This window comes from Eschrichtius robustus, chromosome 15 (genome assembly GCF_028021215.1).
Source record: "Eschrichtius robustus isolate mEscRob2 chromosome 15, mEscRob2.pri, whole genome shotgun sequence".
In the NCBI taxonomy this organism is placed as follows: Eukaryota; Metazoa; Chordata; class Mammalia; order Artiodactyla; family Eschrichtiidae; genus Eschrichtius; species Eschrichtius robustus.
In genome coordinates this window covers 15733952-15878130 of record NC_090838.1, presented here as the reverse complement: position 1 = coordinate 15878130, position 144179 = coordinate 15733952, and the positions used below count along the sequence as shown (strand labels likewise).

The window sequence follows — 144179 nt, the reverse complement described above, 5'->3', positions numbered from 1 at the left end:
AGAGGCTGATTGGGAAGGCTTCTCCACTAAGGGACCTCCACTGAGGGTCACCCTCGGCCATGTCTCCTCTCTGTCAAGGGCTAGGCCTTCAGGGATGTAGCATTTTGGCAGAAACCTGGCCTTTAACACTGCCCCATTTTACTTTTCATGTATCTGCCTAATTTTTTTTTTCCTTTTTACTTCAAAAATTGACCATCTAACCCCAGAATCACCAGAGCAGTGCAGTTTTCTAAGAAACCAATTTGACTAAAGCCAACTGTCCTAAAATCAATCCTTCTAAAAGCAATTTGCACATATTAACTTGTTCAGGTGTCTACGTACCATATGATACATTCACCTACTTTTTTTAATGTTGAACATTTAGAGCATTTTCTATGAAGTCAGTCTGTTTTAACCTCTTGTGAAGTTTTATATTTTTCTAATTGTGTTCTGTTTCAGTCACTTGCTGAAGGTATTTCTGTCTTATTTTCATGTTTCTAATAAACATGTATGCAGTCATTCACACATGATTTATCAAACTGATCCCTTTTGAAATTTCTTGCCTCTGTCTTACATCTTTGTCTTTTCATACCCACATGTCTCTCCAGGTTTCCTCACACAAATTAGCCCCACCTGTGTTTAATGCAATTAATGCAGGATTACTATTGAGACTGAGACAAACTATTCCACAGAAAGCTTCCTAGCGGAAACTTTTTACTGTGTGCTTCTAGCTTCGTAAAGTGGAAAAAGAAAATGACAATACCTGTGTAGGTGTGCTACACATGTTCACATTAAATCCATTTGGATTTAAGGCTTTAGAGGGTTGAGCTGCCAGAGCCCACACGTGTGGGCAGAGGCCAGACTACAGGTTTTCTGACTCCAAACTCAGCGCTTCAATTAAGCACTCTATACTGCTCCTTTTAATAATTTTGCAAATGTGCTAATTAGTTAAATAAGACATGGTTGATCTACCATTTGCTTAAACACTGTCTCATTTGAACTTCCAAAATGTCATTTCTTATTACCATTGCCACTTTACTGAGGAGGGAACTTGGTCGAATAAATGAACAAATTAATTAATTATGTAAAGCAGGATACATAAACTTAGTCCAGTGATGAAAAAAACAAACGTTGAGATCAGGAAATAGTTGAACAAAGTAACAAAGGAACGTCCTTTAGAACATTTAAGCCAGTGGTTCTCAGACAGGGGAGATTTTGTTACCCTCATGACATTTCTAGAAATGTCCAGAAACATTTTTTTATTGTCATGCTGGGGAAAGGGTGCTACTGGGTAGAAGCCAGGGACGCTGCTAAACAACCTACAATGCACAGGACAGCCCCTCACAAGCAAGAACTCTCTGGCCCCAAACGTCAATAGTTGCTGAGACCAAGAAACCCTGTTTGAAGGGTCACTTGTTTAGGGAGGTAAAAATGGGGTGTAGCCTGAAGACTAACGCGCATCTTGAAGGGAACAATCTTCCCTGTACAGTCCATTTCCTTTCACGTGTCTAGCCATTTATAGCCAAGCTCCTATTTCAGAAAGAAATCCACGTTCCTATGTTCATTTTGTCAGCCTGAAGTCTTGGGCGAGGTTCTGTTTTGCTTGTCTGCTTTCTCTGGCACAGTAAATCTCTCCACCAACTCTCTTTGAGAGCTTGACTCTTGCTCTCATTGGAGAGATGATAGGCCATTATTGCCTCAGGTTTTGTCCCTGCTCCCAGCGCATTGCCTGGGCAAGGCTCCCAGGTCAGGCGAGGTCTCTGGCTCAATCTACTCCCTTCCAGGCCAAGGTCAGCCCAGGGACCAACCCAGGCAGGGGAGGGTTTTCTGTTCCTTTCCGTCTCTCTCCTACACCATGCTCCCCAATGTCTCTTCTGTCTTTCCTCACTCCTCCTGCAGACAACTAGTGGAATCTTTATCCTGGCTGCCTGACAAGCCTGCCCCACCTGGCATCCCTACCACAGGACTCGTGTCTTTCAGTCTTCCCCTTGAACCCCATTCTCAGATAAGGTGACTCAGGAAAGAGTCAAGAAGTTAATGGCTGATAATTAATGTCTGACCCGTTCCACGCAGAGCTGCCTTTTCACAAAGGGCTTTGCTTTGGCTCATGGGGTGAGAGCTAATGGGGGGTATCAGACATGTTAGTACAAAGTGCTTTCTCATCCTTCACCTCATTGGCTCTCAGGTCTCCTCTCTAAAGACTGAGAGAGCGAGGGATTTCTAATGCCCAGTAGGAAGATGGGGAAACGTGCTCAGAGCTCCAGGTGACCCAGCTGGCTGCTGGCGGTGCTTGCATGAAACACGGGGCTGCAGACACTAAGCCCGGTCTCTTCTGCAGAGAGACACCTGCATGGAGGGGTCGGCGAGGGGTGGGGGCGTAGAGCCCTCGCAGTACACCCCGGCTCCTCCCTACAAGCGCAGCCGCTCTTCTGCTGACACCAAAAGGCAGCTAGCCCGGTGACCCAGAAGGGGAATCCTGGACTCTACCTAGGGATCGAACCCAGGCTGCCTGCCTTGGGAGCGCGGAGTCTTATCCACTGCACCACCAGGGAAGTCCCAAAGTAAGGGTAATTATAAAAAGGCAAAACAAAACTTAGAATTTTATTGTTGGGTAAAATGCAAAAACATTTAAGAAATTGCCTGAAAATCCCTAAGGAGCCCTCAGTCCAGAGGGGAACCAAAAAAACACAATTAAATAAGGTCTGAAAAATGTTGTACTTGATATATGCCCACAAGGTGGTGGGAGCCCAGAGGAGGGAGAGAGCACCTGGGCAGGGTGGCAGGGGAGGTAGAGACACCTTCACAGAGCAGGTATCATCTGCCATCACAATCAAATAATACAGCATCCTCAGGTGAGAAACATTTCCTGTTTCAATGGCACCCCTACTTTAGTTGGTAGCTTTATTTTCCATTATATAAACTTCAAATGTCAGTATTCTTGGCATGCAGCATTGCTTTACTAGAAAATCAAAGTTTTGAAGTGATTTTCCATGTAATTCAAAAGGTAAAATATTAATTGAGAAAATGTAAAGTTTTTATTGTTGTTGTTTTGGTCCAAATTATGCTTTCTATGCTTTAGCAGCCTGTTGAATTTTACCCTGGATCAACCTTCCTCTGATTTGTGATAAAGATCTAACACTACCTATGGCCACAACTGCCTCCATGCCATCGTGTTTCTCCACAGCAATCATGAGCAAGTTACTCTATTTCACACCAGCTGTGGCAAAATAGGACGATTACCTAATGTACCCTAACAAATAATGTGACAATTATTTAGCAACCTGCCTTGATGTTATCACTGCTGTAGTCATCTCATTTTATTACTCTCTCTGGCTAAACTGCCTTAACCTAGTTATGCACTCCCTGCCCTTTCTCTTTAAACTCCCACAGTGATCTGACCATACTTAGTCCAAATTTTTTGCTTTGTTTTGTTTTCACAGGACATTTACGTGTTACAAACAACTTTTTCCTTTTTAACTAAATCAAGCAGCAAAGCTCCTGAAGGTGCATTGGTTTGGGATGTTCTCCATCCATAGATTCAGGGCATAATCATCTGGGATCATGGGGTTATGATCAATGATGTACTGTCCTATTTTAAATTAGAAGAAGAACCAGACAGACTGACTCTAGATAGAGCCTGCCCCCTCTAGCACTTCACACTAAGCTCTCCTGGGGCGGCCGTGACCACCATAATACAAAGCAACTCTGGAAGTGCAGGAGAGGCAGAGATTACTACAATCTAAGAAAATACCAGAAAACTGGAAAGATAGGGGACCTTTAAGCCTGGGTAGGATTTCAAAAAGTATAGAATAGGAGAGAGGCCATCCAAGGAAATGGACCCATCTCCAGCAAGACACCATGGTAGAGAAGGACCTATTAAAAAAAGAGTCAATCGGTGTTGCTGGAGAGCAAGACTCTGGGGAAGGGAGAAGGAGGTGAGCTATATAATTGGGTCAGAGCCAGATCGTGTAGAACTTTAGATGACAAGCTGGGCATGGACTTTATTCTGGATGGACTCCAATGATAAAAGTAAGAGGTTTTGAAACTTTAATTAGGACCCCAGCTTCAGGGGGGAAAAGAAACTTTGTAGCCATCAAACTGATCAGATTGAAGTCAGGACAGATAAGGTGGAGTAGGGGTAAAAGGCTGGTATGAAGAAGAAGAAAGCCAAAGATTAGACAGTGTACATCAAAATATTCTCCCAGTGCAAGGTTCAAGGGAGGCACCCAGCAAATACTCCCTGAAGTTGATGATTCCAGGATTTGGAGTATGAGAGGCTGGTGATGACATTCAGTGGGATCAAAAAAAAAAAAACTAGGCATTGGGAAGGAGATGATGGGGTAAGCCATGGGCATGTTGCACTCGAGGTGCTGAAGAGACATCCAAGCGGGGATGGCTAATTGGCATTGGATATACAAATCTGGAGCTCAGGAGGGAGATTTGAGATAGGGATAGAGTCATCAGTGTTTAGAGCACAGGTGAAACTACCAAAATAAATTATATCTTCCAAGAAGAATGTATAGAAGGGAACAGAGGGCAGGAAGGATCTTTGGGGAACATCAGTGCTTGCTGGACAGCATGCTTTTGTGAAGGCATCATTGCACCTACCGTTATCCCCATTGTATCTCCAGAGCCTGGCAAAGTCCTGGCAAAAGAGCAGATACTCAATAAACATTTGTTGAGCAATGAAATGACTGAATTCAGGGAGCAGGTAGACTGCACTTCATCAGAGGAATGAACAGAGATGGGACAGAAACGGGACCTTACCTTTGTTGAGCATCAGCTATCTACCGAGATACTGGCTTTACCTGTGGTTTCTCCTTTAAGAGAATAAAATGATGTCATGCAAAACTTCAGAGTCTGGCTTTACAGTGACCTCAGTTTTTGCAGTGTCTGCAACTCCTGTGCCTTCCCGTTGACTTTCCCCTACCCTCAACAATTTTGTGTTTAATATTTACTTAAGGAGTCAGGGCAAAACAAAACTCCTTTGAACTTGGAACACTTTTTTTTAGGAGTAATTTTTTTTATTGAGGTATAATCAACATAACATTATATTAGTTTCAGGTGTACAACACAATGATTGATATTTGCATGTACTGCAAAATAATCTCCACGGTAAGTCTAGTTAACATCCAAGGGAACTTGGGACACTCTTAACATTCTCTTCTGTAAAGACAACTCTCAGATAACCAGAAACCTGGTGGTTCTTCTGGGACTGTTGCATGTGTTCATTTTATTGATTAATTCATCATTTTCTAAGAGCTGGCACTGTACAACATATAGGAAGCAGATATGGCTCAGCCCACTGTATGCTCAGCATTCATACAGTTCAAATGTGTGTGCACTCATTCATATGCACGCATGTGTGTGAATATTCAATCATAATATAATCTGTAAGTAAGCACAGAATCTGCATTCTGTGGGCACACACAGAACAGCGAGCCTAACTCTGTCTTAAAAGCAGAGATAAAGGTGAAAGATCATGGAAGTCTTCACAAAAGAAAAGATAGAAAAATAGAGCCATGAAAACTAAATAGGTTTTGGAGGGTTTTGGTTATTGTTTTTTCCAGGCAGAAGGGGCCACATAAGCAAAGATGATGAGACATGAAAGGGCCTGAGTGTGAACTGCTTGAAAAGGTGGGGGATGAAGCTGGTGCAGTTCCCCAGAAGGGATCTAAATGAGTGTGACATGACTGGATTTGTGTTTTGGGAGGACCCTTCCGGCAGCTAGTGTGGACATTGGATTAGAGCCTGGAAAGATGCCTGAACAGACAGCTTTATGCCAAGATGCCTTCCTTTCCATCCTCTTGTCTGCCACATAAGGGCCCCAGGAGGGCTGGATTTTGAAGACTGACATTTGCATACAGGTTGAACCATTAGAATAGGTTCCAGACCTACCTGTATACATGAATGCCTTTGCAGTCAGCAGAAGGCATGGAGGGTGCAGACTTGTCGTTGGGAGATATAAGAATGAGGCTGCTCAGGAAAGTAGCTCAATGGTTTGATCTAATTTGTACTTACAAGTTTTAATTTATCATGAATAAGATTTCTTCTAATCATTATTAGGTTTACACTTAACTCCCTAAAGCCCCTTCTGTATTCTAAGAAGCGTTTGCTTTATGTATTAACGCTGGCCTCAGCTCAGCCCCAGCCCGAGCCCCAGCCTCAGCTACAGGGAAATCTCAAAGCTCTCTTAACCTCAATTGGCATAGCTCCTTTCATCAGGATTTACCCTTAGTAATTTACATTTTAACAACTCTGTTAACACAGATAGACCATCATGCTATGAAATTCAAGTGGGATTTGCAAAGAGCTTTTATGGCCTAATACGGCTCCTTAGAGTCTATCTTGGAATATGGTTTAACCACCTCATCAGAATCAAGAGTTTTAACTATCCAAAACCATTTTTTTTAAGTGATGACTTAATTGCTGTTGTATTTAACTGCCTTTTCACACATGTGTTAGGCATTTTGCACATATGTAACCAAATGAACTAGAGACTGAATTTCTACAGTAATCTTAAGAGCCAAGAAATAAGAATGGAAGATTTTATTCTACAGTTTAAGATGCACATGCCCTAGCATGTCTGGCAACAGACAGAAGCCATGTAAAGGGCTGTCATTTGCAGCCCTGGGAATCTTCTTCTACCTGTTAATTTACTCTCAGAGAATAAAAATGCATTGCTCAATCTGGGCCTTGGAAAGTGACTTCTATGCCACAGCAGATGAAGGTGTTAGGTGAGGTTCTGCATCAGGAAATTTTCATACAACAATGACAGCCAGGCGTGTGCCTTCTGAATGCCATCTATGCCTTCCTTTGCTCTCAGCATCTTCTTTCCCCTGGCCCACAACTAAAGTCCCAGCAGGAGGTTTCTGGGATTTCCTGGCAAGCAGATGGCTATCCAGAGCACGGCTGTCAATCCACTTGGTACAGAGTGAGGATGAAAGGTGCCTCCTCTAGAAAAATGCCCACAAAGTCTGAAAGGATGGGCGCTTTTACGGCATATGGGCAGATATGCTAAGGATCTCTAGTAAGAGATAAAAACCGACCTACCTTATCTGCAGAGCCAATGTCACCGTTTACTCTTCCTAAGAGCTTTATTATTCCACAAATCTTATTTTCACCTTATATCTGAATTTTTTTTTAATCAAGACATTCTCCCCCGCCTCCCCAGGCCAGGGAGTCCATCCCAATATTCACAAAATTTATTACATTTATAAATATTTTTATTATAAACCTACTATTTGTAACAACCTATGGAATTGAACTTGTTTTCCTTTTCCTTTCTTCTTCTGCTTTAAGTTTTATTTTCTCTTGATGTTATAACAGAAGCAACACAATGAAGAGTCCAGAGGTCTCTATGTTAGCCTGGACCCTGCCAATACTGCTGGAAATCATAGAAGGTCAATTAACCCTTCTAATGTTCAGATTCCTCATCCCTCAAAAGGGTGACAGAAACTTTCTGGACCGCTTGCCCGACAAGACTGTTGTGAGCCTCAGACAAGAACCATGTCTGTGAATGCAGTCTAAAACCCACCACGAGCTAGAGCAAAGAAAAGGAGTTTCAAATTTTCCATAGATATTTCACATCAAGCATCACGTAACTTTGATGTACTTACTTTCCTTTGATAGCATCCATAACTTTGGCTCTCAAATAGTTCACATTCTTAGAATTAATTTAGTAATAATTTGCTGCATGTGCTTCCTGTAATATTTATAACCAACCCTGAAGACAATAACTTTCTCACCTAAGAACTAAAGATTTTAATGGTTATGATTCCATATTAAAATCATTTTAGGACTTCCCTGGTGGCACAGTGGTTAAGAATCCATCTGCCAATGCAGGGAACACGGGTTCAACCCCTGGTCCGGGAAGATCCCACATGCCGTGGAGCAACTAAGCCCGTGCGCCACAACTACTGAGCCTGCGCTCTAGAGCTTGTGCTCCACAACAAGAGAAGCCACTGCAATGAGAAGCCCGCGCACTGCAACGAAGAGTAACCCCCGCTCGCTGCAACTAGAAAAAGCCTATGCGCAGCAACGAAGACCCAACACAGCCAAAAATAAATAAATTTAAATAAATAAATAAATAAAATCATTTAAAATTATACAGTATCAGGCCATCATTTAAACCATTTCAGATCTAAGAGATTTGCCGACATGTCTTCATATACTGTCTACTACTGTTGGATTATTCTTTCAGTCCACAAATACTGATTAGGCAAACACTCTGAAGAGTGCTAGCTGCAGAGACCGTGCAGCTGCTGGGAACTAGGAAGTGAGTAAAAGAGGAAATTAAGGAGAAGCATACATTATAGATTGTGAATTTGGGGAAGATTTTATGGGAAAATTTTCCATTTTTTTAAACAAAGCTTCCTTTCAGATTTCCACACTTCATCATTAAAATTTACAATGATTTTTTGGGGCTTCCCTGGTGGCGCAGTGGTTGAGAATCCGCCTGCCAATGCCAGGGACACGGGTTCGAGCCCTGGTCCAGGAAGATCCTACATGCCGCCAAGCAACTAAGCCCGTGCGCCACAACTACTGAGCCTGCGCTCCAGAGCCCGTACTCCACAACAAGGGAAGTCACCGCAATGAGAAGCCTGCGCATCGCAACGAAGAGTAGCCCCCGCTCGCCGCAACTAGAAAAGGCCGCGCACAGCAACGAAGACCCAACACAGCCAAAATAAATAAATAAATACATAAACTTTAAAATTTACAATGATTTTCAAAATGTGTCTTTGAAAGTGGAGACTATGTTAGGTCTGGTAAAAATCCTAGCTGCTTTCTCTTTTACCCAACAGCTCATCTGAAACCTTTTACCAAATCAAGAACATAAGAGAACTTAGGATGAAGTTTGTAGGGTAGGAGACCCAAAAATCAGCTGATAGAAAATTAAGCTTTTCTTGGATGGAGCCTGTGTAAAATATTTTGCACTTACGTATAGAACTGCTCAGAGCAATGTCTGTGGAGGTGAATGCAAAAGTTCCAAGTGCCTGGAACAACAATTGCACTAGATCAGGTCCAGGAACATGTAATCAGACTAGAAAGAGGGATTTTTCCAAAAATCTGAGTTTTCTTTTCATCTATAATATTGCTAGCAAATAGAAATGCTACTAGGTTAAGTCCTAGCACTTTTTTGGCTATAAAAGAGCCACATATACAATAAACATAGGCTATTACGCATTGTCAACTCTAGATCACAGAGAAAACAGTATGGGTGCCTCCTAATGGCTAGTGATCTCCTAATGAAGTGCATTTGAGTATTGATAAGAAGTATTAAACTATTTCTAACTTATTAAGAATATTATTTGAATTTCATTTCTCTGGTAAACAAATATCTCTAATACTAAATAGTATGCTTCTGTTTGGGCTTATATATTGAGGAAAATTTGAATTGTACAAGTATTTACTGATCATGTATAGAATTCAAGCACCATATTTGCAAATTAAGCTTGCTTTTATTTAAGGTTTTTCCTTTAAAAATATATCCAACCAAGTAATCTATATTTTATTGTATTCAAGCAAATACACATAGAAACCTTTAGAAAAAGTTAACATGCACCATTTTCTTTTTCAACAAAAAACACCTTTAAAAGGAAATAGTACGATTAGCCAAAAGCAAATTACCAAAAGGGTTGACGTGTTGTAAGACTATGGGTTTAGGAACTGTGTAGCAAAACCATGTTGTCTTCTTTAAGGGCTGCAGGGCAGAGATTAGCTGACTTCTATGTCTGGCAGCATGGTAGGCACAATCCTCTGAATGACCCTCCTGATAAACACCACTAAAATTGCTGGATAAAATATTTTAAGTACTTCTTTAAAATGAATAATTGACCTGACAAAAAGGTCAGGAATCTTCAGAAGAAGAAAAAAATTGGGAATTAAATGAATACCAAAGTCAACTAAATGAAACCACACAATTACTAGAAGAAATGTGGGTGAGTTCTGCTTTAACTTCAATGTAGTAAAAGACTTTCTAACTGCAATTCAAAATCCAGAGGCAATAAAACTGGAAGAAAATATTTGACAGGTTATCACGGACAGAAGGTTAATGTATCTAATTTTAAAGAACTTTCAAAATTTGGGAGACAAAAGACCAAAAATCCTTAGAAAAATGGGCAAAACACAGACAATTCACAAAACGAGATCTCAAATGGCCCTAAAGCATATGGAAAGAGGTTTATCCTCACTCATAATAAGAAAAATGCAAATTAAACTACACTGAAATGCCATCTCTTACCCAATAGATTTGCAAAAAAATTTAAGTGTGTCTATACACTCTGTTGGTAAGGCTGTCAGAAATAGTTTTACTCATTGCTGATGGAAATGCAAAACAGGAAAAATCCTATATGGTGAGGAATTTGGCAATAACAAAACTATATATATACCTATCCTTCAGCCCAGAAATCCCCCTGCTAAAAATTTACACCTCCAACGATACAAAAATTTATATGCAAAAAGCTATTCATAGTAGCATCATTTATAATTACAAAATGTTGAAAACTACGTAAGTATCCAAGCTTAGGAGATCAGTTGAACAAACTGTGCACATACACCCAATGGAGTACTATACAGCTGTAAAAAAAGACTGAGGGTGATCTCTCTGAACTGTTCTGAATTTATATCTAGGAGATATTATTAAGGGGAAAAAGCAAAGTGCTAAAGAGTACATGTGTTATGACATCTTTTGTGAAAGGATGAAAGGAAAATAAGAAAATATCTACTTACCATTACAAAAAAGAAATACAGGATGGATTAACCAGAACACAATAAACTCTGTTACCCACTGGAGTGGGAGGAAAATATATGAGAGGGAGTGAAACTTCTTTCACTTTTGAAAGCATATCATTATCCTACATATTCAAAAATGAAATTAAATCAATGAGAAAAGGAATTGGAGGGGGGATGTCTAAAACAAAAAGAAGCCAAAAAAAAAAAAAAAAACCTGAGCCTCATATTTCAAATAAACATTTTAAGCACACTGAAGGGGGAAAAGAAAGAGCTAATCCATGTACCTTATGAATACAGTGTGAGACTATATGCCCTCAGAATTGGGAAGAGTTGGGTATAGGAGAAAGGGGAATGCAAATCAATACTAAACTCTTTGCAGTAGGTTTATTTGTTGTCACGGTATGGGTGAAGCAATTCTGAAGCTGTTCTAAATTTATTATAGGATTGAGCAAATGAGTAAATGTGCCAGTGTTGTTGGGAGTCAGGGTCCTCACCATGGAGGAAGAAAGTTACAAATAAGGAATGGAGGGCAGGCAAGAAAACACGCTGTGGGAATAGGTTGGAATTGGAGATATCAGTATGAACTTATGATTTCTAAAATACGTATATGTAAGTATATATGCATGTTTATATTTACATGTCTGTATATGTATGTGTGCATATACATGCATACGTTTCCTAGCTCTGTCCACTGAAAGGGTCAAGAAACAAAGTTACCCCAGTAGCAATGAGCATACCTAGCACCCATTCCTTGGTCTCTAATACCATTCCCCACTAAAAGGAACCAGGGCTCCTTGGGGAAATAGCTCATCCCAGGGAAGGTACAAGGTAAGCCTGAAACAACTTGTTAAACCAGAAAATCAGCAAGTGCTGAAAATTTTTATTGGAGCTTATTATAAGGACAATTTAGCCAGCTTGAAGGGGTCCCCACTAGCCAAATCTGGGACAATTTGAATAACCAAATAATTAACTGCAGTAATTCTAAACCATTAAAAAATAGAACTCTATGCATCAATTACAATAATATATAAATAAATAGACAAGGGAGAAGGGAGGTCTCTTGCTTACTACAGAATGCCAAGAACCTACTGGTAAATGTCAGCAGGGTCCTGGGTTAGAAAATCATGATTTTATAACCATCATGGTAAAGAATCATCAATGGTTGGTAAACTCAGGGAGGAATTTTGATGAGGAACGGGATATTTGCATGGTTTTACACACAGGATACTTAACAGTTGGAAGAGACAATAAAAATTATTATTATACCATTATAAAATTGGGCAACACCTTGACCAAGTGATCAAAATTAATACCATCAGTGAGGGACAGATGGACACTGTGTACCTCCAGATGTGATACCCTAAAAAAGGACACATCACTAGTGTTCTATTCTGGCTGAAATTCATAAGCTCAAATTAATCAGGAAGAAATAATAGAAAAAATACAAAATGAGGAAAGTTCTGTTTTAAAAAAAAAGTGAGTGGCAGTTGGCAGAGCGGGGGGCAGTCTGTAATCTTCAAAAATGTCAACGGCATAAAACATAAGAAAGGCTATAGAAATGTTCCAGATTAAGGGAGCTAAAGAGAAATGACAACAAAGCACAGTATCTGTCCCTAGACTGGATCTTGTTTTGGAGGGGTAAAATGCTATAAATAATGTTATAGAGCAACTAATAAAATTGGAATATGGATGGTAGAATAAAAGTATTGTATCAACATAAACATATGAACTTGACAATTGTACTGTGGTTATATAAGAGCACAATTTTTTTTTTAGGAATAACAAATGTTTATTCACAAATGGGTAAGTAACACATGTAAGAGAATATCCCTATTCTTAGGAAATACACTAAAGTACATAGCAGTAAAAGGGCCATGGTGCATGAAATGTAATGATTCAGGGAAAAAACTATTATATATAGAGAGAGAATGAAAAGAGAGAGAAAGAAGGAGAAGAGGAAAGAGAGTAAGAGTGCAAATGGTAAACCCAATGGGGTGAAACATTAACAACAGGTGTACTGGGTTGGTCGTGTCCCCCAAGAATTCACATCCTTCCCAGAACCTCAAAACCTTATTTGGAAATAGGGTTCTTACAGATGTAATTGAATTAAGATGAGGTCATACTAGAATAGGGTGGGCTCTTAATCCAATATGGCTAGTGTTCTTAAAAGACAAGAAGGAACAGAGACAGACATACACAGGGAGAAGGCTACATAATGAAGTAGGAATAGATTGGAGTGATGCTTCTATAAGCCAAGGAATGCCAGGGATTGCTGGCAACACCAGAAGCGAAGAGAGTATGAAACAGATTCTCCCCTAGAGCTTTCAGAAAGACTATGACCCTGTCAACACCTTGATTTTGGACATTGAGCCTCCAGAACTATAAGAGAATAAATTTCTGTTGTTTTAAGCCACCCAGTTTGTAGTAATTTGTTACAGAAATCGCAGGAAACGAATACAATAAGCAAATCTGGGTAAAGGGTGTACAGAGTATGCCTTGTACTATTTTGTTTTGTTTTGTTTTTTGTAACTTTTTGTAAGTTTGAAAGTATTTTCAAATAAAAACTTTTTTAAAGGATGTAAAGACAAACAAACAACAAAATGAAAAACAGAACAATAGGCCTTCTAAGAATCTTATGGGTCTTGTCCCGTTGCAGTCTCACAGGGAGATTTGTGAGTGTGACTTTTGTCTAATGGAGAGGATTATAAGTTGATGCACAAAAAGCTTACAACAGCATTTTCAAAAGTATTTTATCAACTTAGACTGAAAACAAAAGAGATAATGAAAATAAGTCTTTGTATTCCCAAACTGCTACGGACAGGAAAGAGCCTTAGAGAACTCCTCAGCTTCAACCACATGTCATTTCTTATGGAAAAGGAAAGGGGACTCATGGGGCAGAACCAAGAGCCCAGAGAGCAAAGATCCCTGGAGAACAATCCCAGGCATAGGACTGAGCCCTAAGCAAGGCACCTGCAACATCCCCTAGCTGAATTTCAGAATAGCCCCAGACAGGTAAGTGCTGTGTACTCTCATGTTTCCTGTTTCTGAATGGGAGGGTTTCACTCCTGTATGTTGAATGTGTAAGGAACAGAAAACTTGTCTCTTCTCTTCATAGTCTTCAGATTAAAAGGAATGAAACTCTGACATGGATGAACCCAGAGATTATCATACTAAGTGAAATAAGTCAGACAGAAAAAGACAAATATCATATATCGCTTATATGTGGAATCTTAAAAAATGATACAAATGAACTTATTTACAAAACAGAAATAGACTCACAGACATAGAAAACAAACTTATGGTTACCAAAGGGTGAAAGCAGGGAGAGGGATAAATCAGGAGTTTGGGATTAACAGATACACACTACTATACATAAAATAGATAAACAACAAGGACCTACTGTATAACACAGGGAACTATATTTAATATTTCATAATAACCTCTAATGGAAAAGAATCTGAAAAAGATTATATACACACACACACACACACACACACACACATATATCTGAATCACTCTGCAAAAAAAAAAAGAAAGAAAGGAAAAGGAAAAAGAAGGAATGAGATTCAAGGAGTTGTACCTGAGGAATGGTACCCCACCGAGAAGCCTCATCTGCACTTGGACCTGATCAAGATGATAAGATCCTGGGCTTCAGGTTAATTCTTAAATGGATGAGACTTGGTGGTCTTGGGGATAAGGAATGAGTTTATTTTGCACATGTGAGGGATGGAAACTGTTGTAGTCATAAGGCAGACTGGGGAAGAGGGTATTTTCCAAATATGGCACAATAATACTGTCATTCCACAGGATCTTTTTACAATGTGACTTTGAGTCTTCTCCCATTAACAGAGGAGGTCAATAACAGGGTTGCCAGATTTAAGAAGGAAAAATACAGGAAGCCCAAATAATTTTTAGTGTGTAACCCAAATATTGCATGTGACATACTTAATACTAAAAAAATGTGATTTATCTGAAATTCAAAGTTAACTGAGCATCTCATATTTTATCTGGCAACCCTAGAATTCCTCACCCTTAAATCTGGGTGACTTTATGATTATGGCAGGTATGATGCTATGTGACTTCCAAGGCTGGGTCATAAAATGAGGTACAGATGCCTGGTTCCTCTCTTGGGCGTTTGTACTCAGAATATAGTCCCATGGTACGAGCAAGCCCAAGCAGCCTGTGGAGGGGCCACATTGAGAGGAACAGGGGCTGCTGGCCAACAGCGCTGGCTAAGTTCCCAGACAACAGCTGGTACCAACTTGCTAGCTGTGTGGTTGTGTGAGAGCTATCTTAAAAGTGGATCTTTATTCCACCCCATAGTTGAGCCATCCCAGTTGTGCCACTAACTTTCAGGGTTGTTTGTTATGTAACAATAAGATAACTAGAAAACTAGGGGGGAAAAATAGAGAGAGAGAGAGAGAGAGAGAGAGAGACTGAGATTTTAAGGAACTGGCTCATATGACTTTTGAAGCTTCGCAAGTCCAGAATCTGCAGGGTAGGCCAGCAGGCTGGAGACCCAGAGAAAAGCTGTATTCCGAGTCCAAAGGCAAACTTCTATCAAAATTGCTTCTTGCTTTGGAGAGATCAGTCTTTGTTTTATTAAAGCTTTCAACTAACTGGATGAGGCCCACCTAAGTTATGGAATGTAATCTGCTTTACTTAAAATCCACCAATTTAAATGTGAATCTCATCCAAAAAACACCTTCACAGAAACATCCACAATATTGTTTCACCAAATATCTGGGCACCATGGTTCAGTCAAGTTGACATAAAATTAGCCATCACACACATCAAAGGCTCAGAGCTCAGGATTCCAGCACTTTTCTTCTGGGCCCTGGAGAGGCCTTGACACTTTATTATGTACAACTTCACTGGAAATGACAGAAGTACATGCTCTTTGCTGCCAAAATTTACCATTGATTGGCACTGATGCTAAGTACCTAAATTGCAACTCTGGGGGTGTAACATTCATTTGATGACAGAACAGATTTGAAAAATCCATTCAATGCCATATAGGAACTAACCCAAGCAGCAGGATTCTTTATCAGAACCTCATGAAGTATGGGAGGAAGACAAGGTATAGTCTTGATAACAGGCACACGTGCTTTAAGGCTTTGACACTAATGACCAGTATCCAGAGATGAAAACAGATGTGAGGGTTAATTAGTACTTCTACTACCCTCAGTACTTCCACTTATCCCTGACCTATGGAGAATGGGGAGATGAGAACATTCAGTGCTGTTCCAAAACTGTTTCTGGAACATACCCAACAAGGGGTGGACATGACAAGAGCTCCTCTTCCCACCTTGCAAAAATCCTATGGTGGGTGGAGGAGTGTCTTGCTTCAGGGAGGCCTTTCCACAGCTCTTTCTTATCTCTCCACCTTCAAGTCGTATGCTGACCCCATCCCTCCTCTGGTTTAATCAAATCAATTTCTCCTCCTTGAAGGAAAAGGAGGGGTACTCCTTATGTTATAGACCAGAATATTTCCAGAAATCTGGGTAGAGAGTGATCAATACGTGATATCTTGCAATATATCTGTTTTTACTGGGTAAGACTCTACCTCCAATTTGGATTAGCACTAGAGAGTCAAGTTCCAGATACCTGGGCGCTTACTTCCCAACTATTTCACATCCATGATACCCATATCTCACATCTAGAGGAGAATTTGACCATATCTACAAGACCAACCTCTTCTTTCTCTAACTGGACAGTCACCCATTATCCTGAATTCCTATGATGCTTGTACATCATTTTACTCACTTATTTGATCAAAAGCACAATCAAAGTTGGGCCACCTCCCTGCAGTTTGAAAAAATCATTTAATCCCTTAACATCTCTGAGCTTCAGCTTCTTCTTCTGTAAGAGTAACAGTTGGAACATGGCAATTACTATGCCTGCCTCACAGACTGTTGTGACTATCAGATGAGACAAATCGGGGGAAATGCTTCAAAATTTAAAAAGCAAAGAAAATCACAGAATATAAATTATTATATTGTCAGATCTGCCTTATACTGAAAAAATTCAGAAAACAGAAATTTTGTCTGTCTTCCCTTTCAATGTCATCATTCATCCCAAGTTCAAAATTTTGAAGTCATTTTCAATATCACTCTTTTTCATTCTCTAATCCAAAGGTCATTAAACCTTTGAAAAAATCCCCTACATTCTTCTTTCACTTTCCATCTAGGATGTTCTCAAGGCTGTCTTTAATTCTCCCCTACCCACCTCAGCCAGCAACTTCCAAATCCAATCCTTGTGACACATGACTGCCATGTTAGTCTTCTTAAGCCATTTATGTTTAGAATTCCATTCCCCTCCTCAAGAATTACCAGAATCTCCTCACTTTCCTGTAGGATAAATTTCAAAGACCTTCACTTATCTTATCTTCCACTGCTTCTCTTTATAATTTGCCCAATCAGTAAAATCTTTCCTCATGTCTTGGTCATTCCAATGCTCATAATCTCTAATACTTTGCTTATAAACTATTTTTCTATACTGGATGATCCTTGTTTTATCCCATTCTGATAAGAAGTCTAATGTGGTTTATGGTGCTCAGCTCAGCCATGAATCATTAGAAGAAGGAAATGTTGGTTTGTGTCTGCTCTCATAATAACGCTAGTTCCATCAACATCGCTGATGTCCAGCCTCTTTGTACATATGAATCCGGGTAAGATGCTTGATTAGGTTTATAAGTACATCTTGTCCTACAAGACTAAGCCAACAAGGGTAAAGACATTTTATTGAACAAAAAATGTCCAATGATTAAGAAAAATTAGTACTTGCAGCAATCAACCACATTCCTCTCTGTTTACATCTAAAGTTATGACCACTTAGAGCAATGGAAAAAATTTTGTGTTCTAGAACAGAAAGCAACATTTTAAAAGTATAAAGTAAACAAGGAGGAAAAATGTCAGAAAATCATCTCAAGAAGTCCGCCTCATCTTAAGAAGTTATCCACTTAAAGTATAATTTCAAAAAGTTAAAATGACTTTTAACTTGCAAATACAAAATGAACACAAGTCAAAGATTTTATTCAGTATTTTATTTTACTCAAGCTATTAATTAGTAAGAGAAACAGTAAGATATTAAGACTAGCTTAAAGGAGAATTTGAATATATATATGTTCATATATATGTATATATATACATACATATATATTGAATTTATATTTCTGAAATATCCTTGGAATCCTGAAATCGATTACCTAATAGATGTAAAACTGATTAATATTCTTAAGCCCAACAAGATATTAATGTTTAGGCTTCTCTTTTTTACCGAGAGAAATCAATTTTACCTCTACCAGACAAAATTCATTTGCATTACTAAGGACAATAATCATATGTACTACAATCAGTTTTTTATAAATTACCTTCTACCCCTATAGAAGGCCCATAGAAAACCAGTGAAAGAAGCACACCTGTTTTCAATTAGACAACCCCCAAGTATACACTAGACAATATCCAGCACTACACCGAAAGGACATACATCAATCTCTTTTGCCCATTTCCATGTCTGGGACAATGTTTCCTGATGATCCCCATGTAAGCAACACTCCACAGAGAAGTATAATAGGGAAAAAGAAAGCAGGGGTGGTCTGTAGTTAGATCAGCCAAGGCCACAAAATGGAAAAAGAGGAAGGGCAAATTAAAGCTGATGCCCCACTAAAGCACCATGGGTGGGCAGAGGTGACATCTTGACGTTCAATCCGCTGCTTCTAGGACCTTTGTTACTGTCACTAAGACCTTGCAAACAACCCAGACTCCGATTTGCAACTCCCTAAAAACTTCCCAACTCAGTCAGACAATAGAGGAGTGCTATACCACAGGCCAAGATGTGGTGGAGATCTTGAGCTGATTCTGATCAGTTCAAACTAAATGTAAGTCACAAGTCTTTGGTCTCACTCACCAGGATGCTGCCTTCCTTCAGGAGGATTATGGATGTCCTAGGACACCAAGTAAGAGGTAGTCCCATACAGAGTGGTTGGGTACCTTCCAATCAAAAGCTCTGAAAAGAAGGTCGTAACTCCTCCTGCTGAGGGGTCATGAGTGGCAAGTTGACCACTGCTAGGGAGTTTCTTATTAGGCAGCTAAACCCAAGGGCAAGTAGTAAAGCTCCTCAACCCAGGGGATGCTCAAAAGGAGAGACAGCCTGTGGACACTGGTCTAACTCCTTTATGGCTCATGGGTAGTGAATACTTTAGTTGCTTGCTCAAGCGGGATATGGAATGGTCTCCAGATGCCATCTGTCTTCCTTTCCCCATGGTCCATCCCAGTTCCACCAAGCTCTCCCCTAATTGGTTGTATCTTCCCCTTTCTCTCGCAACCCTCCCAGACTAAGGAATGTCCCCAAGCTTCCTCTTATCAAAAAGTCTTCCAATCTATAGTCCAGTCACTTGAGTTTCTCCCCTTTCACTGAGGCTTAGAGTTTTGAAACAAAAACAAGGATGGCTTTCTTTCTGTCTTCTGCTGTGTCTTTCCTACCCTGATGCAGGGAATGTGGAGTGCCCATTTGACTGGGTGAGAGAAGGGCCAGAAGGACACAATAGGAACAAAACTGAATCAGGTACTATTTCAACAGCATCATACCACAAATACTGTCTCAAAAGCATGGAGTGGATTTGAGACACCAGTGACCCAGCCAAGGTGACTGGCGACATAGCTTACACCATCCACAGCTGCACTCAGAGTCAATGCTTCTCTTTCACAATGTTGTTTATTCATTCATTCATTCAAAGATGTTAATGTTTTGATATTTTATTTTGTTAACTACTTTGTCCAAGTAAAGGAAGCATGATGCATAAAATATCAAATAAAAATAAAGGAAAAAATTACTTTGGAGGTGAATATAATATTCAGAGTCAATATAGGTCAGAAACCATACTGGATGAGAGAGTTTCTGAGTTCAAATCGTCATTTGAACTGAGAAAACACCTGTGAAGAACAAAGGAAAATGTAACTGACTGAAGTGCCCTGGACCTTGCAATACAATCAATGGTGATAGAAACAAACTTCCATCTCTATGCAGGTAGAATCGGATACAGAAAATCCATATACCTCTGAATTGAGCACCTACTGTAGGAAAGGTATTTTCCTGTTAAAGCCATAAGTAAAAGTAAGGTGAGACATCAAAGGAAGAAGATTTCTGTGAGAATAAAAGCTACTTTTTCAGGAGAAAATCAGTTGTTAAATGGAGTTGGGGGGTGGGAGGGACTTACCGTGTTGGAATCTCATTCACAAGAGCTTGGAAAGCTGGTGAAGAAGTTGTGATGAAAACTGTCATCCTCCCAGAACTTATTATTTATGCTATGGCTCATGGATGCTCTGGCAAATTTGATTTTAAAAAACTGTGAATTTCTTCTCCATAAAAATGTATAAACACACAACTTTTAAATGTTTTATTTCATTGAAAATTGACTTGTTCGATAACCTGGTATCAATATTGCACAGTGGAAAGAATATTGAATGGGCTCTGCCACTGACATAGGTGAGTTCATGTAACCTCTGTGGGTCATCTGTAAAATGAGAGGGTTGGACTAAATGACCTCTATATGCCCTTCTAGAACTAACATCATACATGTTTGTAATTGAAGAGAAATTCCATATTCCTTAGCGAAGGATCTTGCATTGAAAGCAGGTACTCTTGGGGAAAAGGGTGTCTTCCCCCACTCACTCTTTCCTCCTGAGTTCTCCCTTACTCTTAAGGTCCCTGGTTGACTTTTGTAGTTACCATCATGCTGACTTCAGAAGGACTCTGCATATCCTCATGCCCAAGATGGACACAGGCCCTTGCCTTGGTCTCCTGAATAATGCTTAGATGCACCTGAAACATTTAAAATGGAAATACACACAGAGAGTGCACACATCTAGAATAAATTGACTCATAAGCTATGACTTACTCATGCTCACTTTGTGATCTGCTACAGGGGTCCCACTCAGTCTACATCCTCATGGGCCTCCAGGGATAAAAAGGCAAACTTGAACACTCCTCACCTGAAGGTGTCCTTATAAAAACCTAGACTCCTCATTGTTCAGGTTCAGAGAGGGTGAGAAAGGCTCAGTTATTTCTTTTATCCACTGAGTTCCCCCTTACAGTGGTTCTGGCCTCTCATCTATATGACAGACACCAAGAATGATCTTTTGAGACCTGAAACCATAAAACGTCTAGAAGAAAGCATAGGCAGTATACTGTTTGACATCGGTCTTAGCTAAATTTTTTTGGATATGTCTCCTCAGGCAAAAGAAACAAAAGCAAAAATAAACAAATGGAACTATATCAAACTAAAAAGCTTTTGCACAGTGAAGGAAACTATCAACAAAATGAAAAGGGCTGCCTACTGAATGGAAGAAGATATTCTCAAATGATATATCTGATAAGGGGTTAATAGCAAAAATATACAAAGAACTCATACACTCAACATTAAAAAAAAAACAACCAACTTGATTTAAAAATGGGCAGAGGACTTGAATAGACATTTTTCCAAAGAAGACATACAGATGGCCAATAGGCACATGAAAAGATGCTCAACATTACTAATCATCAAGGAAATGCAAATCAAAACCACAACGAGATATCAGTTCACACCTGTCAGAATAGCTATTATCAAAAAGACAACAAATAACAAGTGTTGGCGAGTATGTGGAGAAAAGGGAACCCTCAGGCACTGTTTGTGGGAATGGAAATTGTTCAGCCACTATGGAAAACAGGATGGAGGTTCCTCAAAAAGTTAAAAATAGAACTACCATACGGGGACATCCCTGGTGGCACAATGGTTAAGAATCCATCTGCCAATGCAGGGGACATGGGTTCGATCCCTGATCCAGGAAGATCCCACATGCCACGGAGCAACTAAGCCTGTGTGCCACAACTACTGAGCCTGCGCTCTAGAGCCCGTGAGCTGAAACTACTGAGTCTGTGTGCCACATTGACTATAGCCTGCGTGCCTAGCGCCTGTGCTCTGCAACAAGAGAAGCCACTGCAATGAGAAGCCTGTGCACCACAACGAAGAGTAGTCCCCGCTCGCCACAACTAGAGAAAGCCCATGCGCAGCAACGAAGACCCAACACAGCCAAAAAAAATTAATTAATTGATTGCTTTTTTTAAAAAGGGAAAAAAATCTTAAAAAAAAAAAAAAAAAGAACTACCATATGATCCAGCAATTCTACTCCTTGTTATTAATCCAAAGAAAACAAAACCATTAATTTGGAAAGCTATATGTACCTCTATGTCCATTGCAGCATTATTTACAATAACCAAGATATGGAAGCAATCTAAATGCCCATAAATAAATGAATGGATAAAGAAGATGGAGTACATACTTACAATGGAATACTACTCAGCTATCAAAAAAAGAATTACATCTTGCCATTTGAAACAACGTGGATGGACCTAGAGGGTATTGCACTAAGTGAAATAAGTCAGACGGAGAAAGACAAATACTTTGTGATTTCACTTATATGTGGAATCTAGAAAACAAAACAAAGGAACAAACATAACTAAATAGAAACATAGTCATAGATACAAAGTACAGACTGGTGGTTGCCAGAGGGAGGGGGTGTGGGAGAAGAGAAAGAGGTATAAACTTCCAGTCACAAATGAGTCACAGTATGAAATGTACAGTGCAGGGGAATATAGTCAATAATTATGTAATATCTTTGTATAGTGACAGATGGTAAAAAAAAAAAAAAAAAAAAAGGCAGGAAAGAAATGAATGACCTTTTGGAAGACCTCACCCTCACCACCACCACCAATTCAAGAGTCATGCCCTGGCGGGATTCCATTTGATCCTTCTATTAGAACACAACACAGTAACCCCAGCTCTCCTACTGGGAAATAACACAGGAAAGATATATATGAAAGTAGACCAGTATTATACACTTTGCTAAGTGCTGTAAGGCAGATGTATTGGTCAAGATTAGAGTTGGTGCACGTAACAGAAAGCCTAAATAGGGCCAGGTTAAAACACAATAAATAAACATCTATCTCTCATGTGACGAGTTCAGAGGTACATAGTCCAAGGCTGTTAAGGCAACCTCACAGTGTCAATCTTAGATTTCTCCTTCTTTCTGCCCCACCATCTCTAACACACGGTATTTCTTCAAGGGAGCCTTGTGGTCCAAGATGAATGCTGGAGCCCCAGACAATACATCCACATTTCAGGCAGTATGTAAAGATAAAAAAGGCCAGTTCCAGTTTTCGCCTTCTGAGAGGATTTCTTAGAAGTCCCACTCAGCATCTACTTGTATTTCATTGGCCAGAGGTTGATCACTTGGCCAAAAGAAGTTTAGGAATTGGGCACACTGCCACTCCAAATAAAATCAGGAATCTCTTACGAACGGAAGAGGGGAGAAGGGATATTGGATTGGCTGTAAATTAGCCGTCTTTACTTCAGCAGGTGTGTACAAAATACAGTGGGAACTCTGTAGGATGCCTGAGGCAGGGTAGGAAAGGCTTCACTGAAAAGGTTTAGAATTTGAGTTAAAACAAAAGGAACGAAAGGAATTAATTAGCTTCCCCAGTTGGTGAAGAACATCCCAGGCCACACAAATAGGATGTGCAAAGACAAAGGGATCAGAATATAGCTTGTAGGGAAACTCTAGAAAGTTTAGACTCCTGGAGGGTGGAGATGAGGCCAGAATGGAAGATTAGGACCAGATCGTGAAGACCTTATTATGCTGGATAGAGTGTGGGTTTCAGCTTTTAGGTAAGAGGGAGCCAAGAAGCAATATTAAGCATGGGAGTGACACAGTCTAATGTTCACAACTCAAAGATCATTCAGCACTCACGTTAGGATATGTCCATTAATGAGTGGTGCAAGGGGAATTCTGTCACATCCTAAATGGTTCACCCCAATAGAGTCACTAAGAGATGTTAAGAACATCTCTAGTGCTGGGAGAAAAAGGAAGGAGGAGCAAGGCAAACTACTGGGCTAAAAACACTTTCCAAGACTTCCAAAGACACACACACACGCAACACACTACAGACAAACCCAATATAAACACATTCCAAATCTGCAGAAGTTTACAGGGAATCCTGGGGCTCAGATGAACATAAAGGAGAGAAAAAATTAAGAGACGGATAAAAAAGTAACACTTAATTCTGATCTATTCTTTTGTTCTGTCTTTTATAGATCAGTCTCCCCCACCACCACTTAAATCCTATCTCACTCTTAACATAATGGAGAGCCAATTTTTTAATCAAAAGCCATTTTTAGGATCAAAGAGAAACATATTTCTAGGCGGATAGTATGTTAGTTATATCTTGTAACATCATATGGTAAGGGGTATTCAACTAAAATTAGAGATGATATTCACTGAAATTCTCAAAAAAATCAAATGCCTCCAAATCCAGGGGGGGAAATTGAATCTTTTTTCTTCCAGGATATTTTTCTCAAGTACCAGCGGAAGTGCTAATGAGAGACAGGCCTCCTTGCCATTCAGTGACAAATGTAATAGGTTACATGAAACCACAGAAAATGAGTCTATTTAAAAATGTCAGATACAACACTAAAGGAAAACTAGGTCTTGTATTTTTTCCTCTTGATCATGGTCTAATAGAGACAATTCAGAAATGATTTCTTCTGAACTTGGTGATATTCATGATTGAAATAGTGTTGCTAATGATAACAATGTGTAGAATTATTACAGGGAAAGTACTAATAATGCAAATCATATGGCCTGTAGTTGCAGTTCCCCTGCAGATTATTTTTTCCTAGGCATATTTGATTACTCAGAGATTAGCATACTAAAACTCAGATTTGTACTAACATATAGAGAATTGGGGTTTATAAGAACAAAATTAGACAATTAATCAAATTCTCACTTATGCCAGTTTTGCCATGTAAAATAATGACAATGTAAGGCAGGGGGCGCTGAACCAAAAACATTATATTCAAATATTTTTGACATCTTACATTTTTGCTTAGATCTATCAATAAATATTTAATATTCTATAAGACATTACAATATTTGAAAAATTATATAAGCACTTGCTAAATCAAAGGCACAACTCTTAATTTATTGTGTTAAAAATAAGATGCATATTTTGGAATCTTTAAATATTGCCCGACTTCTTAACTATGTTTTCAAGAAAAAAACAGAGTATTTTCTTTTCCCTGTTTAGAATTTTTTAAACTATCTTCATATCCCACACTGTTTATATATCTGATGGTTATAGAAGACCATTTTTTTCCTTCTATAAGAGAGATCATTTATAAAGATATATTATATCACTATGATTACAGGTCATTTCCACTGGTTTTAAGGAGTAATAAAATGAGAATTTAAAAATTGCAAAAAGTAGAGGCAGTGCTATTTTTCACATTAGTGAATTTCTATAACCATGTCCCAAAGCTGACGGGTATAGAGCAATGGGATTTTCTCAAAGAAACAAACCTGTAATGGAGGAACTTTTTTGACCAAAGGCTTGGAATCAAACAAATCATGACTATGACCACATATGTGTCATAAAAGCAAAGACACAACTATAAATTTTGATAAAATTTAATTAGCAAAAATTACATCTTAAGTTCCATAAAATATACTTATACATTTTTGTTCAAAAGATGCCATATTTGAGTATGCATATTATATGTATATGTAATATAGTATATAAAGGTACATATAAAAGAATATATATACATAAATATATTCAATATATGCTGTGTCAGACAGTTTTTCCAGCTGATGATGCAATAACAAAAAACCTCAGAAATCTCAGCAGTTTACAACAACAAAGATTTAGTTCTTGCTCCCATTACACATCCTTCACTGGTTGCTTCCACCTCTATTCCATGTCTTCCTCATTCTGGGACCCTGGATAAATGAACAACCCCAATCTGGGACATACTGATCTTGGGGCAGAGAGATAAGAGGAATGACAGAATCCCACAAGGGTAGAAACGCTCAATGGACCATCTGTTAACATTTCATTGTCCAAAACAAGCCACAAGTTTGATACCAATGGGACACAAAATACAATCTCTCAATGGGAAGGGCAGAAAATTATTGGGAATAACTTTATTGCTTAAGAGACTTCCTGGAAACATGTTTATCCAAACAATGGACTGTTCAGCTCTCTTCTTCACAGGACAGTAGGTCTCTCAACAGGGCAAATCTGCCTGCTTATCAAATGACTTTACCCATCAGTACATCAGAAATACGGGATAGAAGCAAAGCAAAGCTTAGAAGAAAATTCATAGCTGGAAAGTTTATATTTACAAACAAGTCTCAAGGTAGGAAAAAAAGAATGTCAAGGAAAGCAGAAGGGAAGAATCATAAAAAGTATTCAATAATGAATTTGAAAAGAAAAAACATAAAACTATTACATAAATCCAAGAGCTGCTTCTTCCAAAAAAAACGTAGAAATATATAAACACAAACCGTTAGGTCATCTGATCAAGTGGGGAAATGAGAGATAGCACAAAAGTACAAAAGTTGAAAATGATGATGGAATAACCGCAAACACAGAGAAAACTGAAAGATTCATAAGTGACTACTTTGCTCAACTCTAAGCAAATAAATATGAGAGCCTGAATTAAAAGGGTGATTTTTAGAGAAAATATAAATTATTGATAGTTCCAATACTATTTAAATTGTTCCAGAGCATAGAAAATAAAAAGAATGAAAGCTTCTAAATTCTTTTTATAAAACTAGTGTAATACTGGTAACAAAACCCCTAAAAGCCACAAATTAATCCCACTTAAGAATATCAATGTATAATTCTAATAGAATATAGAATTCTATAGAATTCTATAGCCAATAGAATTCTATAGCCAATAGAATATAGCAGCGTATTAACATACCATTTTATTATTATTTATATTTTTTACAAGACCCCCAAAATAGTACCCTTCATCTGGATTCTGAAAAAACTGAGAAATAAGACCCTAGTCTTATTTATGCTTACAGAACACCTGGAGGCCTAAATATCATCTTGATTTCTGATAAAGGCTATATTAGGGCCCATAGCTAGCATGCATATCAAAAGGGCTTGCAAAGTGAACCCCAGAATTAAACAGACTTACCCACTCAGTCAGAGGCAATCTTCTACAGGGGTGGAGAGTTGCTTAGGTTATATCATGGAAGAGCAAAGACCTCCTACTCCCTATGGGATGCTAGCTCCCAGAAGAGGAAAACAGAAATGAGTTAACCATGAATAGTTTATTCTTCCAAAAGTTATGTTATCAGGCAAGTCACTCCACTTTCCCTTGGCAGAGTGCAGAGGGGCTTGAGAGAGGCCAGGACTGTTAAACTAATTGAGGTCCTTCATTTTGAAAAGAAACATTGTGAGCGAAAATTATATTCCGGCTTGTTGGTTTTGTTGGTTTTTTAAAAATTCATTTGGTTTGACCATTAGCCTATGGTCTATATCCATCAAGAGAGAGACCCAATAGGAGAGTATTGCTCCCACCCTCAGGAGGCTATTCTACCAATAACTGCTCTTTGGATGTCCTTCTAGGACCACTGATGGACGAGATAGATTTTGCCTCCAGAAGGCTATCAACTTGCTTAAGAGTACATTATTTAATAAATCCAAGGCCATGCTATGATTCATGCTCAAAGCTAAAACTTTATTTTATCTACATTTTATTTTCCATTTAAAATTTTGTCCTTGCTACACTGTCTAAAATAGACCATCAGAGGCTCTACAATGAGAGTAAATGACAATATTAATATACTCCAGTGGTAAAATGTAAACACTTACTGTTGTCCTAGGAGCCCCAGATTGGAACCATGAGGACACAGTCAGCTAGATCCATTTTAGAGAAATTGAATACGAGATGGATATTTAAAAACATTACAGAGCTATTGCTAATTTTGTGCAGTGTAATAGTGGTATTGTTGCTCTTTCTTTGAAACTCCTTATCTGTTAGAGATTCATACTGAAGTATTTAAGGTTAAAATAATAGTGTCTGGAATTTGCTTTTAAATGTTCCATCAAAACAAATAAACAACAACAACAAAAAAAAACAGTCATGTGAACATACTGTAGATGTAATAAATGTAAGACTACAGATATGTTTAAGGTATCTTGAAAGCCAAGTAGTCTAATTCTGCCTAGGAAAGTAAGGACAGTGATATTTGAGTGTTGAAAGTTGTGTAGGAATTTTCTGGGCGAATGGGGTAGGGTTACCAGGGAAGAGAATAGCATTCCAGGCAGAGGACATGAGATATGTAAGGTCACGAAGGCTTGGAAAGTATGTTGAAATGGACGTGAAGGAGCACAGGGCAATTCTTCAGTAGAAGCTGTGAACAACCTTAGGGAAAATATTTGAGGTAAAAGCATTATTTGTCTTATTCTCCAGGATAGAGCATATCTTGGGTCACAAATCAAGCCTTGGTAAATTTAAGAAAGTTGAAATCGTATCAAGTATCTTTTCCGACCACAACGCTATGAGACTAGATATCAATTACAGGAAAAAAACTATAAAAAATACAAACACATGGAGGTTAAACAATACACTACTGAATAACCAAGAGATCATTGAAGAAATCAAAGAGGAAATAAAAAAAATACCTAGAAACAAATGACAATGAAAACATGACGACCCAAACCTATGGGATGCAGCAAAAGCAGTTCTAAGAGGGAAGTTTATAGCAATACAATCCTACCTCAAGAAACAAGAAACATCTCAAATAAACGACCTAACCTTACACCTAAAGCAATCAGAGAAAGAAGATTAAAAAAACCCAAAGTTAGCAGAAGGAAAGAAATCATAAAGATCAGATCAGAAATAAATGAAAAAGAAATGAAGGAAACAATAGCAAAGATCAATAAAACTAAAAGCTGGTTCTTTGAGAAGATAAACAAAATTGATAAACCATTAGCCAGACACATCAAGAAAAAAAGGAAGAGGACTCAAATCAACAGAATTAGAAATTAAAAAGGAGAAGTAACAACTGACATTGCAGAAATACAAAGGATCATGAGAGATTAATACAAGCAACTCTATGCCAATAAAATGGACAACCTGGAAGAAATAGACAAATTCTTAGAAAAGCACAACCTTCCGAGACTGAACCAGGAAGAAATAGAAAATATAAACAGACCAATCACAAGCACTGAAATTGAAACTGTGATTAAAAATCTTCCAAAAAACAAAAGCCCAGGACCAGATGGCTTCACAGGCAAATTCTATCAAACATTTAGAGAAGAGCTAACACCTATCCTTCTCAAACTCTTCCAAAATATAGCAGAGGGAGGAACACTCCCAAACTCATTCTACGAGGCCACCATCACCCTGATACCAAAGCCAGACAAAGATGTCACAAAAAAAGGAAGCTACAGGCCAATATCACTGATGAACATAAATGCAAAAATCCTCAACAAAATACTAGCAAACAGAATCCCACAGCACATTAAAAGGATCATACACCATGATCAAGTGGGGTTTATCCCAGGAATGCAAGGATTCTTCAGTATACGCAAATCAATCAATGTGATAAACCATATTAACAAACTGAAGGAGAAAAATCATATAATCATCTCAATAGATGCAGAAAAAGCTTTCGACAAAATTCAACACCCATTTATGATAAAAACCCTCCAGAAAGTAGGGATAGAGGGAACTTACCTCGACATAATAAAGGCTATATATGACTAACCCACAGCCAACACTGTTCTCAATGGTGAAAAACTGGAACCATTTCCTCTAAGATCAGGAACAAGACAAGGTTGTCCACTCTCACCACTATTATTCAACATAGTTTTGGAAGCTTTAGCCACAGCAATCAGAGAAGAAAAAGAAATAAAAGGAATCCAAATCGGAAATGAAGAAGTAAATCTGTCACTGTTTGTAGATGACATGATACTATACATAGAGAATCCAAAAGATGCTACCATAAAACTACTAGAGCTAATCAATGAATTTGGTAAAGTAGCAGGATACAAAATTAATGCACAGAAATCTCTTGCATTCCTATACACTAAGAACGAAAAATCTGAAAGAGAAATTAAGGAAACACTCCCATTTACCATTACAGCAAAAAGAATAAAATACCTAGGAATAATCCTACCTAAGGAGACAAAAGACCTGTATGTAGAAAACTATAAGATGCTGATGAAAGAAATTAAAGATGATACAAACAGATGGAGAGATATACCATGTTCTTGGATTGGAAGAATCAACATTGTGAAAATGACTCTACTACCCAAAGCAATCTACAGATTCAGTGCAATCCCTATCAAACTACCACTGGCATTTTTCACAGAACTAGAACAAAAAATTTCACAGTTTGTATGGAAACACAGAAGACCCCAAATAGCCAAAGCACTCTTGAGAAAGAAAAACGGAGCTGGAGGAATCAGGCTCCCTGACTTCAGACTATACTACAAAGCTACAGTAATCAAGACAGTATGGTACTGGCACAAAAAAACAGAAATATAGATCAATGGAAAAGTATAGAAAGCCCAGAGATAAACCCACGCACATATGGTCACCTTATTTTTGATAAAGGAGGCAAGAATATGCAATGCAGAAAAGACAGCCTCTTCAATAAGTGGTGTTGGGAAAACTGGACAGCTACATGTAAAAGAATGAAATTAGAACACTCCCTAACACCATACACAAAAATAAACTCAAAATGGATTAAAGACCTAAATGTAAGGCCAGACCCTATAAAACTCTTAGAGGAAAACATAGGCAGAACACCCTATGGCATAAATCACAGCAAGATCCTTTTGGAGCCACCTCCTAGAGAAATGGAAACAAAAACAAAAATAAACAAATGGGACCTAATGAAAATTAAAAGGTTTTGCACAGCAAAGGAAAACATAAATAAGATGAAAAGACAACCCTCAGAATGGGTGAAAATATTTGCAAATGAAGCAACTGACAAAGGATTAATCTCCAAATTTACAAGCAGCTCATGCAGCTCAAAATCACAAAAACAAGCAACCCAATCCAAAAGTGGGCAGAAGACCTAAGTAGACATTTCTCCAAAGAAGATATACAGATAGCAAAAAAACACATGAAAGGATGCTCAACGTCACTAATCATTAGAGAAATGCAAATCAAAACTACAATGAGGTATCACCTCACACCAGTCAGAATAGCCATCATCAAAAAATCTACAAACAATAAATGCTGGAGAGGGTGTGGAGAAAAAGGAACCCTCTTGTACTGTTGGTGGGAATGTAAATTGATACAGCCACTATGGAGAACAGTTTGGAGGTTCCTTAAGAAACTAAAAATAGAACGACCATATGACCCAGCAATCCCACTACTGGGCATATACCCTGAGAAAACCATAATTCAAAAAGGGTCATGTACCACAATGTTCATTGCAGCTCTATTTACAATAGCCAGGACATGGAAGCAACCTAAGTGTCCATCGACAGATGAATGGATAAAGAAGATGTGGCACATATATATACGATGGAATATTACTCAGCCATAAAAAGAAACAAAATTGAGTTATTTGTAGTGAGGTGGATGGACCTAGAGTCTGTCATACAGAGTGAAGTAAGTCAGAAAGAGAAAAACAAATACCGTATGCTAACACAAATATATGGAATCTAAAGAAAAAAGAAAAAAATGCTTCTGAAGAACCTAGGGGCAGGACAGGAATAAAGATGCAGACGTAGAGAGTGGACTTGAGGACACGGGGAGGGGGAAGGGTAAGCTGGGACGAAGTGACAGAGTGGCATGGACCTATATACACTACCAAATGTAAAATAGATAGCTAGTGGGAAGCAGCCACATAGCACAGGGAGATCAGCTCGTTGCTCTGTGACCACCTAGAGGAGTGGGATAGGGAGGGTGGGAGGGAGAGGCAAGAGGGAGGAGATATGGGGATATATGTATACGTATAGCTGATTCACTTTGTTATAAAGCAGAAACTAACACACCATTGTAAAGCAATTATACTCCAATAATGATGTACAAAAAAGCATTATTAGTCTTGATTGTGCAAAGTTGAGACTAGAGTCAACTTTTCTCCACAGGATCATGCTACTTAGACCATTTAATTTAGACTATTATATTTTGTTAAATCAATCTCCTCATCTAGAATGCCATTTTCTTTCTCCTTTATGCAAATAGTAGCTACCTTTCAAGGCAGGACTCAAGAACTCCTTTCAGTCAAAAGCTCTTCTTACCCAATTTGTAGTTCAGTGAATTCCCCCTCTTCTAACTCTTAAAAGCATGCTATTCAATATGGCACTTGATGATGAGCTTGTCTACAATATCAGGACAGTTTTATGTGGGATACTCTCATTTCCTCAGCTAGAAGGAGTTACCTTGAACCAAGCCCAGCACAATGCTTAGGATGTTATAAAATTTATCATGTGGAATATTTCCCCAAGCATTGGGAGAAGGCCAGATGTGGGCAGCCAAAAGTTCGGGCATCCACTCAGTCCCCAGAGATACTCTTTGTGGTCCACATCTCAATTTTACCATCTGGGAAAAAAAGATCAAAAAAAGCGAGAGAAAAGGAAAATGAATGTGGTTCTCTGACCTCTCTGAAATGTTACAAAAATGAATGATGCTTAAACTAAAAGTTAAGATGCTTTAATAATGTCAGAAATTCAACATTTAAAAAAAATTTTTTTGTTTAATGCTATCAATTTCAGTAAGGAATTCTAAAGAAGACCATAAATGAAAATGTACTCTGTGCTAATGACATGACTACTTTTTAGTTTTCAGGAACTAGACTATGAAAAGATAGGAAAGCATGAGACTCTTTTAAAAGGATCTAAATCGAAGAAAGCAGAAGTTGAACAGAGAAACCATAATAACAGAACAAGAGAATAGTAGACATTTTAGTTCCCCTGTTGTGTGGTAGCCAGCATTGTGGGGAACAATATCTCCATTGGATAATTCACAGAGAGCTAAATCATAGGCCTGGGCCTCATTAAGGTTGCTACTGAGAGTGTGAAACAAATACGTTAGTCTGCTTGGTTTGGACTGAGAATAGAATTCCTTTGCAGTTTTTAAGGACACAACATAATGAATTTTTAAGCTATAAACTTAAAAACTAATACACATGGCTAAGCCAAAAGAAACTCAAACATTAGAGGAAAACATAAATTAGTCAATTAGCTTTCTCTCTATCAAGATTAAACACTTATCAAAAGTCACATGAAACAGGAATACAGTCGTCCCTTGGTATCCACAGGGGATAGGTTCCAGGATTCTGGCACCCCCAATTCCAAAATACGCAGATGCTCAAGTCTCATATAAAATGATGTAGCACTTATTCAGCAAATGGCATAATGGAGGAACAATGAAAGAGAAATGGGCTTCTGTCACGTTTGGAAGAAGTAAGAGAAGTCATAGGATTTGGGTAACAGCCTGTACTCTGAAGACTGGATTCTACCTGGCTAATATTATTCACTTGTTTACAAAACAGAAATGTCTAAGCCTTTATTTAGTTGGTATATTAGTTTCCTATTGTTGCTGAAACAAATTACCACAAATTTATTGGCTTAAAATTTATTATATTACAGTTCTGGAGGTAAGAACTTCAAAATCAACTTCATTGGGCTAACATCAAGGTGGTGGCGGGCCTGTGTTCCTTTTGGAAGGCCTAAGGGAGAATCCATTTCCTTGCTTTTTCCAGCTATTGGCTGCCTGCATTCCTTGGTTTGTGGCCCCTTCCTCCATCTTCAAGCCAGCAGCATAGCATCTTCCGATCTCTCTCTGACTATGTCTAGTGCTTTCACCATCACATTTTCTTCTCTCCTTCAGCTTCCAGTGTCACATAGCTTCTCTGACTCTGGTCTTCCTGTTTCCCTCTTATATGAACCCTTGTGATTACATTGGACCCACCTGGATAATCCAGGCTACTCTCCTCATCTCAAGATCCATAACACATTTTAATCATATCTGCAAAGCCCTTTTTGTCATGTAATGCAGAATACTTACAGATTCCATGGATTAGGACAAGGACATCTTTGGAGGGCCATTACTCAGTCTATGACGGTTGAATAGATGGATAATACAGATAGACATTTTGATTTATGAAAAACTCCATTCTTATTTTACTGGGGAATATAAAGTCTCCATTAAAAAATAAGAAGGAACGATGTGTAAAATTTCTGTAGCAGTATAATTAGCCCACAAAAACCTTGTTGAAACGAGCAATTAGTTTCTGAGGAACCCAATAAAATGGGAACATACTATACTCTCAGGAGATATTCATCTGTAGCTAGTCCCAATCTCTACTTTGTTTTTAATTTATAGAGATAGTTGAACTACATTTCCCATATTTTTCTTATCCTTAACATACCGTGCTCTGCCACTAAAAGCTTCTTTATGGTATGGTTTCATTGAGGGGGACTAATGGATCATATCAATGGATAACAGTAAAACATTTGGAGCTGCAGTTATATAACATGTGGTGAATGACCTTGAAAGTCTTAAAATAAAAATATTATTCTAGTCTCTTTCATATATACGCATATATATGTATATATATATACATATATATGTATTATTTTTGATGGCCTTAACATCTAAATGTTGATGTTTGCCAGATTTTTTTTAGTTCATTCTTTTTATTAGCCAAGTGCCTCTACGAAGGCAATGTTATCAGTGAACAGTCCTATAGTGAGACACTCCAAGTCTCACAGTTCAGGTGTGCTGGCTTTTAGGACCAGCTATCTCTTGGTCAGGAGGAACAGTATAACTATAATATGGGGGTTAAATGTGGTTTTGTCGATTTTTAGCTACTGATTTTAAATTTATGTTTAAGAGAATCATTATGTGGACTTCTTGACCTAAAATGTTTGAAAAAAGACATTTATGTAGATCTCAGGGTACACCAGAGCCATCTTAAGGAGGCTGCATGGAGCAATGGTATTTTTACAAGCATTTAGAATTATTTACACTTAAAGATTTACAAATGAGAAAATTCACTATTAGAACCAGTGGAAAACCACAATTCAAAATTCACTGATACTCTCTCTAGAATATATATTGAAGATAAATCTTAGTTGTCTTCTACACTTAGAAATAAATCTTTATTTTTTTCTCTTATTTCCTTGCTCTTTTCTTCTTTTTCTTTCTCTTGTTCCTTTTTATATAATATTCAATCTACATATCTTAATTCAAAGGGTGTCTAAACTAAGAGTTTTAACTTTCTGTGTAATGGAATAATAAGGAAGATGGGAACATACTTTATTAATAAGTGCAGGTCCTTCTAACATTCTCATAACATCCACCAGAAATATTCTTTCCTGTTTTTTGAAACAAAACAAAACCACACTCGTAGATACAGAGAACAGATGGGTGGTTGCCAGAGGGGAGGGAGTTTGGGGGTAGGTGAAATGGGTGAAGGTACAAACTTCCAATTATCAAATAAATAAGTTGTGGGATGTAATGTACAGCATGGTGACTATAGTCGATAATATTGTATTGCATATTTGAAAGTTGTTGAGAATAAATCTTAAAAAGTTCTCATCACACACACACACACAAAAGAAATATTCTTTCCTATCAGAAAGATCTAAGTGTTACCTACCACTCTGTCTCACTCTCATTGCTATTGTGGGCCCTCAATCACTTCTGCAAAGTGTCCCCAACTACTCTCTTACCTCTGCTAAAGTGTCCCCAACAGCTGTGGCAGTTTCTAGGAGCTGTTTTTAAAGATCCCTGCATAGTTGATCTGGGCCATATCAGAAATGCAAACTTTTTATTTTTTTCCTCTTTCTCTTCAATGATGTTGCACAAAAAATGGCAGGAGGCTGAGACACTACCTCCCCTGCAACTTCTTCCCTGTAAGTGCTACATGTGGTTGACAGTCTCCTTAAATCATCCCCTGTCCACGGGACACTGCACAGCTTCTCTGCTCAACAGAAGGCAGGTTTCCTTGGTACTCTGTCACAGTGGTTCCTGAGCTGCATTGCCTTGGGATCCCAAAATCTCTCAGAGATTTTGTGGGAAATTTCTTCTTTCTGCTTCCTGCCAAAATCCTTCTCTTGCTAGGACTCAGACATGAATCCATATGGTTTGGGCAAAGAGGGGATCATTTATCTCAGACCATCATTCTGAACTCTGTCCTCAAACTTCTCTTTCCCTTCTAGACCTATGTAAAGCATTTAGCACAAAACTTGGCACAGTAAATGTTCAGGAAATATTAGCCATTACTCTCATTTGACAAAAGTCTCTCCTTCTAGTAATTTACATTCCTTAGAGTTCCATAATTAGAATAATTATTCTACATAAGCCTAAATTTACCTTTTGAAGCTTTCTTTCCATAAATTATTCCTTGCCATGCAGTCATGAAGTTAAACAGTCAGAAGATACTGCACTGCATCTCTTTGTGGACACTGCTAGATTAATGAAATGTGGAGTCAGCCTCTGAATGCTTTTATAATGAGTCCCCAGATGCCCCTGGAGTAGGTCAGCCTCTGGCCAACAGCCAGTGAGGAACAGTGGCTGGCTAACAATCACGTGACTGAGCTTAGTGCTGGATTTTCCAGCCTCAGTGGAGCTTCGAGATATCTGCAGCCCTGACCAACCAGCTTGGCTGAAACCTCAAAGACTTTGAGCTCCACGTAGGCTCTCTGGGATTCCTGACCCTCAGAAACTGTGCGAGATAATAAACGTTTTAAGCTGCTATGTTTTGGAGTAATTTGTTAAGCAGCAGTAGGTGATGAATGCACTCCTCACTCTCTTTTACCCTGCCTTTTAGTTCCTCTTCCACTGTCACTATATGTCAATGTATTTAATTTGTTTATTTTGGGTTTTGGTGAGAGCAAGTGTTTTTCTCTCTGGGTTGCCTTTGCGTCCTCTGTGCCTGGAAGAGTGTTTGGAATGTAATAGGTAGTCAATAAACATTGAATGAGTAATGAGAGTCTAAAATTCTTGTAAAAGGTGAAACTGTTTCAATTTCATTTATCATTTTTAAATCAGTATACAATGGTCTAATTTTATAGCCATGTCTGCTTGTAGTAGACACCTTTGTGGAATGTTTGCCTGCTCACTAAAATCCCCTTAACTGTAGCAGAGGGTCCCTGTCTACAAGGTACAATATGACCCCTAGTGCTTCTTACTGATGATTGGACAATTGCTGACAACCAGACCCAAGACAAGGCAATCAGAAAGTCTCCCCTGAGCATTTAGAATTAAAATCAAGAGCGTGAGAAGAAAGATCCTCTCTGTGTGGCTGTCCCTGTGTATCAATTAGGACAGGCTACATTGTAAGAACACCAAAAGTAACAACAGAGGTTTCTTTCTTTCTCCGAAGTATTCATCACAGGATGGTCAATAGGCTTTATGTAGCAGCAGCTACTGAAGGACACAGGCTTTTGGGACAGACATCATTCAAATGTTGCCATCACCTCACCAAAGGAAAAAGTGAAGTTTTGGAGCATTTCACACAAGAAATCAACTGCTCAGCTGGAAGTGACACAGCATTCTCCTCACAACTCATTGGCCAGAATTACTCACATCCCCTTGGTCCCTCCCTTCCTCCACTCTCCACCCCTGAACTATAAGGGAAGTGCAATCCTAATAAGTGCCTAGAAGGTAGAAAGTAGAAACTATTTGAACAGCAAATAATATGGGGATAATAACACAGACTGGCCAAAGGTCTGGAAAGATAGATTTAAAAAAAAAAAAAATGGAACCTCTTTGGTTAACTTTTCTGGTACAGCCTTATTTAAAGAAGTCAGAGACACAAATCACTTGAGCAATGCACCATAAATGCATATGCAAGAATTGAAAGAACTGCTGCATTTGAACCACACTTATTGGAATTTTGCACACATTGAGCTATGCATTAGTAATGAGGGACAATACCTTGAACATACCATGTAATGTCACTTCAATGTAATCATTCACTAACTTTGTGCATTTGTCTCTGTTTCCACACTCTATGGTCACACGTTAATACTGACCTCATTGGGGTTGCTGTGAGGATTAAAAATGAGTTGACTTATGAGAAGCTCTTAGCACAGTGAGTGGCATCTTCTAAACTCATTGGGTTAACTATTATATTTAGGAAGTAAAGTGAAAGCAGGGAAGGTAACGAAGAGGTACCAGTCAACTTCCAACAACTGGTTGGAAGGTGGTGCCTATCACTGAGATGTTGAATGAAAAAGGATCAAGTCTTCTTTTCTATGTGTGGGGGAGATTACTGATTTGCCAGTCTACTTGTCTGCTTCTACCCCTGGCTATAAAACTACTTTGTTTTCTCTATTGCATTTTTGAACAGATATATGCCACTCACCTATTACGTGCCAGGTGCTGAGGATGCCAACAGTTCGCAAGATGAATATGACCTTTGTCTTCATGGAGTTTGGATGTGGTAAGCTCAAAATACCTCTGGAATAGGCATTTTCAGCATTTTGCTAAAGGGCCGAGTAGCAGAGGCTGGGCATATTAATGCTAATAAACAGGGCAACTGAGAACCAGCTTCCCTGTGAATGTGGGGAAAGGAAGGGAAGAGATGCAACCAGTAACGTAGGAAGGGAAACATGGGCATGGGGGAGAATTGGAGAAAGGGAAGCTGAAGTGTATCAAGGATGACTAAAATAAGAGGCGGATGAAATTCAAATGAAAGGGAAGAGACAGTTCCAGCATAGCGACAGCTTCCCGGCGGTCTCGCTGGATCTGGGCCACAGGGCCCAACCCAGGGTCAAGAATCTCCCAAGCCCCGCCACACCACGTGTCCTAAAGGTACCAGTTCCCGGGAGCGGCGCGCGGCGCGGTGCTGTGACGTCAGAGAGAGCCGGGACTTCCGGTCCCGGTGACGCCTAACCAGGACGGCCACGGTAGAGGCAGCTGCCTTGTAGGCTGACAGGTGAGGACCTGCCTCCCACGCTCGGGGTGACTTTGTAGGAGAAAGGACGGCCGGGCAGGCACGCGGGAGCTGGAACTCTTCCTCTCTATGGCTCCTCGCAGAGCCCGTGCTGTCCTTAGCCAGACGGCTGCGACCGCTCGGGGGTTCGGGGCCACTTTGGCCGGGAGCCCCTTTGGCTGCTTGCCCAGCGGGAACGTACCATTTGTACTGCTAACTGTAGCCCGCCTGTGGAGAGTCTTATGGCGGCCCCTCTGGGGGGTAAGGTCCAGGACGTTGGGCGACTGGCAGGGAAGAAGTGACTAGAAGTGACTAGAGTCTGGGCCGGGGACTCCAAAGGTCTGAGTTCTTGTATCAACCAAGCCTCTAGCCCTGGGCAAGTCACTCTCTTCCCTCCCTGGGTCTCAGTTTCCAACCTTGTCCATTAACGGGCTCTTTTGGTTTGGAATCGAGTTTCTCATCAGGATCAACTTCCTTCCCCACGCCTCTCCCAAATTTGTTACACCAGGTATCCTTGAGAACTGACTCTTGCACCAATCTCTGAACTTGAGACTCCCCTAACCAGTTGTTTGAGGTTCACTATAGCTGCGGTAATATTTCTCCGTGGCGCCAAGGTCAAAACGGCGCTTGCTCCCTTGAATTTGGAGTGCAGCATTTTGGGGAAACAATTGCGGCTTTTGTTGCCTCTACCGAGTGCCATGCATCATGGTATTTTTCAGAAATAGTCTGTCTCATTTTTTCTCATGTATAAAATGGAGTACAGTAGTAGCCACTTGATAAGATTATTTTATTAACTGAGATAATTCATACAACACTTGGAACAGTGCTTTACATGTAATAAGCACTCAGTAAACATCAACTCTTAAAGAATGACCCATACACTGACTCTCACAGCTCTCTTGAAGTTCTTTGCAGCAGACCCTAGTGCTCACGCTGCTTTTCATCCACACATAGGCCTTACTGTAAACTGTCACCCTTGGGTTTTTTTATTTTTCTACACGAGACAGGTTGCATAATTCCTTTAAGATCCATCCAAGTTGTTGAGTGTGTCAATAGTTTGTTCCTTTTTATCACTGAGTAGTATTCTATGGTATGGTTGTACCACAGTTGGTTTTACCATTCACTTGTTGAAGGACATTTGCGTAGTATCCAGTTATGGGCTGTTACAAATAGAACTGCTGTGAATCTTTGCTTTAAGGTTTTTCTGTGAATATGTTTTCATTTCTCTAGGAAAAATGCCCAATAGTATAATTGTTGTGTCATAGGGTGTGCATTTAGTTAATTCATGTGATCATATGTTTTTTCTTTAGCATCTTGATGTGGTGGACTACACTGATTGATTTTTGAATGTTGAATATACATGGAATAGATCCCACGTAATTCTTCTTATACATTGCTAGATTCTATTTGTTAATATTTTGTTAAGGTATAGATATGAGAGGTATTGGTGTGTAGTTTTGTTTTGGGTTTTTTTTTTTGGTTTGTTTGTTTCTTTGTGTTTTTTTTTTGGCCACACCGCATGGCTTGTGGGATCTTAGTTCCCCGACCAGGGACCAGGGTTTGAACCAGGCACAGGCAGTGAAAGTGACGAGTCCTAACCACTGGACCGCCAGGAAATTCCCATGTAGTTTTCTTTTTTTGTACTGTCTTTGTCCAGTTTTGGGATCAGGGCAATAGTATTCTGTAGGGTCTTTAGTGATAACCCCTGTTTCATTCCTGATGTTAGTAATTTGCATCTTCTCTCTTTTTCAGTGGTGGTTTATTGATTTTATTGATCTTTTTCAAAGAACTAGCACTTTATTTAATTTTTCTTTTTCAATTTTATTGATTTTTACTCCATCATTTTCTTCTGCTTGCTTTAGGTTTATTCTACTATTCTTTTCTCTAGTTTCTTGATTATTAATTTGAGACCTTTTCTTGTTTCTAATGCTAGCATATAGTGCTATAAATTTCCCTCTCAGCATTGCTTTTGTTGTATCTCACAAATTTTGGTGTATTGTCTTTTCATTTTCATTGAGTTCTATGTATTCTTAAAATTTCCTTTGCAACTTCCTGTTTGACCCATGGATTATTTAGAAGTGTGCTCTTTGGTTTCCAAGTATTTGGAGATTTACCTGTTGTCTTTTCTGTTACTGATTTCTAGTTTTATTCCATAATGGTCAGAAACATAAGCTGTATGATTTTAGTTCTTTTAAATTTACGTTTGTTTTCTGGCTCATGATGAGGTGTATCTTGGTGAATGTTCAATGGGCACTTGAAAAGAATGTGTATTCTGCTGTTGTTGGATGTCAATTGCATGTCAATTATATCCTGTTGGTTGATGGTATTGTTAGGTTCTTCCATACATTATTGATTGTCTGTCTAGTAGTTGTTTTCATTGCTAAAAGTTTCCAACTATAATTGTGGAATTTTCTCTTTCTCCGTTTAGCTGTATTGGTATTTGCTTTATGTATTTTGAATGTCTGTTGTTCAGTGCATGTATATTTAGGATGTCTTCTTGGTGGATTAATCTGAAATGTCCCTCCTTGTTCAGTAATTTTCTTTGCTTTAAAGTCTACTTTATCTGATAGTTGCATAGCCATTGTTGCTTTTTTAAAAAAATAATATTAGCATGATATATCTTTTCCCATTCTTTTATTTGCAACCTACCAATGTCATTATGTTTGAAGTGAGTTTCTTGTAAGCAACATATAGTTAGGTCATGTTTCTTTTTAAATCCATTCTACCAATCTCTGCCTTTTAACCAGTATAATTAGACCATTTGTATTTAAAATAATCATTGATATGTTAGGGCTTAATTCAGCCATTTTATTGTTTATTGTTGTTGTTGGTTTCCTCTGTTATCATTTTTCTGTTTCTCTTTTCTTGCCTCCTTGTAGGTTACTTAAATGCTTTTTAGAATTTTATTTGACTTGTTTACATTCTTGAGTATATCTCTTAGTATACTTTTTTTTTCATGGTTGCCCTAGGTATGACAGTATATATACATAAAATCACACAGCCTACTTTTGTATTGACATTTTACTACCTTAAGTGAAGTGTAGAAACCTCACTTACATTTACATCCTTTTACCCTTTCCATTTTTTAAATATAATTATCAGATTTCCTCTACATACACTGAATACCACATTAAACTTTTGCTTCAACCATGAAATATTGTTGAAGAAGCTAATGACGAGAAACATAATCCATTATATTTACCACTGCTTTTACCTATTCCATTGTTCTTTTTTATCTGAAGTTAAACCTTATTCACTTATTCCTTTCTGTTTGGAGAACTTCCTTTAAGAGACCTTACTTAAGAGGTAGCTATGTTAGTGACAAATTCCTTTAGTTTTTCTTCATTTGAGAATATCTTTATTTCTCCTTCATTCTTGAAGGATAGTAAGGATAGTTTTTTCTGATAAGGAATTTGGGGTTGAGAGTTACTTTCCTTCAGCACTTGAAAAACGTTTGCCACTTCTTCCTAGCCTCCTTGGTTTCTGATGAGAAATCTGCTGACATTCAAATTATTGTTTGCCTGTAGGTAATATGTCATTTCTCTCTGGCTGCTTTTTAGATTTTTTTCTTTGTTTTTAGTTTTCTGAAGTTTGACTATGATGTGCTTTGTATTGTATTTCTTTGGTTTTATCCTATTTGGGGTTAACTCAGCTTCTTGAATCTGTAGGTTTTATGTGTTTTGCCAAATTAAAGAGGTTTTTATCCATTATTTTTTTATAACATTTTTCAGCCCCATACTCTTTCTTCTATATCCCTGGGACTCTGGTTATACAAACGTTGGGCCATTTGTTATTTTCCTGCCAGTCCCTGAGATCCTGCTCATTTTTTAAAAAGTCTGTTTTCGTCTTGTTTAGATTTAGTAAATTCTATTGATGTGTCTTCAAGTTCACTGATCCTGTTCTGTCAATTTAACTCTACTAGTGAACCCATCCACCAAGTTTTTAAAAATGTATTATACTTTTCAATTCTATAATTACATTTGGTTCTTACTTTTGTAAAGTATTTTATCGTTTAAGGAGAATTACTTTGAATATCCATGTAATTTCTGAGCAAAATTAATGATAACTGTGGATTATTTGTGCATATAAACTAATCATCTTACTCAAGATTTTAATCTCAGCAGAATTATTGCTGTAATTAGCAGAAGAAAAGTGAACAGATGTAATTTTTCTCTCCTTGTTTCAGGCAATTTCATATTAGAAACCTAATAAAAGGGAAATGGGGAAGGAAATGAAGAAGGAAATCTAGGCCTTGGTAAATGGCAAACTGTAGTATCCCACTAGCAGGTGGAGCGGGAATTTTGGAATTCTAGAAAAAAGAAACCAAGAAGCAAAAATGAAATGAAAAATTTACATTTGCTTACTAAAACTTTTAAAGGAGTTTTGTGATATAGTTCCAGATTCAGAAAGCCCCCTCCTTTCCCCCTTTTTCCCTTGAATAACACTGACGATTTTAAGTACAACAGATAACTTTCACTGGCCATACTTGAGATTTAGGTAATGTTGATTCTTGGTTTTATTGGTTCGATTTCTACCCTTACCAAATAATTAAAAATTAATCATGGACCCAGTTGCCAGATTCATTGACATTATAGCACTGTGATTAAAAACATATTTCCCTACCCAAGATATTTCATTAAGTGAAAAAAAGTGAAGATTATGTAAAGTGTGCTACCATTTGTGTGAGAAAAAAATAACGTGTAAATGAATATGGTTCTAAAAATGCTTGAAATATCTCTTGAAGGATACTCAAGAAATTGATAACAACAAGAACCTAAACAGCTAGGAAACTGAGAAGAGAAGGATGCTTACTTTTCACTGTCTACCCTCCTTTACTCTTTGAATTTTGTACCATGTGTATGTAATACCTGTTCAGAAAATAAAGTTTTAAAAAATTAAAAAAAAAAAAAACGTATTTCCCAGTAAGTATGAAAATTTAATATATGAAAAGTGGGGAAAAGATGATTTTTTTAATTAAATAGGATTAGCACAAGTAGCTCTCTACTGTAAGAAAAACAAAGTTGAATTCTTATATAGATGGCTTAAAAGTTAAAATGTAAAAACTAGAATAATAAAAATTAAAATAAACGTCTAGGAAGCTATATGTTAAATATAGGAGTCCAGAAAAGGCTTAATATCAGCAATATACAAAGTTGTCTCACAAACCAATAAGAAAATGATAAATAACCCACTTGGAAGTCAGGCAAAGGATATGAATAGACAGTTCACAGAAAAGAAAGTCCAGAAGGCCAGCAAACATGAAAAGATGTTCAAATATACTAGTAGTCAGAGAAATACAAATTAAAGAGTGAGATATTTTATACCCAAAGACTACAAGAATTAAAAGTAATGGTACTGCTTATTGATGATAGGATTGTAGTGTTTCCATTCCCCTCATCTTTAGCATCAGAATCCAAGTCATCTTTGTCACTTTCCCTTCCCTGGATTCCCTTACAGAATTATTACCAAGACTTTAGTCTCTCATTCACTCCTTTCCCACTCTTTCCCTTATTTCTTGCTTAGGTTATTTTGATAGCTTCCAAACTCTAGTGAAATCTTGTGTTTTTTCTGTCTTTCACAATCTTCTTAATAATATAATTTGAAAGGGTCTGCAGAACTAAAATCTTTGTTTAACCTATTTTGACAGATTGTGTTTTCCAAAGTTGGCTACAACAGTAACTCCCATACCACATACTATTCATATGATATGATACTTCCCTTATTTAGAGAGGTCCATTTTGCTCCCCTTGCATATGGGTGAGCTTGTGGCTAACATGGAAGTAATGCTGTGTGACTTCTGAGACTAGGTCTTAAAAGGTGATGCAGTTTCAGTCTGGTACTCTTGAGACAATTGCTCTTGGAACCCAGTTCTCATGCTCTGAACAAGCCCAAAATAGTCCATGTGGAGAGACCATACAGAGTAGACATGTATAGATATTCCTGGCCAGCAACCTATCTGAAAGCAGCATCAGTCATCAGACATGTGAATAAAGATACTTCCAGAGGACTCTCACTTCCAGAGGACTCTCACTTCCAGAAGACTCTTGCCCCCATGGAACATATCACACCCACCAGTGACCACAGGAGAAGCAAATAATAATATTAATAATAATTAAATAAAAGAAATAATAAAATAAAGAACCATAGCACAGCCCTTGTTGAGGGCAGTGGGAGAGGAGGGGCTGCTCCGAGTGTGGTCCTTGCCTGGATTTTGACACAGCAACTTTCTGTAGTGAGCACTTTGTATGAATTGTGGACTTCCTTTTCTCAAGGTGTGGGTATTTATTCTGTCATCTGTCTAGAGCACACATTGAAATCCAACTTCTAATAAACATAATGGTGCATTCCCCGCCCCCTGCCCCCCGCCCACAGTAAAAAGTCTCCTCAGCTAAGGCCCCAGATATTACAGATTAGAGATAGGCTATTCTTGCTATGCCCTTTCTTAATTCCTGACCCACAGAATCCATGAGTATAATAAAATGGTTGTTTTAAGCCACCAAGTTTTGGAATAATGCAACAGGCATAACTAGAACACCCATATAATGTATATAATATTGGTGTTTGTGACTAATGACAGCTATCTTTCTTCCTATCCAATCTCTATATATTTATTTCTCTTCTGTGTCTTATTACATTGGCAGAGACCTCAAGTACACTGTAGAATAGAAGTGTTGATAGCAGACTTTCTTGTCTTGATGTCAAACTCAGAGGTGCTTTTAGTATTTCACCCTTAGTAAAATATCTGCTGTAGGTTTTGTTGTTGTTGTTGTTTTTGCTGTAGGTTTTTTTTAGATTCTTAGATTCTGTAAAAGATAATCCCTCTATTCTTTTTTAAGAGTTTTTCATGACTGTATTGTATTTTATCGAGTGTATTTTCTATATTGGTTGAGATGATTATATATCTTTCTCCTTTATTCTACTAATGTGTTACATTGATTACATTTTGAATGTTTAAACAACCTTGCATTTCTGATTTATACACAATTTGGTTGTCGTGTATAACCCTTTATGTATCACTGAATTTGGTCTACTAATATTTTGAATAGAGTTTTTGCATCTGTGTTTCTGAGAGAGGTTGTCCCATATGTTTCCTTTCTTATAATGCCCTTGTTAGGTATTATACCAAAGTTTACTGGCCTCATAAAATGAGTTGATAAATGGGCCCTCTTTTTCTGTTCCCTGGCCAACTCTGTAAGATTGGTATTATTTCTTCCTTAAGTGTTGACTCTCATCTGGACTAGGAGTTATGAATTCAATGTCTGCTGGTTATAGGACTGTAAAGATGTTTCTAGCCTTTTTGTGTTTGTTTCAGAATTTGCCCACATCAAATTTATTGGCATAAAGCTCCTCATAATATTCTTTTATTATCTTTTTAATGTCCATGAAATTTGGAGTGATATCTTCTCTTCACTTCTGATATTGGTTATTTGTGCCCTTTTTCTTGATGTGTCTTCTCAGGGGTTTGTTTATTTATTTATAGGTCTTTTCAAAGAGCAAACTTTTGGCTTTGTTAATCTTTTAAAATGTAAACTTTCTTTTCCTATCACATTAATTTCTATTTTTTGTTATTTTACTTTTTCTATTTTATTTATTTGGATTCATTTAGTTTTTCTAACTCCTTAAGATAGATAGTTAGATCATTGATTTCCAGCCTTTTTTTCCTACTATTTTAGAAAATATTTTAGAAAGTATTTTAAGACTTTAAATTTTCTTACATTCATGCCTTTGTCTGTATCCTATACATTTTGATATATCATATTTTCATTATTTGTTTCATTATTATTTAGTTCTAAATTGCATTGTGATTTCTTCTTTCCCTCATCAGTTATTTAGAAGTATATTGCTTAATTTCCGAAAATTGGCGGATTTTCTTATTATTTTTGTTATTTAGTTTTGGCTTAATTCCACTGTGGTTAGAGAACATCCTCTATATTACTTCAGTTCTTTGAAATTTGTTGAGTCTTGCTGTATGGCCAAGTATATGGTCAGTTTTGGTAAATGTTCCATGTACACTTGAAAAGGATATGCATTTTGCACTTATTTGGTATAGAGTTCTATATATGTCAGTTATGTTGATTATGTTAACATAAATATTAATTATGTCAATCAAAATTTATATATTTTTGTTGATTTTTTTTTCTGTGCTCATTCTATCATTCTAAGAGGTGTGTTAGAATCTTTCACTATGATTGTGGATTTGTCTATTTCTCTTTTTACTTCTGTCCCCATACAATGTTGTTACAATATTATTGACCATATTTCTTATGCTGCATATTACATCCCTGTGACTTATTTATTATATAACTGGAGGTTTGTACCTCTTAATCCCCTTCACCTATTTCACCCACCTTCCTACCCACTTCAGGATCAAACTTAATTTTAATGTACATTTTAAACTAAAAAAGCCTCTCTAATTTAAAACAATTCCTAGACTCACTTCTATTATATACCAAACATTTAATATACTACAGAGATAACCAGCATGTCAAAGTTTGCTACCAGGCTAATTTAAAAAAAAAAAAGAACTTGGAATAAAGCTTCCGCTGCCAATTTTGTATGTATTTGTACTTCTTATATTGTGTTTTGATAACAATTACAAATTTTGTATCTCTTCCCTGGGCCTTTAAAAATTTAACCCTCACTTGTCTAGTCACTAAATACTTTACAAGTAGGTTTAGTACTATGCCCAGGAATACCACTAATTAATTGCCAGTCAAAGTACAGATACATGCAGAGTGTATGCTCTGCTTTGTGTAACTATGGGACAGTAACACAGGTCACAACTTATATTTGATAATAATATATATAAAATTTTTGTCATTTGAAGAAGTTTCAGCAACTCCTTATCTGCCTTATATACATGATAAATAATACAAGTTATTTTTAGATTTTGTTTGGGCTTTAACTTTGAAAGAAAAGTATCTTACTGTCTCTTTTTCAAATGTAATGTAGTTTCATTGAAGACTACCTGGACATTGCAACGAGTTTTTTAAAAAAACTTTTTTATCATGTGCAGTTCTTACATGATGGATAAAGTAGAATTCTGAGTAGCCAAAATAAAATGCAGACATTACTTGGATGGTGAGGGACTCATTTATAGTGATCAAATGCTGCTTTTCAGTTTTGTGTATTGTCTAGGTTTGTATAAGATTTAATTGGAAAAAAATTCTTTTACTAAATAAAGTTAGAAACCCATTAATATAAGCAGATGAACACCTATGCTTAGCTGAGTAAGGATTGCCTAAGTTGTACAGATTATATCTACACTGTACATATGGTTTTTATCCAGGCTAAGTCTTGCTGTTTATCAAAACTGATCATTAAAATTGCTTGTGGGTGGCGGCTGAAGGTGGGGCCATCAGCCTTTAATAATATATATTAGAACACATTGTCCTGTCTTAACCTGCCCATTGTTGGCAGCGTTGAATTACCTTGGGTTCTTAGGTAAGGAAGAAAGTAAAGTTTTTCTTTACTTTTTTTATTTGGCTGTGTGAGATTCAGAAACATAAGAGTGCAGTAAAATAAAAAGATGCTTTACAAATACATACATTAACTCAGTGTTTCTCAGTTGTATTTTACTTGAAGTGTTTTAGAGTTGTTACTTTTTTGTTTTCTGATTTTCATAGACTGTTTAAGTTTCATATCTACTTGCATTCTCATTAACTTTGTGGCTAATCAAACTCCTAAGATGTCATTTACTTTGAAGTTAAGTATTTATGAGTTGATTACAGTTAATAACTTTGGATTCTCTTGTGGTGCAAATCTTAAATTTAGCCAGTGTTCTCTCTGTCAGTGCTCTAATTTAATACTGTGTATAACAGTTAAATCTAATATTGTTTCTAACACTTTACAAATGTCATAAGACCTTTATAAATATACTGTATTTTGTGATAGTTTCAAAGATTGGGCTACAGTGACATTTATAAGTGAACTAAAAATCAATCCACAAGAAAAGGTGAGATGATACTTTTATTTATTTAGTCAGTCAGTATATTTTTAATATAATTTTGAAAGGAGACCCCACTTTTTAAGTGAAAATTTTTCATTCCAGGTATTTTTCCAACCTTGGCACTGTTGACCTTTTGGGCTAGTGATTCTTGGTTGTGGGCGCCGTCCTGTGCAGTGTAGGATGCTTAGCAGTACCCCTGGCCTCTACTCACTAGATGCTGGCAGTAACACCTCCCCTGATGCCAAGTTGTGACATTGAAAACTATTTTTATTTATTGCCGTATGTCTTCTGGGAGCAAAATTGTCTCTGGTTGGAAGTCACTGCTCTAGAGAGACCTCACAGCCTGAGCACGGGGGTGAGGGGACAAGTGCTCCAGAAGTCTTCTGAGAGGGTACATTGAAACCAGGGGAGAAATCCTTCTTCCTGCGGTGTCTCTCTTCCAGTACACTCTTCAAGGTCAACATCATATCAGTTGGCAGAGGAAAAATATTTAAAAGACCCAGATCCATTTTTCCAGAGAAGGCAATGAAGGATGAATTTGGAGGCAATAAATTGATAAGTGGCACAAGGGGGAAAGCATTCCAGAAGTGGTGGCAGAGTAAAACCATTAGCAAAGGTATAGGAGCAGAAAAGCATGAAGACACTGAGGAAATGCAGGGACAAGATAGACCAGAGTACAAGCTTGGCATAAAGTGGTGAGAGGAGAAAAAGCTTTAAGGGTACTTATAATCTAGACTCTAGAGGGCTCTGAATGAAAGGAGGATAGTTGAAGAGGAGGATAGAAAGACCAATGAAAGTTTGGGACATGGTCGTGTTGATAGACACAGGGAAGGCAGAGGTGGAGGGGTAATATAAATAATTTGGGACTGCGTTTTTGCACATATCTTGATTATTCAGAAAATTATTCATGATGTTATCTCATATTCTGTTTTCTTCCACCTATCCATTTCATAATTTAATAATGTAATGCTTTAATAATTTATAAAAACATACAGAATTTGGGATGAGAGGATTAATAGAGGAAAAAACTCAGAGCTCATCAAGGAGTTCACTGTCCCTCTTTACAGTTCTATCTGAGAGAGTACAAGGGCAGCCATAGCCTCTGTATTTTTTCACCAGACTTCACCAGGTGAAGGTAGGGGGACTTCTCTCACTGGTAGAGCATATAGCTATACAAGAATTCCAGCAGAGGGAAAGCGGAAGTTAGCCATGGATATTGTCAATTTAGACTGGAGAGGAGAGTGGTGGGATTTTTGTTTTGATTCACACTCCTCTGTAGTCTTTAATTTCACCAAAGACATGCCCCTCTTTCTCTCTTCTCTTGTGGTTTAATTTTTTTTTTTCAATCCTGTAATCTAGAATAGCTGAATAGTCATATATCTCTCATATCTCTTTGTGACATTTCCTTCTAGGTATATTGAATTTTGTCTTTTTTATTCTCGAATATTGTCTTTGGCTCAAAGTTTTATATTTTAGTAACTCTTCTTATTGTTCTTCTCCACTTATTTAGAAATGGACTCAGAAATCAAGGAAGAAATTCCTGTGCACGAGGAATTCATTCTATGTTGTGGAATTGAAACCCAGGTTCTAAAATGTGGGCCCTGGACTGACCTCATTAACGATCAAATTGCCAACAAGCCTAAGCTGCTTATTTTCATTATTCCTGGTAAGTTTAAAAATCTGGATGAGAAGACTGTATACAGATACTTATAACTATTTCTGATTTTAAGAGAATTTGGTAAATATAAAAGTCCTTATAGAAGGAAATAGAATCACTCAAACCACTGATAACAACCACCCTTGATACTTTAGTGGCTGGACATTTTGTTTGTCATCTATGCATTAATAGTATATATATTATATACATTTTTAAAATCACAATGTATGCCATAAGTAGTTTTATAATCTGCTTTTTAAAATTTCTTAACAATATTTAGAACAATTAGAACTTTATCAAATAATATTTTTTGACAGTTTTCTAAATTATTTTTACTGTCTTATTTCAAGATGATTGTAAGTTTATGGTAGAACATTTATTTATTCTGGGATTTGTCAGCTGGGTCATTTGTGATTTACGCTGGATCAGTATCAATAGAATGTTAGGGGAAGATGCTTGATTGTAGGTATTCGAAGCACTTTTTAAAAATATGAGCTTGAAAAATATATGTGTGTGTATATATATATATCAGCCTAAAGATTAAAAATGAAACTGTTAATATGTATCATATTATATCATCTCATGTACACAGCTAGGCCTATGGGGTATTATGATTTCTTTTCTTGTACATTTTTGTTTGTTTTCCCTGGATTAATGGTTGTCCCTTTTACTTGCTTAGTTTTCTATGTTTCAATCGGTAATTTATCCTAAAATTATTCTCCAGAAGTGAAAAAAACTTCTCAGCTTTTGAGTAATAGGGTTTCTGTTTTGTTTTGGTTTGCTTTTTGGGGCTGTCCCTCCCAGAATTCTGTGTTCTTCGGCTCCAGTCTAGACTGGTTGCTCTCTAGGCTTCTTACACAGGCCATCCTGGGGACTCCTTTCACTTTTCTCCTGGTTGGATTCCTTGTTTCCTGGATCCCGTATTTTTTTTTTCTGGGTTTATTCCCTTGTTTTTGGTGGAGCATACCTTCTAGGAGCTTCCTGAGAAGAGGTGCATGGGAAGTAGTCTTTTACATTTCTAGCATGTCAGAAAACGTCTTAAGAGTTCTAGGTTGGAGATCGTGGTTTCCTTAGAATTTGGAGGGCATGTTCATTGTTTTCCAGGGTTCAGACTGTTTTTGAGAAGTCTTGATATTATTCTGATTTTTTATCTTTTGTATGTGAAGCTCCCCCCCTCCCGCAGCAAAAAAATATTTTAGATCTTTTCTTTGTTCTAAGATTCTGAAATTTTATAGTCAGGCACCTTGGTATGGCTGTTTTTCATACATTGGATTTTGGTGGACCTTTTTAAGCCAGAAACTTAACTTCAATTCTCAGAGCTCTGTGTTCTTTTCTTTTTTATAGTCTTCTGTTTCATGTGTTTTGTGGGTGCATTATCTCTTTTTTTGGCTTCCTGCATTGTTAGAGTTTTTGCTGCATTCCTTTTTCTGTTTCTATTAGTGTTTGTTTTTCCTCAGATGTTTGATCATCCTTGACTACCCTTTCATTTTTAAGAGGAAGACGTAAAAAATTTATTGGAAGCTTGTATTCAGGGGTGGGGCTTGTCCACAGGTATGCCTAGGGTGACTAGCCATCCTAGCCTGAGGCGTTTTCGAGGACACATGACTTTCGGTACTAAAGCCATGACAACAGGATGGGCAAAACGGAGTGGTTGGTTACCTTAGGTAATCCTCACCTTAAGGTGATTGGGTAGGGACTCAGCATTTCATTGGAGGATTTCCAGCTTTCAGTATCTGTAGCTGTTTCTTGGATTGTTCACTTTTCCAGGAAGGAATCTTCCAAGTATCCTATTTGAGGAATGGAAGCCTGTCTGCTAATGTTCAGATCTGAACAAGGGAGAGGAGGTTGGAGTTTCAGTGTTTCTTCTCAGTGTAGTGCTTTTGTTCTCAACTGGGCTAAGACTTCTGATCCAGAATCTCTCTTTGGTTTAACCTGTTCTGAAAATAAACTTCCAGTGTTCTGCCATGATGTAACAGTCTTTTTGGAAAGCAGTCTGTCAGCATCTATTAAAATTAAAAATACAGGGACTTCCCCGGTGGCACAGTGGTTAAGAATCCACCTGCCAGTGCAGGGGACACAGGTTCGATCCTTGGTCCGGGAAGATCCGACATGCCGCAGAGCAACTAAGCCTGTGTGCCACAACTACTGAGCCTGCTCTCTAGAGTCCGCAAGCCACAACTACTGAGCCCGCGTGCCTAGAGCCCGTGCTCCGCAACAAGAGAAGCCACCACAATGAGAAGCCCGTGCACCGCAACGAAGAGTAGCCCCCGCTCGCCGCAACTAGAGAAAGCCTGCGCGCAGCAACGAAGACCCAACACAGCCAAAAATAAATAAATAAATTTATTAAAAAAAATAAAAAATACATATGCTCTGCCAATAGTGAGGGAGAGTTTGAAATTATAGGCATGACAAGTGCTATTATATGAAGCGGAGATTTGGAGGCAATGGTGGAGTGTGGGATTGAGAAAATAATTAGAAACATTATATTGGACTGGAGAAGGAATATCTTTCTGAGGCTAGAATGAAGGAGGTGACGTTGGTTACTGTAATGGAGAAGTGTGAAGGTGTATCAGAGGAAATAAAGTAGTTCCTGCCTCCTGACCTCTGTTTTCTCTGTTAATTAAGAGTTGAGGTGATCTGTGGAGAATAAGGATGGCAGAGGGTGGATTGGGGCCTTAAGGAAATTGGTCAGCATTGAAAATAGCAGATATTCAGGATGAAAGGAATTATTATTTTTTTTTTTAAACTTTGGGTTTATTTATTTATTTATTTATTATTTATGTCTGTGTTGGGTCTTCGTTTCTGTGCGAGGGCCTTCCCCAGTTGCGGCAAGCGGGGGCCACTCCTCATCGTGGTGCGCGGGCCTCTCACTATTGCAGCCTCTCTTATTGCGGAGCACAGGCTCCAGACGCACAGGCTCAGCAGTTGTGGCCCACGGGCCCAGTTGCTCCGCGGCATGTGGGATCCTCCCAGACCAGGGCTCGAACCCGTGTCCCCTGCATTGGCAGGCAGACTCTCAACCACTGCGCCACCAGGGAAGCCCTGAAAGGAATTATTGACCAAAAACAAGTAGATAGATTTTGAGCAGGGCTGTGATCAAATAGCAGGTATATTGGGAGTGAAGTCTAAAAGGGTCAAAGATTGAGCTGGAGAAGGGCTATCAGAGTTAGGATGCTTTGGATGTAAACCATTTCTGGGTAATGAAAAGACATAGGCCTGTCATTGTTAAAGTTGTTGTCAGGATCAGCAGCATCACCTAAGAACTTGTTACACATGCAAGTTTTGGGACCCTATCCTAGATCTTCTGAACCAGAAACTCTGGGGGTGGGGCATCTGGGTTTTAAGAAGCCCTCTAGTGGATTTTGATATGCACACCACTGATCTAGGCTGTGGCTACTGGAATTAGTTGCTTAAATTGGATATAGGTGAAGTTCTTTGAATTTGATCGAGATAATGAATTATGGGACAAAGGTGTTGGCTCAGTCAGGCCGCCCAGATTTTGAAATCACCTAACTTATGGAATGGCAAGTGAAACTGACATTTAAGGGTCAAGGTTTTCAGGGAATGTGTGAGAATGACTAGAAAGTTGATAGATGGAAGCAGATGGCTTCAATCTTAGGGGAGGAGAGGTTCTTACAGTAGGATGAACTATAAGTGGAGCAAACAGCCCACTCTATACTTCCCCACTCAGAGGTGTTTTCACTCACTCATTGGTATTAGGTGCTAGGAGTGGTGTGTTGCAAAAGCCTTTGCTCTTATTGAGGTATACGAAGTGTTAGAGAATAGTGAGGTCTCTTCTGCAGGGCCTTGAAAGGAAGAGAGTCCATCATAGGGGAGAGCCAGGTTTAAGATATGGTGAAGAGATAGAAGGAGCATTCATTGAAGACACTGAGGAGAAAGGGAAGTTTAAAACACTTATTTTTTAAGTGTCATTGTTTTATAGTGCTTTGACATTTTCAGATCATTTTGTTTCCTGGTGTTCTTTTATGTTTGCCCGTCTATTCTCCTCCTGCCCTTGGCCCGTTTCCTTGGGCTTTGTGCAAGCTGTAGGCTCTTGCTGCTCTTTAGTTTGCAGAATTCAAAATTGTATTTTATTTGGGGAGCTAGTCCTTTTATACTGTGGGGAAAATTAGGATGACAGTATTTCAAAGATTGTTAAGCCACTGTAGACCTTATGTTTAGTCCATCTCTGATAGACTGACGTAACATTTTATTTTAAATCACTTTTTTTTTAACATCTTTATTAGAGTATAATTGCTTTACAATGGTGTGTTAGTTTCTGCTTTATAACAAAGTGAATCAGCTAATCCCCATATCTCCTCCCTCTTTCGTCTCCCTCCCACCCTCCCTCTCCTACCCTCCCTCTCCCACTCCTCAAGGTGGTCACAAAGCACCAAGCTGATCTCCCTGTATTATGCGGCTGCTTCCAACTAGCTATCTGTTTTACATTTGGTAGTATATATAAGTCCATGCCACTCTCACTTCATCCCAGCTTACCCTTCTCCCTCCCCATGTCCTCAAGTCCATTCTCTACATCTGTGTCTTTATTCCTGTCCTGTCCCTAGGTTCTTCATAACCATTTTTTTTTTTTTAGATTCCATATATATGTGTTAGCATACGGTATTTGTTTTTCTCTTTCTGACTTCACTCTGTATGACAGACTCTAGATCCATCCACTTCACTACAAATAACTCAATTTCGTTTCTTTTTATGGCTGAGTAATATTCTGTTGTATATATGTGCCACATCTTCTTTATCCATTCATCTGTTGATGGACACTTAGGTTGCTTCCATGTCCTGGCTATTGTAAATAGTGCTGCAATGAACATTGTGGTACATGACTCTTTTTGAATTATGGTTTTCTCAGGGTATATGCCCAGTAGTGGGATTGCTGGGTCACATGATAGTTCTATTTTTAGTTTTCTAAGGAACCTCCAAACTGTTCTCCATAGTGACTGTATCAATTTACGTTCCCACCAACAGTGCAAGAGGGTTCTTTTTTCTCCACACCCTCTCCAGCGTTCATTGTTTGTAGATTTTTTTAAACATCTTTATTGGAGTATAATTGCTTTACAATGGTGTGTTAGTTTCTGCTTTATAACATAGTGAATCAGCTATACATTTACATATATTCCCATATCTCCTCCCTCTTGCGTCTCCCTCCCACCCTCCCTATCCCACCCCTCTAGGTGGTCACAAAGCACCAAGCTGATCTTCCTGTGTTATGCGGCTGCTTCCCACTAGCTATCTGTTTTACATTTGGTAGTATATATAAGTCCATGCCACTCTCTCACTTCGTCCCAGCTTACCCTTCTCCCTCCCCATGTCCTCAAGTCCATCTCTACATCTGTGTCTTTATTCCTGTCCTGCCCCTAGGTTCTTCATAACCATTTTTTTTTAAGATTCTATATATAAGTGTTAGCATATGGTATTTGTTTTTCTCTTTCTGACTTACTTCACCCTGTATGACAGACTCTAGGTCCATCCACCTCACTACAAATAACTCAATTTTGTTTCTTTATATGGCTGAGTAATATTCCATTGTAGTGCCACATCTTCTTTATCGATTCATCTGTCGATGGACGCTTAGGTTGCTTCCATGTCCTGGCTATTGTAAATAGAGCTGCAGCGAACATTGTGGTACATGACTCTTTTTGAATTATGGTTTTCTCAGGGTATATGCCTAGGAATGGGATTGCTGGGTCACATGATAGTTCTATTTTTAGTTTTCTAAGGAACCTCCATACTGTTCTCCATAGTGGCTGTATCAATTTACATTCCCACCAACAGTGCAAGAGGGTTCCCATTTCTCCACACCCTCTCCAGCATTTACTGTTTGTAGATTTTTTGATGATGGCCATTCTGACCAGTGTGAGGTGATTCCTCACTGTTTTGATTTGCATTTCTCTAATGATTAGTGATGTTGAGCATCCTTTCATGTGTTTGTTGGCTATCTGTGTATCTTCTTTGGAGAAATGTCTATTTAGGTCTTCCGCCCATTTTTGGATTGGGTTGTTTGTTTTTTTGATATTGAGCTGCATGAGCTGCTTGTAGTATTTTAAATCACTTTGCTTATACACATAGCAAAATTAGTTCATCACTTTTAAGTTAGTAATGATAATGAGGAATTATTTATTGGAAGCCACAGATTGAGTAGCTTTTAATTTAGTTTCATCTTTTCCAATGAACTTTTGTTGTAGAATTTCTGCTAATAGCATCCTTGGACTTCCTTTAAGTAGTGAAATAAGCAAAGGGAGGCAATATGAGAACTCAGTATAGAACATATTGAATCATAATTCTCAAGTGGTCATATGGGGATAATGGAATCATGTGGCATGTCTTGTGTTGTGAGTACAGTGATTGGAGATGGAGCAGAGAAGGCTCCATGGAGAAGCCCAAAGTTCTGTCTACATGACAACCTTCTCTAGATGCCATGCCACATTAACTTGATATATGGAAGTTTTGTCCCCTACAAGATTAACTAGAAGGCATAAGTCTACAATTGCAGTGTTAAGTAGTTAAGGGTTTATTGGCAGTCAGGGTCTAGAGATGATCACCACAGCCTCTGTTATACGTTGCTTAGGCATTTCACTATGTGTATGTTCAAGCATGTGTTTATAACACCTTTTGATATCCTTTGATAAAAGGTATAACTTGCATTTCTGTATTGGAATGCTTTTGAACATCTTTACACCTGGAGATAGATATATATACGTACATCTATATCTGATTTTAGTTGTATAAACAAGACCCTTTTAATTTTCTCTGTGATGTCCTAACCAGGAAGTTTAGTTCATGGTTCATAAAGTGTAACATAAGCCATAACATTTAAGTGGTGAAGTATGCAATGACATTTAAATGTTTTGCATTATATTTTCTACCTCTGTCTCTGTTGTAAGTTGGATCTCCATGCTACTGGCCAATGTGGACTCTCTTCAGGAGTCATGCTCTTTATTACTTGAGGGCCTTTGCACCTATTCTTCCATCCTAGTATTCTTCTCCCTCAAATCTTTACATGGTGGATTTCTTCTCATCTTTTGAGTTATAGCTAAATGCCACCTCCTCAGACATTTTTCTCAGGCCATCCTAATCTTGTCCCTTCTCTATCATATGATCCTGTTTATCTCCTTCATAGAAATTATCACACTCTTGAACTATCTTATTTACCTACTTAGTTATGTGTATATATTCTCCTACTAGAATATAAATTACAAAAAAATAACTAAAAGAATACAGTAAGTCCCCTACATACGAACGAGTTCTGTTCTGAGAGCACGTTCATTAAGTCCAATTTGTTTTTAAGTCCAACAAAGTTAGCCTAGGTACCCAACTAACACAATTGGCTATATAGTACTATACTGTAATAGGTTTATAATACTTTTCACACAAATAGCACATAAAAAACGAACACACAAAAAAGAAAACAGTTTTAATCTTACAGTACAGTACCTTGAAAAGTACAGTAATACAGTACAACAGCTGGCATATAGGGACACGTTTGCATCTTTGAAAGTTCGCAACTTGAAGGTTCATACGTAGGGGACTTACTGTATTCCAAAGAAGCTATAGTAGTGAATGGAATAAATGGACATGGAGTAGTTGGCATTATCATTTACTTCATGGTAATAAAATAGTAAATCAGAAGGTTTAAGGGGATTTGCTTAAGATCTTACAGTCATTAAGGGAAAGAACTCAGACTTAAACCCGGAGATAGAGAGAAAAAGTTGTTTTTTAGCAGTTCCATTATCTAGTACTCATTTATTCTGGTTTTATGTATCCTGTCATTGCAACTATTGTGTCTAAATCATGTAATTGTTATCTTTGGATTCTCCTTAAAGTTAAACCAGTTTAACACTCTCTACATCCTAAACTTACAGAATGCTACATGTTAAATCTATTCAACTTAAAAAATTAAAAATGTAATAATAATTGTAGTCATAATAGCAATGATAGTAGTAATAATAGTAATAATAATAATGGCTGTCCACTCATTATCCTTGGTGATAATGTCAGCTACTTTATAGCGCTGTTGTAAGATTAACTAAAACAAGGTATGCAGAAGATCCTAGACTAGGTAATTTTATGTTCTTTTTAAAATTCAGTATTATTTACTTTTTATGTTCTTTCAGTCTTCAGATATTTATTGAGCACTTATCATTTGTATGATAACACTGGTAACACCTTTGGCAAGTTATTTAACCTCTCTACCTTAGTTTCCTCACCCATAAAATGGAAATAATAATAGTACTACCTCATGTGAGGACTAAATGAGTTAATATATATAAAACACTTAAATACTGCCTGGCATGTCATAGGTTATAGCACTTAAAAGTGTTATTATTTTCTAGTCCTATGAAGAAAACTATAAAACTTTACTGAGAGACAAAAAATATTTGAATATGAGACATGACACATTCCTAGAAGGTTATACTCAGTAATGTGGAAAATATCAAATATTTCTAAACTTATGTATAAATGAGATAAAATTTCAATCAGAATTCCAAAGAAATTTTTAAAAATTGAAACTGTTGAAAATAATTCTAAGGGCCTACCAGTTACTGAAACATTAAAAAACAAACAAACAAACAAAAAAACAAAAAAACACAATATAGTAATCAAGACAGTATGGTGCTGGCAGAGAAGAAAAGGAAAAAATAAGTGGAATTATTTGGAATCAGAAGTAGCAAACAAATGTAAGAATTCAGTATTGGATCAGAAGACATTTCAAATCCATGCAGAAAGAATGGGTAATATAATAAATGCTCTTGGGACACTTGGCTATTCACTTGAAAAGAAGCTGGATTACTGCTTTGTACTTTACACTCAAGAATATTCTAACCATACTGAAGATTTAAATATAAAACATGAAACAGTGCCATCACATCCACCATTGATGTTACAGTAACTCTGTGCTGATACACACCCTGTTTCCCTTCTTTCTCTAGCTGCACAGCAGACAATTAATCAGGTGACCAAAGAACACATTACTTTATTTGAGGAAGTCTTCACCTATTTAACAAAGATGACACTAGCACCATCACAAAAAGGAATTTGGAACTTGAGTCACTAGGTCAGAATGCAACAGAAGCAAAGTAACAATAGGGGTGATAAGGCCTTCATATATTACCATCATGGCTAGACACTGATGACAAGTTTGAATAGCTAACATTTATACAGCAAGCAGTGTATTGAGCAGTGTTTAAGTATTTTACATATATTAGTTCACCTAGTTCTCACATGAGGTAGTATGATTATTATCCCCATTTTATGGACAAGGAAGCCAAGGCCTGAGAGGTTAAATAACTTGCCAAAGGTCACACAGTTGGTAAGTGGCAAAGTAAGAAAACCATCCCAGGCAGTCTGGCTCCAGAGTCTATGCCCTTAACCACTTTGCTACATTGCTTATCTAGGAAACTAAAAGATACAGACAATGAAGAAGAAATCAGTAAAATTTGACAAGGATGGCAGAGGTTACATCAGTACAGCAAAACCCTGTCATGTAATTGCAAAGAGGAGAAAACCTAGCAGCATGAAGAAATAGATAAATTGATTGGAGAAATAGATATTGGTGGAAATGGACTAGTATTTATGAAGGTGTTATACAGATGATGATTGTAAGATGAAAACACCATTTCACTCTTTTCCCCCAAAGATGTATCAGATTGACTATTTTTAAAAAAGATCATTTATTCATTCTGTCTCTTTATAGCAAACCCATCTCAAAAATACCTTCTGTACATACACAAGAAAAATCTACATGTATTAGTTGGTGGTCTTTTCCCCCAAAGATCAAACTATACATCTCTACAATATAAGTACTTGTGATAAATGACCAGAAAACAATTAGTAGACTCCTTAAAGTTTTCTTTGTGAATGATTCTGACACTGATTGGTTTTTATGCAGCTTGGTAACTGATCATAGTCAAACCTTGAAGGGGCTGACAGGCAGTATTAATGATTTTAGACAATGCGAAACCACTGGAAGGTGTTTAAGTAGGGTACTGCTGTGATTCAATTTGAGGTTTGGAGATATCTCTCTGGGTACCCTGAAGAATGGATTCCCAGGGGACAAGAGTAGATAGAAGACCTGTTAGGAGGCTGTTGTGGGAAACCCAGTGGGAAGTGATAACACTAATGGAGAGAATTGGACAAAGTTGAGATGTATTTTGGAAGCAGAGTTGACAGGACTTATTGATGAATTGGATGTGAAGAACAGGAAGGAACCAAGAATGACTCCTGCTGTTAGGACTTGAGTATTTGATTTATGATTGGTGCTTCCACTTATTAAGATGAGGAACATGGAGGAAGAATTTATTTGAAGCAGTTGGAGAACAAAGCAGGAGCAGAAATTTTCTAAATGATAATTCCCAGACTTAAGGTATAAAAGATATTAAAATTGAGTTGTATGGGTAAATGTTACTACATTTGTATAGTAACATTTAGGGAAGTATAAGGAGAAATAGATCTTTCTTTTTCAGTCAGCACATTGTCTTATGTGAGTTTATTGCTTTGGTTAATCTAAAAGTCTGTTTCTTTTCTTAGGTAACCCAGGTTTTTCTGCCTTTTATGTGCCATTTGCAAAGGCTTTGTATTCTTCAACAAAAAGACGCTTTCCAGTTTGGGTTATCAGTCATGCTGGGCATGCCTTGGCCCCCAAAGACAAGAAGATTCTTACAACCTCAGATGGTATGTGTTTGTTAACATCTGCTTTCCTTTACAGTGAATGGGTGTTCATATTTCTAGAAAGCCTGCTAAGGTTAAGAGTTATACCAGTGGAAACCTCCACTTGTGGCATTGGGCCCATGATGCCACATTCTGGTAATTTTAGGATTTGGGGGGTCATTTTAATCATTCTGCAGGTAATTGTCTTTAAAAGTTTGGGCAGATCAAACAGTTTGTCTAGGACTTGCCATCTGTATTTACCAACTAGTAACCAACTATATGTTTATCGATCATGTACTATAGTTCCAGGGTTGTATTAAGAGGAACGGTGAAGTAGTATAAGACGACGTGGTCCTTAGCCATGGTTCCTACTCTAAAGAAGCTCTCATTCTCATGTTTAGAGAGTGATTAAGTGATAAACTCTGGCCTGCTGATCATGTGGATACTTAAGGAGTAAACAAAGGAGAGAGTAAAAGAGTTTTAACAGTTGAGTAGAATTTGGAATTGAGGGGTGGAGGTGGGTGCCTTATGTATGATAGGCAGAAGGATTAACATAGCAGGAAGAGAGATTCAGTAGGTACTTGAGTGCTAGGCAGGGCCAGATTGGGAGGAACCTTGAAAGCTGAAGGGAGAACTAGGACTTTACATGGTAAATTTCTGGAAGCCTTTAAATGGAGGAAGTAGTACCACAGAGTTGCAAATTACCTGCTTCTAATTCATGAGTATTCTAGCGTGTTCACTTTTCTAAAAAAAAAAGTGAGATGAGAGGAAAAAAGAAAAACATAATTTCTGTGTGGGCATTCCCTAAGGGTTCCGCTTTGTTAATCTGAAGTGGGAGAGAGGTGGCTATGGCTTCATTGCCTAGTCTGCCCCTGGTTCTGGTATGCCTCTCCTATGGTATGAGCATCTTCTTGTACTTATTGAGCATCTAATGATAGGGAAAACCATGTGTGGGTAGGGAGGGAGAAAGAGGTAGGTGATATGGGAACTTTCTGGACTAATCTGTTCAAATTTTCTGCAACTCTAAAACCATTCTAAAAAATAAAATCTGTTAATGAAAAAACAAATACTGGAGGTTTTTAATAATTTTAATATTTACATTATACTTTTTATCATTGTATTAGTTCAGACTCCCATAACAAAACCCATAAACTAGGTAACTTAAATAGCAGGAATTTATTTTCTCATAGTCTGCAGACTATAAGTCCAAGATTAGAGTTTCAGCATAATTGTGTTCTGATGAGAGCCCTCTCCCTGGCTTTCAGGTGGCTGCCTTCTCTTTTTGTCCTCACATGACAGAGAGAGAGAGGGAGAGAGAGAGGGAGAGGGAGGGAGCACGATAGAGCAAGAAGGAGTGCAAGCCAGCAAGCTCTCTGGTGTCTCTTCTTATAAGGGCACTTAATCCCTTCATGAGGGCCCCACCCTCATGACCTCCTCTAACCCTAATTACCTCCCAAAGTCCCCATCTCCAAATACCATCACAGTGGGGGCAGGGGGGTTGTTCAACCTAAGAATTTTAGGGGACACAAATATTCAGTCCGTATAATCATGAATGGGAATGTTATGTATTAACATTTTAAATCTGATCACAGGCATAGGTCAGCATATACATATGACATTGTACCTGAGCAATAGTAGAACATACAAATTATCTCTTTTTTTTTTTGCTAAATATTTTTTTTTTGCTAAATATTTGTTCAAGTTTTATTAGCTTCCCTTTGGTCCATCCTCAGAAGTATCACTTTACAGTTGTTAGAAGCAGGCCCTTTGAAGCCTCGATCCTGTTGAGTAGCAAAGGAAAAGTTTCTGTTCTAAGTGGCAGCTCTTTCCACAGTCATGAACATCTGCAGGCAAGCTAAATTGTAATAATTTTTTTATTTGAAGAAGTGGGTGACAATTAAGAGGTGATTCCTATTTTTATCCATGTCCTATTTTTGGCTGTTAACTGATACATATGGTCAAGACACAATGTAGTTATTGCAGAATTTAAGAAATGAAATCACCCTGTGCATACAGAGTAGATAGATACTCTTTGGTTCTGTAGTTAGCATGGGATTTGGTTCTCTTTTCTTTTCCCTCCTGAAGCCATAGCTCAAACTATTCATGTGTCATCTTACTGTGAACATCACAACTCCCTGGCTCTTGATCTCTTCTCTTAATTCTTACATATCGTGGTATAGATCAGCTTCCTGAAATTTTAGTTCTGGTTCCAGAATCCTGTGTTAATTTTAGATTGACTTTAACATCAGATGCCAACTCTTGAGAATGGAATTTAAGCTTTCTTTTTTCCTAATTCCATTTACTCAATTTAATCTTTTTTGAGTACCTGCTGTGAACCTGCCTCTTTGCTAGCACTTATGGAAAAATACCTCTGTGCTTAAAGCAAATCTGTTGCACTTACATTGTTTATTATTAGGTTATCTCACCACCCAGACTTCCTGTGTCTTTCTTTTTAAGGCATCACATGTAAGATTACATTTATCTTGGCTAATCTCCTCCTCTCTGTTAAAACAGTTTCCACTCTCAGTGATCAGGCCCTTGATAAGCAGGATCATCCAGACTTTGTTTCAGCTCTTTAGTTGCTCAGATTTCTTCTACTACCACTTTCACCTACTTTATCTTTTTTATTTCCCTAATTATCTTCTATTTAGAATTATAAATTTACAGATTAAGTGCAATCCCTATATAAATTCCTACAAAAATTACAGCTGCATTTTTTCACAGAAATAGAAAAAAAATCCTAAAATTTGTATGAAGCCACAAAAGATATCAAATAGCCAAAATAATCTTGAGGAAGAAGATTGAAGTTAAGGTTCAAAGGTGAAGTTATTACAATTCCTGATTTCAAACTGTATTACAAAGCTAGTAATCAAAACTGTATGGTAGTGGCATAAAAACAGACCAGTGGATCAGAATAGAGAGCCCAGAAATAAACCCACAAATATAGGGTCAGCTAATCTTTGACAAGGGCACCAAGAATACACAGTGGGGAAAGGATAGTATCTTCAATAAATGGTATTGGGAAAACTGGATATCCACATGCAAAAGAATGAAATTGAACCCTTAACTTAAACCATACACAAAAATTAACTCAAAATGGATTAAATACTTAAATTTAGGACCTGAAACCATTAAACTCCTAGAAGAAAATGTAGGAGAAAAACTCCTTGACATTGGTCTTGGCAATGATTTTTTTGGATTTGACACCAAAAGCACAAGTAACAAAGGCAAAAATAAACAGTTGGGACTTTATCAAACTAAAAAGCGTCTGTACAGCAAAGGAAACAGGCAACCAAATGAAAAGGCAGCCTATAAAATGGGAGAAAATATTTGCAAACCATATATCTGATAAGGAGAATTTCCAAAATATATAAGGAACTAATACAACTCAGTAGCAAAAACACTTAATAGCCTGATTTTTAAAATGGGCAGATTTTTCCAGAGAAGACATACAAATAGCCAACTGGTATATGAAAAATGCTCAACATCATCAGTCATCAAGGAAATGCAAATCAAGACCACGATGATATTATCACCTCACACCTGTTAGGATGGCTATTCTCAAAAAGACAGAAGTTAACAAGTCTTGGAGAAAAGGTCACTTGAGCAGTTATCTAGGTTACCCAAAGCTTTCTGAAAGGGAAAGCCTTCATGGGTGGGGGTGGCCTAGTTCCTTATCTGGTTGTTTTGCTAGTAGCTGGGTCATTACAGCTGGCAATATGTTTATTCAAAGTGGATGTCTCATCACTCAAAAGCTTAATGTCAGGCACTTACACTCAGTACATGAGGTGATGGATGTGTTAACTCAATCTGACTGTGGTAGTCATTTCACAGTGTATATGTATATTAAGTCATCACCTTGTACACCTTTAAAAACAAGCATGTTGTACAACCTAAATATATACAGATTTTATTTGGCAGTCATACTTCAGTAAAGCTGGAAAGAAAAAGGAAAATAATTTTTGAAGCTGGACCATGGGTACATGGGGGTCTATTATACTATTCTCTGGACTTTTGTGTATGTTTCAAAATTTCCACTATTAAAAAAAGGTTTTAAAGAAAGGAAAAGGATTATAGGATCTTAGAGCTAAAAGTATCTACCATATGATCCAGCAATTACACTCCTGGGTATATAACCAAAGAAAGTGAAAACACTAATTAGAAAAGAGATATGCATCCCAATGTTCATAGCAGCACTATTTACAATAGCCAAGGTAATGGAAGCAACCTAAGTGTCCTTCAGCAGATGAATGGATAAAGAAGATGTGATGTGTGTGTGTATACACACACACACTGTGTTTTACTCGCCCATAAGAAGAATGAAATATTGCCATTTGCAGCAACATGAATGGACCTGGAGTGTATTATGCTTAGTGAAATAAGTCAGACAGAGAAAGACAAGTACTGTATGATATCACTTATATGTGGAATCCAGAAAGTAAAATGAATGAATATAACAAAACAGAGAAAGACAAGTACTGTATGTTATCACTTATATGTGGAATCCAGAAAGTAAAATGAATGAATATAACAAAACAGAAACAGACTCATAGATATAGAGAACAAACTAGTGCTTACCAGTGGGAAGAGGAATGGGGGAGGGGCAACACAGAGGCAGGGGGTTAAGAGGTACAAACCACCGTATATAAAATAAATAAGATACAGGAATATACTGTACAGCACGAGGAATGTAGCCAATATTTTATAATACTTTTAAATGGAGTATAATCTATTATATAAATGTTGAATCACTGTGTTGTACACCTGAAACTAATATAATTTTGTAAATCAACTATATTTTAATTAAAACAATCAACCTAAAAAAAAAGTATTTACATTAAATTCCATCTTGAACCCTTATTTTTCAAGGAAGGAAAGTAAGGCCCAACAGGGCTAAATGACCTTGTGCTGGTGAGTGGTAGAACGCAGACAGGAAGCCAACACTTCTGACCCTGAGGTCAGTGCTCTAGTCCTGTGGTAGGTCATCTCAGGTGGCTGGTGCAAAGTGCTAGTGATTAGCCCTTCCACGGTCACAGATTGTACCCTGGTCTGTCACTCTTTTCCTGCCATGTCTTGTAAGGGGGACAGGATAAGTGGGGTGTAGATGAAACTATGCAACTCATGGCAAATGCTTGCCTAAATACCTCAAAGTGCCTCTTTTCATAGTGTCTTTTTCTATCTGTTTATGTGTGTGTGTGTGTTCCTCTGTGAATGCAATTTACTTTCGAGCCTTTTACACTTCTCTTAAAGACTAGGGTATGCTTTGAAAGGCAAGCAACTATTGATTACCTAGCAGTGAGAGATTTTGTGAAGTGAAACCGAATATACAGATTTTATTGCCTTGATTAAAAACATCTATTTCAACAGCTATCACAGAAATGTGGCTGAATGTGAATCAAATGTATAGTATACACTTGCTTTACCTTGAAATAGTTTAAAAGATACATATTTATTGAGTTATTTCTTCATATATACCCAAAGAAATTTGGGGGTTTTAATACCACAGTTTTTCCTCTGTCAGGAAATTTGTACGTCTGCTTAGAATGTGCTTTGGCTATCTTACGTGGTATTGGAAAACAGAGGTGTTAAAAGAATTCTTAGAAAACAGGCTTGTTTAACATGCTAAATCTCGAAAAGCTACCAGTTTTGCTGGCCTATTATCTTAACTCTGGCAAGAGAAGAGATAACCAAGGACAGGAGGAGCTAGGAAGTAGTGGAAATACCTCATAGCACTCATGAAGGGTAATACCTCTTCTTTCATGGTGCTCAAACTTAGTGATGATTAGCGAACATGTCTTATTCCTATATTCTTACCTCAGTGAGAACGGTCATCATAATAGAAGCTATATATTGAATTACCTAATGAAAGCAACATCCACCTCAGTTATCACAGTAAGCCCTTAAGTCATACTTGAAGACAAAACAAACGTTGAGCAGAACATGAGTAGCAACTTTGAAAGTTGAAAATAGACTCACAAGAGTAACCCTACATCAGGGGTTCTCAAACTTTGGCTGGCATCAGAATCACCTGGAGGATTTATTGAAACACAAATTACTGGATGCTACCTCCTGAGTTGTTGATTCACTACAAGTGGGGTAGGACCTGAGAATTTGCATTTCTAACAAGTTCCTAAGTAATATTGATGCTGCTGGTCCTGGTACCACATTTTCAGAAGCCCTGCTGTAGATCTTCACCAGTAAACACTGGTGGGGAAAACCAGCAGAAAGTATCTATTGTGTCTGAATTTCTGAGAAATGTCTTTAATTCTTGTTTTAAATTGACATATTATTTATAACTTTATTTCGAGTATGCTTATTGCTTAGGCTGCTTGTGTGCTGTTGAGTTAATGACTTAGTAATTAGAGCCTGGGTCCTTTGCTACTAATGAGAACAGTGCCATCTAGAGGCATTAGCCCAAAGGGCCACCACAGGGCCAAAGGAAGCTGTGGTTTCTAGAGGGGGGTGAAAGGGCAACTCATCCATCATCAAGGATTTATCGACAACCTACTAGATTATTATGTGTGGTGCTACAGAGGTATACAAAGAAATGAAAATGCTGCCTTTTAGTGACTTTCCATCTGTGTTGTGAGTAGCCCAAAAGTTCTATAAAGGGCACATGGGGCTCTGAGCTTCACTAGTCCCCCCTATTCAACCAGAACAGTTCTGCCTTCATCTGTTTTACAAATTGGAGGTTATGTTTATAAATGCATGCTACAGTAGACTGAAATGGATAGGCAGGACAGATATATTATTCATCATCCAAGATTATTGTTCTAAAGTACAGGTTTTCTGACATGCAAAATCTGGTGTGAAAAATATGTAATCATTGAGAGAAAAGACATAAGCTATAACCACACATCAAATGTTGAAAGTACGTTTTGCTTCATATTAGCACATGTTAAAATTATGAACAGTTGGAAATAATATTCTAGTTGCACCACATTATCACAATCATAAATTGGGTATAATTGGGAGAACAGATGTTCACCAGTGTCAGAAGGAGGTGACTCAGGAAAAAAAAAGTGTGAAAAGAAAATTTGAGGAATTAGAAGTATAAACTCTTTCTGGCTTTGATTTACTATGGAGTCAGCTTACTTGATGGCAGATTCATTATCAACTATTTTGTCATTTGTTCCAAACGTGTAACAGAAAAGCTAGAAATCATAGCGGTTTAGTTTCAACTGGTAAAACATTACCTAAAAAAGTTACATAGTCTTTCAACTAATGATGAATTTGCGCCATGTTTATCCCGAGAATCATTAAACCGCTCCCACTCTAGTACCCAAAACTGAAAGAAAGAGAAAAACCAGTAGGGCTTTCTCTTGCCAGGACTCTGATTGGCAGAAGAACATGGCGGCTACAGGGAATGACTAGATTCTCCCGAGGCAGGGACGGTTAGTCAAGCAAGTCTCAGGGCTCTCAGTCACTAGAAATAAACAAGTAAGTCTCTCAGTAGGTGGGAAGAAGCAGAAAACCAAAGGGTAGAGCAAGAAGAAGAGTTAAGAATCGAGCAAACTGTTAGATTCTCAGGGAAGACAGAAGTAAGAAGCAGACAAGAGGAGAGAGAAAAGCATTGTAGCTGATGTCCTGTAACACAGACCGGATCGTTGTCCCTTCCTTTGAGATCCTTGGGCGTCTTCTCACTGCTCACACAGTGGAGTCCAGACTCCTTAGTGATGTTCAGGGTCCTACTTGATCTAGTCTCAACCTTCCTTTCTAACCTTATTTGTTCCATCTCTCTCATAACCACAAACAGGCACAGTACTCATCGCAGGGTCCAAAATTACACCTCACTCTTTTTTTTTTTTTTTTTTTTAATGTGGGATCTTCCTGGACCAGGGCTCGAACCCGTGTCCCCTGCATTAGCAGGTGGATTCTTAACCACTGCGCCACCAGGGAAGCCCACACCTCACTCTTGTATGCCTTTATGTTCTAGTATCATGAATTTAGGGGAAATTTCATTTCTCTTTTTTAGTTATGTATATGTAATGCTAAACAATACATGATATTGTTTTGTGTGTTTTTTAAAGCTTGACCTAAAGAGTAAACTGTATATTCGTCTTGCTCAAAGCATTCTTTAAAATAGGAAGTGCTATTTTTAGCCTTTTAATCTCCACGTGTAAGTTGTATAATTAAAGTTATTATTAAGGTATAGCTTTGGAGTAATGATGGGAGCAGGATGGAAGGCTTCACTAGTTGAGAAAATTCTGGTGTAAGATTTAGAGAGTTTCTGTCTGCAGACTCAGTCCTAGCAGAAGGCTCATGTGGCACTAATCTTTGGTCTTGTTGGCTCTGTGGTCATTGGCGACTTGTAAGTACTGTTTGTGTGACAATGTATAGTAAAACTTATGCATTTATATTCAATGTGTATCTAGATAAACATATATGTGGGTGCGTTGTTAAAATATGTGTTGTTAAATTTAGACCATTGTGATAGTATTCAAATGTGTAGTTAAAATTACACAGTTATAGTAATGTGCATGTAGTATATAGTATTTTCCAGGTATCTCTCTTGGTTTATTTGGAGAAAGGCATAGTACTTTTTATGAATTCAAAGGGGCATTACCTTTCTATTTTGATCCAATAAAACCCTCTTAATTTCTCAAGGAAATGCTTGAGCTATACTTACTTCAGTGTTTTGTAATAGTGTTTTTATCTACTTCTGTTTCCTCTTATTAGACTGTGAGCTGCTTGAAGGCAAGGGAGTATATTGTATTTATATCTGTGTTTTCAATATTATCATGGGCCAATTAGTCACTGTTTTCTGTCAGAGCAGTCAGTTTAGTTCATGAGAAATGGAAGAAAATAATAGTTATCAGATTTACCTGTGTCCTGAAGCTATAAGGGATGCATGATATTTTGATCCAGAATTGACAGAATTTTAATAACTGGATCAATCAGTTTGAACAACTAGATGAAAAGTAAATGTGAAGTACTGATATTACTTAATTCCCCAAAGAACTACTTAGGAACAGATTATACATACCTTTTGAAATAAACTCCAGAATCAGTAAATGATCTATGAAGTGAATTCCATTGAGATGGGTCTAAGAAACAGGCTCGGGTTCTAAAAGGCAATTGTCAGTACTATATTCAGGACCATATATTGATAAAGAACTGATGAATTGGATTGCCATCTATCAATTCAGGCAGTTTTCAGTTTAGAAACAGTTTACTTTCCAAATATACTTAGTTGATCGTAACTTGGAGTACATTTTCCCTATAAAAAGAACGGTATAAATCATTTCCATATTATCATTCTGATTGTGATACAATTGAATGTGATTTTTTTACAATATTTTTATGGAGAGTAAGTAAATGATTCCTAGAATTTTTTCAGAGTATATTAAAATCATAACAGGAGAGAAAGTATGGAGTATACAGTCCAGTATATAGATATTCTTTTAGCTTTTAGTTTTTGCTAGTAAAATAATATCCAGAGAGCACATTGAAATTTTCTATCATTGATTATTTATTTATAGAAAGTACTTTCCCCATTAATCTCATTACTTCAGAAAACACTAAGTAGTGTGTTTATCTTGGAAATCTACTGAGCAATTCCCAGAGGTAAAGCCAGACTTACCTCTGAAATATTCACTTCGGTAATGATTTGAATGATAATGGTCATTAAAGTTCATCTGAAATATGTTTTAGGACCTTATTTCTAGAATCAATGAAGTTTTTAAATGTTTATTATATTTAGCTCATTTTCTTTCTCTTTGCTCTAACCATATAAATGTGTATTTGAGGGAGGCCTTAAATGACAGGAATTGAAATGATAGCAATCATAAGTTTCATTTCTCAAATAGTTTATGCCAGACACTTCCTATGTGCTTTAAAGTGTTATGCAAGCAACATTCCTCGGAGGCTAGAATTACTATCTCTGTTTTATATATGAGGAGACTGAAGCCAGAGGTCAAAGTATTTGCACGGAATCACATAGTAAGGTGCTTAGCTGGGAGTTAGAACCAGATTTATCTTGTCTCCAACGCCCTTGATCTTTGTAATACACCATACTGTCCCAATGAAAGGAAGACTTCAACATTTTCAAAAGCTGTATATTTTGAAAAATAAAGAACTTGGGTTGCAAATATTATAGGTATTTGTTTTGGGGTATCAGAACAATATGATGACTCCTGGGTAGAGTGATCAGAGAAGGTATATGAGAGAAGTGGAGTATAAACAACTCAAACTTAAATAGAATATTAAATAAATAAAAACTTGGATTTGAAGCCATCAGAGGCCCTACGAAAATCAAATTTCCAGATTCTGTCTCTTCCCAATTCTGTTTTATGGGGAACTTCCTTGTTAAATAGAGAATGAATTCTAGGCTCACCTGGGAAGAAGGGTTAAAGCAGAACATGTCTCACCTGGGAAATCTCCTGTTTCAGTAGTACCACTGAAATGGGGAACTAAGCCTCATTAATTCAATAAAAAGCGCTTCAATAACTGTATGCCAGGCATTGGAGAAAGAGATAAGCAAGACAGGAAGTACAGAAGTAAATTAGGAGTAGTGTGGTGAGACAAACATGGGATGTGGTGGAAACTGAAAGGAAAGCTACTTTACTCCTCATCTACTGAATCATAAAAAGGCTTCTCAGAGGAGGTAACACTTGTTGAGAGTTTGAAGGATAAAGAGGAGTTAGCCAGATTAACAAGGGGGAGCTGAGCACTGAAGGAAGAAAACCAGCATGTACAGATAAAACTGAAGAGCAGTTCTTCGTAATGAGTTTTGGGTACCTTTATTATAGTTTGCATCAGTACCTTGCAGGAGTCATGAAGGCAAGAAATTTAGTGTTCCAATGATTCCAATTTCAGAAGGCAATTGACTACCTTGTGATATCTTGAAATATTACACCCTGTCATTGGGGTTGTATATATGTTCATAGGGAAAGCCTACTGAAGTTTTCTCTGCTCATAGAATATTAGAGCTGGCAGTATCCTCAGATTGTCTAGTCATTTCATATTTTCAATCAACAATAATATTTACTGGGTGCTAGTCACAGAGGACACAGAAATGAAAGATGGACCTTGCCTTCAAGGAGCTCGCAGTCGAAGGGAGGAAACAGACAGTTATACAAGTATGATAAAGTGCTATAATAAGAAGTGAATACTAGTTAAACACAAAGGAAGGCTCATTTATTTTTCTTGAAGATTAGCTAGATAAAGTTTTGAGTAGATCTTGAATCTTAAAGACGTTCATTTGTGAAAGGAAGAAAGGATATTTCAGGTCAGGACTGTGCTGGTTAAAAGGAACAGTTTAAAACATTCCTACTTATGCCTTTTAGTCTTGACTTCTTTAAACAAAGATTATCTAAAATAATGAAGCAGTGTCATGGATTTTCTTGGTTATATATTAATCATGTAACTTAGCCTAACCAGTGGTTGACAATGTGTGGTCCTGGCACCAGCAATATCAGCATCTTCTGGAAACTTAGAAATGCAAATTTTCGGGCTCCAGCCCAGACCCACTGGATCAGAGACTCTGATGGTGAGGCCTAGCAATGAGTGTTTTAACAAGCCTTACAGAGAATTCTGATGCATACTCAAGTTTGAGAACCAGTAGCCTAAACTGTAGTAGTTCATGGAGTAGTTGAGAGTTCATGGGCTTTGAGGACAGACACCTGGGTTTGAATCTCACCCGTCCCACTTAACAGGTATGTAACTGCCAATCTATCACCTAACGTCGGTGAGCTTTGGGATTTTCATCTATAAAATGAAGATAGGAATACTTCCCTTCCAGGGTTGTTGTGAAGATTGGTAGATATACTTTAAATAAAGTGCCAACACTGTGGCTTGCACATGGTAGGCTTTCAATAAATGATAACTACTGCTATTGTTATTGGGTTTTTTTTTTTTTAGATATTTTCCCCAGTGAAGTGATTGCTTTCACTTATTGAATGAAAACATAACTTATATTTTTTCTTTTAGATCCAAATGCTCAAGAAATTAAGGACATCTATGGACTCCGTGGTCAAGTAGAACACAAACTAGCTTTCCTGAGAACTCATGTGCCAAAGGAAATGAAACTTGTGGTCATTGGCCATTCCATAGGCTGCTATTTCTCCCTTCAGGTTCTGAAGCGTGCCCCTGAGCTCCCGGTAAGTACGCCTCAGGAGGTGACTGTCGGTGCTTGATTGTGCACTCACACAAATCCTCTCAGATTTCCTTTGCTTTTTTGTCTCGTACTGAATTGATAAATAAAACACAGAGAGGGATACTTGGCAGCTGCCTTTATCCTTATCTCTGTATTACTGTGGGCCTGTGTGAGTGTATGTTCATACATTTCCCATAATATTTCAAAAAATAACGCTGAAGGAGGTAGGAATTTTCTGAATAAATGCCTCTTCTTTTTAAATTGAAGTATAGTTAATTTACAGTATTTTATTTGAACAAATCCTTTTTAATCTAGGGTTATCTGGAGTTCTTAAGTTACATACAACTTGCTGTCTTTGGTAAAGGAATATGTCTTTTTAAATATTTATTTATTTATTTTTTGGCTGTATTGGGTCTTAGTTGCAGCATGCAGGCTCTTCGTTGCAGTGTGTGGGCTTCTCTCTAGTTGTGGCACGTGGGCTTAGTTGCTCCGCAGCATGTGGGCTCTTAGCTCCCTGATTAGGGATCAAACCAGTGTCCCCTGCATTGCAAGATGGATTTTCAACCACTGGGCCAGCAGGGAAGTCCCTGTAAAGGAATATTTAAAAGCAGTCACCAACTAGGGCTGAGGCAATAATCTTGTCTAGGGAGAGTATTATGCAAATATTCATGCCTCCTCTCAAAAGGAAGAAAAATTATTATTATCACCATTGTTGATAGGCAAACAGTTATTCTTGAGGAACATTAAATCTTTATTTAGTCATAAGTCTGAATCCTTATCTGTTCTATAGCTTGGCAGCCTTTTTGAGACACTCATTTATTCATTCATTCATTCACAAATACTTACTGGGTGCCACTATGTGCCAGATATTAAGTGAGACACTGGAGATATAAAGACCTATTTAAAGTGCCAGGAAAGCTAGTGAACTATACAACACTTCAAAACAAAACCAAACCTCATACTTTCACTGACATATACCATTGAAATGACCCATTAAATGAATGTGATTCACAACATAAATTATTTCTTCATTCAACAAACTTATATTAAGCACTTGCCATGTATCAGGCCTTGTGCTGTGTTTTGAAGACATCCCAGTGAATAAAATAGTCTTTGAGGTAAGAGAACCTGAAGTCTAAGGGAGGACACAGACTAACCCATAGGTGTGATACCTACTTCTTATGTAAATAGAGGGTGTGTGAGATCATGAAGGAGTGCTATTTAACCTGGTAATCTGAATACAAGATAGGAAGTGATTCCTTCCTGGAATCTCCCTATCCTAGGATATTGACTTTTCTCACTCCATGTGGTAAAATATCTTCAGTGGAGTCTTGGAGCTCACTAGGAGTTTGCTTCTTTTCCCACCAGCTTGACACACTTACTTCTTACTTATAATTAATTGTCTTTGGGAAAAGTACAACTATAGCCTCCTTAGGTGTGGTTTTTAATACCAAATGGAGGCTGTTAATTTCTTACACTGGGTATCAGAAAGTATATTTTTCATTTCTAAGTGTGAATTCAATAAATTCTAGACTGCATTCCATTCACTATATTATTGCTTCTACCCTGGTTTTTTTCCCCCTAGATAAGGCATCTTAATCAGAAAACGGGCTTTCCTTTTGTTTTTAGCATTTTGCATGGCTTCTAATCTCTGTTGTGCCTCTAAAGCTCCTCTGGTACCATGTTATGAGGTTACTGTTTCCATAGTGTCCAGTCTTAGCCCTTAGCAGTTCTCTTTGCACAGTTGCCACAAGTCCTCACTCTAGAAACAAGACACCTACGTTCAAATACTTGCTGTCATATTTTGTCTTGGTGACCTTGGGCAAGTTATTGAGTCTCTGTACCTTTGTTTCCTCATCTGTAAAAGGGGGATAGTAGTATGTTCTTCAAAGGATTTTTGTGAGGAATTATATAAAGAATTAAGAATGGTGCCTAGAACTTAAAAGTTCCATATAAGTGTTAGCTATTATTATTATAATGGAGATGACTGGAAGCACTGGCTCAGTAATTAGGTTAACTACTGTGTTAGTGATCTACAGGTGTGTAACAAGTGACCTCAGAACTTAACAGCATAGAACAATACACATTTATCCTCTCACAGTTTCTGTGGACCTGGGACTGGTCACAACTTAGCTAGGTTCTGTGGTTCAGGGTATCTCACAAGACCGTAATCAAAGTGTCTTTCAGGGCTGTGGTCTCATGTGAAGATCTGAATTGAGGAGGATCTGCCTCAATTCACTCCCTCAAGGGTTGTTGGACGGAGGGCCTTGGTTCATCACTGGCAGTTGGGTGGAGGCCACCCTCAGTTCCTTAGAATGTGGGCCTTTCTAACTCGCCCCATGAGAGCAAGTTTGGGAGAAGAGCCAGAGAAAGAGTCTGCTGGCAAGATGGAAGTCACAGACTGTAACCCAATTACAGAAATGATATCTCATTACTTTTACAGTATTCTCTTTGTTAGAAACAAATCACTAGGTCCAGCCCAAACTAAAGGGGAGGGGATTACACTAGAGCATGAATATTAGGAGGTGAGGATCACTGGGGACCATGTCAGAGGCTGCCTACCCCACCACTAACTACAGTTAGGATTTCACTTGTGTGATGTACCATCAAGCATGTAGATATATAGGTATATATCAATATATAAATTAAAATACTGGATTTATTTCCTGGTGTAGGAAGTAACTTGGTCCTGTCAAATAAAATGTTGCAAACTGATATGACATATAATTTTTGGCTATTAGTTGTTCCAGGTGTTTTAAAAAGAGTACTTGCATGTTTGCAATAATAATAACATTATTATTTGTGGTGGTTAATTTTACATGTCAAGTTGATTGGGCTAAGGGATACTCAGATAGCTGGTGAAACATTTCTGAGTGTGTCTGTGAGGACTTTTCTGGAGGAAATTAGCATTTGAATTGGACTGAGTAAAAAAGATCTGCCCTCACCATTGTGGGCGGGCATCATCCAATCTGTTGACGGCTCAAATAGAACAAAAATTCCCAAGAAGGGCAAATTCTTTCTCTCTTCTTGAGCTGAGTCAGCCATCTTTTCATGCCCTGTGACAGTGGAGTTCCAGGTTCTCAAGCCTTCGGCATCATCTGTTCCCCTGGTTCTCAGGTCTTCGAACTCGGACTGAATTATACAACTGGCTTTCCTGGTTCCCATCTTGCAGATGGCATGTTGTGTGGGACTTCTTGGCCTCTATAATTGTGTGAGCCAATTACTGTAGTAACTGTTCTTTTATCTATATCCATATATATAGTCTGTTTCTCTTGAGAACCCTGACAAATACACTACTCTAAACATAGGGAAGAAAGTAACCATTTCTGAGTCCTTCAGTTTGTTAACTTAATCAGAGATCTTTCCTTTTGGTTTTTGTTTGTTTGCACCACATCCATTCTGCATGTAATGTATAATTTCTCTTATGCATATTTGAAAACAGTTGTTCAACACATTTGTTTTGAACCCATCTCTCTTTTTTGGCTTGCGTTCACAGTGTCTGTTGGGAAAGAAGTACAATGCGTCTTAAGGTTAATGTAGCTTCTTATAGCTTCCTCAGCTCTATAACTTTCTAATTAAGGCTCTGCTTTCAGGTGTTCTTACCTTTGCAGGAATAGTGGTGAAAAGGAAAAAGGCAGATGAAACATGAGCTTAACCTAGTCTAATTGTGAAGACATAAGTCATACTGTGATCACAGAGTTTTCAGAGAGACATGAGAAAGTGTGTTTTCTTATAAAGGGTGTACTGTAGAAAATAACGCATGCAATAAATTGTCCACAAAGGTTACCCGGGGAGGAGGGCGAACATCTGTATGATTTTTTTATTACTCAAAAGCTTTATCTGGTTTCAGTTAACTACATTATTGAAGTCCACCCCCGCCCCGCCCCGCTTAAACACCTGGCCCAGTTAATATTGGTGGTGTGACCCCAGCTGAAGTGTTGAAATTTCAGTGTCTCTGGGCTACTCTAAGATGGCACAGCGCCTGCATGCCTGAAGTTAGCACGACACACTCCATCTAAGATGCATTTGACAATCAAATAAGTTTGTATTAGCCAGAGTGTTGCAATCCCTAATCATTTTGCCAAAAATAAGTTAGCTGTTATGTTTTACAACATATGAAGTGTGATAATAAGAAACTTGTGTTTCCATCTCTCTGTTATTTTTACTGGAATATTTGACTCCTATAAGATTTTAAGGACATATGTGTAGTTTAGTAGCTGGTTTATTTGGTTTTATTTTGGTTTAATTCTTTATAATATTTTTGTAACTAATTATAGGAAACTTTGGTCTTAAAATTATTTTAAGAGACCTACTGCATATTTTAGACATAATGTCTGACCTATGTTTTCATATGCTAAAGAAAATAATTGACTCTTAAAAATCTGGTAGTAAAAATTTTGTTTCTTTAAGCAAATTTGGAACATAGAATTATAGAAAGTCTTCATATATTGTGACAGTAATGTCCAGAATAAAGAACTTAAAAAAGAAACTTAAGAAAATAGATAATTGGAAGATTGTTAAATAGTACTGTCATGACTTAAAATAATAAACACAATTTCAGATTCATAGGATTTTTAGAGACAATCTAGTCCCATCTTTAATTTTATAGGTAGAAACTGAGAGAAAAGTGCCTTGCCAGGATCCAGCCTCGGCTCTGTCTTAATCTAGGGGTGGGGTACGGTTATGTTAGCTGTGGATATAAAGACAGTCTACAAAGATATCTGATGGTTCTCTCAACCTTTGGATGATGGCAGAGACTCCAGATAGTATGGCGTGTTCCTGGAGTGTTCACAGCTAGCTCCACGTGACTCATTACATTGCAGCTCAAGGAGTAGGAGACCCCATGAATACTGTTCTAGCAATTTGGGGCAGATGGGGTGACATGGGAATAAAAAAGTAATCATCTTACCCCCACTATCTAGAATCTTCTTTCCCTCAACATCAATCCTCTGTATGTTTAAAATGTTCCGTCTGATTTTGCCAATAAATTGCATAAAGTTCAAGGTTGGGAGTTGAAAGCGCTCAATTCTTTTTTTTTTTTTTTTTTAATAAATTTATTTACTTTAGGCTGCATTGGGTCTTTGTTGCTGTGCACGGGCCGTCTCTAGTTGTGGTGAGTGGGGGCCACTCTTCGTTGCGGTGCGTGGGCTTCTCACTGCAGTGGCTTCTTCCGTTGCAGAGCACGGGCTTCAGTAGTTGTGAAAGCCCTCGGTTCCTAACTGGGCACTGCACTAAGTCATGAAGTGAAATTCAAGTAACTTAACTATTATTTTCCTCTAAGAATTTATATGGCATTTAATGATAATACTTCCTCCCCTTCCAGGGGTATCATATCCTTCAAAACTTAATTTTTTATGTTATTTGGCCTTCCTTCGGGAAGATGCACAATAACATAGACCTTCCTTTGTCTGTCTGGTTGGCAAAAATATCTTCTCCCTGAATGAAATTTCCAGATTACTTAAACTGACTCCTTTAAGCCCCAGACTATTTTATCCAGTTGGGTAAAAATTTGTCTAAAATATATTTTTTACTTATCTGCCTTCTTCAACAATGTAGGTTGATTATGGAAGAATTTTTCCCTAATGATTCAAGGACATCATTTTGATACTGTTATTATACTACAGTAAAATACAATTAAAGGGATTTTGCCTATGTCCTGAAATTTCTTAGGTGATAGTGCTTCGTTAAAAAAGAATTCTCATGTCTGTTTATTTTATAGTTTTTCCATCTCCTCTCCTAGTGTTAGGTGCCATTTCTCTTCCCTACTTACACTTTGTTGCTACTAATTTGCTGCAGATAGAGAAAACAGATAACCATGTTAGAATTTTGTCTCAAGTAAGAATGAACACATCTTAAATGAAGATACGAGAGTAAAATTGACAAAATTAAGTAAATGGATTTTGTTATTGTTCAGAACAATAAAAAAAAAACTTTCTTTTGTTTCTTTTGGGATCCCCAGTGGTGTTGTACATACTCAGAATTTTAGAGACTCAAAACACACCACAGGTACAGCTGAGAAGCTTGAAAAACTTTACCGAAAGAGTCAAAATAGTATGTTAGATCATGTATGTGTTGAATCAGGAGTACATCTCATCTAAATTAGGAAAAAAATAAATTCAAATATTCTGGAAGTAATGAGATCATTGAGCCTGTGGTGTACTTACACTATTCTGATGAACCTGCGTATCTGCAAAGTTAGACATGCTTGTGAGAAACATTTATATGACGTCACTAAGTTGTGTTCAGCAGTCAAGATAATCTGGAGGTGGGGGGAGAATAGGAGATAATTCATTTGTCAGAGTAACTGTTGTCAGAGTCCTGTCCCTAGATTAATTGATAAGAAGCCAAAGGCAAAATGAGGAAGTACCGTGAGGCTCTGAGTGTTTTAAAAAGAGAGATGGCTTGTAACTGGGAAGATCAAAAAAAGCATCATTAAAGAGCTGGTATTTGAACAGAGGAAGGATGAGTCAGTATTTAGAAGTATTTATACACAGAATTTGATGGGGTTTTTGGGCGGGGTGGGGGTTGCTATGCCTTCTAAGCGGTAGGAAATGTATGAAGAGAAGAGAAATGGGCTTTAGCACTGGGCACATGAAGAGAGCATTGGGTGGTCGGATTTGGATGCAGCGCAGTGTGTGTGAAGGGAGCAGTGGGACAGCAGAACCTAGGCTGATAGAGTGGAAAGGCAAGAGAGTTTGCACTCTGTTTTCTGGACAGCAAGGAGCCCCTGAAGGATCTGTGATAGTAATAGCCATTCATCGGGTAAATTAATGTCTCATTGAAAAGGAAAATAAAATGGAGAGAGAGTATAGAGTAAAAAGTGAACAACCAAGTGATAGGCAAGTTTGCTAGTCCAAATGAGAAATAATGAAGACAATATATAGGATTTGCCCAGGGAAGTTGTTAAGAGAGAAAAGAAACAGGTCATAGATGTACATTAGGGGAGTGACTTTATTTGGTGGAAAGGAGGATGAAGAGGAGGAAGCAGAGAAAAAGGCAAAAGGTATAATAATTTTCCACGCTGTTGGCTGCAGTCTATTAGTGGGTCCTGTATTCACTTCAGTGGGTTGCAACTAGTGGATTAGTCAAGATGCAGTAGATTATGCCATGGTAACACAGTAATAGCTTCTATCTGGAATATTCCAGTCTCGTGGCAGAGAATAAAAAGGAAATAGTGAACTACATGCAGCATTCTAAAACCTCTGCCTGGAAGAAGTGACATTTGTCACTCCTCATACTGCATTGGACACAGCAAGTCACATAACCAGGTCTGCCAACAGGTACTGGTAATCGAAAGGCCATTAATGGTCTGGAAGAGAACATTTTTAGTGCAATAACGGGAGAAGGAGCTTGCAGGAAGTTAGGTGATCCAGGAATTGGCCAGTGAAGGGGAGAAGACAAGAAGATAATTTAAGGAAGAAGCTGGTCAAGGGAACATCTTTTCCCTGTAATTGGGAGAGAATTTAGCATATGCTGGGGGGAATAACCCATGCAGAGAGAGAGATGCTGAAAATGAAAAAGGAATAGAAATGTTTATCGGAGCAGATTTCCTTCTCTTTGTCCTTTAAGCCTGCACACTTGAAAACCAGGAAAATTGGATTTTTCTTAATCTTCACATCCTTGCAAAAGTGTTTTGGTGCCTTATACTTGGTTCTTCATTTGAGCCCAGAAACCTGAAACAGTTAAAAATTGAGGTTATTGTCATTACTAACAGTTATACATGCATTTGAAATTTACAAAACATGTTCATATGTAACAAGGTTATTTAACAACCTAATTTTTTCCCATTTTACAGATGAGACACAAAGTTCCAAGGAGTTATGTGTCTTATCCATATGTCAGTTAGCTAGTAAATGGCAGAACTAGGACTCTCTATTCTGTTTTCTAACTTTTCCATCATCAGCCTTCAGGCGAGTTAGTTAGGAAGGTTATGATTATAAATAATTAGAGCAAGTTACTTTGACAAACCATCAAAACCTATTTAACCTAAACTTAAGTTTTCTACTGTTATTTCTTTAAGATTTGAGGTCTTCAAATACACAAGGAGGGTTTTAGCAGTTAGTGGGTGAATGCTTTCGGGGGGAGGTCAGAGAGAATTGGGAGAAATGAGAACATGTCTTGAGTGTCTGGAGCATAGAAGATCAAGGGAGCTGGTAGTGAGGTATGGACCAAGGGCAGAAGTTAAACTCCGAAGACAGTGAATCAGAATCCTAGAATTGAGCTGGGACAAAAGGAAGATTCGAATGTGAAGGGAACTGGAAGATTCTGCAAACACAGTGCACAATAGTCTGCAGTTGTGTCTGCATAACCCGTTAGTGAACCCCAGTGTGTGAAAACCACAGGGGTCAGGCAGTCGACAGCCACTCTGGGTTTGTGAAAGACTTTCCATTTCAGAAAACAACACATCTCCTATTCTGAGGAAAGTTCGTACTGAATATGATGAAATGCTATTTTTCTAATCACTTATGCATTTATTTAAATATATATATGTTATCTGTTTATGTGTACACACACACACATTATCTTTTCTGAATTACCCACAGACTACCTTATTGAAAATTAGACACATGGAAAGTTTCAACTTTTCAACTTCAGCCATTTTTTAGTTATCTGCATATTAAAAAAAGATCCTGAAATTGCTTTGAAAGTGGAAAAATTGTGTGGGCTTTTTTCATTTTTCATAACTCAAAAACTATTTAATATATTTTTCTCAAACTTTGCAAAAAAAAAAAAAAAATCACCTTTGGGCTGAAACCAAGCATGGAAAATTTCACCACAAAGGGCTAATTTTTTGGAAAGCTGCAAGAAAATGAAAACAGTGGTTTATAATAGAACGTTCTTCATGCATGTTAATACTTAGTACTTTATCTAATGCATTTCATCTGAGAATTTCTGAACACTTTTCAGATTTAAATATTGAGCCATTTTAATATATGTGTATCCGTGATAGACTGTTAGATATGGAAAATTCCCCCCATGCTCTCAAAGGTCCAGTATATATTGGGAGTTAGTGAGATGTGTTTGAAGGGACAGGTAGGACAAATGATGTGAAGTGGCTACTAGCCAGAGAAAGCCTTACATTTACTGCCTAAACATATTTTAGCACCACCTCTTCCTGGCCCAGGAGTAGTTGTGAGTAGAGTATACTTGATGACGTAAGGTATTTGATTCATATATCTGAGCCAGTAGTTCTCAAACCAGTATCAGCATCACCTGGGATCTTGTTCGAAACACAAATTATTGGGCCCCACCCAGACTTAAGAATCTTAAACTCTAGGGCTGAGACTCACCAGTCAGTGTTTTAACAAGTACTCTAGGTGATTCTGATGCATGCTCTAGTTTGAGAACTAGAACTTTTTCCAAAAGCTTGGAATGTAGAATATTCTGAGATGTTACGGACAATTAAATCTGTCCTCGGTCTTTCCATACATGTCATCTCTACCTTCTCATATTATTCCTTGGAAGCAGGAGGAATACTTATCAAGTTCTCTAAAAGAAAGATCTTCTTTTCTATATTTCATGTTCTCTAGCTCTTTGCACCTATGACCTTATCCACAAGCACAGTGAGCCCCCTTGAGTAAAATGTTGATATAGGGAAACAGCACGACCAAGACGTATTTTCTCATTTCCATAATTCAAGCCTGGGATGGGACCATATATTTCATTCTCATTTCTTTGAAGTCTTAAGATCCAAGATTTAAGCAGCAAGGTAGCAGAGGTCTGTCAGTGGAAGCTGATTTAAGCCCTGCTCTTTTATGGGCAAGTTCTTAATCTTAAGTTTCGTAGGGGCCCTCTGCATTCCAGCAAACTCCAGTGTCGGTATTTTTGTGTGTTTAGGCACTGAAGTAGTTGTGTATGTGGCGTTGTAACAAATTTTGAGAATATTCTCCTGATGACAGAAGTGGACTTTTAGCTGATCACTGGTGCCCCAGCTTGTAAGGGTGAAGCTTAGGTATAGCCTGGGAGAGGTGTTTAAGCAGTTTAAGGTATATGTCTTCAGTTGCAACCCATCTTGACAGAAGCATGAATATAGCTATCTAAGCTAATATCAATGGAAAGGAAAAAGAGACATCTTTTTTAATTGATCATTTAAAATTTTTATTATGAAAAGTTTCAAACAGAAAAAAAAAAAAAAATTGTATAATGAATCTCCAGACACCCATTATCTAGATGAACATAGCTACTAATATTTTATCTTTACCTCATTTTTTTTTTTCCTCAAATACTTTCAGGTAGATTACAGCCCTCATAATATTTCACCCTTAAAAACTTTATTGTGCATCTTTTAAAAAGGACTTTTTCTTATATAACTACCATGTCATTATCACACCTAGCAAAATTAATGGTAATTCTTTGATATTATCTAATACAGTTCATATTCAGATTTTCTTAGTCCCCAGAATGTCTTTTTACAATTGGTTTGTGAGATCTTTCTTTAAATTAGAGGCTTTTCTTTCCAATTATAAAAGTTAATATATTTGTAAATTTCAGGCAGGTAGGAAAAGCAGTAAAAAAAAGCAAATGTGCCTTTGAGGATTGCTGTAGTATCCAGAGAGACATAACCTACTTACCACAAATTGCTTTTATAAAACAACAAGTAGCCTCTTAAAACAGAATGTGAAATTGTTTAAAGAAAGGTACCAGTGGGTCTGAGAATAATTTGTTACAAAGAAATTTGATGTAAGAGTTCATGATTTTAAAAGTAATTAATTTGTTCCTTGAGTTTTCATGCTTAGACCAGAGAGGATAATGCAATACCCCTTTCAATTTTGTTTTTATTTAATAAGAAAAAAAGGAAAATGTGGGATATTTTTGCACTATTATTTATTAGGGTGTATTTAAGATACTTAATTCCCTTATAGATATTTAGCATAATTAAAGGTTAAATTATTATTAACTGTTTTACTATAATTATTATTTATTATATTACTATAATTATAATTTAAGGACCTTATTCTTTCAACAGCTCTTGAAGGGGGTTATTCTTTTCCCATTTTATGCGTGAGGAAACTGAGACTTAGAAGGACAGAAGTAACTTGTTCAAGTAGACAACTAATAAGGCTGTGCTGGGATTTGAATCCACATTTGTTTGGCTCCAAAGTCCATGTTCTTAGCCACTAGGCTAAAAGTTAATTTCTTATTATAAAGAATTTGCGGACATCAGTAAAAAGAAGAGCAACTTCTCAGATAAAGGTGCAAAGGACATGAACAGATAGTTCACTGAAGAAGAGCTAGATAATAAAGTCTATCAAAAAATGTGTACTTAGCACAATGTATGACACAGTGCTTAATAAACTAGTGTCTGGTAGTAGTTAATAATGTCTGCCTATTAACTGAAAAAGTTCAGTGTTGTATGCGTATACTTCTTTATGTATTTTTAGACAGTCTGAACAGGTAAATACCAGGTGGCTTACAGTGGTTATCTCTGGGGGTTAGAGGTAAGGGTATGTATAGGAGGTGGAGACTCTACATTGTTTCTACTCTTTTACAATGATCATGTGTTACCAGAAAAAAAATAGTTCCTATAAAAAGTGTTCATAGCCTTTGAACCTACTAATTCTTTTCTTTGGAATCTATATTAAGAAACTAATCTCAAAAATAAAGAACACATTTGTGTACAAACATTATTTATTGTATCAAAAAAATTGTAAACATCCTAATGTCCAACTCTAAAGGAAAGTTTGAATATGGAATTTGCAACTATTAAAATTATATTTTCAAAAGACATTGTAATACATGAAAGTTAATTGTAGAATATTAAGGATGTTAAAATATAAAGAGAATATAGAGTACAGCTGTATGTCAAAGAAAACATACATTTACAAGCTTGAAAATAAAATGACCAAAATGAATACAGTGGTTATGTTTGAGTGGTGAGTTTTGGAGTGATTTTTTTCTATTTATTTTTTGTCCTTAAAATTTCTTTTAATGGCATATATTTTTATAATGATTTAATGGTTATGTATTTCCTTTCCTTTTTTAAAAAGCAGTTTGATTTTATGACTTCATAACAGAAAGTTTGTTCAGGAGAGATAAAGTTTTCAGTAACTTGTTACACAGCAAGAGACGACAATCACAAGGGGAAAGTAAAAGGGTAATGTAATGTCAGCTCTTCACGGTTTCTCTGCAGGAAAACCCACCCCCGAGACCAGCAGTGGCCCTTGGTCGGTAGCAGCATCTTCGGCAGTAGCAGCCGTCCTAGCCTTTTAACTCATCCTACTCTACTCAATTAGCGAGGCTTTTCTCCTTCCTTGCAATTTTTTATAAACCCTGCCTTCCCCCCCTTCACAGAATAATTTGGGTTGTCGCTAGGTACATATTTTGATGGCCTGCCTCACGATCATTATCTGAATGTGATAACAAAACCACAGGTTGGGATTAGCATCTTCATTCATCCTACTGCTGGGGTGACGCAGACCTTATTCAGATCTCACTGGACTACAGGTTTCAGAGTGGCTAGGACTTCAAGAGGGTCTGGGGTGTGAGTGAGTGAGTGGCCCATGCTAAGGCAGAGATGTTGTCTTTGTGAATACCCTGGCAGTTGGATGGATACAGGTCTGAAAAATACAGCTTGTGCCTTGCTACATTTAGACCTTGTTAAGCCAGTGAACTGGATGTTCACAGAAGAGCAGATTCTCAGAGCCTTGGTGGACGGAGCATAGCAGTCAGGAAAGAGATAACATAGAAGAAAGTAGAAACAGATGAGCAGAATTCTGTGAAATTGTTTTTTGTGTGGCTATTGTTGATTCCAGCCAGCAGATTCTTTTCAGGCCTATCAGTTTGTGGAGATGAGAACTATGAATATGATCTTTAAGGAAGGAAAAGACTCTTTAACATGGTTACCCTGTGTACATGAGGCTGTTTTACCCTCCCTTCTTGCTAGTATGGAAAATCTGTGAACAATATGCAATGTAGGCCACAAAAAATTCCCTGAAGTGGAAAAAGCCTGGCAGGCACTAAATGATGCTTCACAAGAATGAAATGTGGTTGCTTTGAGATCTTACATTCTGAGCCAGTTCAGACCAATTGTATTTGGTTGGGAAGAAGCCAGATTATCAGGTATCAGGGAGGTATATTGACAAACGGATAAAGACTGAAGCCAGTGTCATTTCTGACAACCTGTTCCTAGGAAACCAGACAGTAAATCATTTCCCATTATCAGTCATACAGAGACCAGAGGAAACATGCATGAATGAAGTCTGTAGACAGTCCAGAAACTCCATTTCAACAAATAATTTTATCTCCTCACCAGTACAGTTGTGGGAGCTTCTGTATAAGGCAAACTGAGTGTTAAGAGATTCAGCCTGAATTTCCTCTTTCATAACCTACTACCTTCAGAAAAATGCTGAGGAGTTTCTTGTGCCTATTGCAGAGGAGAAAGGTTCTAGGACTTCAGTAATATTACACAAATGTTGATTGATAGTGATTCAGAAGTGATTTCATAAAATCTTAGGGACAATTCTGATTATCTGGGTGCCAGGGGAGTTCTCCTTAAGGTCCTCTGAGGGAGATGGCCTCAATTTGTCCCCTTCGGTCGCAGTCCCTACGCCTGCCCTGTACATACCTGGTACTCCTCCTAACTATTATTATTTCTTGTTGCCCACTTCCTTTCTGTTTTTCCTGCCACCACCTAACAGATGGCGTCTATCCACCTTTTCAAGTCATCTCAGTGCAAACTTCTGTGTGAACTCTTTCCTGATTCTTCCCAGTTATTTTTACTGTCCTTCCTTTATAACCCTTTTTCTCAAAATTCTACCTTGTATTACAGGCATTGCATATTTATTTGATTCTCCTATTAGATCTTTGAGCTTTTCTTTTTTAAAATTAAGGTGTAACTTTCACACAATAACTCTTTTTTTCTCTCCCTGCTTCAATCTGGTTATTCTGCCCTATTTTCCAGTTCACTAACCCTCACTTCAGCTGTGTATAAACTCCTTTTAAACCCATCTGTTGAATTCTCCATTTCATTCATTCTATTTTTTGCTTATAGAATTTCCATTTTATTATTATTATAATTAACCATTTCCTAAAATTCTAAATTTCCTAAAATTTCCTAAATTCTACATCTCATCATTTCTTTTTTTTTAAAATTAATTAATTAATTTATTTTTGGCTGCGTTGCGTCTTCGTTGCTGTGCATGGGCTTTTCTCTAGTTGCGGCGAGCGGGAGCTACTCTTTGCTCTGGTGCGCGGGCTTCTCACTGCAGTGGCTTCTCTTGTTGCGGAGCACGGGCTCTAGGCGCACGGGCTTCAGTAGTTCTGGCACGTGGGCTCAGTAGTTGTGGCTCGCGGGCTCTAGAGCTCAGGCTCAGTAGCTGTGGCACATGGGCTTAGCTGCTCCGCGACATGTGGGATCCTCCCGGACCAGGGCTCGAACCCGTGTCCTCTGCATTGGCAGGCAGACTCTTAACCACTGCGCCACCAGAGAAGCCCTTGTCATTTAATTTCTTGATCATATTAATCACAGTTAATTTGAAGTTCATGTCTGACTTTATTCTCCTTTGTACTGTCAACAATTTTTTAAAGTACAATTTTACTCTTAAAAAATAAAATTCAGAGGTGACATATCTGAAATAAAAATAAATGAAAATCATAACTGATAATTCTAGTGTCTAAGCCTCTTGTAGTTACATTTCTTTTCTGCTTTTTCCTTCTTTGTTTTTGGTCATGTTGCCTTGTCCCTCAGTATGTTTGTATATTAGTCAGGGTTCTCCAGAGAAACAGAACCAATAGGATGTGTGTATACATAGAAAGTGACTAACCATAAGGAATTGGCTAACACAGTTATGGAGGCTGACAAAGGCAAGATCTGTAGTCAGTAAACTGGAGACCCAGGAGAGTCGATGGTGTAAGTTCTTGTCCAAAAGCAGGCCAACTCGAGACCCAGGAAGAGTCAGTATTTCAGTTGGAGTCCAAAGGCAGGGAAAAAAAACAGTGTCCCAGCTCAAAGGCAGTCAGCAGAAGGAATTCTCTCTTCCTCAACCTTTCGGTTTTATTCAGACCTTCAGCTGATTGGATGAGGCGCACTAACACTGGGGAGGACAGTCTTCTTTACTAGGTCTACTGACTCAAATGTCAATCCCATCCAAAACATCCTCTCAGGCACACCCAGAATAATGTTTGACCAAATATCTGCTAATCCCATGGCCCAGTCAAGTTGACACAGAAAATAAACCATCACTGCTTGGTAAGGTTCTTTTTAAATTGAATACCTGACATTATATATGAAAAATTATTAAGACAGTATGAGGCTTCTGTCTTCCTCCAGAGAGGATTTACCTTTGCTTTTTTTTTTTAAAAAAGTCAAAGATTTTTATTTATTTATTTATTTATTTATTTATTTATTTATTTATTTATTTATGGCTGTGTTGGGTCTTCGTTTCTGTGTGGGGGCTTTCTCCAGTTGCGGCAAGCAGGGGCCACTCTTCATCGCGGTGCGTGGGCCTCTCACTATCGTGGCCTCTCTTGTTGCGGAGCACAGGCTCCAGACGCGCAGGCTCAGTAGTTGTGGCTCACGGGCCTAGTTGCTCTGCGGCATGTGTGATCTTCCCAGACCAGGGCTCGAACCCGCGTCCCCTGCATTGGCAGGCAGATTCTCAACCACTGCGCCACCAGTGAAGCTCTACCTTTGCTTTTGACTAGCAGTTATAGTGAGGATCGATCACTTTAATGTGATAAGGAATTGGACTGAATCAAAACTATCTTTGTGAGGCCTGGTTCGTCACTGCTTCTAAGGGGTAACCCTTTAGTAGTTCCCACTGAGAGCCCAGGTGCCTTCTCTTTAATGGGCAGCAAACGCCCAAGTTTTGACCCTTGAGCCACAGAAGATTTTCAGAAACTGTTCAGCTTCTTGGCCTTATAGCCATTGCTTGCAAATTGGTAAATAACTGAGAAGAACTGTTTCAGCACACCTCTCAACGTTTCCTTTTTCTCTAGAATTTTGGCCCTTCAAATCTCCTCTGCCTTTGATGCTTCCAAAGACACTTTAAAAAAATGCTTTTTCCATCTTTTCTAATTGTTCTTGGCAGGCAGATGGCTCTGCAGTAGGCTAGCCTGCCACGCCCACTCCCCATGGCCACCATCACCACTGCGGCCTAGCTTCCAGTTCTTCCGGCTTTGCCCTGAGAAGTATTCCCTTTCGAGTTTTTTATTCTTTATGTGACCTGTTTTTTCTCTGGACAGTTTTAGAATCTTCACTTTATTCCCATTATATTTTGTGATGATACTCCTTGCACTCTTTATCCTTTTTAATCTGGAAACTGGCATCCTTACGTACTGAAAACTTTTCTTGTATTTTTTTCTTCTTGTTTTCTTTTTTTTTTTTAAAGATTTATTTTATTGATTAATTGATTGATTGATTGATTGCTATGTTGGGTCTTCGTTTCTGTGCTAGGGCTTTCTCTAGTTGCGGCAAGCGGGGGCCACTCTTCATCACGGTGCGCGGGCCTCTCACTATCGCGGCCTCTCTTGTTGCGGAGCACAGGCTCCAGACGCGCAGGCTCGGTAATTGCGGCTCACGGGCTCAGTCGCTCCGCGGCATGTGGGATCTTCCCAGACCAGGGCTCGAACCCGTGTCCCCTGCATTAGCAGGCAGATTCTCAACCACTGCGCCACCAGGGAAGTCCCTCTTCTTGTTTTCTGATTATTCATGTGTTAAACCTCCAGAAAAGATTCTCTTGATTTATTTCATTTTTCCATTGTTCATCTTTCTCTTCTCTTTTAAAGTTCTATACGATGAGAAATGGATATTTTTCCCAGCCTTATCTTGGAATGCATCTAATTAAACTTTTGATTTCAAGCCTTCATACAAACAATTTCTAAGATAATGTCTTGTTCTTTGTTCCCTTTTTGTAGAATCCTTTTTATTCATGGGTATTTCTCTCTCCCTCTCTCTCTCTGAGGAGAGCAAATTTGGGGGGTTTTGCTGTATTCTTGCACTGTCTCTATTCATTCTGAATTTTCTTTTTCACGTTTTGCTTATGTTGATCTATAATAGAAGGTTTCTCAGATGTCTGACATTCCTTTTTATCTGTTGGCATTTAGGAATGAAGCATTGGAAATCCTAGGAGGTTTGTGTGGGGGAGTGGGCCTTGTCAGCGTGGCAGCTTCACCGCAGGGTCATGGGACAGGGGTCCTGATTTTTTTTTTTTTGGTGTTGTTTCCCAGTGTCACTATTAGTATGTTCTTTCTCTAGAGCCATCCAGTTTCTCCCCCTAAAATCTTCAAATCTCCTGCCTCTGAGAGCAGCATCATCTAAGTGAAACATGAGAGGCTGGTGTTTGCTTGTGAGAGTGTCAGTATTCATGTTGGGCTTTCACTTAATCCTCCTTTCCATTGACGGCCCTTTTCCCCAGCCATTCCCTATGCCTGGAAAGCTCTCTCCTTCAACTTCTGTACACAGTAAACCTCCATTCCCGAGGTGCAGCTCCGGAGGAGGAGCTGCCTGGGGGTACTGGATGAGGCAGTCAACCTGGAGACCCTGCCCCTTAGCCTGACTTTCATTTATTCAGTGTGCTGTGTCCTTGCACTGTCACTGAGCACCTGGTATGGACTTGAAGGCACCCATGATCAAAACAGGAAAAAAGCCCTGACCTTTCAGAGGTCATAGTCTGCTAAAGGGAGATGGTAATAAACATAAAAATCAATATGTTCAAAGGTGAGACTGCCTTGATAAAAAGTGGAGCAAGATACGGGGATTAGAAGTGCCATGGCTGGGGGATAGAGGGCAGTGGTGGACTGTACTTTATTTTTTAATACTTTATGTGGAAATAATTTAAAACTTACAGAAGAGTTGCAAGAATAAGAATAGTACATAGAACACCATATACACTTTATCCCGATTTACTGTTGTTAATATTTTACCTCATTTTACGTGTTATTTGCTCTCCCTCTTCCACCCCCTACTGCTCTCTCTCTCTCATACATATGTATGAGGGGGGTAGGGAGAGTAAGTGTGTGTGTGTGTGTGTGTGTGCGCGTGTGTACACATACATATTAAGTGATACATATATGTATATATATATATATAATATTTCTTTCTGAACTATTTGAGAGTTAGTTAAATATATCATGGTCCTTTGAGGTGAATGAATGTTTTCAGTTGGTGGCTAATATTTGAACTGGTAACAGAGTATATGATTCCCATTTTCATCATACAGTATTTTCAGATACCATGGGACATTTTTAGTTGATAAATTAGTGACTATCATATTTGTATGTCAAGTGCAGCGTAACAGTTGGCAGTTGGCAGAGATGTTTAAAGGCTCTCGGGAATGCAGGCCAATCCTGTTAGTGAAGGTAGGGCCTCCCCAGGGGCATTTGGCCACTCTCTGAGCTCTGTAGAAGCTGAGGCCTCAGAAGCCCAGTGAGGCAGAGGTAATAAGACTCAGGAGCTAGTGCAGTGTTTGGCTAAGCCTAGGAGTTATCATGGTAGCACCAGGGTGGTTGCTACCCTCAGGAAGCTGGTGCGTCTGGGTGACAGTGGGAGAGGAAGCACCCCCTTCAGAGACCTGTGAGGGAAAAGATATGTTAAGATATGTACATCTCTGATACATCTTTATTTTTTCCTGAATTGAAAGGAGAGATTCTTACCTGTTTCATTATCATAGCTGGTATTAGGGTTTATGGACTTTCTTCAATTATTTGGGCCTAACTTTTTGTTGTGAGTTAACTGCTTTTTTCCCCAAGTTTTAATCTGTATCTCACGGGGTCTTAGCTTCCCTAACTGTTGGAATTACCTGCTGTCAGATAAAATGGGACATACTTTGCCGTACTTTGTGCCTTCCTTTTGACTTCTGAGAAGCTAGGAGTGTTTACTGGGGCAGCTTCTGTGACGGAAATCCCTTGTCTGGTGCTTTGGCCTGCACCCAGTGTGTGTCTCTGCCATGGGCCCTTTCATTGTCTCACTCTCCCTAGTCTGAAGCCCTGTGATGGATACCTTTGCCTGGTCTTCGTACAGGTATGAAAGTGGTATTTTAGTATATGGAACTGAAGCGTATACATTTCACAGTGTCTTTCAGCAAAGTTAAACAGGGAAGAATCTTCTTTACTGATTTCCTGGATAACCCTGAGGTCTGTCATCAGCACTTTGCTTATGTAGATATTCAGTGAATGTTTGTCAAACAGTTTCTCTTTCCATGGCCCTTTTCAAAGGTTCCAAGGTGCCAACTTAAAAAAATTGCAGAACATGAGAGTTGTGAGTTAAGTTTTATTGGGGGCAAAATGAGGACTATAGTCCGGGAGACAGCATCCCAGGTAGCTCTGAGAAACTGCTCCAAAGAGGTAGTGGGGAAGGTATATATGTGATTTTGTTGATGGGGGAGTACATACAATCAGGCACATATTTTTTGCAGAAGGTTTCTGCTAGTCTCGTGAAGGTTACTGCTAGTCACAAGGAGCAGACGTCACCATGAAGGATTTTAGTGTTTTTCTAGCTATTAGGAGATACAAGAACTGGGCTCATAAAATCAGCTCCTGAAAATATCTAGCTATCTGAAGACCTGTTCTGCCAGTTTTTCCCAGAGCACAGAGTGCCTCATTTCAGCTCTGTACCCTGAACTCCTTTCAGGGGGTGTTGGAAGTCAGCAGCTGCAGCAGCACATGATTTAATCCTTGTAGAGGTAGATGGCAAGTGCCAATGGAAAATGCCAATTTGTAGTTGACATACGCCACAGTGAATAAGAGGCTTCTCGTGCCCATTTTATATGTCTCTATGGTACTCTTTATTTCCCGTAGCCTGGTACCTATCGTGCGTTACTGTAGATACCTCTCCCATTTGACTTTAAGTTCTCTAAAAGCAGAGGCTCTTTCACCATTTTGTCTCCAGCACTCACCACAGCATCTGGTGTATCGTAGGTGCCAATATATCTTTAATGAATGAACAAACTAACAAACAATCAGTAAACCCAGTGAACGACTCTTCCCTCTCAAGTGGCTTAAGCTTTTAAAGACTGGAGTTTCTAACTTAGAAAAGTCCCAACCCCATTGTCAAATAATCATGTTTCTTGCTTCCCGACTCACACAGAGTATTCCAGCTCCAAGGTTAAGGAATTGCCAAATAACAGTATTTTGATCAGCAAAGCCATTCTTTCAGATTCTGTGTAGCTTTGCCATTATTAACCCAGAGAAAGCTGCAAATATCTCTGCAAATATGCAGCGTTCCTTGTAATTAGCAACCCTGACATGTAGATTAAATGCATGAAATGGCTTTTTTTTTTTTTTTTTTTTACATTCAGGTAATTAAAGTGTAGAAAAATCTCTGCCCCAGAAGATCTGAGTATGATTCACATGAATGGGAAATGGTAAAAGTGGTCAGTTTCATGAATGCCATCTATCTTAAGCAAAACATATTGAAGTGGCATAATTTTTTTTCAGTATCAATTTTGAAGGATCTTCCTTCTTAGGATTTAACGTTATTTCTGAAGCTGAATGATTTGAAACACTTGTAAATATTGGCCTATCTCTAGCAATAATGGTAGCAGTTGTTTAAACCACAGGGAATTATGTCACCAAAAATAATTATTAAGAAATTCTTTTGTCTGCAAGTATGTCACCAAACAATAATAATTATTAAGAAATTCTTTTGTCTACAAGTATATGGTGTAATTAATGGTTAATGGCATGGGCTCTGAAGTTACCCTCCTTGGGTCCATACTTCATCTTTGTTATTTAGTAGCTAAACCTCACTTTTCTCATCTATAGAATGAAGAAACTTACTTGATGAGGTTGTTATGCATATTAAATGAGATTATGTATATAAAGTACATCAGCCTAGTTCCTAGAAGATAGTAAGCTATCATTACTACTGTTATTCTAAGCAGTTCCCTACTGTGGGGCATATTCCTGTCTTACTAATGTATGAAATTGTTAAGACAATATAAGATCTCAAAAAGCAAGCTCTTGGTCATTAAAATAGAATGGAATTTGCAGTTTATAAACTGAATACATATGATTAAATAAGCTGAATAGTCTCATCCTAAAGAGAGGAAAACATGGCCTTTTGGGGAGAAGAGAGAAACTAAACTAGGATTATTCCTAGGTCTGCGTTTTGACTACTAACAGCTTTATCTTTGAAGGCTGCCTGGTTTATATTGCGTGTTCTCTGACATGTCTTAACAATGTTGGCAGTCATACGAAAGGAAAAAAACTATGTGCTATGTTTTCTTGTTTTCAGCTTGTTATAGTAGGGAAGTACCCTGCCATTACTGCAGCAGGTGGGCTCAGCTGATAAGCAAATAGGGAAAGTAGCAGTGATGCCATTCTTTCAAAGACGTTGAAGTACTGTTTATCATGGCTTCATTTAGTCATAACACACAGGCATCATTGCCGCACCCCAGAAAAATAAGCTATCTGAACAGTATAAGTGTATTGAAGATATTTTTTAGATTTTACTGTGTTTAAAAATAAAATGCCTATTTAATGAAACAGGTTGTACAAAAACCACACCTGAACATCATACTCCTTACTTTATGGCTATACTTCAAATTGTTTCCTAACTTCCTTTCTGGAAAATGATTAATAATAATAATAAATTCAGGAAAAATAAACATCAAAATACTGTCTCCAATTCCCCAAACGTACCCTGTATAAAAAGTTCCACTGTGTATATTTGCTTTCCCATACTAGTCAAGAAAACATGGTTGTGCTTCATTATCAAAAGTTGACTCAGATTTCAAATGAAAATGTGAAATATATAAAAATGTTTCCTTAGAGTAGAATGAATTGGCCAGCCTAGAAGTTCTTTCTTTAATGAGACAGTAACATAAGAAAACGTTTTGTCATGTACACAGATTTGGAAACTTTCTCTGCACAGCTGTGTTATAAAATTGGGTATACTTCCTTGACCTCAGTGATTTTTTTGCCAATAGGTGTCTATATGAATAAAAGAAATTTTTATTACTGTTCCTTAACCTATCATATTTGGACTATAAATTTCATTGAAATTATTGTTATGGTATCTAGGAAAAGTATAAGTTTCACCCAACAGGTAATAACTGTTGCTCTCCAAAGGCAAGAGAGGAAAACCAGTCTCATCAACTATTAGTTGTGATAAACAATCTTTGGTTTTCTTATATTTTTGAGAGGCAATGATGCCTTCAGAGTACACATTAGAACTTCCTTATTGTTTCAGTACATTCCCATGATTTCAGAGTGCACTTTAATTCTCAATTTATTATTAATATAGATCAACCAGATGTAACCCTGTAGTTCCTCGGGTATTTTTAGAGTTTTTCCTCGCATGCAGTTTTGTTTAACACAGGTCACAGTAATGGATCGTTTGTACAAAGTAACGGATTGCTTCCTCTTTCTGCCAGCTGATTTGATCAGCCTGAAGTTCCTTAGATACTGTGGGTTACATAACTAGTATGGAATCTGTATGGTACATTTTTTAGTATGACAGTAACTGTATTAACCATTTAATCCTTTAGGGCATTTTAATAGACACAAGGAAGCCCGTTATTTTGAAGTGAATAAACTTGAAACTAAAATGAGCACTGAGTTACCATACCGGACTCAATTACCAGACTTCTTGGAAAACAGATTATTTTCATTAGTTGATTGTTCTGGTTAACTGTGGATTGGCCAGGAAAAAAAAGACAAAAACCAAAAACCATTTCTTTCGAACTTTCCCCTTTTAAGTGTTTGTAATGTGTTTTAGCATATTCTCCTGCTTTTATAAGCAGAGAACAATAGAACATAATTTAGTTTTACTTTCCTGAAGAATTTGTAGCACCTGAGAGTCCTAGTTCTGAATATTTTCTCTTATCATCTCTGGTGCCATTATAAATGCAGAAGGTTTGAGAGTTGAATAGTTAAATTCTAGTCAGTGGAGACTGTATTATTCAGTGACATCTAATTTTCCAGGTATCACTTACAGGATATAGTTGAAGAACCTGAAAATAAGCAAAATTACCTTTGTCCTTTCAGAATAAAAAGTTCAGAGAACATATGAGCCCCAAGGCTTAGAATGTCTTCTTTGAAGCTTGCTAATTCCCTTTTATTCATAATTCCAACTAGTTGGTTTCCAAGAAGAAACAGAATTTGGACACCCTCATTGTCAGCACATGCGAATCTGCCTAATGTTCATTATAGCATAGTATTCCATTAAATGGATATATCATAATTTATGTAACCAGTCCTAATTATGGACATTCATCTCCAGTCTTTTGCTATTCTAAATAATTCTGTTTTCCAGTTTTCCCAACTGCATTTATTGAACAGCTCTTTTTTTTTTTTTTCCTCCACTGATACCTTTATCATAAACTTAATTCCCATATATGTTCAGGTCTGTTTCTAGACTCTTTTTTGTTCTTTTGAGCTGTATGATCCTTTTCTGATCATACAGTTTTAACTACTGTAGCTTCATAATATGTGTAATATTTAGTAGAGCTAATCTCCCCTCTTTCTCTTCTTTTTCAGAATTTCTAGGTTTAGTGCCTTTCATTTTCCAGATGAACATTAATATAATTTGTCAAATTTCAAAATAAAGATCATTTTTTAGTATTTTAATTGGTATTGAATTGATAAACTAACTTTGTGGGAGAATTTATATCTCCTTTGCAATGGAAGAACAAATGTCCCTTTGGATTTTAAAGTTTTCTTTATATAAGTGTAGTACATTTCTTTTTACAGTGGTATTTAGCTGTTATTTTTATACATGAGATTTTGTTAATGTTTAAAACATAAGCTGAAAATAATGGTAATTTTACCTTCCCAATATTTCTCTTACTTTTTTAAAAATCTTGTCAAATTTCATTGATATAGTACTTCTAGGACAGTATTAACAATACAATAACCAGAGTAATCCTATTAAGATGGAAGTCAAACATATCACCCCTGTTTTCAAAACCCTTCAAAGGCTTTTCAGTTACTCACAGTGAAAACCAGAGGCCTAGGGGACAGTCCATCGTCTGCTGCCCCTGTGATCACAGCTGCCGCAGCCTGAACTGCTATCCTCTCACATACTCGGCTCCAACTGTACTTCTTGCTTTTTACTCAAACACCAAATTAGGTTCTGTTTTATGGCCTTTGCACTTGCTCCTCCCTCTCCCAGAAAAACTCTTTTCCCAAATATCATCAGCCCACTCCATAACTGCCTTTGCACAAATGTTACCTTTCACTGAAGCCTTCTGTAAACACCCTATTTAGAGCTACACCACCACTTCCAGCAATTCCTAGGCTTTTTTCATTATCTTATTTCTTTCCTACCCCACCATAGGACTTGAGATTTACTAGTATTATACATCTCTTAATTACTTATTATTATTTTATTTTTATAATTATTCATTCCTTAGATTGTCATATAATTATTTTTAAATTATTAATCATTTATTGTGACTTACTAACATACATGTTTTATTCATTGTTATATCATTTACTCAATTCTTTATTTAGTATTTACTGTCACTTATGTTTTTATCACTTATATCTTTCTCATGCAAAAAAATGGTAAGAAAGAAGAAAAAATGGGGTAAGGAGATACAAAAACTAGAAAGCACAAAATAAGATTTTAGATTTAACTCCAAAATATTGGCATTTTTTAAGTGAAAATGTAGTAAACGTATTAGTCATATTAGTTAAAAGACATAGACTGTCAGATTAGATAGAGATAATAATCCAACTATCTTCTAAATATAAGGCTATAGAAAGGTAGAAAGTAGAAGGGTGGGAAGGGTATATCTTGCAACTTCTAACCAAAAGAAAGCTGGTATAGCTATGTTAACATTAAACAAAATAAGCCCTAAGGGAAAAACATTACTAGAGATGAAGAGAGTTCCTTCATAATTATAAAAGGTTTACTCTATCAGGTACTAATAGTCAATAACAGAATAAAAGAGGTAATATCACTACTGGTGGTCCAGAGATTGAAGTATAATAGCAGGATATTATAAATAACTTCATGTCAATAAATTTGGAAGTTTAAATAAAATGGATAAATCCCTAGAAAAAGATAACATCAAAACAGATTCTCAGGGAGAAATAGAAAGCCGGAACGGTCCTAAGCCTTTAAAGAAATTGAATCAATCAGTAGTCAAATCTTTCTAAAAATAAAACTCTAGAGATTTCCCTTGGTGGTCCAGTGGTTAGGACTCGGAGCTGTCACTGCTGTGGCCTGGGTTCAATCCCTGGTCAGGGAACTAAGACCCCATAAGCTGTGTGGTGTGGCAAAATCAAAACGAAACAAAAAAACCAAACTTTAGGCTTCACTGGTGAGTTCTATCAAATATTCAGAGAATAAATCATTCTATTATATTACAAAATCCTCTGAATAATGGGAAAGGAAACCATAGTCTCCAACTCTGTTTTCTCAAACTAGCAAAGCCTTATATCCAAACCTGGAATAAATAATATAAGAAAAGCAAATTATAGGCCAGGCTTACTCATCAACATGCAAAAGTCCTACACAAAGTATTAGGAAACCAAATATAGTAATATAGTAACATATGAGAAGGATGTATCATGACCAAGGTGGGTCTATCCCCAAAATGGAAAGTTAGTTTCACATTAGAAAATCAATTGATAGTTTACCACTTTAATAAATGAAAGGAGAAAAATCATACAATCATTTCAATAGGGACAGAAAAGGTATTTTATAAAACTCAGTATCCATATATGGGTTTTATCCATATAAAACTCATATCTGTATCCAATGCTGAGAGCCAAAAATACTCAAGGCATTTTTGAAGAACAAGAAAATGGGGTTTAAGTTACTCTACCAAATATCAAAATATAAAGCTTTAGTAAATAAGACGTGTGCTCTGGGCACAGAGTTAGAAAAGTAGGCCAGTAGGACAGATTATAGAACCCTGGAAAGGACCTATTCACATATACACAGGATTTACAACAGAAATGTCACTGCAGAAAAGCAGGAAAAGGGCAGTCTTTGCAGTTAACAGTGCTGGAACAATTGAGTTTCCATATGGAAAAAAATTAAATTAGACCCATATTTCACACCACACATAAAAATCAGTTTCAGGTAGATTATGAACCAAAAAGTGACAGACTAAGCCATCGAGCTTTTAGAGATATTATTGAAGAACATTGGCTGCCAAGGAGCCTGCAGTGACTGTGAACTGTGGCCGACCTGGCTTTCTTACGGTATTGTGTTCCTATAGCTCCAGGTGGGAGTGACAAACGAGAGCCCAGCTGAGGCTGAGAAGTCAGTTTCTTCATCATTGTCTTTGCTGCCGCTGCAGCTGCTAACAAGAAACCTGCTCTTCAGCCTCGAGGGAGAACTCTTCCTGTGGGGTGGGGAAGGGAGCTCCTTCTTAGCCCTTCAGCTGGGAGGCCTCAGCAGGGCAGTGAGAAACCCTGCCTCTCTCAATACCAAAGAGTGCTTAATACAAATCCACCCCTGTTTGAAATCTCTTAAGACTTAAGTCCAACAGAACCTTGGTAGCACTTACAGGAGTTAAAGGACTCATGATATTAGAATTACGTCAAGAGATAGGGGAAGAAATCTGAATTTGAAGGTATAAAAGTCAGTGGTTAATTGTAGCACCACTCCAGTTGCTAAAAGATTTTTTTATTGTTTCTGCCCCTCAGAGTCTTAAAGCGTGCTGTTTGGTATCCAAGTGCAATGCCAGATCCCTGAATTAAACTGCTAACGTTAGACAATATGATAAAATTTACTTTCTGTGTGAGTTCCAGACACCCACCAAAGTGATCATACTTTCGAAAACAGAAGAAGAAAGGCTAATAATTAATGCCATATTGTTTAAGAGTTCTTGTTGATCCACATCATTAGTACTTGGTATTGTTAGATTTCTTATTTTTTGCCAGTCTGAAGGGTACATTCCATTATCTTTAAGAGAGACAGCAGCCCTGTTTGACTTTGAGCCATTGGGAGCAGTCCTGAAGAATATCTTTGGACAGAAAAGGCAAAGGTGAAGCAGTAGCATACCCACTGTATATGGAATACGAAAATACGGAGAGCTGTTCAAGAGCCCTGGAGACATCGGGAAGCTATCGGTTTCTTTACTTATGCTTCCCAAGACTGAAGGTAACTATCGTTAGGATGCTCATGCTACATACTCTGCTTACCCTGTGTCCTCAACACCATGGTCATCACTGATGAATCAGGAATGCTGTGTCCCTGTGTTATGCTAGAAGGGGAAGAAGAAGGTGACCAAGTATCAAAAGTCCCAGGATCCCGAAGCTGATTTCATTCCTCCTGTGTTTGTGTTCAAATGCATTGAGTTAGGGACTTCCCTGGTGGGGCAGTGGTTAAGAATCCACCTGCCAGTGCACGGGACGTGGGTTCGATCCCTGGTCCGGGAAGATCCCACGTGCCACGGAGCAACTAAGCCCGTGCATCAAAACTACTGAGCCTGTGCTCTAGAGCCCATGAGCCACAAGTACTGAAGCCTGCGTGCTCTAGGGCCTGCCTGCCACAACTACTGAGCCCCCGTGCTGCAACTACTGAAGCACACGCGCCTAGAGCCCGTGCTTTGCAACAAGAGAAGCCACCACGATGAGAAGCCCACGCACCGCAACAAAGAGTAACCCCCTCTCGCCGCAACTAGGGAAAGCCCGTGCGCAGCAACGAAGACCCAACGCAGCCAAAAATAAAATAAAAATAGAAGTAAAAAAAAAAAACAAGACAAATGCATTGAGTTAAGAGTTCACACTGAAATTGGCATCCAGGGAGAATGATTCCTTTAACTGACTTTTCTTGTCCAGTCAGACTTCCCAGAGATCCTGTAAGCTTTGTGTGAATCTTTATATATAACCTTTGTATAAACCCATTGTAATACAGGCAGCTGGCTCTGACTGGAAGATTCTGGATCATCCCTGACATTCTGGAGCCCACAGTGATCTGCATCACAGGTGCCCGTGAATGCCCCATAAAGGCCCCAAAGGCCTTTATTAAGCACAGTCCATCCAACATCTCCTCTGCTTTGTGCTTGAGAAGATGCCAAGGTGGCAGAAACTCCCATATTCTGGCTGAAACTCAGCATTCATTCAAAAAGCACATTATGAGCACTTTGCCATGTGTTGTTACCAACCCAGCATTTTAAAAATCATCTGGAAAGGCTGTGCCTCCCTGCTCCCAAAGAACGTCAAGACCACAGGGAACAGGACATTCTTATGTGACAGAGGAGGAGATCTAGTAGAGATCAAATTACTGTGACCAAAAAAGAAACAACTAAAATATCTCAGATATTGTTGAGAGAAAAGGAAAAGTCTGCAGGAAATGGCTAAGCACTTACCTGATAGATATGACCAAGGAAGAACAAGAAGATATCATAATTAGAAAGAAGAGTCCTCCACAGTTTTCACCCTCAAATCCCTGTTCTCTATTAGTGAGACAGACATGAAGGCAGAATGACAGGTGTTACCTGATCAACTTTAACATTTGGTCAGTGCCATCAAATAGGTTACTATGAAAAAGGACTGTCAACAGTGGAAGTTGAAAAAGAGAGTGAGTCCACAAAACCCCACCTTTACTATCAGGTCTACCAGGAAAAGTGCATCCAGTTCATCCAGAAGGAAGAATGTAAATACATAAGGGAAATGGCAAATCACTGATGCCTGAAATCAAAGGAGCAGACTCACAGCTGGAGTTAAACACAGCCCAAGGCTTAAATCCACATTGTAGAACAGATAAGAGGTAGCATGAAAAAATAATATCTTCTAGAATTTCTTAAACCACAGACAAAGAACAATAACTGTAAGAGAAAAGACTGTTAAATTCAACTGCATCAAACTTAAGAGCTTATCTCCGTTAAGAAAAAAAAAAAAAAAAGAATAAGGGTTGAACAGGCAAGCCAAGAACTGCAACATGACAAAGGACTGGTATCTAAAATAAAAAGCAACTTCTACAAATCAATAAAAAATAAGACAGTCTAATAGAAAAATGTGAGACTTAAATAAGACATTTGCAAAGGATATATAGAAAATGTCCAAAAAGCATATAAAAGGCTTATTAGTCATCAGAGAAACACAAATTAGAGCCACAATGAAATACCTCTAAACACCAGGTTGGTCAATTACAATTATAATTACAAAGTTTGCCAGTACCAAATGTGAGGAAATGTAACAATATGAACCCTCATGTCTGATGGTAGGGGAGTAGATTGGTATAAGTACTTTGAAAAACTATTTGGGAAATTGGGATTGACATATATACACTAATATGTATAAAATGCGTAACTAATAAGAACCTGCTGTATAAAAAAATAAATAAAATAAAATTCAAAAATTCAAAAAAAAATTTGGAACTACCTACTAAAGCTGCACGTGTGCAACCATATGACCCCATATTCCTACTTCGAGGTGATACAGTCAACAGAAATACATGCACACATGCACAAGAGATGTGTGTAAAAATATTATAACAGCATATTTGTAATAACACAAATATCTGTCAGTAAAATAAATTGTGTTTTGTTCTTACAGTGGAAAACTGTATAGCAAAGATAATGAGCTATTGCTACATGTATCAGCATGGTTGGATGTTATAAACAATGTTGAGTGAAGGAAGTAAAATACAAAAACACACTGCATGATTACATCTATATAAAGTTCATTAACAGACAAAAATTAACTATGGTATTAAGGGATAGGTATTAGTCTGCTCGAACTGCCATAACAAAATGCCATAGACTGGGTGGCTTAAACAACTGACATTTATTTTCTCACCGTTCTGGAGTTTGGAAGTCCAAGATCAGCATTCCAGCATGGTCAGTTTCCAGTGAAACTTCTTCCTGGCTTGTAGATGGCCACCTTCTGTCTGTGTGTTCGCCAGATCTCTTCTCTGTGTGTTCTTGGGATGAGAGTAAGCTCTCGGGTGTCTGTCCTTATAAGGATACTAATCGTATCCATTAGGGCCCCACTCTTATGACCTTATATAACCGTAATTACCTCTCTCTACATGCAGTCACCTTGGGAGTTAGGGCTTCGTCATATCAGTTTGGGGGTGACACAGTTCAGTCTATAGCAGGTTGATAAGCATTAATATAAAGCAAAATAAGGAAGTGATTATAGTATTAAGGAATGATAAGTATTGATATAAAGAAAAGTAAGGAAGTCAGGATAGAGATTACCTAAGATGTGAGCAGAGGAAGGGGTTGTAATTGGAAGATGCCATGCTGGCAGTGTCTTGTTTCTTGACCCACACAGCTGTTCATTTTATAAATTATTTGTTAAATTGAACATTTATGTTTTATATGCTTTTCTGTATGTATGTTATACTTAACAATTTAAAAGGTTTTTTTAAAAATAAAATCTTGTGTCCATTCTCATTTCCTGTTCTACAGTCTGCTAACATTGTCGAACTGTTCCATGTATGTTCCATTTATGTTATCCTATTATTAATATGGATTATACTTAACTATTTTGACTTTTCTGATCCCCTATATAAGTTATTTTTATATATTAATCTTTAAAATATTAATATGGTAAATTTTAAATGTTTTAGAGATGCTCTTTTCTTCTGGTATATTATTAAAATATATTTCATGATATTCCGATGAATTGAGTTGAAATGATATTTTTGTCCTTAAACATTTTCCCACATAGGTAGAAATTCCCAGCTTCCTTTGTCCCTGGCCTACACTTTATTGAGGTTGAATCAGTTGCTAAAAATATATTTGGTCCTATTAAAGATTATCTTTGGCTGGTAAGATTAAGGAATAGAGGAGCTTTTCAAAAGTGAACTATCTCTAAATATAATCAATAAAAGAAATTCTGACTAGAAATGGAGTCTTTTATGTAGCTTTATTCTCTTTTGGCATCATTAGTCAGTCAAGTTGGTATAACTACTAAAATGGTACATTCATTTCTACTTTCAGCAATCCTTCAAAGGGATTGTGAGTTGCTGTCACAATCAAGAACTTATCTAGGAATCTGATTTCCTCCTCACCCTGAAAGTTAACCCCAGCAACTTAAGGGACATCCTTATATCCTACCCAGGTCGGTTGAGGGCTGAGAAGGCAGTGGGTGGTACTTCTTCTCAGTCTGAATAGATTGTTAGCCATATTCTAAAACTCAGTCATTTGTGGATACTATATAGAAGAAACAATAAAGCAATGACTTATCCCTTAAAAAAACTTCTCATCAAAGTGGTTTTTTAAAAATTTTTATATTGTAGGTAATTCGCTCTTTTCTGCTCTTTCCAACAATTGAGCGAATGTCTGAGTCACCCAAAGGCAAGCTCGCCACTCCGCTTTTGTGCTGGTTTCGATATGCTTTCTATGTTCCTGGCTACTTACTACTTAAACCGTGGCCTGAGAAAATCAAGTCCTTGGTGATCAGAATGCTCCTTCGAAGGATGAACCTACAGAGTGAATTTTCGTTTCTGAATTTGTTGGAACCGTTCTGCCTCAGTAAGCACATTTTAAAATGTATATGTTTATTCTTGTATCAGAAAGTGTTAAGAGAATAATCTCAGACAGTGGATGAGTATCAAGCAAGGAATTATTTGTTGTATTTTTCTCCCAAAAGTTTAAAACTAGAAATAAGAAGAAAATAGTGAGGGGTATTCTAAATGACAGAAAAGCCTCATCATGCTTTAATTTTAAACCTTATCCTTCTGATTCTCCACTCTAGCTACAGGATGATGAGAAAGAATTCTTCTGTATCGAGTATATATGGAGTCCTTACAGGAATCCAGGGTGTGCCCTGTTAAGCTCAGTGTGTGAACTTTTCAAAAATCAGCCCAAGGAAATCAGGCCTAATATTCCCATAGAGTGAACAGGCTATGATTTTACTTTGCTCTTTAAAAGTTTTTGGAGAAGTTTAAGTTATAAAACTAACAATAAATAATAGTCATGGTAATGTAACACTGGATGCGTTACTGATTATAGTTTCTGAATGTGCCAGGGAATATTTTTGCTACTTTACTTCTTGGCTTCAAATGTTGCTTTTAAATGTAATTTATCTGTTTAGTTAATACTAATTTATATATTTACAAATGATTTTAATAATAAAATATGCTACTTTCTTAAGCCATAAAATGGGATAATAATATCCCATACCTCAAAAGATTATTATAGGATTAAATGTGATAATATATGCAAAGTGTCTATCTAGTATTTTATTTGTAATAAGCCTCCAATGAATGACATAACAACAGTTGCAGCAGCAGCAGCTAATAGCTGCTGTTCTAAGCTTTAACCTGTAGTCCTCAGAAGAACTAATAAGGTTTAGGTATTCTTATTGCCCCCATTTTACAGATGAAGATACTGAGGTTCAAGAAGTTACATGATTTGCCTGAAGTCACACAACTAGTGGGTAGTGTTCAAACTCCAGCAATATGCCACTGTGTTAAGCTTCCTTTTACCATAGCTGCTGCTATTATTGTCTCTTTGCTCCTTTCAGTCATAAAAGCAGGACTCTTGAGTAAAGTTTACCATGCTCCCCTACATCGAGTGCCACGAGATCATGTGCATAGTGAATCCAGAAACAAGTCACAGCCCTGCCTTTAGAATTGTACAGCTACAGATTGTATGGGAAGTGTTTTTCTAAATATGTAGCAAGAAGCAGTCATCACAAATACAAAGTTCAATATATTTTCTGTATTTGTGGATTTTTATGCTCTCCCCAACTCTCGTTCTTTGTTATAGGCTTAGCATAGCAGCAGCAGAAGATGAGATAGGGAGTAGGGAAGCAAGGCTCAGGACAGTCATAAAAATCACCAAACATTGAAGTTGGAGATGTCCCTTGAAGACCTTCTGGTCCAGCCCCTTATTTTTCCCTCATAGAAGAGAAAGAAATGGCCTAGTAAGTGAAAATGGCACTGACTACAAGTCAGAAAACCTCAACTCTCATTTTGGTTTTGCCTCAGACTCCCTCTGTGGCCTCAATTTAGTCCTTTCCCCTCTCTGGTTCTCAGTCATTGATCAAATCAAGAGTTAGACTGGACACATTTGGAAATTGAGATCAAATGGAAATCACTTGAAATTCTGGCAAACATATATAAAACTACTCCATGTATACTTCAGTAAGTCATTACAGTTTACAGATTTTTTTTTTTTCCTTCTTTAATCTTTTTCATTTTACCCTTAGGAAGGATTTTAAAAAAAGCATTCTCTAGTTAAGGAATCCATTTTCCTCCAAGGACTTCTGCTTCCAGGAAGATGAAATAGATGTATTCTTTTCCCTGTTTCTCCTACTAAGTGCTTAAAATCCTGCATATTATATGTAAAACAAATATAAGACTCTGAAAGGTGGAGAAGAAAGCAGACTATGTGTAGGGACCTTGGGACCCACAGAGCAACACAGTGGTAAGTTCCCTGGGTTTTCTTTTTACCACGTATATCCCAGACTTGGAGCCAGTGACCCAGAAATACCAATGGGTGTGGATTTTTCAAAAGCCCTGAAAAAAGCCTGCAATCTGTAGCCAGAGGACCAGGAAAATGGCAACCTTTCTAAAAGAAACTTTTGGATAATGACTGCCCTAATCTAGCCATGCACCATAGTAAAAACCGTGCCCTTATCCTTACCCAAACCAGCAAAGGCCAAGTGGGAGGCCTGGACTTTACCCCACATCCAACAGTGATGAGGCACCCCTCTCCTTCCTCACTAGGGTGGTGTCCAGAAGAGGCTGATTAGAGAGGCAGGACTTTCACCACTGCCCAGCAGTAATGAGGCCACTACCACCACCACTCCTATGAGATCAGTGGGGATCATGTGGGAAAAGCAATAAGGCAATTCTACCTCTCCTAGCTGGGATGGTAATAATGGAAGCCTAGTGGGGAGTCAGAATTCCTACCCATGCCCAGCAATAATGAGGAGCCCCTCCACCCCTTGGTTGTCAATAGAAACCAAATGGAGAACCTGGATTTCTGCCCCACCTGGCAGTAGTGAGGTGGCACTTCTCCTTCCCCACTTCCCTTGCTGAAGAAGTGTCAGGGGAAAAAAAAACAAAAAAAACAAAAAAAAAAACCCACCTAAAATAGAAAGTTTAAATAAGATCAGGAGTATCATAATATCCCAATTGTCCTTGTTTTAGTTAAAAATCACTTGTCGTACCAAAAACCCGGAAAAGCTCAATTTGAATGGAAGAAGACAATAAATGCCAACACCAGATGACAGAGATACTAGAATTTTCTGACAAAGATTTTAAAGCAGTCATTATAAAAATACTTCAATGAGCAATTAATAAACATGTTTGAAAAAAATGAAAAAATAGAAAGTCTCAGGAAAGAGAAGGTTTAAAGAAAAACTGAATGGAAATTTTAGAACTGAAAAATATAATAACCAAATTAAAAACTCAGTGTTTGAGCTCAACAGTGAAATGGAGGGGACAGAGGAAAGAACCAGGGAACATAAAGATATAACAATAAAAATAGGAACTTCCCAAATTTGGTAAAAGACATAAACCTACAAAATTCAAGAAGCTAGATGAATTCCAAATAAGTAAACCCAAAGAAATCCACACCAAGACACATAAACATTTGAAAACTAAAGCAAGGAAAATATCTTGAAAGCAGCCAGCGAGAAATGATACGTATTTATAGAGGAAAATCTATTTGAGTGACAACTACTTTCTCTTCAGAATCTATAGAGGCCAAAAGAAATGGCATATATTTCAAGTGTAAATAGAAAAGAGCCATCAATACAGAATTCTATATCCAGCAAAAATGTGCTTTAGGAAGGAAGAGAAAATTAAGACACTCTCCAATGAAGGAAAGCTAAAGGAATTTGTAACTATCAGACGTATCCTAAAAGAATAGCTATAGGAAGTTCTCTAAACTGAAAATAAATGATCAAAGAAGGAATCTTGAAACATTTAGAAAGGAAAGAACAGAAAGAAAAAATGTGGGTAATTACATTTTCCTTCTCCTCTTGAGGTTTCTAAATTATGTTTAACAATTGAAGCAAAAATTATAACATTGATATGATCTAAGTGTATACAGAAGAAGTATTTAAGGCAATTATATTATAAATAGGGGAGGGTAAAATAACATAAAGGGAAGTAATATACTTCTGTACTTCACTTGAACTGGTAAAATGTCAACACCAGTAGACTGTATTAAGTTACATATATAATGTAATACCTAGAATGACCACTTTAAAATCTATAAAAAGAGACATACTCCAAAACACTATAGGTAAATCAAAATAGAATTCTAAAACATTTAGTAAAAAATATAGGAAGGCCAGAGAAAGAACACAGAGAAATAGAAAACAGACAACCATCAGAAAACAGATAATAAAATGGCATACAAGCTCTAACATACCGATAATTACATTAAATGTAAATGGTCAAAATATACCAATTAAAAGATAAAGATTGACAAAGTGGATTAAAAAACATAACCTAAGTATATGCTGTCTTCAGAAAACTTGGTTAAAATATAATCGTATAGGTAGACTGAAAGTAAAAGAATGGGAAAAGATACATCATGCAAACATTAATCAAAAGGAACCAGTAATGACTATATTAATATCAGATAAAGTGGACTTCATAGCAAAGAAAATTACCAGGAACAGAGAGTGACAATACATAATAATAATAATAAAAGTTTCAATTTACCAAGGAGTCATAGCAATTCTAAATGTGTATGCACGAAACAAGTGAGCAGCAAAATATATGAAGCAAAAACTGATAGAACTGAAAGGAGTAATGGACAAATGCACAATTATAGTTGGACGCTTAAACACCCCTCTCTCAACAATCAGTAGAATAATAGAACAGAAAAAATTAGCAAGGATATAGATAAATTAGCAACAGTATCAACCAACAGGATTTTTTTTTAATTAATTAATTTATTTATTTATGGCTGTGTTGGGTCTTCGTTTCTGTGCGAGGGCTTTCTCTAGTTGTGGCAAGCGGGGGCCACTCTTCATTACGGTGTGCGGGCCTCTCACTATCGCGACCTCTCTTGTTGCGGAGCACAGGCTCCAGACACGCAGGCTCAGTAATTGTGGCTCACGGGCCCAGTTGCTCCGCGGCATGTGGGATCTTCCCAGGCCAGGTCTCGAACCCGTGTTCCCTACATTGGCAGGCAGATTCTCAACCACTGCGCCACCAGAGAAGCCCCAACCAACAGGATTTAATAGACATTTATAGAACACTCCACCCAAAACTTCTGGGTTTCTGATAGGCATTAGATAGGGAGCTACCTGTACTTTCCTTCTACCTCTTTAGAAATATTTTCTAAACCCAAATCAGCACATGGGATATAAGAAAGTTTTATTTGTTTTTCTATATATATTTAGTGACTATATAACACATCACATATGACATATGACATGTTTAATGTTTTTTCATTAAAATGGTTCCTTATATAAAGATTTTTTTTCAGTTTTTCTACAGCAGAATTGTAAACACCCTCTTTAAGAAGTAGGCTCCATAAGCTGCACTTGAGAGAAAGGAATCTTCCTTTCAGCTTCAGTGATTGACCTCTTACTGAGTCTTCCTGGAGCCCCAAGTGCAGGCATCAAGGAGCAAGACAGTTTGGACATAGGACACATTCCCCTCCCTGACTCAAGGCAACCAGAGCCTTCCAGCTGCATTGTTGCTTGGGGAACCCTGGGATTTCTTTCCCATAGTAGTTATATTGTGTGCAAAATAGACTTTTAGACCAGACTAAACACTCAGCCACACTGCTTTATCTCTGTTCCAAACAACCAACTTGCAAACAAACTTTTGGAGCACAGCCCTTATGTTTCTGACATCCTTTCCTTCTCTGATTTTCTCTTCTCTCCCTTCTGGATCTGCCTTTCTGATATCCAAGTAACTAGTACTTCAATAGTCTCTTTTGTTTCCCCATTACCCACCCTGTCTGTATAACCTTGGGTAAAGAGAAAGGAGGCAAGAATTACCTGTCTTCTTGCTGCTTTGTGTTCTTGGTTTATTCTCTGCATGGGTACTTAGTACAATCTCCTAGTAGTGACCGTAGGCTAACCCTTAAGCAAGCATTGCAATCGTTCTAGCCGGCCTCTTTATACCTCTCCCCTTTGGGTCCCGTGTCACCCCTGCCTCCTCTTGCAACAGTTACCACAGAACCTGCCTTTACCCAGGCTTACCCTGGCCATCCCTCTAGTGATTCCTTTTCCCTTGCTTATGACAAATGCTAGAAGGCCCCCGCGGAGAGGGACTGATACTCATCAGATAAGACCCTGGCCCTTGTGGATGATTAGTGCACTCCTCCCGAGCTTGTATCCCATGAATGGTGAAGGGTAATCGATATTCAAACCAGTCACTTGAGTTGGTGACATGATTTTCACGTTACACAAAGAGAGGGGTCATCAGGGGAAAGGAATACCAGGTCTGAGATCATTTTCAGTGGTCAAATCTATGCCATCCGGACCTTCCTCCTCCAGACCTGCTTCTCTGTGGCTTGACTGTCATCCAGACAACGACCAGTTTGACTTTTAGGAGAACTTGGGGTGTTTTCACATTATGTAATGTCTGTGCTTCAGTAGAAATCTTATGGAAACAAATGGAGGAAGTTTGCCAGTCCAAGTAGTGGATAATAAATCCTGACCTATCTGGAGAGAAACTGATTTTCTGTATCCTTTAGCTTATACACATATTTTTTTTATTGTAGTAAGGTCTGAAAAATTCAAGGAACCAAAGTATTCAAGTATTTCAAATGCTGTTGTCCTTGGCAAAAATGGTGCTTCTTATAGGCTGAGATGCTGTGTATTAGCCTTATTCAGCAGACTGAGTGAGTAAAACATCCTTTCCTATCCAGCATTCAGGATAGAGTAGCCCTAATTCAATTAGGATACTTTATAAACTTTACCACAGTGTTCATCAGTTCAATTGATACAACTAGATTGTTTTGAATGCTATTTTTAAAGAAAATATATGGTTTTTTTCTTTAATTTTAATTCTGGAATATTTGCTACTACCTATTTTCTTTAGAATAGATGTTCTTCTGTTTCATGAGAAATAAATTTTTCACTAAGAGAGCTGAATTGGATTTTCTGATCAAAGCTAAAAGCAAATATATTTTAGCTTAGCAGTATCACAGGTCAAGATAATTAACGTTAAAAAATATTTTAGGGTCTTTTTGTTAGGCCAAATTGATGTTTTAATTCCTTTCAGTTACCTAACTAGAAAAACATAGTGCAGACAAAGGGCATTCCTGGTAGATTACGTTACTTCTGTTGCATACATTCTTGTAAAAGACACTTTCATAATCTTTCCTTTCCTTAATCAATGTGGAAATAACTTTTAAAAACATGTACAGTGATATGAAATGAACAGAACTATTCAATGAACTGACACATAAGCTTCACTAAAAAATCACAAATTTCTTCTCAGAATATTTTTTACTTAATCCCAGAATAATATTTTGAATAAGACAAAACCAGACTGCCATGTTACCTATTCTCTCATTTATGTGTGTAGCTTAGGAAAATCCATTTATAAAAGCCAACTTCAGCTTTAGTTATTCATAGAAGTTTAGCCTAAAATTCAGCAATGAAAGAAAAGATTTTGAGTGTGTGTGGTCAGTATTAGGATTTAGGGCAAAAGGTGATTAGATACAGTACTAGAATATCATCTCTAGTTTAGAAGTAAATGACTCAGTGAAGGTTTTATTATTTTTTTCTATAGAAATATATATATATATATATATATATATATATCTTTAAATTATCTGCCACTCTAAAAAGTTGTATTATTTTTTAAAAAATCATACACCTTGAGTTGTGTGTTTCACTTTGGTGAACTCAGTGTCACATAGATAAGACTATCTGTTTGCAGACTAAATCAATGGTTATAATAACGAAAGTCTTGGCTTATGGAGAAACATATGTGAATAGTAAACACTCCAAATTACGCAGAAATTTTAGAATGGGAGAATTACTTTTTTAGATCTGGTTTTCACGTTGTTAAAAGCCACAATTGGCACAAATAGAAATGGTAGAAAACGATCGGGAAAAAAATAAAGACCTACCAAAGAACTGGCCCTTGTAAGACTTCATCTGGGTTTCTGAGCATGTGTAGTCCTGCTTAACTTCTGACAAACTCTCCTGGTTTATGCTTCTTGATTGCCTAGCCTTAACTTTGCCTGAGCAGCTCTGGACGGAGCTCTGCTGGAGTATGGGATACTCACATCTCCAGGACTATCCAGTTTCACAGTCTGTCCTCAGCCCCAAGAATTTTGCTAACATGCAGCCCTTCTTGGCTCGCACCTAACTCCTCTACATTTGGCAACATCTTGCCAGCCTCAGGGCCAGTTAGAAGATGTGCTAGGAGGGGCTATCCTTGGAACGGCTTTTCTGCAGTCAGCTCCTACCTCTTCCCTCCTATAGGGAAGATCTAGTATGTATAGATAAGGCTTGATGCCACCCTGCTCCCCTACTCAAGTACCAGAATCTGATAGGAAGTTGACAACAACATCAACCCCTGTTAACCAAAAACACCCAGAAAATCCAGAGACCCGGTTTTTATTTGCTTTTATTAGCTAAGACTGAGTTTGGCTATAGATAACAGAAAACTAAATTACAGTGGCCTAAACAGATAGGGATCTATTGATATTTTTCTCATGCACCAAGAAATATAAAGGGGAGAGTCCAGAGACAAATAGTATCTCAACAGTGCCATCAAGGATGCGGGTTCTTTCTAGATTTCCACTCTTTGTCCTCAGCACATTTATCCTCATGCTCGTCATCTCATGATCACATGATGACTTCTGCTACTCTAGGCCTCATGTCTGACATTCAGATGGAATTAAGGAAAATGGGGCAAAAGCACAGGCTTATTCCTGATGAGACTTTGCCTTATTTAGGAAGAGAAGTCCTTCCCCAGGAACCTTGCCTCTACATTAGTAGCCAAAACTAGGCCATATCCCTAGCTATAAGGGATGTGGAAAAGCCATATGTTTTGACTTTCCCATGTCTCTAGTCAAGGAAATGAGGGGTTTTTTATTGGCTTTTGGGTAGGTCCTAGTATTTACTACATCCCTACTTCAAGATGGTCTTGGACCTACCTACCTACTCACCTTCCATGGACCTACCAAACACCTAGCTAGTTAACTCCATCCATACTAGTTAACTAGTAATCTAGATAGTTAACTCCATCCTCTTCACCATAACTAAAGTCCACCACAGCCACGTCCCCTCCAGAATGTCTTTGGGCTTCACAAGCCCTGAAACCTTATGGCATACTTTGGACATACAGAACCTAACAACCATTTTAAAGAAAATTAAAATGACTAGAAATAATATCTTGGTCAGAACAGACCAGGAGTAACAATCACATTTTACACTGCAGTGTACACACCCATGTATGGGAGATTTCCTACCTCCAAATTTCACCTGCCCTAATTAAACTGTGCCCAGTTCAAGTAATTCCCTTTGCTTCAGCACCATCAACCCTCCCTCCCCAATATAAAGGCAAAACTGAACAAACTGGGGCATTTCTACTGTGAAACTGTGCTAATGGCACTGGATCACATACCACCAAAACAGCAGGACAACTTGCCTTCCAACCCCCAAGTTCTACTTCAGAAAACTGTTCATACATCTCCCCCAAACCTCCTATTGTATCATTAATTGTGGTTTTTCTTCCCTCTGCATTTTCCCTCACTGCTATGGCCAGTGCTTTATGTGGCCTAGTTTGGGGCCAGTCTCAACAGAAGCTCTTAGATTGCCACTCTTGCCTGCAATGATTTGTCCCAGTTTTATACCAGTACCTGCCAGCTTGGCTTACCATGTCAGTGTTCTGGCCTCTCTTGTGACGTCAGCTCTTGCACCACTTCAAGGAAGGCAGCAGGTTTTTCCTCATGACCCGTTTCCCTCCTACCGCCCCAAAAAAGAAAAACACTGGCCGAGTCCCTTCCCATTTATTTTATTTAACAACCCTTAACTCACAGCTGCCATGAACCAAGCACTTGCATAATCACTGGAGAGAATAATAAATGAAATATAGCTGCTGCTATATTTATATTTATATATATATATATATATTTATATAGCATGGTAGGGGAGATAAATGTGAAGAATTTTAACATATCACAGTTACGACTGTTATGAATACAGATACAGGTCAGGAATGGTACCAAGAAAAGGAGAAATTAGTTCTACCTAGATAAGTAAGGGAGAAGACGAATGAATTTGGACTTGAAGATGAGTTAGGAATTTTCCAGACAGACAAAATGGCATCAAGATAGGTGATTGAGTTAAACTGGAGGCAGCCTTCTATTGTAGATTATGCGTACTTGGAGAATTTAGTGGTACCATTTAGCCCGTGAGGTGAATGTCCTATTGGTCTTCCAACTTTAGCCCTCATTCATTTCGTTCCTTAGCCACTCCACTGTGAGTTGATGTCCTGTAGTGATATTTAAACACTAAGCAGATTTCAGAAGAAGATGGTAGCAAATAAAATAGAACATTAGACTCAGTGAGGTTTTTATTACACCTGTATTTAGATTTTTAATGAAATAAAAGTAAATAAGTACCATTCTTCTAAATCATTCTCTTCCCTTCGTGTTTTGTTTCCATTACTCCTGCTCCTAGATATTTCCTTCACTATGGTGCTTGAAACTGTGAATTCTGCTGGGTTTCCAGGAATGCTGTCAATAGTCATTGCCAGGAGAAATGTGTTTTCCCCTTAGGAAATTACACTTCTATTTAGTATTATTGTTTCTGACCACTGTGCTGTGTTATGAGCATTTTTGAGGAAAGAAAAAGATAATTGCTTCCTTGGAGCTATTACTGGAAAGGACACTGGTATTCTACTTTCTAAAAACAAACAACAAAAAAGTACACTTAGATGGGAAATTACCAGGAAAAACAAGAATAAGAATAAAGGTGAGGTGAGGTACATTCCCTGAGGAAAAATTTACTTTTAGAAATGTAAGATTCCTTACAAGTTTTTTGAATGTTTATATTTTTTCGAATTCAAGAATAACACTACAGAAAAGTGCTTAAGACATAAATGTTTACCTCCATGAATTATCAGAAAGCAAACTCCCATGTAACTCCCACCCAGCTCAAGGATCACCATTGCCTGGATCTCAGAAGCCTCTTTTATACCCCTGCATATCCCACAGTCCACTTCTGAGCTCATTCAGGTTGTTGGCAGAATCCAGTTCATGTGGCTTTTTGACTGCAGTCCCCATTTTCTTGCTGGCTGTCAGCCAGGGGTCCCTCTCAGCTCCTGGAGGTCACTTTCAGGTCCTTTTCACATGAGCTCCGTTTTCAAACCAACAGTGGTACATTTAGTCCTTTTAGTGCTTTGAATCTGTGACTTCTTCTTCTGCCACTAGCCAGAGAGAACTCAAATTTTGAAGGACTCGTGTGATCAGGGTAGGTCCACTGGGATAATCTCCCTTAAAGTCGTCTCAACTTTATAACATAACCTAGTCATGGGAGTAATATGTCATCATACTCAACAGGTTTCACCCACACTCAAAAGGGAGGATTGTAAAAGAGCAAGGAGTATTTGTGTCATCTGGGAATTCTGCCTACCACAGACCACCTGTTCTCTGCTGCTCTGAAATGCTACCTTTGTCAAAAATTAAATATCTATATATGTGTAGTCATTTCTGGAAGAATTTATTTAAAATCAATATTATTTCTTCCTTAAATGTTTGGTAGAGTGGACCAATGAATTCATCTTGCCCTTGGGTTTTCTTTGTGGAGAGGCTTTAAATTACAAATTTAATTTCTTTAATAGATATAATATGATTGAGGTTATCTATTTATTGTTAAGTGAGCTTCAAATTTGTGTCTTTGGGCAGACTGGCTGTTTCATCTAAGTTATTGAATTTCGTGACATAAAGTTGTCCACAAAATTACTTGATTATCCTTTTGATATCTGTATTATCTGAAGGGCTGTCATTTCTCTTTCCTGATACTGGTAATGTTTTATGTCTTCTCACATTTTTTCCTGATCAGTCTGGCTAAAGATTTATCAGTTATTGAACTTACTTTTAGTTTCATTTAGTTTCTCAATTGTTTTTCTGGTCTCTCTTTCATTAATTTCTGCTGTGAATTTTATTATTTACTTTATTCTGCCTACTGACTGGAGTCAGACCAAATATCTTTTATATCAATATACGTAAGTATGTTAAGTCCCTTTATTTAAGAGAGAGAGACTTTAAATTTTGTTTTTAAAGAAATCTACTTACGATTTCAAGAGACATACTTAAAACAAAATGGCAAAAGACTAAAAATAAAAGACAAATAGGCAGATGATGCCAAAAATAAAGCAAAGTAACAATAATAACACCAATCAAAGTAGAATTCAAGGCACAAAGAATCAAATGAAAATTTGTGTAGTAGTACCAGAAAATCACATAAATTCATGTTATCTCTGGCTTTCTTCCTTTTTCTCAGTCATTTGACATCTTGAAAATGAGGGTCACTCTGCTCATTCTGCAGCCAGTATAATAGAACTAACCCTTATAAGCAACTCTTAAAGATCATTTAAACCTGTTTTAAAATAAACATTCTTTTTAGTTGTGTCCTTTTTAAAATTATTAAGATGGTTTCATGTTCGTAACTATGTGTGGTTTCCCTGTTATTCATGATTTATCTATCAAAATTTGTGATTCTAATCCTTAAATCATAAAAATGCCTTGATCGGGTATGATTACACACGTCTGCTGTGATATCTGACATTAGGCCATCATACTGCTAACGTTGCTATTGAGAAAGCCAGGTGAGGGTGAGAGAGATTCTTCCACAGGTCATGCTCTTGTTTCCGGTGACAGTGCATGTTACTGACTCACATGCCTCTCTTGGCCTCACTAATATCTCACATCACATAGCACTTGGCAAAAGAAAAGAGTAAAACAGGAATATACTACAATTAATTTGACATTTGTGTTTGTTCTATATATTCTAAGTGTTTACCTTTTTTTTTTTTTTAATGTAGTTAATGCTGCCTACCTTGGGAGCCAAGAAATGATGGAGGTGGTGAAGAGAGACAATGAAACCATAAAAGAACATTTATCTAAGGTAATCACTTTAGTGCTACAAGGAAGTAAGTAGATGGGCAGAAATACTTACTGAGGATGAAAGGCTAGAGTTGGTTAGAATCTGTAAGACCTCAAGGGTTTGTAATTTTCAGATCAAGTTCTACTTCTAGTTAACATTAAGGCAGTCCTTGAAAGTTGCATAGAAAGTAAGTAAAGCTGACTGCATAGTTACTTAAATATGTTTTACCACCTGTTTTTGTTGGGTTTATTTTTAGAATCGATACTTATCTCTAGAGCTTTGTACTGAAAAGACTCTCAATAATATTTATGGAAAAAATGAGTTATATTAAAATATAAGTGAAACGTTGGAAAAGAACTAACATTCCTATGATCTGATGATCCAGTGAGCCCGTCTTTCTTATTCTCCAATGCATTAGAGTAGGAATGCCCAGCTGACACCAAGGCGAGTTTTCTATACAAGCAGGTGCGGAAAGGCAACAATTGAAATATTTAGCATTTTTGAGTTGCTGCTGTAAGTGCTAGAATCTTAACACAGGCGTATTTGGAAGCACAGTTTCTGAAACTGTGAGGGGCCATGGTTTAGAATATGTCTAAGCACCCTAGAATTAAGGTGGCCCTGGTACTCCCATGACATCATTTATCTCTCTGTCCATCCTGAATAGGATAGAGCTGTACCATCTAACACGGTAACCACTAGCCACATGTGGTTATTTGTGGCTACTCTGAATTGAAATGTGCCATGAGTGTAAAATACACATTGGATTTCAGAAACTTAGTACCAAAAAAACAAATAAAATAGTTCATTAATATTTTTATATTGATTAGCTGTTGAAATGATAATATTTTAGATACGTGGGGGTAAATAATATATATTATTAAAAGCAATTTCATTCATTCCTTTATACTTTTTAAAATGTAGTTACTAGAAATTTTGAAATTACCTGTGTGCCTTTGTATTTCTGTTGGACTGTGCTAATGTAGAGCTTTGCAGTCCAGTGCTGAACCGTGACATCTGCTGGCTGCAATGAAACGAGCCCCACTGAGTGACCACTCTTACAGGGCCCAGGAACCTACAATCTGCAAGTAAAATCTTAGGTATCCTGCTGGGTTTAGAATCTCTTCATAAACTTTGAGACATTTGACTTAAACTTGCCTATAGTGTTAATTCATATTTCTATAACTTCCCAATACAATTATCTTAAAGCAAGAAATGTATATGTTCTTAAAAAAATATTTTTAGAATATCGATCTATCCGTAGCTTCACCTAGAGAGGACTTTTGAAAGTGCCATTCTGTGTTTGTCTTATGGCCATAGTGGTCATCATATTTCTAAAATAGCAATTGGCCAGAGGTTGAAATTTTGAAGACAGAGGAAACCCTCATTAGCTGAATGGGGGAGGTTGGGGCCTCATAAGGACCCTCTTTCCAGGGCTTTCAACTGTTTCCACTCATTGACGTATGTGAAAATGCAAGAAAAACAGTATTTTATTTTTTAGTTAAGTTATAAGTGAATTTGTTTCAAAGCTGTGCTTAAGTTCTCAAGGCTGGAAGTTCATAAAAACAACTCAGTTCCCAGTTAATAATAAGACTGGCAGATGCTCATTTCCAAAAATCACACTTGCTGAATGACTAGACCCATCATGTGTCAAAGCCCGTCTTACCACCTGTGGAAGCCAGCTGCTGTAAAGTACTCATCATTCCTGGATTCTGTTTGTATGTTGTGCTCAGAAGGAGGTCAAAGGAAGGTGCTAACTTATTCCTGTCCTAAGTTAAATCCATATGCAAGTGTAATCATTCCCAGATAGAGGGCTGCTTGTGGTAACCATGTCAGGACCGTACTTTACTGAAACTTTTGTGGGAGAAATATGGGGGTATAATGGTAGATGGCAGGCATTTCAAGGTTGATATTAACCCACGGTCACAGGACTAAACTTTTCCAACTACAGGGAATGGTTTTATTTTGTTTTTAAGATAGCATGACATGTACTTGTGGAGTTTGGGAAAGCAAGGCATTGTTGAGTTTAATGATGCACAACTACCTGCGATTAATTGAATGTCCTTTCTACCAGCTAAGTTTGAACTCTCCACTAGAATAATACAATTCCAATTCCTAAGTGAAACGAGGTATAGAAAGACAGGAAGTTTATTGCAATTTTTTTGTTTCTGTAATGAAAAAAATGGAAACATGCTGTAATTTAATATTGGTAAAAGTTGAATCAACATATGTCTCAGTCTGCTTGAGAAAGTAAGGAAAGTTAAAAGGGCACATAGTTCTAGCAAAATAGTGGGCATTTTCCCCTGCCTTCCAAACAACCCTGATAATTAGTCAGACTTGAAAATCAGTTCCCAAGACTAGACATATCCCTACTTTAGATATTCTAGTCAAGGATACTCTGTCTCATTTCTGCCCAAATACAAGCCTTCAGAAAATTTGTAAAGTTATATGTAAAGTTATAATATTGCATTTATCACACAGTATTTAAACAGTCGGTTTTCCCCTCTCACCCACCTTGAAGGTTTTTCTCATCTTGGTATCCCTGTGGCCTAGCACAATGCATGATACCTGGTGAACAATCAATAGATGTATACTAGATGGATGGACAGGAAAGCTGTTACAGATTCTAAGCCTTTTTTGTGCCATGGATCTCTCTGGCTGTGTCGTGTATGGACTCCTTCTCAGAATAATATTTTAAAGTGCATGAAATAAATACACGGGATTACCCAAAAAAAATATATTGAAGTATAGTTACCAAAATATATTAAAAGCAAATTTGTGATATATAATTTGTGCATCTTTATTAACAAACTAAATAATGAGATATAATAGCAGTCAGAATTACTATTGTAAATATGTAGTGATGTGTATAAACTTTTAGTTACTTAAAACAATTTTACTGTAATTTGAAAATTTCAGTAATTTTATAGATGACAAAAGATAGGTATTTCTAATATTTCTGTGGTTTGTTGCCTGTATTCATAATTGAAGGAAATACTAAGTTATTGTTAGAGGTTAGCAAAAAAAATGATATATTCTTTTTCCCATCCAAGTTTACATTACTCCGCTCCCCTCAACTGCCACTGCATCTACCCATGAAACTGCGTGGACCTGTAGATCCCCGGTGAAGAAGTTGCTTTGAGGCACTAGAAAAGGTTAGGGAGCATGGTATTGTGGTTTGGGCACTGGCCTGAGAACAAGAAGCCATGATATGCTACACTAAAGAGGCTATTTTGAGTTGTTAGGGAACCATTGAAGGATTTAAGGAAGGGGTAATAATCAGGGTGATACAATGTTTGACAACCATATGACATAACCACTGACCCATCAGAACATATGCCATCTGTGAACAAACAGCCAGTTCAGAGGTGCCAGTTCATATCAGTTAGTCCTAGGAATGTGGCTAGACTAAGGAAAATGTGTATCAGAATGTTGGAAAAGAATGAAATTTGAAGTGGGAAAACTCTTTAGAAGACTTTTACAAGAACGAAGGCAGTGGAATTGGGGATGAAGAACGGGTAGAATTTGGAAAGATTTAGGAAGTAGAATCAAAGACACTTAGTACTCATAGGACATGAGAGAATGGAGATGGAGTCTAAGATTATTTCTCTGTATTTGGATTTTGTAACAAGATAGGGAATATGGGAGAGGTGCCAGCAAGTTGTGGGAGCTGGTTGAGAAAGTAGTTCATTTTGGTACTTTTGTTTGAGATACCTGTGGGACATCCAGGGGGACACATGTCTGGCAGGTAGCTGGATATATGGGTGTGAATCCTAGAAGAGAAATCTGGGCTGAATTTTGATTTGGGAATGATGAGGATATATTTGGAGTCATGAGCATGGAAATAGTAACCCAAGGAAGTATGTGGTATAAGGAGAGAATACATCTAAAGGTTGACCCTTGGGAACACAATTTAAAGGTTGGGAGGAAGGAGAGGAACTAATGAATAAGGCGGAAATGGAAGGGGGAGGGACGGGAATGAGAACCAGGATGGAATAAACCAAAGTAAGAGAATCAACTGTACATTTTCACCACCCCAGTCCCAATCCTTCTGGGAGCCGCTGAGGTATGCTCTGCATTATGAGGCACCTGGTGTGTCTGAGGCAAATAGGAGGTCAGCATTCCCGTTCTGTCATTGTTCTCAGCTATAAGGGGATGTATTCTCATTCAAAGAAAAGTGAATTAGTGTTTGGTTTAGAAACTTGACGTTTTCATTTAAAACTCACTCAGGAGGGAAATTCTAAACTGCCGTGACCATCCTTGGCCTAGGCTTATGGAAACAGCTGGTATGTGCTACTGCCAGACCAAATCTGAGCTTCACTATCAGTCAATAGGGGTCTGAAATTGTTCCCAGCGAGAGCACGTGAGACGCTGCTTTCTGATGAAGGTGGGCAGCGGTGGAAGGACTTCCTGCAAAGTGGTGCTGCCCCTGCCCCCAGAGGGCCAGCCCGGGGCCAGCAGTGTGGTTGGGAAAGGGGCAGGGTGTCCTCAGGAACAAGGACCCCTCTGCTACGGCTCTCCCCATCCTGCTTAGCCCGCCTGAGCCCAGAGGCGCATGTTGCCTTTGGGAACAAGCAAACCTTGCACAGTTGTTTGCAGATCGGGGCATGCAAATCCTTCGGACATGCACACGTCCCGCTTAGTGGAGCATAGGATGTGCTCTCTGGACCAGCTCACCGGGACTGCCTTTCCGCCAACCTCGGTCTGAAACTGATTGTGTTAGCTCTGCCTGTTTAATTTGAAGCCTGTTCAGAATATCATAATCATCCCGGAAATAGATAGGTTTGTTTGTATCTCAATCACTTTGACCTTGAGCGCTTCATTTTAGGCACTCCTTCGTGTCAGCATACGCTTGAGTGTTCTAGTGGAGCGTGATCGGAGGGGGAGGAGCGTAGCGGGGAGCAGAGTCTTCAGAGGCACAGCCCGAGGTTCACACTGCAGCCCCACCATGTGCTTACTTACGTGACCTTGGTTAAGTTGCTTGGCCTCACTGTGTCTCCTTTCTTCATCAATAAAATGGTTTAATAATACTATCTACTCTCATACAGTTGTTCCAAAACTATAATGCTATATGCAATTCATATAAAGACCTTGCAAGAGTGTCTGGCATGTACTAAGCATTCAATGAAAGTTTATTATTATTATTACAAAGTTAGTTATATCCTAGATATGCCTCTGAGTACTTTAAAAAGACTTTGCCTAACTTTTCCTCCCCCTGCACACCCCTTCAGATATTTTCATTCTATAATGAAAGATTTTGGTAATATTAAATATGTAGCCAAGTGACCCTGGAATGCCCCAGTCCCATTCTGGCCACTGCTTCCCATAAAATGCCTAAGGGAGATGTTGTATAGGAACAGCAGTGAAGGAAGACACAGTAGTACTTAAACTTTACCAGGACTTGGGCCCAGTACGGAGAATTCAGATGAACTGGAATTGGCCATTTCTCTAAGTTAGTTAAGCAAGACCCTTCCCAGCACGTCTGCCAGTTTCCTGAGGCATATAACCAGGGAGAAACAGAAGCACAGGAGGATAAATTTGCTCCCAGTGCCTCATACTCTGCTGCCTCACCAGAGGAAGATAGATGCCTTGGGTCAGCTTCTCACTCCAGACCCAGGTAAGAAAGAGACGAAGCTAGTTACTCTGGAAGGAGCAGTGACTTCCGTTTGGGAATGAGCAGGTTCTGGCCCTTTACACTTGAATCGTGCAGAAAGAAGAGAGCCCCACTTTGCAGGGCTTTTGATGCATGATTGTTCCAGCTACTGGAGAGTAGCCCAGCCTCTAACCCGCTTGGACCTCCTACTCCTTTCGCACCCAGTTCCCACTGCTCCCCTAGATGCTTTCAGGGGGAGCAGGGCTCGGTGCTTGTGAAGGATTGTGTGTTCACCTCTGTCCTCAGCCACTTTTTTTTTAATTTTTAGGGATTTTAATTCCCTTTTTTAAAAAATAAATTTATTTATTTTATTTTTGGCTGCCTTGGGTCTTCGTTGCTGCACGCAGGCTTTCTCTAGTTGCGGTGAGCGGGGACTACTCTTCCTTGCGGTGCGCGGGCTTCTCATTGCAGTGGCTTCTCTTTTTGCGGAGCACAGGCTCTAGGTGCGCAGGCTTCATTAGTTGTGGCTCACGGGCTCTAGAGCGCAGGCTCAGTAGTTGTGGCACACAGGCTTAGTTGCTCCGCGGCATGTGGGATCTTCCTGGACCAAGGATCAAACCCGTGTCCCCTGCATTGGCAGGTGGATTCTTAACCACTGCACCACCGGGGAAGCCCTAATTCTCATTTTTTTAAGAATGGTAATTGAGCCAGTTCTAGATAAAAGAAAGAAAGGAAACAAGGTAAGTCGGAAAATGAATTTTCTAAACTATCTCCCTGTCTTCAGCAGTTGTTCAAGTTCTTAAAAATGGTTGCTCAGAAAGGCTGCAGTGAACTGTTAAAGCTTTGTGACTGCTACCTCTCTGTTCCTGAGAGGGATGGGATTTTCAAATAACTGAAAGGAGATGCTTATGTTACAGAACAGGTTTCCTTTAAGGTTGCAGGGTCGAGGCTTAAGTGTCTGACTTGGCGGGGAGGGTGGAAGCAGCAGCCTGTCGCTCCTGTGCAGCAATTCCTGTAGTCCCCGTCGACGACTGAATAGAAAGAAGTAATTCAGATAGAGATTTTGTTTTCCAGTTTTATTGAGATAGAATTGACACATAACATTGTATTAAAGTGTACAACGTAATGATTTAATACATGTATATATTGCCCAGTGATTATCACAAGTTTAATTAACATCTATCACCTCACTTAATTACAGTTTTTTTTTCTTGTGCTGAGAACTTTTAATGTCTACTCTCTTAACGACTTGCAAATATACAGTATAGCGTTAACTATAGTCACCATGCTGTATATTACATCCCCAGAACTTATTTATCTTATAACTGGAAGTTTATACCTTTTGACCACCTTCACCCGTTTCCTCCACCCCCTACCCCCTGCCACTAGTAACCACCAGTCTGTTCTCTGTTTCTGTGAATTTGGTTTTTTGTTTTAGATTCCGCATGTAAGTGAGATCGTACAATATTTGTCTTTATTTGTTTGACTTCACTTAGCATAAAATACCTTCAGGGTCCATCCATGTTGTCGCAAATGGCAGGATTTCCTTCCTTTTTTATAGCTGAATAATATTTATTATCACCAGATAGAGACTTCTGTGTGTGGCTTTTTTCATGTTTAATATTTTAAGATGTTGATATACCATTGGAAGTGATTTTTGTTAGTTATTAGCTAAATCAAATATATAAACTTGTATCATAAGGTGGTTTCTAATATGTCTTTTGTTCTTAAAATAAATCCTCTATTAGTAATGCATAAAAGTCAGCAACTCAGTGTATACTAAAACAAAGCTTTGTTGCATCAATCAGGGCAGAAGTCAGGTTTTCCTGCTTCTGGCTCCTACCGTACTTTGTTCATACCTCTCTCTGCCTGTTGTGTTTAAGGGCCAGCTTGTACATGCCTGAGTTCTTCGCTACGCTGGAGCTTCTCCAGGGCAGAGCTGTCTTACTTCTGAATTTCAACCACTTAGCCAGTGCCAGATGGGAGATAGGTTTAGAGTCATTTTGGGTGGAAATGCTGGGAATCTGCAGTTTCAGGAGCAAAAAGTTTAAAAAAAAAAAAAAAGCCATTGGAAAAGACAACTGTGGCTACTCTATGGGGGCAAGCTGCAGCAATTTGCAGGGACATTTCAACAGGGACATGTCTCCTTAGGGGCAACTGAAGAGTTAAAGGAAAATATACCTGTGAGCACAGAGACTATGTGTGATAACTGTGATATCTGTGATAACTGTCTGTGATAACTATCTGTGATAACTATCTGTGATAACTATCTGTGATAACTGTGATATCTGTGATAACTGTGGTTATCACAGTAACCATAATTCCACCTTACTGTAGAAGGTACACAGAGAAAAGCAAAATCCTGGGCAATCAAAATCTAGAATTGAGAAAATTAAATGTTGTGTTTAATAGAGAAACGATTACTTAACATAACAATTTGGAAATAGAATAATTTCCATCTCAATAATGTATACTCTTTATCAACTCTCATGCATATCAAAGCAAGTGCCAAGGAGAAATAAACTATAGGAAATAATTTCTTTTCTTGTAAACATTTGATTTAAACATCCTTCTGATAACCTGAGATCCTTGGTTAACAATTCCAGTATTTTCATCACCCCCATGGCATGCAGCACCCCAGAAGAACTGTACACATCAACTTTGTGCGTGTCGGTGATTGTCACATTCAGGTAGTTTTCATAACCAGTTTAAGACCTCTCAGCCTTCAGGTTTGTGTTTTCACACCATGGTTCAGTTTATTCTTAATTGTAAATAGTAGTAAAAGGTACTGATTAGGAATGCCATCCCTGGATTTATAACTCAGTTTTTCACTGGGTTATATTCACTAATTGTTTCAACTTAAGCAAGTTAGTCTCTCTAAGCCTAAGTTTCCTTTTCTGTAAAACAGGAATAAAATACCTTCCTCAGAATATTATTATAAGGACTCAGTGAACACAAAACTTAGCATAGAGCCTGGCAAATCATTTTCAGTTTTCATCAGGTCATCATTATTTGTTGTGAGTCATTTTTACATATCGACGTAGTAGTAGTGTACCCTCTTCACCACTATGCTTTGGTGTCCGATTATTTCTTTCTTTCTACCTCACCTGTCCTTCCCCGTCCCCCACCACTACCACCACACACCCCATACTTTTCCAGTTTCCTGTTTCAGGTTACAGGTGCAGAGTCCTCTGTTCAGATCTATTGCCTGTGACTTGTAATCTGTAGGGATCAGGAAGTATCTTGAGCCAGTGTATGTAAAGGCAATAGAAATAACCACGTGTTTGACTTGTAAGCCAAGATTTTCTTACAGAGCCCTTCTTCTGAAGAAGAACTTAAAAAAACAATGTAAAACAAAACAAAAAGACCTTACCCCACTATCACTTAGAAACGTAACCAAATACAGCCCCCTCAAAATGATTACAGTATGGAGGAATGAGAGGTAAAATCAGATGAACATATGGGAAATCTGTGATCCTCATTGTTACGCCGTCTTGAACACTGACGTCACTTTGTGTTGAGGTTCCTAGCGTATGCCTTGGGCAGCGCGTGCCCCATAACTGCTTGGACAGGACTTGTCTCTTGACACCTGAAGGTAGGGGTGGGTTCCTGTAATCCATATTTACTACTCCTGCTCAACTGTCTGATACCTTCATGCATGAGGGAAGGAATGGCATTTCCCCAGTGCTAAGGCTCATCAAGCTGGACTTCTCAATAGAGACAGTTCCAGTTGTAATTGCCTCACTGAAAAGGAAACGCTCCATAGAAATAGTCTTCGAAGAGTTAGGCACAAAGTAACAGCAGGTGCCACAGTGATGCTTTCCTCCTTGTCTAAGAGACTTCATTGGGGGAGGTCTTTCCTGCCTTGCTTTCCTTCTAGTTGACCCTTTTGTATTAGGGTTTTTCACAAGACCTCACCACCATAGCTTGTACTGGTGTGAGGACTTCCAGAGTACCCTTCTCAGTGTCCCAGTGTCTTCGGGCAAGAGAGTGCAGTGGAGCAGAGGAACAGACCTGATGGACAGGAGCCCAAGTCTGAATTTTGCATTTCTAGATTTCTCAACACTGTTTCGTACTCTGAGGAAGTGCTGAACAACTGTGCATAATGACTGTTCCAGATGCTATTTCCTGGATATAATTTAAAGGATTCTTGGTGCTAAGAGTAGGGAGTGGTTTAGGGAGAATCTAAAGTTATTAGCCCTATTGGTAGATCATTAATGCCTGCGGAGAGCTTGTACTCGCAGCAGTATTGCAAGGGGAAGCTGTGGCAGGGTGGTTGCTGAGAAATTCTGAGAAATTTATTTTTTCCACAACTGGCCAGAATAGTCCCCCACTGGTTGTGAGGTTGCAACATTTTAGAGAGACCGGCACCAGGAGGAAGAACCAGGCAACTGCCAGGCTCTCCTGTTCTCCAGGAATCAAAAGGAACTTCCTACACTGCTGAGAGCCCTGGCAAAATGAAGTGTGGCTTGGGGCCTTTGGCATGCCCAGAAATGGTTGTAGTGACAAAAACCAGGAGAGTAGGAAGAGGAAATTCAGTGAGAAATCTGTGAGCCACAGATCCTTTGCAGCTTTCAAAACCAAAACCCAGGTGAAAGCCAGAAAAATCCCTATGAAGTGTTTTCGAATAAGTCTACAACTCAAAAGTTTATTTGTTAGTAATTGACTCTCTGGAGTACTACATTAAATATTCCCCTCTTTAAAGTGTTTTTTAATTAACCATCTCTTTAAATGTTGGTTACATCATAACATTACTGTAATAAAAGCTGGTATTTTTATAAGAGTGATCTCACCTGTCCATATTCAGATAATGGATTCAACGATCCAAGTAGAAAATTATCCAGTGGGCAATAAGACGTATTTCCCATATCCTCCTCCCGCCTCTGCTTGATCCCCTCCAATCTCTTCGTCACTGCAGCCGGAGTAAGTTTCCTACCATACAGACTTAATCACGTCACTTCATTGTGTGAAGTCTTTTGTTAGCTCCTGTGGACTTCAGAACAAGGTACAACCTCCTTAGTGGGGCACAGAGGCTGTTCATGACTTCATCTCTCTCCAGCAGCTCTCCAGACTTATCTCCCATATTCCAGCCTTTTTTTTTTTTAATTAATTAATTTATTTATTTTTGTCTGTGTTGGGTCTTCGTTGCTGTGCGCGGGCTTTCTCTAGTTGCAGCGAGTGGGGGCTACTCTTGGTTGTGGTGTGCGGGCTTCTCATTGTGGTGGCTTCTCTTGTTGCGGAGCATGGGCTCTAGGCGCATGGGCTTCAGTAGTTATGGCATGTGGGCTCAGTAGTTGTGACTCACGAGCTCTAGAGCGCAGGCTCAGTAGTTGTGGCACACGGGGTTAGTTGCTCCACGGCATGTGGGATCTTCCCAGACCAGGGATCGAACCCGTGTCCCCAGCATTGGCAGGCGGATTCTTAACCACTGCACCACCAGGGAAGCCCAGCCATTTTAAATTACTTCCAATTCCCAAGCGTGCCATACTCCTTCATACTTTTTATTTGCTTGGTATACTCCCCACAGTGTGCTCCCCCAACTTGAAGACTCAACTTGGACATCAGTGCTCTAGGGAACCTTTGCTGCCCACTGGTTCCCACCAGATGCCCTTATCCGGGCTAATTGTCTTGTGTACGTGGTGCCTCCAGTCCTTCCCTCCCCCAGAGACTGTCTTATTATCTGTTTTCCAGGTTCCTAATACAGAGTAGATGCTCAATAAGTATTTGCTGAATAGATTAATGATTAAGTGTTTGAATGAGTGAACAAATTTGGTGTGTTATGGAAACTACAGGTGACTATAACTAACCACTTACGGCATAACTCTTTTTTTTCAGTGATAACAGATGTCAGAGGGGCCTTAAAATTTAGTTTTTGGGTTTTTTTGTTAGAAATTACCAGTATGTACCCTTCTGAATAGGATTTCATTTTTGTTGCCTTTTTTTTTTTTTTTCAGAAATACAGAAGTAGAACATAGTTTTTCAGTGAAGAACAGCAGCTTAGAGCTAGACGTAGAGATAAAGATGTGTGTGTGTATACGCTTATGAATGTATATGTGTATATACACATAAATATACATATATATATATATACATAGGTGGTGTATATATGCTTATGTGCCCATACGTATGTATACATTATGTGTGCATATGTACACATTTGTATGTGTATATACATATATGTGTCTGCATAAACGTGTGTGTGTATGTGTATCAGGGATTGGTACAGATCAGTAGTCAATAAGCGTCTTAGTAATGCCTCAGAGGAAGCTCTGTCTCCATCCAGCCTGCTTGCTGTCACCTGAAGTATGATTGTAACACCTCCCCACTGAATCAGCACACTCTCCTGCTACCTGGAGCCTATTCCTAGAAATGTCGTAGACACTCTCAGGGTTCTGATAACATTTCATCTGCTACATTAAGAAGCAGAGTCCATCTGATTCATCTTTGCATACATCCAACAAACATGTCCCATATGCCTAGCATGTGGTTGTATGAAAACTATTAAGTGTATAATGAATGTTTACTAGTTACTCAGTGATTATGTCTCAATAACTCTTCCTTGCCCTCATCGGCCATCTCTCCAGTGTCCATCTCAACCTCAACATACACAACTTTGCTGGCGAGTCCTTTTAGTGAATCATGGGTGATGTATCACACCAGGCTCTCCCTACATGGGTTTCTTTCCATCAGATGCCAAGGTTCGCTCCCATAAACCATGAAAGCTCACTGCCTTGAGAGAGCCACTCTCTGGAGGGAGCCTTGGGACTCGCTTATAGGGCCAGGTGCAGGGGCTGTTTTCAAAGCATTACAGGTTGCTGGTGTCATATCCGTGTTGGGAGGGGAAGTGTTTTCTAATAAAATGTTTTTGTCTTGTCTTCTAGCTTACATTTTACTATGGTACTATAGATGCTTGGTGTCCAAAAGAGTACTATGAAGACATGAAGAAAGATTTTCCAGAAGGAGATATTCGACTCTGTGAGAAAAAAATACCTCATGATTTTATCCTCTATTTTTACCAGGAAATGGCAGACATGGTAGCTGACTGGCTAAAGGATGATCTGTCCAAAATATAAATCCTGACACAAGGAGCAAGCACTGACAGCTAGTACATAAAGGCAGTAGGTGTACTTAGTAGTAAGTAGTGTACTTAGTAGGTAAATGTTTAATTTTAATGTTGGTTATTAGAAGAGAAAAAAAGTGAGACCCTCTTGGCTTAAAAACTATCAGCTCCCAGCTCCCCATGCTACAGACTGAAATAAACACAGTTGATCAATATTCCATAGGATTAACAACACATTTTCCAAGACTCAGGGAACACAGTGATCTAAACATAGTCTCTTTTGTTTGCACGAGATGCCCAGTGGCACCATACAGTTTACTTTGGTAGGCAAGATCCTTGCAGACAAAAGGAAATCTAAATTTAGTTGATTTTAATTGAGTTACAATGTAGAATAGGTTCCCCTAGAGAAAATTATGAAAGACCTACTAGAAAATGTAAGAGACCGGTGAATGTTAAGTGTGTAGTCGGATATGTGAAGCATATGAGATCACGAGAAGGATACACTCAAGTCCAGTAGCAGGAAGTGATGAGCAGTGGACCCGGGTCTCTCTTAAGGACAGAAGCTGAAGGTCAGCCCAGACTAACTTTGCACAGGTCTTGGCTGAGATCATCAGAATCAGACTGGATATCAGAACAGCCTGCACACCCCACCTGTTACTACCTTGCAGCATGTCTCCAACCACCAAGTCAGCCTTCTGTCTGGCCGCCAGTGGCACAAGCCCCAGCAGAGCCAGTGGCAGGGGAAGCACTGCTTGTCTCCTTTCCCGAGGAGTGTGACTTCCCGGTCTGCCTGCAGTAGTCAGCAAATAAAGCTCGTCAGACATTCCTCTGGTCAACTAACAGCTAATAAGAGTTATTGAAGGATCCCAATTTCTGCCTTCCTCCACAGACAGCCAGCAAGCTCTGGCTGTGAGCTCCCTGCAGGCTGCTCTTCTCCAGAGCCAGGGTGAGGAGGCCCTGGGCTGTCCCAGATCAGCCTTGTACCTGCCACATGCAACTGCCCCTTCTGTGATTTTTTTCAGTCAAACTCCACTGAGGACCAGCAGTGAACCAAGTACTATAAAGGCATTGTGGATAGATTGTTAGCTACATTATGATTCTTTTCTTCTGAAAATCTTCTAGTAAGTAATTTTTGAAAGGGCATCTTTAAATTGCTGAATAGAGAATTACCATAAATGATTTCTCCATTAGTTTTGTTAGTTGGAAAGAAATTGTTTTACTAATGAACCAAAACAACCCATTAAATTATGTGAATTCACCCTCTCCAGGCACCTTGAGGTCCAGTAAAGAAGAAACTTGTTCTCTGGCCTAGAGTGGGCTAACAATATTGCTTCCTTCCCTAAACTGACTCAATCCTGGGACCTTAGGAGCCAGTAAGTCCCGCTGACTGCAGAGATGGTTGATGATAGATAGAAACATTCCATTTTCTCCTAGAGGACATCCCTCATGGTGTCCCATTCGTTAAGGACAGTGGGATGTTGTCCTTCTTCTCAAAACCTAAAGCCCCCTGATGAAAGATTCACCTCTGATATGCTGCCAACCCAGTGGTGAGCGTTGTATGAGTTATGACCCTTTGGCGTGGCTTCTGTGTCAGAGCAAATGACTTCTCAGAGGGGAGGAGCCAAGCTCCAGGCAAGCAGTGCTCTTGGCCCCAGAAAGGAGCCAGTAGATGCCTAAGCCACTGGGGCAAGGCTGCATACAGAGTCCTTATTGGCAACTGTGTAGGGAGGCCTTCTAGAAATCTGATATTAGGAGCTTGGTCTCATGGCTCTGAAGTGCCTTGCATACAGGAGATGCACAATAGTACTAACCCGAAGCACTTAAGCAAGTACCGGGTAAATCATGCCACTGGAATGAAGAATAACATGCCCAGCTTTTCTTTTAGCGTTACTTTACAACATTACTTCCTATTTCAGGAGTCCACGTGTATGAAATTATGTCTGATAAACCAAAGGCTACCAGAGCTTAAAAAATGATAAGAAGTAAAATGATAAAGTAAATTTCCTGTTTATCATCTAAGCACCAAATGAATTTTCAAAATAAGTGTTTTACCCGCACTTTCTGACCTTGCCTGGCCTGATCTCTGTGTGTTGGGGGAGGAGGGGTACAATCTTGGCATCCTCCTGAGTTAGACTCGGGTCAGAGTCTCTCTGTTAAATTGAAAAGCCACTTTCTCAGTGCTTCTTTTAGGGAAGGAAGAATCAGATTTCAGGAGATTGAAGTTCATTTTATTTCATTAGGAATTAAGCAAAAATGTTTCCGTGCATATGTATGAGGTGATAGGGTATGTGAACTCTGGAGGCCTTACTGTCTGTGTGATTTTAGACAACTTCATCTAATTTCTCCATGCCTCAATGTCCTCATTTATAAGATAGGATTCCTAATAATATGTACCTCATATTGTTGAAGAATTCAATGGGATGATTAAATGAAAGCATTTAGCACAATGCCTGACTAAGAGTATCTTCTCAATAAAGACTGGCTATATTAATAATAATTATTATTAAGCATCATTATAATAAAAAATAAAAGACTAAAGTTGGTAAGCAGTGGATGAAATCCATTTTCCAGAAGCATTTCTGCCTGTATATCCCAGTCAGCCACTTGAATGGCCCTTGTCAAAGATTTAATAACTTCATCTGGGATTATCTAGGGCTGAATGAAAGGCCTAAACTGGAAATCATGACCATTTGTTCCCAGTCTGCTCTGGACTGTGGGGGAGAATCTCCAGAGGCAGCCCCAGTGGTTTTTCGTGGCCAGGTGTCCAAGGCAGCAGCCCTCTCACCATTGGCCTCTCCACTCCACCCTTGGAGAGCCAGTGACCTCCAACGGCTTGATTTTTCAATATCCTACATTATATTAAAATTACATTTAATTCCAGACGTGAGGAGACACAACAACTTAATGTAATACCTGATTCTGGATTAGATGTTTTTGTTATTAAAAAAAAAACTGTTAGGACGGTTTGCAAAACTTCATTGAATGGGATCTGAAGAGTAGATGGGGATAAGAGACCAATGTTAATTTTCTGATTTCACTGGTTGTATTGTGGACAAGTAGGAAAATGTCCTTATTTGTACTGAAGACACACAAGTGTCAGGGAGCCATGGGGCATTATGTCAATTTACTCTCAAATGGTTCAGAGAAAAAGAAAGTTCTTTGTTCTTGTAACATTTTTGTAAGTTTGAGATGATTTTGAAATGTATACGAATAATTATTTTTAAAAACAAAAAACAAAAAAACACACTCTCCTTCTGCATCTGTCTCTTATTGCTTCTTTTCCAGAAAGTGAATTACTTCTTCTAGGAAGTAAATGAAGACTGGGGTTCAAATCCTGGATCTGTCATTTATCAGGTTTGTGATGTTCAGAGGCTTAACCTCCCTGAGCCCTCTCCTTCACTCCCCTACTGGCCCTCATCTACAAAAGTACTTGCGTTAGCTTTTGGACTTCGGAAGGGTTTTTGTTTGTCTTTAATGGGGTCAAACGAGGTCTTGCATATAGTATTTAGCACCCTGTCTGGTAGATGCTCTATTAAATGGTACCTAAAGGAGAAGGATAGCAAACGTGTTTGTCTTTTACACTCTCTTCTCTTTGTTGCAATGGAGGACTCCTCGATATCCCAGCTTCTGCATTGTTTCACCCAGCCTGAAATTTGATTCTCATCGTCTCAGCGTTTCTGGTTCATATTGGTGAAGGAGGCCACTCGCTCACCTGATACAGCTTTCTGACCCCAGGCCATTGCAGGCCTCTCGCACACAGCCCAGGACACCCAAACATCCCCTCGAGGAGCTTATAGTCCTTTGAAAAGATGTAGGAAGCAAAGTGTTTCTTAAATAACACGAGGCATCATCTTTGTTCCTGGCCCCCTCTTGCCAGAGAGAAGAGACGTCCTTGGGCTTCTCCTTTCCTTGCTGGGTGGGGCCTAAGGAACAGGCAGTGCCTGGGACTGAGTGAGCTCTGTGAACTGGTACATCTCTGAGGACTTGAGGCAGAAGCTCTCCTGTAGGAGTGCCGAGGACAGGGAAGATTTCCGTTCCCAAGGGGCTGAGAGCCCTGCCTCTGTGCCCTGGAGGTGTAGGGGAGTGATCACAGTGGCCCACGTGGGGAGCCGATGTGGGACGTGGGTCTGTCCTCTCCAGCAGGCTGAGGGCATCTCCAGAGCAAAACGGTGAGGGCCGGAGAAGGCTCCGGGTTGCTGCAGTTCTGTAAAGAGAAAACTGCTGGAGGGAGGGTGTGGCAGGGCTGCTCCTGGTGCCAGAAGGACAGGCGGAACTTGGGTGGGTTTGGAAGAGAAGAGAACAAGTCCAGAGAAAGAATGTGCTGCTCACCCTGCACTTTCACAGCGTCTCATTCAGGCCCCACAGTCGTGTGTTACCACGAGGGTGCCAAGCGGGTGACGTGCTCAAGACCTCACAGCTACTGAGTGACAGCTGGGCTCTGCCCCAGCGACACGGCTTCAGCCCTTCCCATGCACCGTGCTGCCTCCTGAAGGGGACAGCGGGCAGGCGGCCAGAGGAGGGGAGGCTTGGGGAAGTGGTCACGCGAGGGCCGGCGAAGGCCAGGTTGTCAGGGGAAGGGAAGAGGAGAGGGTTGGGAACAACTGAGTAGCGTCAGAAGAACAGAGGATACAACAGACACGGCTTTGGGGTGCGGGGTGCGTATCAGGCAGCGGCCTGTGCAGGTCAGAGCTGGGGCTGAGTCCCGCATTCCGGTCTCGGCAGCTTTGCTACGGCCACCGGGTGCTCCAGATGCACTTACTTCCCTCTGCTCCTCCAAACTTGTGCTGTGCCCTGAACCTTTGGGATAAACCGCTCCAGCTTTGAGAGTTCCCGTGCCTCGACCCTTCCCCAAAATACAACCGCTTCTGCCCCACAGAGTGGCCTCTCTCTCTCTCTCCCCACCTCCTCTCTCTCTGTGTCTCTCTCTGTCTCTCTGTCCTCTCTGTCTCCCTCTCTCTCTCTCTCTGTCCTCTCTCTCTGTCCTCTCTCTCTGTCTGTCTCTCTGTCTCTGTCCTCTCTCTCTGTCTCTGTCTGTCTCTCTGTCTCTGTCTCTCTGTCCTCTCTCTCTCTGTCTCTGTCCTCTCTGTCTCTCTGTCTCTGTCTCTCTGTCCTCTCTGTCTCTGTCCTCTCTCTCTGTCTCTCTGTCCTCTGTCTGTCTGTCTCTGTCCTCTCTCTGTCTCTCTGTTTCTCTGTCTCTCTCTGTCTGTCTCTCTCTGTCTCTCCCCCGTCCCTCCCTCCGTCTGAACCCTCACGGTCCCCTGGTCATGTCTCTATTTTCTCAGGGCTTATAGAATAGGGCCTGTCACACAGAATAGTCAATAAATATTGTTTCCTAAATTAATAAAAGTTGCTGCCATAGGCAGCAACATAGCATAGGTTGCCTAATAGGCAACCTCTCCAGAAATACAGTTCCCTCAGTCAGTCAGACTATCAGGGAATCACATTGCTGGGACTCCTTGTCCCTCAAAACTGAATATGTAACTGGACGTATGACATGGACTTGCTATTTTATCCCTTAAGCATTTCCTCAGCCTTGCTCTGCACAGTTGGGTCAGACAGATTCCAGGACATAGACTGTTCACTATCTGGCACTAGCAAGGCCACGGCACGTCGTGGCCCATTCTTCAGCCCGTCCGGCTGCAACTGTTACTTCCATTCTTCTATGATTAGAAAACCTCTGGAGTTTGGGTATTAGCAACTACCAAGTATGCGGTTATTATTTGTTGAGCGCTAACCCTGTGCAACACCCCAAGTGGGAATTACAGCAACAATACACGAGAGCCCGCTCCGGGACAGCAGAGCGTTTTCATTTTGTATCGCATTCCTCAGACACTCTGGCAGAGGGGCTGTGCTGACCTCCCCACACTGGGACAGACTTCCTTGCTGGGAGGGTCTATGGGAAAATTCCTCTTCCCGGGGATGGGAATGTGACCTTGTGACTGGGCGTCCATGACAGCCAGGAGTGCGGTGCACCTGCAGGGCCTCCCTCCCTCACAGAGGGACCAGGATCCCACCTCTGCAAACCCACTCTGCTCGGGCTTCGCAGAACATCTGGGCTTCCTCCCGCTGGCCGCGGCTGCAGGGCCATGCACCTGCATGCGATTAGGGCTCAGCAGACACCCCCAGCCTCACGGTCGGCGGCTGCACACTGGTGACACATCACAACGGATGAGTTTCTCCCCAGATCACTGTTCCTTCTGAGCAGAAGAGCTTCCCGGGGGCACAGGAGCACAAGGCATCCACAACCAGGTCAGGCAGCTCTGCCCTCAGCAGGGCAGCAGTTGGTGGCATCTTTGCTTTGACCTGCCTTGGAGTGAGCAGAAAGCGGGCATTCCCAGGGATACCAGGGCCAGGGAGAGTGGAGAAGTCAATCTTCGCCTCCTTTTAGCATCAGTCGTTGCAGGGCCTATAGACCGTCTCGCATCAGTGTTCGGGAAACAGGATAAAATTTTAAGTGCCACCCCTGACTTTCCTTTCTCCTTGTAACTAGCCCTTCTCAACTGAAAGTGTACTCCTCTAACCACAGAATTCCGGGGTAGGTCAAGTGGAGAGTGAAAAATAAAATGAAGAACCGACCAAGGATTGTTAAAGCAAAGCAATGTAAGACTTTACACTTTTCAATGGCAGAGTCATAAAGCTTATACGTTTACAGCAACCTGCCAAATGAGTTAGTTACAAGGTGCATTTTTATTCCAAAGAAAGAGACTCCTTTATTTGGTAGTAATGAAAGTAAGAAGCAAAAAGGGAGCAGACTTTCTTTCACCAGAGCAGGACACATGACCAAGGGGACAGGCATTAACACCCTGCAGGAACATTGGATTACAGCGGATGTGTGCTGCCATCGCTCTGCGAAAAGGTGTGTCACACTGGCCCGATCCATATCCCAGAGGAGGTGATCCTGGTAACAAGTCATTAGTGAGGGCAAGTCCTTGTCATCTTGCCACAACTGCTGTTCCATCACTTATCCTCTCCCACAAATATTTAGGAACAGATGAAATAGCTTTCTCCTTCAACTATAGGAAACAGGTGTGAGAGCCAGGGCAGCAGTGGAAGGCTGTGTGGTCGGTCCTCTCTTGCCTGGTCTAGGAGAGATGCTGAAGGAGCCAAGACAGCATCACAGAGCACAGATCTTTGTACTTGTCCAGAAGAATACCGAGCAAAAGTATCCTGCCAAATTCGCTGTAGGACTTTGTTGGTTTCCCTAGAATATGTAATTGGCCTTGCAGAGGAAGCTGCTGCAGTTGGCTTCTGCCACTGGAATTCAAAGGCACAACTGTGGCCTCCAGAGTGGGAGTGCTCAGGCTTTCTAGATCCTGCAGCAGCTTGATATGTCTGAAAACAGAAAACCTTTCCACTCACACTGTGCTTGGAATGACAACGATCACTCATTACAAATGCCAGCGCTCGTTTTCCAAAGAGAAAATGTTTTCCACTGCATTTTGGCCTCTTCTCCCCCGAACCCAAGCTGGATTCTTCTACCTTCCCATGCAGTGTCTTCATACGGTGTGGGGCTGCACAGCGTCCTATGCAGTGTCACAACAGTCACAAAGACCCAGGAAGCAGCAGCCCCATGCCTGGGGCCCCCATCCTCCTGGACTTAGCGCCTGAGGTGTTTCAAGGGGGAGTGGTCAGCTTAAAGACTCATGGGCCCAGAACCCCTGTTTCAATGCAGTCACTCCTAACGCCTCAGTGGTTGGCTGTTGTTCTTAACATGGGAAGGCCGGATCTCAAAAAGTAGTTCTTTGAAGACCAGTCAGGAGCAGTTTTATCAATAAAATATTTAATCAACTTATCTGTACAAAATATTAAGATGGTTAATGAAGAGTACACAAGCATGTTTAACAAATATATACTGCTATATCATTGTCAAGAAAAATAGAGATTGCTGTTTTACAGTTCATTTACATTTCATTATGTACATCTATTTAAATTTGAGAATACATATACACAGTGGATTTGTACCTGCCCTCAAAGAGTTCCCTGCTGGCCGGCCTGGGCACGGGGGCAGCGTTCTCGACGTCAGCTTGCACTGCCCAAATGGCCAAGCAGGGCAGCAGGGAGCTGGCCCGATCTCCAGCCCCCAAGCCTCAGAGTTCTGCCCTGGCCGAACCAGAGCTGGAAAACAGGTGACAAAGGAGATTCCAGCTTGTGTTAAATGAGTTTAAAAACCTCTCCCCCTTTCCCACCTTACTCCCAAGCCAAGCTGAGAAATACTGTGTCATTGCAAAATGAAGGGGACTTCTATCCCTCCCCCCAAATAATTAATTTTGTCTTCAGCTCCTGAGGGAATGGCGTGTCATTGAGCTGTGATGGCATCAGCGTCACTTCGAGTTTTGCCCGTTTCCTTAAAATCATAGTATTGGAGTTGGAGTGTGTGTGTTTGTTAAGGGGCAGGGTGTCCATCACGTCAGATGCCGCTGTCCACCCAGGGCCCGGTTAAACAGCACCGCAGGTAAGCTGGTGCAGGACTTCTGCAGAAGCCTTCACGGTGAGAAGAACTGCTTCTTTATATATTAAAAAAAAAAAAAAAAAAAAAAAAAATTCTATCCAAACTTTTCAGAATCCCTTATTGTCATCTGCTAAAGGACAAGTAAAAATCGTAAAAACAAAAAAAATCCTTGTAAAAAATCATTAACTTTTCATTTGGGGTGAAATATTTGCAGCTAAAAGACCTAAAGTGACTCGATTATGATTCTTTGTCGTAAAGAACATAAAAGCTGTTCGCACTACAGCATAAAGCGAAATACCAAAAATGAAACAAAATGAAACAATGACTCTAAGCATGCTGGTATTCAATCCGTGATTGATCCAGGTGGAGCGTGACCGAGAAGTTCCCCTCTCCAGAGTCTCTGTTCCTGGCTTGGAACTTGAGAATTTCCCAGCCAGAAAACACATTTTATCACGAGCTTGCTTTCTCCCTGAACTGTATCATCACTTTCGAAACAGAATGCTGAATGGCTGACTTTGCTCTGACTCTGACAGGTCCTGACCCAGAAATATAAGTTGTAAAGAAATAAGCCCGACTCATGCATGCCCTCCTTCCTCAAGCCAGCCTGCTCACCTCAAGCCAAGCTGCTGCTGCCCTGAGCCACGGGGATACGTGCATCTTTTTCTGCCCTTGGCAGCCTTCAGTCACTCAGAGATAAACATGCAGACAAGGAAAGGCCTTCGACACACCTTGTCAGTGCTTTTCAGACCCACTCACCCCACTGAAAAATCCGGGTGAGGGCCGCTCAGGGGTGAGAGGTCTGAGAGAAAGCAGGCTCGTCAGAAAGAATGTACAAGAGGCACAAGTTGTGTGCAGCTGCACTGAACCACCAGCTAGAGGCTGCCCTTCCCCATCCTGCGGCCCAGGGAACGTGCTCAAGGGAGGTTCAGCCTGTGTGCTTCCGACGGGTTTGTGTTTACCTCTAATTCCGCAGGACCCCTGTGAATAAGCCTGGCAGGGTGGGAGTCTTGTCTCTGTCAGCCATGAGCACACCTCAGCCCCAGAAGGTTCAGCCGAGGTTCTAGATTCTGGCAGCCAAGTGTCTGAGCAGAGTCCAGCTGGGAGCAGACACCTCGCCCCGCCTCTAGATGCAGTAACCGCTGGTCAGGTGGAACAGCACAGAGACGAAAAGAAGTGGCTGCAAAGGAGACAGCCACGGGCCCACCCCGGCCCGGCCAGATCTCCAGTCACAGCGCCACCACACTCCTGCTCGCCTGCATCTTAAAAGACAGTGAAAAAGAAATGCAAAAGCTAAACGGCTGGCCGTGTCCCAGAAGGTCTGTGCCACCAGGCCTAAAGGTGCATGGAACTTGACCATCAGAAGCTTCTCCGTGTTTTTCAGACAATTTATTTCACATCTCATTACTGACTTAGAAGATAAAAATTTCTGCACTGCCCTAAACTAGCAGGAGGAAGTTCATCAGGAAAAAAGAGTGAAAACTGCTTCATACACCAGCAGGCTAAGCTGCCCTGCTTACAGACTTACCTGCCTGCAGAAACACCTCTCAGGAAGCTGCCGCGAACACTGCAGCCCTCTTACATGTAGGGGGGTGCGTGTGAGAGAAGCCAGTCCTTTCTTCTGCCAGCACAGCACACACAGTATATACCAGAATGTACTAGAAGGGGCCTGCAGGACTGCTCCCAGAAGGTCCGCACAGGCAAAGAAGCGGACCACTGCTCACTGCTTGTGCTGCTCTGGGGATGCATTTGTACTTTTCAGCAACTGTAAGCATGACTTGAAATGCAAACTAGTTTTTCAACAACCTCACACCCTTCGGTTCCTCCCCGGGAGGCCTGGATGGCTCTGCTGTAGCCGCTGCTGCTGCCATGAAGCCCCAACGCGAACACTGCCTACAGCTAAGCCCCAGGCCCGGGGCACCCACGGCACCCAGGGTGCCGGCAGTTGCGGGGCGGGTGGAAGAGGCTGAGCTCCGGGTGCACAAACGGCACGAGCAGAGAACAGCCCTGAATGAGCGACCAGCCCGTGCCGCAAAGGTCAAATCCTCGATCAGCCCGGCTGACTGACTAGGCTGACTTCAGCCCTCTCCCTGCAGTTGCGTCCAGGCAGGTGGCTCTCTGCAAGCCTGCGATGTGGCCCTCCCGGAAAGAACAGGCTTCTCTCGCCTAAAGCCTCTTTGCAAGTTAACCGTTTGTGCAGTTTTCAGCTCTGGGCACAGATTAAAGTCCAGGACGGCACAAAGGGAGGCAGAAGGCTGCTCCAGTAAAGGGCCGGAAGGCTCCAGGTACCAAAGGCCAAGCTATCTGAAAAATTAGAAGTAACATCTTTTTGCCCCCTCCTTTCTAGTGTTTCTTAGCGTTTAACTCTGCCATCATTTTCCAGGGCCTAAAAAAGAAGAGAAAGAGTAGCTCTTCTGGTACCTGGCCCTGGGTTGCACCCCCGGCAGCTGGGCCAGACACGGGCGTGGCAGTGAGGTGGCTGAGGGGCGGGTGGGGACCTGGCGGAGCAGTTCACCCTCAGGCGGGCTGGCTTGCCTCATCCAGGGACTCTGGGACAGTCCGGCTCGCCAACGAGGCACAGCCTCTTCTTTCCTCTGCCCCCACAGAGGCACCAGCAGCGTGGGAACCTGCCCAAGACCGAGTGTGGCTCTACCCACCCCGTGTGAGCCCAGGCAGAACGCGAGCAGGGCTGGCAGCGCCCCTCAGCTGGGACACAACGTGAGAAAGGTCGTGACTTTGGTGAGCTGAGCCCTAACGCCCCCCCCAAGATCGTGGCCTCCCCCGCGCCTGCCTTGCCCCAGGGGGAAATCAAAGCACCATCCAGGAAGTACCAACAAAGGCTAAGAGTGTAATGAACACACGCACACACAGGCAAAAGCTGCAGCACTTGTGAGAGCGGCTCTGGGACTGGGTCTGAGGAAACCTTCATCTGCTCTGCCTTTGTGATGTGAGTGGGCTCTGGGGACAAAGGAGAATCCCAGAACCACGGGACCTGAGCGCTCCTTATCTTATAGGAGCAGAAATTGAAGCTCTGAGCAGGGCGGTGGCTTCTCCAGAGATGCCTTGTGGAGTGGCCTTCCTGCGGGTGGCCATGCCGGGTGGGGCAGTTCAGTCCTGGGTGTGAGGAGCCCATGGCGGGCTCGGCCCCCAGCGCCGCCCACAGCCCCTCAGAGGGGTCTAGCTACCTCCCATTCCCACTGTCCTCTAGCTGTTGGGTTCACTCAGCCGATGCCTCTTCCCTCCCCAGGCCAGACCCTCTCTGGGAGGACGATGCCGGCCCCTGGCCCCTTCTAACTGCTGCCTTCCAGAGCCTCCCAGCCCACCCGGCATCGCCCAGAGGCCCTCTGGCCCGCAGCCCACTGAGCCAGCCCTGCTTTCTGGACCTGCAGGAGGTTCTGTGTCCTGAGAATCATTTGTGGCCCAGAGATGGCTGCAGTGCTTTCTCTTCCTCTCACTGGATTTTCTGGAGACCACATTCAAACAAGAAGAGTCTGACTTTTTCTGTGCACAAGCTGCTCTTGAAAAGCATTCAGTTTTTCTCCCTGCTTTAAGAAGAAGATCAGTCTACAGTCCATAGTTATTTTCTGCTTTGAGTTTGAATGAAATTGAGAACAGGATAAATGACTTGTAGGATTTGAATTCCACTTGGATTACACCCACAAGGTGGTCAGTACTCTCGAGCACTGATAGAAGCGAGGTTTCTGCTCCTGCTGACACCTCCGAGAGCCGTCGGGGGGAAGTCATCGCACTGGGGTTTGACGGGTGACTCGCCAATCACACAATCCACTCCTCTTCTCCCTCCCATGCCACGTTAGCAATAAAATGCCACGACAGGAGGGCGAAGGGGAGCGTGTACTCGATGAATGGCACAGCTCAAGCCCGCTTCCCCAAGCTGAGCTGACAAAGCCTGCCACCCTCTCTGGAGGGCCCAGCCCCCCTGACTGGAAAGCCAGAATTCAACCAGGCAAGCCTTGTGGCATCGGTGGGCACTGCCACCCGCCAGTGCAAGGGTCGCCCTTGGTACGGAAGTCTGGCTTCAAGCAGCAGTGACCAGACTGCCTGGGGGTCTGGCAGACCTGGCACCAACCCCCTGAGGGCCCCAGCTGGCCTGCCCTGTGCTCCCCAGGCAGGGATGCCAGACCTCCCTCTCTAGCAGGAAGAGTAGTTTGAATGATCTCAACTAGCAGTACAAGATTCTCCCCCAGCAAAATGGAAAATGTGATTTACTTTGAGAGGAATACGTTGGTGACCACAGGTGAGGAGGGGAGAGCCACCTTTGCTCGCAGTCCTGACACACTCCGTGCCTGCTTGTCAACAGCCAGCTCTCCCACCCCTCGGGATGGGAGATTCCAGCTGGGTGATTCGGCCCCGCTCCCCGCTGCCTAGAGGACAGACAGACGGTACACGGCACTACCAACTGTGCGGGCAGAACACGCTTCTCCACATCTTGACAAAGCTACTCAAACCGCAGCTCTGCAGCAAAAACCTGTCTGCCTCCACACGTGATGGCCCTTTTGCTGTCTTTTTTACAAAGCACAGCACATCATCCCCTCCATTCACCTGCTTTTAACTCTGAGACGCCAGAAGCCTGAGATGGGCCACGGTGGTCCCTGGGGTTACATGCAGCTCTGGAGGAAATCTAGGAGGCATTCCTTTTATGTGATAAAGAACACACTGAGGGCATCAGGGGCCATCGAAGGAACCGTCACTGACCAAGGACAGCGTCCCCCAGCCAGGGGTGCTGCCTGGGCTCAAGATGCAGGGAGACGCCCCCCTTCCACCGTCACTTACAACGCCCCTTGGGAGAAGCAAGTCAACAGAGGAAACAGAAAATGAACATATTTTTCCTGCCATAAAAAGCTCAGGCTAAATCAAGACATTTCTTCCTCCCAAATTGTTTTTCCTAGTTACTAAAAAAGTATCAAATGTTTGCTTTTGTCCAAAGATATTATATATCCTAGAATTTCTTCAAAATAATATTTAGCTATAGTTTTTCAGCTCCCTTTCTAAAACTTCTAATACCACAAGTTTTAATACTTTAGTGCCATTTAAAAAATTCTTCATTATGACAGGTATCAGAGCAATCACCATGCAATTACTATTGGAATCATAGTTTAGAAAAGGAGAGTGCGGCTTCCCTGGCAAAATTCGTAAATGTTTGCCCAGTCATTGAAATCGGATGGGAGTGTACCATGGCAGCCACTTTGGGATTGTGTTATTTGTTCGTTTGAACCTGAAGGGACTGTTGCATTTTCAGGTTATGTATAGCTACTCACACAGCCACAGGGTATAAATTCACATGATAAGTGTGCTTTCTCCTCCTTCGGGGGAACTTTAAAGGATGAAAAGGACTCAGGTGGGACCCTTAAATAAATTAGCTGTATCTAAATCTTTCAACTTTCTCTTCCTCTCTTAAGAGTGTAATCACTGAGAATTAAAATTTTTATAAATTGTCTTGGACCTTAGCATCCAAGACAAGAAGGGCAAGATGAATGCCTCTTGGGGACCCTAAAGGAGAAAGCCCAGCACAGCCGTACACGGGAGGACCCGGGAGGGCTGCAGGGTTTCTCAAGGAAGCCCTCGGAGCCCCAGACAGGTGGAATCCAACTTGTTTCTCTTCCCTCTCCCAACCATTTACACAGGCCACAGAGGACTCCCAGGCAGAAATGAACCAAATAAGACAACGAAGTCTGGCATGTTCGACCTCCCTTTTACATGGGCAGACACTCCTACCATCAGCAAGAATCCTGGGAGCAAAATACAGAGACTGGGGGATAGGCTTCCACCTCCGGCCCCCATACCACCGCCCTTCTAAAGGGGCCACAGCAGCCGAGCTGCAGATGCCCTTCCACGGAGCAAGGAGGGGAGGGGTCGACCTGCCTCCTGCTCTGAACCACTGGGTTGTGGGGAGTTGAAATCTCACAAAAGCACTTTTGTGTGGCTTCGCTTCCCATTACTATCACGCTGCCAAAAACTACAGCAACAATACAGTGAAAGCACATAAAAGCCGACACAGACTTGATAGCTAAGCACAAGCACGTGTTGGCCACTCGAGGGCACCATTTGGAGGGGGCTGTGCCTACCTGGCAGACAAGCCCCAGTCCTCTGCAGGAGTCTGCCCCAGGACACCTCCGGGCCTCTTTCAAACCCAAGGAGCCTCCTCCCAGCTCCTTAGGAAAACCTCCTGGCAGGTCTCCAGGGAAAGCCATAGCGCCCCCCTTTCCCCATCCCCAGACATTGCACTAGCTTCCTCCTGCGCGCCCCCGGTCTACCCAGCTTAGGAGCTGCAGAAACTGACAGATGCCACGCACCCCCGACCCGATGACATGTAAGGTCAGACTGGCACTTTAAAACCTCTCCCCCATCTCACCTCCCCACTCCGAAAATTTTCTTTCCACTTTCTAGATC

General features: G+C 39.3%; 1 protein-coding gene and 1 pseudogene across 4 annotated transcripts; both read left to right on the top strand.

Moving 5' to 3' along the window:
• Positions 1-38382: 38382 nt before the first annotated feature.
• Positions 38383-132562, top strand: LDAH (lipid droplet associated hydrolase). 4 transcript variants are annotated; one of them, XM_068564553.1, is made up of 7 exons: positions 38383-38462; positions 49919-50074; positions 60608-60751; positions 72659-72828; positions 103918-104152; positions 116614-116696; positions 129147-132562. In XM_068564553.1, the coding sequence occupies exons 2-7, from the start codon at positions 49921-49923 to the stop codon at positions 129336-129338; spliced, it is 978 nt and encodes a 325-aa protein (XP_068420654.1). In that variant the 5' UTR covers positions 38383-38462; positions 49919-49920; the 3' UTR covers positions 129339-132562. The 4 variants fall into 4 exon arrangements, 3 of the variants coding, with proteins under 3 accessions (XP_068420654.1, XP_068420656.1, XP_068420655.1); XR_011076582.1 differs by lacking the exon at positions 103918-104152 and having other exon boundaries at positions 129147-129285; XM_068564555.1 differs by lacking the exons at positions 103918-104152; positions 116614-116696; positions 129147-132562 and adding an exon at positions 99635-99782.
• LOC137778099 (nuclear pore complex protein Nup88 pseudogene) lies at positions 99884-101399 on the top strand (annotated as a pseudogene).
• Positions 132563-144179: the final 11617 nt, after the last annotated feature.

Excerpts from the sequence above, each read along its gene's own strand:
- LDAH (XM_068564553.1), top strand. The coding sequence starts at position 49,921 with ATGGACTCAGAAATCAAGGAAGAAATTCCTGTGCACGAGGAATTCATT. Across the intron at positions 72,829-103,917 it reads AGCGTGCCCCTGAGCTCCCG|GTAATTCGCTCTTTTCTGCT; the intron begins GTAAGTACGCCT and ends TTTATATTGTAG. Across the intron at positions 104,153-116,613 it reads GTTGGAACCGTTCTGCCTCA|TTAATGCTGCCTACCTTGGG; the intron begins GTAAGCACATTT and ends TTTTTAATGTAG.